Genomic DNA, 134,602 nt, shown 5'->3' on the forward strand with positions numbered 1-134,602 from the left:
GGGTGGCTCAGTTGGTTAAGCGACTGCCTTCGGCTCAGGTCATGATCCTGGAGTCCCGGGATCGAGTCCTGCATCGGGCTCCCTGCTCGGCAGGGAGTCTGCTTCTCCCTCTGACCCTCCTCCCTCTCATGCTCTCTGTCTCTCTCTCTGTCTCAAATAAATAAATAAATAAAATCTTAAAAAAAAAAAAAAAAGAATATTCATGTCCAATGGACAAATTCTGAAGTTAAAGAGGAAAACTGGGTTTCAGTCTTACCCTGCCACTTCCTGCTGTATGATCTGGAACAAGTTACTTAACCTTTTGGATCTGTGAAATGGGAGAATCTCTGTCCCACCACTGGGTGATCTAAGCGCAAATGGGAGCCTCTCCGTGGAGCGCTCAGTGCAAGCATCTTGTGCCGGGAAACGCTCACTGGCGTCTTTGAAACCAGTGTGTTCGTGAAGGGACAACACCTGCTGGCGTCTACCCGCCCAGTCGCCCATCCCACAGGGCACATGAGTGAAAAGACCCGCTGCCAAGGGAGAAGCAGTCAGGCTGTGACCTGATGCCCTTTCCTCCTGAGCAAAGCTAATGGACCCAAGAGGGGTCAGACCTTGGCCTCCTCAGTACTGAGGAAGAATGGAGGTGAATACCACATCTGGAGACCTGAGTGCCCCCCTGCTTAGTAATGGGGCAAACTTCATTGCCTTTTTCCTGACTTTCCACACCACACTCCTTCCAAGTAATTTAGAAAAGAGATCATTGGAGGGGCTTCTGAATGGCTCAGTTAAGCATCCAACTTGATTTTGGCTCAGGGCGCTGAGATGGGGCCCCGTGTTGGGCTCTGTGCTCAGCAGGGAGTCCGCTTGAGGCTTCTCCCTCTCCCTCTGCACCCACCCTGCTTGCACATGTGCGCACACGCTCTCTCTCTTTAAAATAAAATCTTGGGCGCCTGGATGGCTCAGTTGGTTAAGCAACTGCCTTCAGCTCAGGTCATGATCCTGGAGTCCCGGGATCGAGTCCCACATCGGGCTCCCTGCTCGGCAGGGAGTCTGCTTCTCCCTCTGACCCTCCCTCTCACTCCCTCTCATGCTCTCTGTCTCTCGGTCTCTCTCCCGCAAATAAATAAAATCTTAAAAAAATAAATAAAAATAAAATAAAATCTTTTAAAAAGGAAGAAAAGAGATCATTTGCAGAAAAGCAGCTGAGACTTACTGCTCTTTCCTCTTCAATCCCCAGGGCAGAAATACTATCATCATAAAATAATCCTCTTGCCTCCCCACAGCCCCTCCCCTTTGCTCACTAGGCTCTAGCCTTGTTGTTCCTTGAACACATCTCAATTTTTGAGTCTCAGGACCTTGGTATTTGCTGTTCCTTCCGCCCAGATCACTCTTCCCCCAACTGTTCCTTCCCATTCCTCTCTTAGTTCAAATGTCACTTCTTCAGAGAGGCGTTCCCTGATCAACCCATCAAAGGTAGTTTCCACAGGTTCTCGTTGCGATTTGATGATCATCAGAACTCCTCAATAACTGAAATGATCTGTTGGCTCTGTAGGGCCCCATCCGTGCTAGAACGATGGTCCCCAAAAGCAAGATCTTGCCCGTCTTGTTTGTTGCTTAAAATCGTGCCTCACACCATAGTAGGTGCTCAAATATCTGTAAAATGGATGAAGCAGTAAATAAGCATGTAACAGGTCCTTACGGCCTATGAGAAGTGACTGTCTAGTTGTGTTAAAGGTGCTTCATAATTTACCTCACCCTCTCTTCCAGTGTTATCCATGCTAGCTCCCACGTGTACCTTTGGTCCAATCAAGCCAGCCATGTCACTGTATCCTGCAGAAGTAGGTCATCACTGTCCTAGGCCTGTCTCCCACCTGGAATTCCCTCTTTGTCCCTCTCTGTCTCCAAGGTGGTACTCTTGTTAATTTGTTCATTCGACTACATTCATTTTGGAGCTCCCTTCTCCCCAGGCATCTCAAGTATAACATGGGTCTGTGATAATGAACATGGGTCTATGATAATGAACATGGGTCTATGATAATGGCCATAAGAAAGGTGTGAGCCAAATGCTGTCATGGAGCTAAAATCTCAGAGGAGGAAGAGACGTGGTTCCTGGCGTAGTTATGAGAACACTTAGTAGAATAGGGAGGGTTTGAGCTGAAACCTGGAGGATTGGAGAGGATTAAAGATTGTGAAGAAGCCTTCTCCAACCAAGGTTGATATCTCTGCTTACTAATAATGTTCAGTTGGGAAGGTTTATGTGAGGCCTCTGTGTCTCAGTCTCCTCATCTGCAAGATGGGGATAAGAGTCCTAGCCAGGGTTGGCTTATGGGTACAAGACCTGTATAGTCATACAGGCGCTTAGAAGGGCTGGCCCTTCCCTTGGTTTAATGCTCTGTTGTCCCCATGCCAAGTTCTTAATTTTTGAACAAGGGGCCCTGCAAATTGTGTTCTGACTGTGCTTCAAAGTGTTACTCAAAAGTCCTAGGAAGTTAGGACACCTGGGTGGCTCAGTTGGTTAAGCGACTGCCTTCGGCTCAGGTCATGATCCTGGAGTCCTGGGATCGAGTCCCACATGGGGCTCTCTGCTCAGCAGGGAGTCTGCTTCTCCCTCTGACCCTCCCCCCTCTCATGCTCTCTCTATCTCATTCTCTCTCTCAAATAAATAAATAAAATCTTAAAAAAAAAAAAGTCCTAGGAAGTTAATACACGAACATTTTTTTGAACAGTGAGGGCCGGGGCGCCTGGGTGGCTCAGTTGGTTAAGCGACTGCCTTCGGCTCAGGTCATGATCCTGGAGTCACAGGATCGAGTCCCGCATCGGGCTCCCTGCTCGGCAGGGAGCCTGCTTCTCCCTCTGACCCTCCCCCCTCTCATGTGCTCTCTCTCTCATTCTCTCTCTGTCAAATAAATAAATAATAAAAAAAAAATCTTAAAAAAAAAAAAAAAAGAACAGTGAGGGCCTGGCATTTAATGAGGGTTTGGTAGCTGTCATTATTGGTATTGGTATTCTTAGAACTTTTAACAGTACAGCTCACAGCGCACCCCAGGTTAGCATTTGAACAACCCACAAATTTTTTAAAAAGATTTTTCTTTATTTGAGAGAGAATGAGAGCAAGAGAGATCACAGAAGAAGAGGGAGAAACAGACTCGCCACTGAACAGGGAGCCCAATGTGGGGGCTCGATCCCAGGACCCTGAGATCATGACCTGAGCTGAAGGCAGACGCTTAACTGACTGAGCCACCCAGGCACCCTAAAACCATACTTTAAAGATTAAATTTGGGTGGCTCAGTTGGGTAAGCATCTGACTCTTGATTTTGGCTCCGGTCATGCTCTCAGGGTCATGAGATTGAGCCCTGTGTTGGGCTCCGTGCTGGGTGTGGGCTTCTCCGTGCTGAGAATCCCTTGCTTGGGATTCTCTCCCTCTCCCTCTGCCCCTCCCCACCCATCACCACCCTCCCCCACTCATGTGCATATGCTCATGTGCGCTCTCTTTCTCTCAAAAATATAAAAACAAAAATAATTATAAAGATTAAATTTTTCAATGCTTGGAAAAGCTGAACACATAGTGGATACTTAATTATGGATTACTTCCTCTGGAGGGGAAGATGGTATCCTAGGAAAGGGCAGTCACAGAGGGCTTCCTGGAGAAGATAATTCACCCCTACAAGTAGTATGTTTGGATGGGAGAAAGGCTTCTGATTACACAGTCTAGGAACAGTCAAGATATTAGGTGGCCCTATTAGAAGAATGCTAAACTGCAAGGTAATTGATGGGAGTTCGTGGCTGGTTAGATATGGAGGAGAGGAAAGCTGGAAGGTGAGGCCTCGGTCTCCAGTTTGAGGGAGAGAGGGTCATTTTAAAAACAAGGTCAGGTATGGAAGCTGAGTTGGTGCAGCATGGTGGGGTAGAGGTTGTGGGGGAGGGGTCGTGAATCCAGTTTTAAAAACATTTCATTTTTAAGGTCACAAGGAGACATCCAAGGGAAACTAGACACTCTTGATTGGGACTTTGGGGAAAGGCTGGTGCTTCTGGAGTAAGAGGTTAGAAGTCAACAACAGCAAAAAATCGGAAAGTCAGATCAAGAGTCAAGAGTCAGATGCTTACCCAAGTGAGCCACCCAGGCGCCCCCCAAATTTAATCTTTAAAGTATGGTTTTAGGGTGCCTGGGTGGCTCAGTCAGTTAAGCGTCTGCCTTCAGCTCAGGTCATGATCTCAGGGTCCTGGGATCGAGCCCCCACATTGGGCTCCCTGCTCAGTGGCGAGTCTGTTTCTCCCTCTTCTTCTGTGATCTCTCTTGCTCTCATTCTCTCTCAAATAAAGAAAAATCTTTTTAAAAGATTTCACAGTCGGGCAACAGATCGGAAACAATCATTGAGATTACGTCTTGAAGGACATTGTGTAAAGACAAAAGCAAAAGATTTGGAGGATGGAAGTGGGGTTCCAAACTAGCAGGCAATAAAGTAAGAGGGAGAAGAGAAGGAACACCAGAGGTAGGAAAAGAAATGGGTGAGCAGGCTGTTTATAGTTGTAGGAGTCTGAATAATGTCCACGTGCTAATCCCTGGGACCTGAGAACGTGTTACTTTATGAGGCAAAAGGGACCCTGCAGAGGTGAATAAATTAAAAATTTTTGAGATGGGGAGATTTTCCTGGATTATCTGGGTGGACCCAATGTAATCACAACAGTCTTTATAAGAGGGAGGCAGGAGGATGAGTCAGGGAAGGTGAATCGATGACAGCAGAGGCCAGAGTGATGGGCTGGGAGCCAAAGAATGTGGGCAGCCTCGAGAAGCTGCAAAAGGCAAGGAGCAGCTTTTCTCCTACAGCATCTAGAAGAAACATACGCTTCTTCCAGAACCATAAGAGGATAATTTGTGTTACTTTAAGGCACTGCTTACAGTAATTTGTTAGACCAGCAATAGGAAACGAATGCAAGAATAACAAATAGAAACAACCTAAATCTCTACCAATAATAGATGGGTTAAACAAGTCATGATACATTGGTACGGTGACTGTTATAATGGTAGTTAGCCGTTAAAAATTAAGCTAGAAGATCATCTAATCACATAGAAAATGTTCCCAATAGATTGCCAAGTACAGACAGCAAGTTATAATATTATAGGTATTTATATTAAAAATTCATCAAGCTGTACACTTAAGATTCATGCATTTTATGCACTTGACTATAGGTATGACATACGTCAATAAAAGTTTTGCACGTTGAATATAGATGTCCTGTTTTGTTCAAAGAAGGGAAGCTTGTGTTATATCTGTATATTCCCTGAGTAGGAAAAAGATTGGGAATGTATAAACCAAATGTTAATAATCTGATCATGACCTGAACTGAAATCAAGAGTTGGATGCTTAACCGACTGAGCCACCCAGGCGCCCCAAGGGTAGGGAGAAAGTTTGAAGACCACGGGAAAGGCCCCTGCGGCATCTGGGCCAACCAAGCTGCTATAAACAGTTTCTGAAAATAGGTGACTTTTTTTTTAGAGAGAGAGAGCGAGAGCACAAGTTGGGGGAGGGGCAGAGGGAGAGAGAGAATCTCAAGCAGACTCTGCGCTGAGCACAGAGCCCAACTCGGGGCTCAATCTCAGGACTCTGAGATTGTGACCTGAGCTGAGATCAGGAGTCAGATGCTTAACTGACTGAGCCACCCAGATAAGCCTAGGTGATGATTTTTTTGTATTCTATGGCCCCTGCCCCAGAAGCAGAGAGGGACTAAGTACTGGGGACATGGGAGGAAGAAGGAGAAGGAGAAAGGCATGAATGTAGAGATAAAAACTTTGTGAACCTTGAGTCAGGAGGGCCTCTGAGAGAATTGTGGAAAGTGCAGCAAATTCTTTAATCAGCCTTCCCCCGTCCCCTCCCATGTTTGTGGGCACACCAGGTACCCTCAGCCACTTTCTCCTTTCATTTCTTCAGTCCTCCTTTGTTCCCTTCCTTTGTTCTTTTTTTGATTACCAAAGTAACACATGGTCCTCACTGGGGAAATTTTAAAACGCATCAAAAGAAGCAAAAATCACCTGTAATCCCAAATTATATCCACAATGAAAATACTGGCATATTTTTCCATTCAGTTGAGAACCAAAACATTACTATGTAACATTTTTTTTTTGTCACCACCTAAAAATGGACTTCTAAGATTTTTAAATTGGTTCAACTCTTTATCGGATTGCATTAAAAAATAGTATAAACTAAGTGTATTTGAACTGGCTCTGAATGGGTTTTGACACGGGTAGTGTAATGCAAAAGTCAAGGAGGCCTTTTAACTCTGACTTAAGCTGTTAAAATGCCAAGAGAATAAGCGAAAAAAAATTGAAGATCACTGAAGTATGCCCACCAACCCCGGAGCTCACGGAGGCTTCTCTTCCTGGCCAGGTGCTATGGGGAATCCTGTATTCTGGGCCCAGACTCTTCTCATCTTTCTGTTCTTCTTTTCTTTTTTTGAGTACATCCTCAGTCTTGATGATCGGCTTTGTTGTTGGGGGGAAAACCCAGCTCTTCTCTTCCTCTGTTGTCTCCTTTATTCTCACATGACTGCCACACACAGACTTCTGATTCCAGATGTGGGTCGTACCCCCCCAACCATGTGCGCCATATTCCGCCCCCGCCCCCAGCAATGCTCTGACACCAGCTGGCTGTCCTACAATTTAACTCAATTCTGATACTGTCTACTTGCAGACGGCGTCAGATCCCACAGGGTAAGGGCTCAGTCCCATGACTGTCCCCACCCCACTTCAGATGTCAACTGCAAGTGGTGGGTCTCCAGGTCCTCCATAACTTCTGTTCTACTTGGCTACAAATCATAGGTACCCACAACCCCTCCTAGGGTTCAGTTACTTTGCTAGAGCAGCTCAAAGAACTCAGGGAAAGGCATACATTAGCCAGTTTCTCAAAGGATATGGCAAAGGATACAGATAAACAGCCAGATGAAGAAGTACACAGGGAGGGTCCTGAGTGCAGGAGCTTCTGTCCCCATGGTTCATGGATGTGTTTGCCGACCTGGAAGCTCCCCAAATCCCCTACTATTGGGACTTCTATAGAGGTTTCCTCATGTAGGCATATGAATTATTAGCTCCATATCCAGCATCTCTCCCCTCTGGAGAAGGAGGGAGGAGGCCAGGGCTGAAAACTCTAAGCTTAAGATGGCTTGGTCTTTCTGATGACCAGCTTCCACCCATGAGCCCAGAGGTACCCCATTAGAACAAGAGATGCTCCTAGTGCTCCTATCACTTAGGAATTTACAAGGGTTTTAGGAGCTCTGCACCAAGAACCAGGGGCAGAGACCAATATATATATATATATTTTTTTTTTTCTATTATCCCACATTTGTGCATTTTGTATGCACACATCTATCTTTTTCCCCCAGGGTTTCTCACACTTGGCACTATTGATACTTTGAGGCAAAGACTTCTTTGTTGGGTAGGGGGAGCTGTCCTGTGTCTCGCAGGATTATGTAGTAGCATCCCTGGCTTCTACCCACTAGATGCCAGGAGCACTCCCTTCTTGCGTCATGACAATCACAAATATCTCCAGACCTTGCTTGATGTCCGCTGATGGCAAAAATTGCCCCCCGACCCCCTGCAGTTCAGAACACTGCTAGAGCTCCCTGAGGTCAGAGTCCATGTCTTATAAATTCCTGTACTCCCTAAAATGCACAGCACATAGCATTTTTATTGTCCAGACAGTATCATTGCCTCATGAAAATGACAGCTAATATTTATAAAGCCCTTACTATTTTTCTTGTTCTAAGCTCTTCACCTACATTAACTAATCTAATCCTCATGACAACCCTATGAGATAAGTACTATTATTACACCCTTTCTACAGTCAAGAAACTAAGGCTCCAAGGGGCGTCTGGGTGGCTCAGTCAGTTAAGTGTTGGACTTTTGATTTCCGCTCAGGTCATGATCTCAGAGTCCTGAGATTAAGCCCCACATCAGGCTCTGCTCTGAGCATGGAGTCTGCTTAGGATTCTCTCTCCCCCTCTGCCCCTCCCCCTCCCCCCGACTTGTGCTCTCTTTCTCTCCCTCTCTCTCTCTCTCTCTAAAATAAATAAATAAAATCTTAAAAAAAAGAAAAAAGAAAAAAGAAATTAAGGCTCTAAGAGGTCACCGAGGGATGTGACACCTGGAATTTGAACCCTAACCCAGGCAGTCCAGTGGGGATTCTAGGTTCTCAACCATTATTCTATCTACTGCTTTTAAATACACACAAAAATCAACTCATAAAAAAAAAAAAAAAAAAAAAAACGCCGGACATTATCCATCTGCCTACAGAATTTGCATAGGCAAACACATGATAAAAATAACATTTCCTGTTCTGCCTTTTTCACAAAACATGATACAGCAAAGCATTTTGTCATGTTGCTAAAATCTTTTAAGTTGTTTGAAGGGCTGCATCCTAACCAGTCCCTTTTTGTGGGCATTTTGGTTGTTGTTAATATTTTATTTGAAACATTATAATCAATTTTTAAAGCATACTTTACATGCAATGAAGTGCACCCATTCTAAGGGTACAGTCTGATATGTTTTAACAAGTGGATAAACCCATGCTCCCACCAATACAATCATGATACAGAATATTTTTTTTAAAGATTTTATTTATTTATTTGAGAGAGAGAGAATGAGATAAAGCATGAGAGGGGGGAGGGTCAGAGGGAGAAGCAGACTCCCCGCTGAGCAGGGAGCCCGATGCGGGGCTCTATCCCAGGACTCTGGGATCATGACCTGAGCTGAAAGCAGACTCCCAACGACTGAGTCACCCAGGTGCCCACATTTTTCTTTTCTTTTTAAAAAGATTTTTTTTTAAAGATTTTATTTATTTATTTGAGACAGAGAGAATGAGAGAGAGAGAGAGCACATGAGAGGGGGGAGGGTCAGAGGCAGAAGCAGGCTCCCTGCCCAGCAGGGAGCCCGATGCGGGACTCGATCCCGGGACTCCAGGATCATGACCTGAGCCGAAGGCAGTCGCTTAACCAACTGAGCCACCCAGGCGCCCTTAAAAAGATTTTAAGTAATCTCTACACCCAATGCGGGGCTTGACCCCAGGACCGTGGGATTGATCATGGAACACTACATCAAAAACTAATGATGTGGGGCGTCTGGGTGGCTCAGTCGGTTGACCGTCTGCCTTCGGCTCAGGTCGTGATCTCGGAGTCCTGGGATCAAGCCCCGCATCAGGCTCCCTGCTCCACGGGAAGCCTGCTTCTCCCTCTCCCACTCCCCCTGCTTGTGTTCCCTCTCTCGCTGTGTCTCCCTCTATCAAATAAATAAATAAAATCTTTAAAAAAAATAAATATTCTCAGATAAGGAGATGTTGCATCCATGAAACAAGAACAGAAGGTTATTTAAAAAGAACATTAGAGGATTGCCTGCGTGGCTCAGTCATTAAGCGTCTGCCTTTGGCTCAAGTCATGATCCCAGGGTCCTGGGATCGAGCCCTGCATTGGGCTCCCTGCTCCGAGGGAAGCCTGCTTCTCCCTCTCCCACTCCCCCTGCTTGTGTTTCCTCTCTCGCTGTGTCTCTCTGTCAAATAAATAAAATCTTTAAAAAATAAAAATAAAAAAAAAATTTTTTAAAAGAACATTAGGGAGTAAAACATCTAAAGATATGAAAACCAGTAACTTCAATCAAAGTGTTGGAAGATAAAATTGAGGAAATAACCTAAAAAAAAAAGTCAGAAAATAGGCATGAGGGGCGCCTGGGTGGCTCAGTCGGTTAAGCATCCCTCTCTTGATCTCAGCTCGGGTCTTGACCTCAGAGTCATGGGTTCAAGCCCCATGTTGGGCTCTGTGCTGGGCTCGGAGCCTACTTAAAAGAAAAAAAGAAAAGAAAGAGAAAAGAAAATAGGCATGAGAGGATTTTTAAAAGCTAGAGGTAGCCCAGGAGGACTAATATGCAACTCAGAAGAGTTACGGAGAACAATGGAGGGAAAGCATGGAAGGAATAATTCAAGAAATCATTGCAGAACTGAATGGCCTAGATCTCCAGAATGAGAGGCCCACTGAGTGCCCAACATAATGGATGAAAAAGAAATCATGACATTTCAGATCAGTGAGTAAATAGAGGAAGGTTACCAAAACCTCCCAGAGATAAAAAGCAGGTCACGTTCAAAGGAACAACCATCAGAATGGCGCCATGCTTCTCCTCAGCATGCTGGAAGACAGTGGAAGAACACTTTCACATTATTTATGACCTGTAGTTTTACAAATTAGTCACATTCTGAATTCAGGAAAGTAAGCACATTTTCAGACATGTGAAATCTTAAAAACTTTACTTCTTACCCATGGATGCTTTCTCAGGAAACCTCTTGGAGGATGTGGTACACCAAAATGAGAGAAAAAAAACCCAAGAAACAGGAAGACATGTGATCCTGGAAACAGAATATTCAACATAGGTGAGACATGAAGAGAACCCCCAAGATGATGATGAAGGGACATCCCAGGGTGACAGATGGCTTGGCAGCAGCCCTAGTGAGTAATCAGTTAAGATTGGGACAGGAAGACAGAAGGACCTGGAAAGGATGTCTCCAAGAAATAAGATGAAATGAATAGAAGAGGGGCGCCTGGGTGGCTCAGTCATTAAGCGTCTGCCTTTGGCTCAGGTCATGATCTCAGGGTCCTGGGATCCAGCCCCCCATCAGGCCCCCTGCTCAGCGGGAGGCCTGCTTCTCCCTCTCCCACTCCCCCTGCTTGTGTTCCTGCTCTCGTGCTCTCTCTCTCTGTCAAATAAATAAATAAAATCTTAAAAAAAAAAAAAAGAAATGAATAGAAGAAAAATTTACTTTTAGTGATGGTGGAGGATGAATTCATTACAGCAATATGGAACACTGAGCAAATAAAAATGAATTTGTTTTTATTAATAATTAACTCCAACAAAGTTTAAAAAAAAAAAAATAAGCCTGAAAAGGAAACAAAGCTTAATCACAGTAGACTAACGAGCTTGGCTGTGAATAATATTTGTGGTGACATAATTGTGTAAACAGAGTATATTGATCTCCACCAACCCCAGCATGCGTGGCTTTCGTCCTTGGGGACTTCCTGCCAGCCAGCAGGAACTCTCTCTGTCCCAGGTATCCCGGGGTTTCTTTTGGTTAAACAGGAATTGAGTTAGTTAAATCCAATTAGCAAATGAATACATGCACAAATTAAATTGTTGAATCAAAATGGCTATCAGAAAATTGGGTCTAGGGGCACCTGGGTGGCTCAGTCATTAAGCGTCTGCTTCCGGCTCAGGTCCTGGGATCGAGGCCCGCATCGGGCTCCCTGCTCCGCGGGAGGCCTGCTGAAAAGAAAAATTGGGTCTAAGCAAAAGGCTGTGGACAAAAGTATACACACACATATTTTTTTTCTTTTTTAAAACTAAACACTTGGAAAAGATTGTCTGAAGCTTTATTTATTTATTTATTTATTTATTTATTTATTTTTTAATATTTTATTTATTTATTTGAGAGAGAATGAGAGAGAGAGAGCATGAGAGGGGGGAGGGTCGGAGGGAGAAGCAGACTCCCCGCCGAGCAGGGAGCCCGATGCGGGACTCGATCCCGGGACTCCAGGATCATGACCTGAGCCGAAGGCAGTCGCTTAACCGACTGAGCCACCCAGGCGCCCTTTATTTATTTATTTTTAAAGATTTTATTTATTTATTTGACAGAGAGAGAGACAGCCAGAGAGGGAACACAAGCAGGGGGAATGGGAGAGGGAGAAGCAGGCTTCCTGGCGAGCAGGGAGCCCGATGCAGGGCTTGATCCCAGGACCCTGGGATCATGACCTGAGCCGAAGGCAGACGCCTAACGACTGAGCCACCCAGGCGCCCTGTCTGAAGCTTTAAATGTATGTTCTGCTAACTCATTTGAGAACTATTTTGGGGGTTTTCTTTAAAGTAAGCTCTATGCCCAGCATGGGGCTTGAACTCACCACCCCGAGATGGAGCATCTCCTGCTCTACCAGCAGAACCAGCCAGGTGCCCCCAACAACAGATCACTGTTTATACCCAACGTTCATCCCATTATAGGGAGGCTAAATCATAGATACTTGCATTCAGCATATGCTAGACTGACCCTTAACACATTATACTGCAAATTTTTCTCTAGTTGCGTTTTTGTTTTTCCACTAGACTGTGAGCGACTTGAGGGCAGCCTCTTGTTCTTTCCTCTGCAAGGTTCTGGCACCTAATGCAGACCTTGGCTTGCTTGCTTGCTTGCTTGCTTGCTTGCTTGCTTTTCTTTTCTTTTCTTTCTTTTTTTCTTTCTTTCTTTTCTTTTCTTTTCTTTCTTTCTTTCTTTCTTTTCTTTTCTTTCTTTCTTTTCTTTTCTTTCTTTCTTTCTTTCTTTCTTTCTTTTCTTTTCTTTCTTTCTTTCTTTCTTTCTTTCCTTTCTTTCTTTCTTTCTTTCTTTCTTTTCTTTTCTTTTCTTTTCTTTCTTTCCTTCCTTCCTTCCTTCCTTCCTTCCTCCTTCCCTCCCTCCTTTCTTTCCTTTCTTTCTTTCTTTCTTTCTTTCTTCTTTCTTTCTTTCTTTCTTTCTTTCTTTCTTTCTTTCTTTCTTTCTTTCTTTTTCTTTCTTCTTTCTTTCTTTTTTTAAACCTATCTAAGATTTATTGAGTCAAACTGAAAGCACAGTTTGAGGTGGTGACCATTTATACCCAGAACGTTCTATTACTCGCATCAGCCTGCCCAGCACTGAGGTTGGTGTTTTTATTATCACCTCTTTCACCCTCCCGGTTTGCAAAAAAGGATCCGAGTTCCAGAGAGTGCCTTGCTCAAGGTCGTAGAAGTCAGCGTTGAAGCCTCTAGTGGAACCTAGGTCTCCTGACACCCAGTGATGCACTTTAAATATTAATTAATTAATTTAAATGGATTGATTTTTTTTATCGTTTTATGTAACTTTAAAAAAAAATGTAATTGGGCGCCTGGGTGGCTCAGATGGTTAAGCGTCTGCCTTCGGCTCAGGTCATGATCCCAGGGTCCTGGGATCGAGTCCCGCATCGGGCTCTCTGCTCCTTGGGAGCCTGCTTCTCCCTCTGCCTCTCTCTCTGTCTCTCATGAATAAATAAATAAAATCTTAAAAAAAAAAAATTAAAAAAAAATGTAATTGACGCACAATGTTGCATTAGTTTCCGGTGTAACAAGTATAGCGATGCTGCAGGTCTACGCGTTGGGCTGTGCTGTGGCCACGAGAGCAGCTGCCACCTGTGCCCACACAACGTTACTAAGTACCACTGACTGTGTTCCCTGTGCTGTACCTTTCAGTCCCCGCCGTGACTTATTCCATACGGGGAAGCCTGTATCTCCCACTCCCCTTCACCCATTTTGCCTATCCCCCCAGGGATGCATTCCCCCCCCCCCCCAGATTTTACTTATTGGAGAGAGAGAGCAGGAGGGAGGGACCGAGGGAGAGGGAGAGAGAGAATCCCAAGCAGACTCCCCCCCCCCTCCCAGCATGGAGCCCCACGTGGGACTCAACCTCATGACCCTGAGCTCATGACCTGAGCTGAAATCTAGAGTCCGAGGCTTAATCCACTGAGCCACCCAGGCGCCCTCTCCAGGGATGCACTTTTAAAAATGTAAGCGTGGTTTAAAAAATGATCATCTTAGCCATTTTCAAGAATATAGCTCAGTAGTGTTAAAAATATTCACACTGGGGGCGCCTGGGTGGCTCAGTCGTTAAGCGTCTGCCTTCGGCTAGGGTCATGATCCCGGGGTCCTGGGATCGAGCCCCGCATCGGGCTCCCTGCTCCGCGGGGAGCCTGCTTCTCCCTCTCCCACTCCCCCGGCCTGTGTTCCCTCTCTCGCTGTGTCGCTCTCTGTCAAATAAATAAAATCTTTAAAAAAAAAAAAAAATATTCACACTGGTGTGCGACAGCTCTTCAGAACTTTTTTCTTTTTCTTTTTTCCCCAGAACTTTTTAATCTTGCAAAACGGGAACTCTGTATCTGCTAAACAACAACCCCCCATATTCCCCTCGGCCCCCAGCCCCGGGCAACCACCGTTCCACTTTGTCTCTAGATTCCTGATGTGAATGGAATCATACAGTCTACGTGCGGTTTGGTTTGGTTTTGTTTTTGTTTTGCGATTGGCTTATTTCACTTAGCATAATGTCCTCAAGGTTCATCTGTGTTGTAACCTGAGTCAGAATTTCCTTCATTTTTAAAGCTGAATAATATTCCATTGTGACGTAGACATCGCATTGTGTTTATCCATTCATCCCTCAATAGACACTTGGGTTGCTTTCCCCTTTTGGCCATAGTGAATAATGCTGCCATGAATGAACGTGGGTGTGCACCTATCGCTTTCAATTCTTTTGGGTATATACCCAAAAGTGGGATTCCAGTAACGGATTTTTAGTTATTTAATTAACTAATTAAGTAATTAAGTAACCCTTCCCAAGCTGAGTGATTTTTATTAGGGCAAGCGTGTATTCGCTGTGTATCTGATTTCCCTTGCCAGCGTGGCTGACTGCTGAGGTGTCCTCCCCTCTGTGCACATGGCCCGGGGCCCAGTGTGCCCCCCCGGGTGCGGCAAATCCCCTTCCCTCCGGGCGGGGGCGGGGCGGGGGGGGCGCACAGCCGCAGGGTTGGGGCACCGAGCGCCGTTTCCTCCAGAGGCCCTCACAGCTTTCCCTCCGCAGCTTCTTCCACTGCCCTCTCTCGGCAGAATAGCCGGGACACCGCGCCTTCTCCGAGGGCTGCGGGTCGCCTAAGCACCGCTCAGGAACCTCGTAACACTCGCTCTCTCCGAGGAGGTCCCTCCTGGAGACTCGGGGAAGGTGTGTGGCTGAGGATGCCGACTGCGCCAGAATTCTTCCTCCGCCTCCTCAGCAGTTGGGTGGCCTTCACCATATATATCCTTTTCATTCTTCTGTTCTTCACGCCGGGCTCTCCTCGAGCAAGCCAAGTCCCGGTATTCGTCCCTGTGGACACAATCCGACTCCAGGTGGCTCATACAGCGGCAGCACCTTCTGCTGGTGGGTCAGGTAGCGACCTGGGTGCAGAGGCCGTGACCGCCTGCCTCCTCCAGCGGCCGCGGGGGCTCCCAGTAATGCATTTTATTTTTAAAAAATTCTCCACCCGGGGCGCCTGGGTGGCTCAGTCGTTAAGCGTCTGCCTTCGGCTCAGGTCATGATCCCGGGGTCCTGGGATCGAGCCCCGCATCGGGCTCCCTGCTCGGCGGGAAGCCCGCTTCTCCCTCCCCCACCCCCCCTACTTGGGTTCCCTCTCGCTGTGTCTCTCTCTGTCAAATAAATAAATAAAATCTTAAAAAAAAAAAAAAAATCTCCACCCAAAAATGATTTGAGGACACTGCCCTACTACCTTCATAAGTATTACCAAAAAAAAAAAAAAAAAAAAAAGTTCTGAATCTTAAAGGAAGGAAGGAAGGAAGGAACGAAGGAACGAATGGAGGAGCCAGAATGGAAAAGGGGAGCCAATAGATTAACCTAAGTCTTTGATGGAATAAATTAAAGCTTTTATCCTTACCCTCCAGGAAGTAGCTGCAACTAACTAACCTAAGATCCATCAGAGATGGACTGGAGTGGCCAAAGGTTGTTTCATATGTAAAGAGTAAACTCTTTACATATGATAGGGTCACAAAGGAGGGATATGATACTCATAATACTTGGTCCATATGGGAGCGGGTGCACAAATTCAGATATTCTGGGCCTGTCACTCCCTCTTCATGAAGGATGGAGGCAGACTGGGGACTGTGGTAGAATAGGCTGGTCATAAGTCAGTATTCAGCCCCTGACAATTTGCCAGATCTTCTGATTATTCAAGATAAGATGGAGGGGCGACTGGGTGGAAATCTGGATTTTTATGTAAAATGTTGTGATATTTATTTATTTTTAAAGATTTTATTTATTTGAGAGAGAGAGAGCGAGAGCATGCGGGGTGGGGGGGTAGCAAAGAGAGAGGGACAAACAGACTCCCCGCCGAGCAGGGAGCCCGATGCGGGGCTCGATCCCAGGACCCTGAGATCATGATCTGAGCCGAAGGGAGACGCCCAACCAACTGAGCCACCCAGGCGCCCCAAATGTTGTGATTTTTAAAAACTGGCATTTACATTTTCAGAAATATTTAAAAAGCATTATGTCGGTCAAAGGGAAGAAACAAGTTTGCAACCTCTGGTGTGTAATACTGTGGAGCATTTATGGTAGTCAGTTACCTCCGGGGAAGAATTGTGTCTGGTTTGTTCAACCAGACCTGGGAAGCAGGTTGTGGTAATGGGGCCTCAGTCACCTGCGGAAGCTCTGTCCTTCTGCACTGGGGTAATAGTTAATATGTTGCCCTTCTGTACCTGGATAATAGTTAATACATTTCAGGCAGAGAGGAAATGGCCCCAAATGAACCATTAAGTCCTCCATGGTAGTATATCAGTGCTGGTCACATTGGAGAGGCGAACCCCAGGTTTTGCATCCGTCCCGAGGTTTTGTTGTACCTACTTCACAGAAGCATGGTAGGAATAAAATGTCACAGATTTGGAAAGGTGTTGAAATTTTCCTAAAATGTAATGCAGGTGCTAAGTGGGATGATTATTTTGCCATGAACAGCTCAGAGGAGTGTCATGTTTTTGAACGAGGGCAGTTTCTACAAAAGCTGACTTAAGGAGGTGCTGGGCACAGGATCTGACTGGAAGAAATCAAGAGGAAAGGGTGTCCGAGTGGTTCTGCTCTGGTAGGTTTGAGGAGGCAGCATGCTGATCTTTTCCGGAAGTGGTGTCGGGGAGTTGGGATGGAGTTGGGAAACACACATGGCCATAAATGGTGTGATCCTGCTCCAAACAACTGAGCTCATCCCTGGGCTTCAGGAACCCCATGCTGGAAATTTCGACTGAAATGAACTTCTGACCTTTCCATCAGTTCCCTTGAGTAAGTCAGGGTTTTATGGACTATTTCCTATTCCCACTTAGAAGGGGATTTGAACTATTACTTCTATTACTTAAGAAGGCAGCACAGCATAGTATTACCACTAATGATACTGTATCAGTAGTTTTCCTAAAGCGCTAAAGACCTTTCACTTGTATTCTTCTAATTTTGTTCCCTGGGGACTCTAGGAGTATTATTATTCTCATTGCACAGATGCAGAAACTCATGGTTTCCCGTTGTCCTTTACCTAAAGTATAGAATCTTTTTTCTTTCTTTTTTTTTTTTTTTTAAAGATTTTATTTATTTATTTGACAGAGAGAGACACAGCGAGAGGGAACCCAAGTAGGGGGAGTAGGAGAGGGAGAAGCAGGCTTCCTGCGAGCAGGGAGCCCGATGAGGGGCTCGATCCCAGGACCCTGGGACCATGACCTGAGCCGAAGGTGGACGCTTAACGACTGAGCCACCCAGGCGCCTTCTTTCTTTCTTTCTTTCTTTTTTTTTTTTTAAAGTAATCTGTATGCCCAACTTGGGGCTCAAACTCACGACTCCGAGATCAAGAGCTGCACATTCTACCAACGGAGCCAGCCAGGTGCCCCAGTGTGGAATCTTTAATGTGGCCTGAGTCCCTCCCTAGTCTGGCCGTGGCCTGCCTCTCCAGATTTCTCTTCCACCACTTTTCCAAGAGTTGTCTTTGTTCCCTCTCTTCTGGATTTCCTTTGGTTCCTTAAATAGGTCAGGTTCTTTTCGGCCACAGGCCCATCGTACATGCTATTTCTTCTGCCTACAACACTTTTCCCTTTCCTCTTCGCCTGGCTAGCAACTACTCATCTTCCAGGCCTCTGTTTAACATCATTTCTTCATGGGAGCCTTTCCTGAACATCCAGGTGACATCGGATTCCCCAGTAATGGCCTCTTATACCACCCTGCCCTTCCTATTCCAAAGACTCATCACACTTAGAAGTACTCATTCACTATTTCTCTTTCTTTCTTTTTTTAAAGATTTTATTTATTTGACACAGAGAGACACAGTGAGAGAGGGAACACAAGCAGGGGGAATGGGAGAGGGAGAAGCAGGTCTCCCACCGAGCAGGGAGCCTGATATGGGGCTCGATCCCAGGACCCCGGGATCGTGACCTGAGCCGAAGCAGATGCTTAACGACTGAGCCACCCAGGTGCCCCATCTTTTCTTTTTTTTCTAAGATTGTATTTATTCATTTGACAGAGCGAGAGAGCACAAGCAGGGGGAGCGACAGAGGGAGAGGGAGAAGCAGACTCCCTGCTGAGCAGGTGGGGCTCCCGCCGGCAGGTAAGCCGGGCCCTTGGGACGAACCTGTGGCCTCGTCTCAACAACTGCAGCGAGCTGAAGTCCCTGCCGGCTGCAGTCTGTGAGAAAGGGCACTTTTTTCTTCTTTTCCTCCCCGCCCCCCAAGCCAGCTGCGTGTCCTCACCAAAGTCTTTGTGACATCCATCACCGCAGCACTTCCGAAGTCCAGTTCATGGCGATATAACCACCACAATCTGTAACTAAACACGCAGGCGGCGGTGGAGAGGGTTGCAAATGTTAGTTCCAAATACAGGGCCCTTCGCATCTCCGGTGAGGAAAGAGCACTGAGTGAATTCATTACGTGAACCACTTGAACTAATGGAGCGCGGAGCTTAAAGCCGCATTCCTCCAATGTGCGCGCCCCACAGAACGGGCGTCTCACGGCAGGCGGTCAGGCTGGAAAACACGCGTGAATCCGCGCATCTGACCAGGGAAGAAAGGCTTCTCAAGGTGTGCGTTTGCCAACTGTTTATTTGTTCTCAAGTCAACTCCTCAGGACTGAGAGCATGACATCAGGGGTCACAGGTCAGAGCCTAGCACACTTAGCTTCCTGAGGCAAAGACTGAAAATGCGTGGCCTCTGCTACAAAGAGGAGCAAGCAAAAGGGGCATAACCCATCTTCATTACTAAAAAGAATTAAATGCATAAACTAGAGTGTGAAAACATAGCTGGAGGAATATTTCCCAAACTCATCTGTAATCAGGATTGTCTTTGGGAGGCAGGTTTATAAGAAGAGATAGTCACTTGTTTTTTCCCTTCAAAATTTAAAAAATGAGTATGTATTACATTTGTATTTTTTTAAAGATTTTATTTATTTATTTGACACAGAGAGAGAGAGAGAGCACAAGCAGGAGGCAGAGGGAGAAGCAGACTCTCTGCTGAGTAGAGAGCCAGATGCGGGGCTCGATCCCAGGACCCTGGGATCATGACCTGAGCCGAAGGCAGACGCTTAACCGACTGACCCACCCAGGTGCCCCATGTATTTTTTAATTTTTTAATTTTTTTTTTAAGACTTGATACTTTTTTTTTTTTTTTGAAGATTTTATTTATTTGACAGAAAGAGACACAGCGAAAGGGAACACAAGCAGAGAGAGTGGGAGAGGGAGAAGCAGGCCTTCCGCCGAGCAGGGAGCCCAATGCAGGGTTCGATCCCAGGACCCTGGGATCATGACCTGAGCCGAAGGCAGACGCTTAACACTGAGTCACCCAGGCGCCCCTAATTCTTAATATTTTTAAAAGATTTTTATGTATTCATTTGAGAGCGAGAGGAAGGGAATGAGTGGGGGGAGGGGCAGAGGGAGAGGGAGGAGCAGGCTCCCCGCTGAGCACGCAGGCCCAACACAGGGCTCAATCCCAGGACCCTGGAATCATGACCTGAGCCGAAGGCAGACTCTTGACCAGCTGAGCCACCCAGGCTCCCCTGTATTACATTTGTAAACAGAAATAAAATTTTAAGTCGATAGGGGTTAGTGATACAATGTTCTTAGACGAAGAGCAATGTTACAATGAGGCTGGTAAAGAAGAACGTACATTATGTAACTATTTTCTACCATAAACAAAAAATACACTTGCATACACTTGATGTAGAACCAGGTGGTCCAACAGAACTTTCTTCAGTGATGGAATATGATGTGTATCTGGTATTGTCCAATATAGTGGCCACTAACTGTATGTGGCTAATGGAACACTTGAAATGTGGAACTTAGTTTTTAATTTATTTGAATTTAAACTTAAATAGCTACATATGGTTAGAGGCTACTGTACTTGGACACGCAGCTCTAGAACCTTCCATCTTCTGGGAAGAGTGTCAGCAGGGGCAGGGAGAGCAGACCAGATTTGGTAGCCATGTTGTCTTATGTAAGTCATGTACTGTTTTGTTGTCTATACAGGGATCATCCGTATATTCTATTACTGTTCGGGGAATGAAGTGAGAAACCCTGAATGGCCAAAGCAATCTTGAGAAAGAAGAAAGCTGGAGGCATCATACTCCCTGATTTCAAACTATATTACAAAGCTATGATAATTAAAACAATATGGTATTGGCATAAAAACAGACACACAGATCAATGAAACAAGATAGAGAGCCCAGAAAAAAACACATTTATATATGGTCAACTAATTTATGACACAGGAGTTAAGAATATACAACAGGGAAAGGACAGTCTGTTCAAAAAACCGTGTTGGGAAAATGGTAAGCCACATGCAAAAGAATGAAACCTGACCACTATCTTTCACCATATACCAAGATTAACTCAAGGTGGATTAAAGACTTGAATATAACACCTGAAACCATAAAACTCCTAGAAGAAAACATAGTTGGCATAGGTCCTGGCAATGTTCTTTTAACCTGACACCAAAAGCAAAAGCAATAAAAGCAAAAATAAATAAGTGAGACTACATCATATTAAAAAGCTTCTATACAGCAAAGGAAACCAACAAAACAAAAAGGCAAACTTTACTGAATGGGAGAAAATATTTGCAAATCATGTATTTATAAGGGGCTAATATCCAAAATATATAAAGAACTCATACAACTCAATAGCAAAAAACACTTCACAAATAATCCAATTAAAAATTGACATAAGATCTGAATAGACATTTTTTCAAAGATACGCAGATGACCAACAGGCGCATGAAATGATGTTCAGCATCATTAATCATCAGTGAAATACATATCAAAACCACAATTAGCTTTCATTTTATACCTGTCAGGATGGCTAGTATCAAAAAGACAAGAAACAAGTGTTAGTGAGGATGTGGAGAAAATTGAACCCTTGTGCTCTACTGGTGGGAATGTAAATTGGCGCAGCCCCTATGGAAAACAGTATGGAGGTTCTTTAAAAAATTAGAAATAAAACTACCTTACGATCTAGCAATTCCCCTTCTGGGTATTTATCTGAAGAAAATGAAAATACTGGGGCGCCTGGGTGGCTCAGTTGGCTAAGCAACTGCCTTCGGCTCAGGTCATGATCCTGGAGTCCCGGGATCGAGTCCCACATCGGGCTCCCTGCTCAGCGGGGGGTCTGCTTCTCCCTCTGCCCTTGCTGTGTTCCCTCTCCCGCGTTCTCTCTCTCTGTGAAATAAGTAAATAAAATCTTTAAAAAATAATAAGATTTTGGGCCCCTGGGTGGCTCAGTTGGTTAAGCGACTGCCTTCGGCTCAGGTCATGATCCTGGAGTCCCGGGATCGAGTCCCCGCATCGGACTCCCTGCTCAGCGGGGAGTCTGCTTCTCCCTCTGATCCTCCCCCTCTCATGCTCTCTGTCTCTCATTCTCTCTGTCTCAAATAAATAAATAAAATCTTTAAAAAAAAAAATGAAAATGAAAATACTAACTCAAAAAGATATATGCACCCCATCCATGTTCACTGCAGCATTATTTACAATAACCAAGATATGGAAACAACCTGTGTCCATCAATGGATGGATGAATAAGGAAATTGTAGCATGCACACACACACACACACACAGACACAGACACACACACAGACACACACACTAGAATCTTACTCAGCCATAAAAAAGAATGAAATCTTGCCATTTGCCAACATGGATGGACCTTAAGGGCCTTATGCTAAGTGAAATAAGCCAGACTGAGAAAGACAAATACCGAGTGATTTCTCTTAAATGTGAAATCTTAAAAAAAATAAAAACAAAAAAACCAAGCTCATTGATACAGAGAACAGATTGGTGGTTGCCAGAAGCCCCAAAGGGTGGTGGTGAAGGGGGTAGGAAAAAAGAAAAAGAACAAAGTAAGAGAAGGTACTTCTTTATACTCTTAAAGGCCACAGCATTAACTTCATCCTACCATACCCCTTTATATTCCCCTGACTTTCAAGTGCTCTATTCCTAGAGGAGGGAACTGACCTATTAAGAAAGCAATAGTTGGGGCACCTGGGTGGCTCAGTCGGTTAAGCATCCAACTTTTTGTTTTGACTCAGGACCTCATCTCAGGGTCCTGAAATTCAAGGTGCAGCAGGCTCTGCCCTCAGCATGGAGTCTGCTTGAGAAACTCTCTCCTTCTCCCTCTGCCCCTCCCACTCATGCTTTCTCTGTCTCTAAAATAAGTCTTACGGGGTGCCTGGTTGGCTCAGTTGGTTAAGCATCTGCCTTCGGCTCAGGTCATGATCCCAGGGTCCTGGGATCGTGCCCCAGGGAGCTTTTCCTTCTCCCTCTCTCTCAAATCAGTAAATGAAATCTTAAAAAAAAAAAAAAAATCTTAAGAAAGCAACAATCATCTCATCCATCCTCATTCATGTCAACTATTTTAAATGTTTTGTACTTTTTCTGATAAACCTTCTTCATTATCTTGCATTCTGTGTTCTTGAGACTTCTATTGAATCATTAGCCATTCAACATTTAGTTTTCTTAACTTCCTTAGAAGTCTAAATAGTAGAGAGAACACTAAGAAGAGAATATCCATAAGATTAACATATATAATACAAAGTAGATAATCAGCCCCCTAATAGAGTGGGCTGAAATTGCAGTATAATGTAATATACCTGCACAATTTGTCAAATAGGTGACAAAGGTTAAATTTGGTTGGGAGTGGAGGGGGAGGCAGGTGTCTCAGAGGACCAGACTGGTATGGTCAGTCAAACTATGACAAGATTTAATTCTTTTTTTTTTTTTTTAAGATTTTATTTATTGGGGCGCCTGGGTGGCTCAGTCGTTAAGCGTCTGCCTTCGGTTCAGGTCATGATCCCAGGGTCCTGGGATCGAGCCCCGCATCGGGCTCCCTGCTCAGCGGGAAGCCTGCTTCTCCCTCCTCCACTCCCCCTGCTTGTGTTCCCTCTCTCGCTGTGTCTCTCTCTGTCAAATAAATAAATAAATTAAAAAAAAAAGATTTTATTTATTTATTTGAGAGAGAGAGAGAATGAGAGACAGCACGAGAGGGGAGAGGGTCAGAGGGAGAAGCAGACTCCCTGCCGAGCAGGGAGCCCGATGCGGGACTCAATCCTGGGACTCCAGGATCATGACCTGAGCCGAAGGCAGTCGCTCAACCAACTGAGCCACCCAGGTGCCCGACAAAATTTAATTCTTTTTCTTCCCAGTAGTCATCTTAATTGGTGGGCAGCATGTCTGCTGTCCGCGGCTGGCAACTTCCCTGAGAAAGCGTAGATTAATAGTAAGCTATGTTTCTCCTCTGCTGCTAATTCTAGCCCAGTATTGGAACCAGAAGTTCAATGGTGAAAGCTACAGCCGCCGGACGCCAGCAACAGAACTGCAGGGGCAACCAGACCTTTATACAAGTGGCACTAACCACCGCACCCGCTCTCCTTCCTTTGGCCCTGCCACCGATCACGTTTTCCATCGCATGTGCTGACGGAACCGCCAATGCTCTGATGTGGTTTCTGAGGGAAAGCAGCTGTTTGGCCTGATGTTTATTAACACCGGGGTCTCCTATCACTTACACTTGTGTTTGAAACCAAACACCTTGGCCAGTCTGTGTCGACCGGGGGCGGTACAAGAAGGCACGGTCCATCTTGGATGAGTTTTTGTACTAGCACAAAAGAGAAGACAGTCTTATAAAAAAATTGAACAACAATGCTGAGACCCTAAAACCAATGTGTAGTAAGAGGAGAGTCATTTCTCACCAAGTAATTGATTATTCAATCAAAACTGAGGCTGTCTGTAAATATAGATTCAATGCTATAAATAGATGATCAGAAGCTTTTTTTTTTTTCCTGCCCTGGTAAGAAAAAGAATCACTAACCCTACAGATGTGGCTCCGAGTCTTTCTGATAACATTCTAGGACCTGTTTGGGTAATAGAACTGAAAGAACTCTTTTAAAGCTACAGAACTCCTCTCATACCCTCTAAATTGCACACTACGGAGATACATTCTTTACAAATAATTTCAAGGGGTTCCTTGCATCCTGAAACCCATCCTTAGAAACTGGAAGTTTAAGAATTCACCCACCACCATGTAGTATTCCAAAAAGCTTTATTGTTTCCCATTAATAAAAAATAATATAAAATTCTCTATAGGAAGTATTAACCCATTCATCCCGGTTTTTTTAGAAAATAATTTTTTTTTTTTTTTTTAAAGCAAGCTCTGAGGAGCTTGAACTCAAGACCCTGAGATCAAGAGTCACATGCTCTACTGACTGAACCAGCCAGGTGCCCCACATTTCTCTTCTTTTCCAACTTTCTGATCTCTACTAAAAGCTTTAACCAAGAAGTCTTAGGGTTAAAGGAAAATCATTCAATATATTTAAAACTGTTGCCTAGATCCAGTCTGACTGCATGATCTTCTAATTGTGGAGACATGACAATTAGCAAGACCACAGGATTTAGAGACCAGTGAGCTTGGGCTGACCATTGGTTCTAAGTTATTCATTGTATAACTACTTTACCTAATTTTTTTGAGCCTGCTTTCTCACCTGTAAAATGAATATATTACCTGATAGAGAGCTACTTGGAAGACAAACAATAAAGTAAAACATCTGACACCGAAAAGGCTGAATTAAGACCTTTAGAGACCCAAATCATCAGGACTCCAGTGCCAGAATCAGTCAGGATATTAGTAGAAAACAGAGAACACACTTGAACTGGGTAACTTGAAGAAGGTTTAATAAGGGGACTATTTACAAAGACATGGGCAAAGTTCAGGGGAACCAACAAGGAATAATGGAGTAATCCAGAGCTAGTAGGGGAACAGTTCTATTCCTAGGTTTGAAAGGGCAAAGTGAAGGAGCTAGAAGCTCGAGAGGGCTGCTTAATTAGGAGTCATGGTCTTTGGTAGAGCAACACAGACGATCCCTGTGACCTGGGGATGAGGAAGCCTGGGGAATAAATACCCTGACCATCCTTTCCTCATGCCTTTTGATCTTGAAGATATTACTAATTGGATCAACACAGCCTGAAGTCAGAGGGCAAAGGAGCCTGTTAATGCAGTCCATACGGGCCAGCCCCTCCGGGGGCACAGAACAGGATGGAGAGCAGCTCTGAAGGGGACACAGATTTCCTGCACCACTTCTGCCCCAGCAAAATTCAAACTACTAAACTATTAAACACAAAACTTGCATGTATGCTGAAACTGAAGTACCTTCTTTCTATAACTTTTAATTATAAACTTCTGGTTTTTTAAATTTTAAGTAGGCTACACACCCAACATGGGGCTTGAACTCACAACCCAGAGATCAAGTCACACAATCTACTGACTGAGCCAGCCAGGGGCCCCCTGAGCTCTTATTATTAAAAGAGGATTTCTTTTCTCAGACTTTCTAGTGTCCCTGCTCTGCTGATGCCTTAAGCACATGCCTAGATGGCCTCTAGCTCAGCCATGAGTGTGGCCCCTGGACAGGAAAGCCTCGATAAACGGGAACTGGTAAGTCTCAAGTTAACTCCCGAATGCTAACTCTAAGGATCTCTAAGAGATCTGAGCATCCAGAACGAATTTAGAAAGAATCTTAGGATTTTTCTGTTCAGGTATTACTCATTAAGAAATTCAGAAATTGGATTTTCTTAGACTCAAAAAATCCTCTGGTCGTAAAACTTCTTACAATCCTAGTGAATGACAGGAAAGTTTATAGTTTCTTATGAAAGAGAATAAAAGAAATCAGGACATCAATTTCACATTGACATTTTTATTAACGCCAACTGTTTTTTAATTATTATTTTTTTAAAACAATAGCACAAAAATGTTTCAAGGAAGCAGTCTCACAATCTGATGACCTTCTGAAATAGAGTTAAGCCACACCAAATATGAAATTCCTGTTAATAACACAAAACAAATATTTTTAAAAAGGAAAAATAAGAAAGGAAAAAAAAGGAAAAAAGGTAGGGGCAGAGGAAAGCAATGAGGTGTAGTTAAAATTCACTGGGTCAGGTAGGTGAGGCTTGTTAGTAGGATACACTGTTAAAGCAAAGAGTGGCACACACAGGCTTATGGTCTTTGCTGTTCTGTCCAGTCACCGCTAATACTCGGCCCCTGCAGCGGTGGCCACTGACTTCTTCTACGTCCACGGTGAACCGGGAGAAGCCAGTGTTGATACTGCCATGGAGAGGTTTAACTGTTGGCCTGTCGGACAACTACGACCATTTTGTTTGTTTTTTAGCAGAGGAACTCCTTCAGGACGGCCTGGCTGAAAACCCTTTCATTTCTATGTCTCACCTATATGCATCTCAGGGCTCTTAAAAGTTATCTTAAAAAAGAAAGAAAAAATAATGTATATCAGTTTCTCTTATTTAATGTGGCTATAAAAGATGTTTCCTTATTATTTCTTGATCTCTAAGAAGGACACCGGGGGTGGAGGTTGGGGGTGAACTAAGAGGAAGAATAAACCCAGACCAGGAGAGGTTTGGTTTTTGTTTTTTTTTTTTAATCTTTTTTTTTTTTTTTTTTTTTTTCCCTTTTGGCCGGGTGGTCACACAGAAGGGAAGGCATGGAGGAAAATTATAATCCTTGGTTCAGATTGAGTTATGCGGAAAATATATCTTCCCGATCAGTCCCCATGCCAAAAAAACAAAAACAAAAAAAACAAAAACAAAAAAACCAAAAAACCCCCAAAACCAAAAACCCAACAAACCCAACAAAACCAAAAAACACTTGGAATTATGCACAGACTCTATGTTATACCAGCTATCAGCCTTTCACGTTTAACCATTCCCAGCAATGGACACTACCCTTGGCTTGTAGGCTGCTTGCAGAACCTACTTCACAAAAAATGTTCTTCACCCAGAAGCCTCTAGTTTCCTTTTGGTAGGTTATAAAAACAGAACATCTGTCATTAACAGGAGAGTGTTAAATACTTTTAACCACTGACAAGGCTTCAGGAAGTTTCACAGTTTCGTTATGCTCTATTTTATTACTATCATATTTACATTTTTACTTTTTATTTTTTATTTTTTTTTTTTGCTGAATTGCTGATTTTCCTTTTTCAATAGAATTTAATTCTGGAGTGTGAGCAGGAACCAGTTAACTACATTCATTGTCCAACCCCACTGGTTTGAAAGAAGACTCCAAATTCTTGGCATGTGAATCAGCTGTTCGGTAGCCCCACCTTATCCCCCCAGCAGCCAAGCAGCAGGACCGCAGCAGGGGTGTGCTCAGGGCTCACGCTGTAGGTGGTGAGGCTTTTCGCTGAAGGAGGTACTGGTGAATGCTCTCAGCATCTCGCTTTAGCCAAGCAGCATTCAGCAGGATATTTTCACAACACTGCTGGATGGTGCGCTCAGCTGAAGGAGCCGGATGACTCTCGAAGAAAGCCTGGTATAAAACAACCCAGAATGTAGGATCATTACTAGCGATAGTAAGAAGGTACTAGTACCACAGGTCATGAAAAAATACCCACTGTTCTGTGAAGGATTCAAAAGCTTCAATCATGAAAATTTTACCATTGCCACTCCCAGGCTAAAAGAAAACAAGCAGCTTCTCGGACTTGCATATAGGAATTCTTCTCCAAATATATGTTTAAAATTGAATCGAAAGTTAATAAAGAGATAGAACCTATGGCCTTTCTTTCAGATTCATCATCTAGTGGTTAGTGTAGGCTTCAGAATTAGGCTTGGGACTGAAATCTGGGCTTGGTCATGTATTAGCCTATGACTTTTAGTTAAATTAACTCTTCTGTTTTCTCATTCATGAGAAAATATTTACTCCAGAAGATTAAAGAGAAACCCATATAAACTGTTAACATAATAGTTGGCAGGCAGAGTCCTTAAGGACTCAAAACACATTCTGGCTGCTTCTAATAGCGATTAAATTGTGAAGGATGACAAAACCACAAAGCTTCGATTACTGCTCCACGGACTCACATTTTTCATACAAGACTATTTCTGAGTTTATTATAATTTATCACAAAGCTTACTGATTAAAGATGCAATAAACTATTTTCTAATGAAGTATGCCAAGTTTCATAGAAAACAAAGCAACTCTTGGGGCGCCTGGGTGGCTCAGTTAAGTGTCCGACTCTTGATTTCAGCTCAGGTCACGATTTCAGGGTCCTGGGACCAAGGCCCGAGTCAGGCTCCAGGCTCCAGGCTCAGTGGGGAGTCTGCTTGAGATTCTCTCTCTCTCCCTCTGCCCCTCCCCCCACTCTCTCTCTCTCTCTTAAATACCAACCAGCAAAAGGATGGGGGTCTTTGAACTAGTCATCACAGGCGTAAAAGAGAGAATGACTAATTCATCAGATTAAGTCTAGAACTTTTAGAAATCAATAACTTTATTTTGTTTACACAGATGACAATGGCCCTCGCTCCAAGGCTCCTTAGGGCCTGAGTAAGATACAGGACTTCCCCTCACTCCATCTCAACAAATAGCACTACCATTTACATATAAGAAACCTGGGAATCCTCCTCGACTCTTCCTTCTTCCACTGCCAGGTATGTTCACAACACAGAGAAGCCACTCAGTAAATATTTGTTGAACTAAAGATTAACAAAATCAAGCCCCCTGAATTTCATTACTCCCTCTCCCCCAAGCTACTTTATCATTCTTGCTTGGAGAGTTAGCATCCCAACATCTTCTCTTCCCTATTCCACACTATTCTCCACATTGCAGCCAGACTGAAATTTTTATCACAAAAATCACATCAACTCACTGTTTATAAGCAATTCAAGGGCTTTCCACTCTTAGGAAAATGTTCATATGGCCTACAAGGCCCTCCACGGTCTGGCCTCTACCTATCTTAACCAGCCTCAGCTCGGCCACTCACTGCTCTTCCCCTCCAAACCCAGTATATGTACTTCTTCTTCAGAATACTTATATCCTTTACAATAAAGGAACTGTTTGCACAATATACTCTGTAAACTAAATGAAGGCAGAGATCAAGTCTTTCACTGTTTTCTCAAGATCTCAATTCTTAAAATCCTATTCCTAAAATGGTATGCAGAGTGAATGAAACAACACTACAGCTTTCAGAACTTCCAAATTTACGCCTCATAACCCCATTGCCTTCAAGAAGATGAAGGTGAAAATGACATTTCAAAAGTACTTCACAATTAAATGCAATGGAAGGCTTAAAGTTAAGATTTTCTTTTTTTTTAAATATTCTCCAGAATCAAATATCTCTTTATTTATTTTATTTATTTTTAAGATTTTATTTATTTATTTGACAGGAGAGAGACACAGTGAGAGAGGGAACACAAGCAGGGGGAGTGGGAGAGGGAGAAGCAGGCTTCCCGCCGAGCAGGGAGCCCGATGCGGGGCTCGATCCCAGGACCCTGAGATCACAACCTGAGCCGAAGGCAGACGCCCAACTACTGAGCCACCCAGGCGCCCCTGAAGTTAAGATCTTCCTAATCAGTGTAGATTTGTTCCTCAAATGCTGAACTTTACACTTAACTATTATCCTTTGTAAAGGCTAAGAGGAGAGCCCCTACATAGCCATCTTGTCTCCCTGTGCATATGGCAGATCTAGGAAGGTTATTAGAAAGGAAAAAATTATCAAGGACCTACTACTCCATTCCGTCCCACTATGTTAGTTACTCTAAATAACAATCTTATTATCATCCCATTTTATGGATGACGAGACAGAGAGAGCTCATAGGGGTTAAAAACTTGCTTGAAGTCACATAGCTAAATAGGGCAGGGCACGGATTTCTACTCAGATTGACTGACTCCAAGTTCCAGGTTCTTTCAGCCATATTTCAATGCCCTCAAAGATGATTCCAACCCCAAATTCTTCAAGCATTAAAGACACAACCCAAGTTGTCTTTTTCCAAGCAAAAACATGGATAAATACAGCATGACCCCAACACTGTATGATTACAATTTGGCTCATTAGTGTTTTTACTTACTACCTTGAAAAGTAAAAAGTAAATAGCACTTTGCTTACCTTAACCTCTCCAGCCATTTTATCAATTGCAAATCCCTCAACTGATAGCTGAAAAAAAAAATAATGGTTTAAACAGTAAATGCAACTAAAGGAGGCTAGGAACAAAATTCCATTTTTCCTAAAAACGAATCATTCCATTCTCTCCCAACTTCAGAATATTCTAGAGGGTGCAGGATGGGTGATGGACAAGCCCTTTAATAAAGCTAATAACTATTTAAAGAAACTCTTCCTCCCTCCCTCCCTCTCTCTGTCTTTAGAAACTCTGAGAGAGCAAAGACCATAGTCTATAGGCCTAGTGAACCATGGATGTCTCTAAATAACATCCATGATAAATGAGGTACTCAAAATAAAAATCTTCACATACCTTTATTAGTCTGGATATTAAGAATCCTCCCTGGTATCGATTATAAAGTTCTTCCCAGTTGTCTTTTATAAACTTCCAAGCAGCCTTCCTTCCATGCTTGCTGCCTCCAGCCACTCCACCAATTACTGATACAGTGTCCTGTGGACGTACCTCTTCCTAAAAATAGAAAGAGAACTAAAAATCTACTGTATTCAAAACATCTTCTGGGGCAGGAATGGCAAATGCTTTTGAGGTACCCAAGTAATCACACTGAAGACCCTCATCCCTTGTTTTAGGAATAACTGGCACCAGAAGCTTCCAGCAAAGAGGAGACTATTTAACCTAAAGATGAGCCAAATTGAGAATGAAGCATTGAGACAGGTATAAACAGGCTACTCAACAGATACTTGCTTGGGTTCCTACAGGGTAAAGAAAGGAAGAGACAGAAGATAGGTACAGGGATAAATAGGCTTTCCAGTTTATTTCTGCTTCCAACTATTCTGATTCTCACCATTAGAAGGAGATATATAGGTCAGTAGCAAAAGTCCATTCCATTTTCCCCAGACTAAGAGGAAGACTTAGTTTAGGGTTAAAGCAGATCAAGAGGACACTGAATCAAAGACACTTGCCCCAGATCAGTGGGTTACAATTCCCTCTATAAGCAGTTTTTGTTGTAACTTACTGAAAGTGCAAACGTGAGGACTTTTTGAATCAATTCAGGTGAAAGAGTAGCCCCAAGGACCCTTTCAATTCGGTTTTTCTCTTCCTGCATATCTGCTTGTTTGTGAAGCTACAGTGAAAAAATAAAGATAGAGATTAGTTAACTCTCCTAGAAGTTATGCATATGCTTGTGTGAGCTTCTCCCCCAAACTTTTGTTCTATATTCTTGTTGGCTGAGATTGCAGGCTATGAAATTAACAAAAGAGAATACTTTTCAAGATGTTCACGCACTACATTTATCATATGCCATTACAGTAAGTCATTAAATGTAAGTGTGTACTACGTAAATGGCTTTCATCAGTTCTGAGCAGTTTAACATCAAGATCTGACGGGTATGATGTCTAACTAATGTTCTATGTTAGATGAACAAACTAATCATCACGAATACCATTGAAGGTCATCAATTTAATTTCTTTTTTTTTTTTTTAAATATTTTATTTATTTATTTGAAGAGAGAAAGAAGTGCAAGCACAAGCAGGGGGAGTGGCAGGACAGAGGGAGAGGAAGAAGCAGGCTCCCTGCTGACCAGGGATCACGATGCGGGACTCGATCCCCAGGATCCTGGGATCATGACCTGAGCCGAAGGCAGACGCTTAACCGACTGAGACACCCAGGCGCCCCAATCAATTTAATTTCTAATAGTAAAAAATAAATGTTAATATTAATTCATGAGTCTCTGATCAGTGGGATTCTGTACCATCACATTTTTCAACTGCAAAATCAGCACATGCCGAACGCAGCAAATTAGGAAAATAGAGAAGCATAAAGAAAAAATTAGGGGCGCCTGCGTGGCTCAGATGGTTAAGCGTCTGCCTTTTCAGCTCAGGTTATGATCCCAGGGTCCTGGGATTGAGCCCCGCATCAGGCTCCCTGCTCCGCGGGAAGCCTGCTTCTCCCTTTCCCACTCCCCTTGCCTGTGTTCCCTCTCTCACTGTGTCTCTCTCTGTCAAAAAATAAATAAAATCTTAAAAAAAAAAAAAAGAAAAGAAAAAATTAAATTATTGGGGCGCCTGAGTGGCTTAGCCGGTTGAACGTCTGCCTTCAGCTCAGGTCATAATCTCAGGGTCCTGGGATCAAGCCCCGCGTCAGGCTGCCTGCTCTGTGGGAAGTCTGCTTCTCTCTTTCCCTCTGCCCCTCACCCCCACTCATGTTCTCTCTCTCAAATAAATGAATAAAATCTTTAGGGGAAAAAAAGAGAAAGAAAAAATTAAATTATTATGATATGTACACATTACCAAATTGGAAATAAGATCATCTTATACCTGCTATTTTGTGACCTTTAAAAAATTTTTAAATTACAGGTAAGTTTCATTTTCTTTATACTTTTATAGTCTCTAAATCTTCCATAGTAAATATACCAAGTCTTTTTTTAATCATCAGAAGCAAAACATTATTATACATGTAAAAAATTAGAATTACAAGGGCATATGAGATGCCTCTCCAAGACAACTTAATCTATAGACTGTTGATCTTCTCTCCCACTGAAGATTCTATACTGACCAGTGTCTGTAGACCCCATCACAGGTCCCAGTTTCCTCTTCCTCTCCTTTGGACTCTTTTGAGCAGCAGTGTGGTGAAATAAATAGGAAGTCAGGAAGACCTGGGTTCTAGTCTCAGTTTTGCCTCTAACTAGCTGTGTGATCTTGACTAAGTCCTTAACCTCTCTGGATCTCAGTTTCCCCATCTGGAACATGAGCGGGGTGGACAGATAATTTCTACGGTCCTTTTCAGCACCAATACTCAAGGCCTGACTGAACACTGGCTTTCAGGAAGCATTGTTTTCCCCAGGGAGAACCTGTTACACTAGACCACTAGATGGCACCATAACACCACATTCCAAATACACTTTGAAAAAAAAGATATATATGTATTTTTTTATCCTGTCTCATTATTCCTCAATTACCAACAGAAAACAATCCTCCTCATCTCCCATCAACTGGTTTCTTGAAGAAACCTAATTTGGCCTTCATTAGAGCTCTTCCTATAGTAAAGCAGAATTAAGTCAGCTCCTTTGCGTTAAAAGATGCAAACACTTATTAAATATACATACCAGTACTAGTGTAAGTTCTTTGAAGTATGACAGGACATGAAAATGTCTAAGTTATCTGTCACGAGAATTCTAGAACCCCTATTTTGTTCCATACTTTTATGGAAAAGACAAAATCCACAAATACCTGATTTCATCTGCAAAGAAATACATGATTTATAGTGCACAGATTCACAGAATACTAAGAATCAGAAGGGACCTCAATGTCATTTAACTGAAAGGTAAACCCAAAGTATAATTTTTATATTATTAGAAGGAAACTCTTGTACAAGATCAGTAGTTAAAGCGGCACATTTTGAGTTTCTTCAAGTTTGTATTTTTCAAACTATTCTAATCATTTAAACAGGATTTGTTTAAAACTAAATACTAGAAATTAGATTTGCAATTCTGATCCACTTGAGATCAGGAAAGTGTTCTTAATCCATTAAAGATGGAAGTAATAAAGTACATCCCATTCCTGTTTTGTTTGTTCCCCCCTAAGTGCAGGTCTTTAAATGAATGGGCTTTACAGATTTGATTTAGGCACATATTGCGCATTTTATTTGATGGTAATAGATTCAGCTCCCTCCATCTGCAATGCAACCAGAATAGTCAAGTTATTTCTTAGATTGATAACTACATGGACAGGGACTGGAGACAGCGCTTGTCCCACAGTATTAGTATTAGAGTTTAATTACATGCCAACTACCCTGGGAAAACTATGGAGGCAATGCAGGCAGGTCACGTAATTTCCTGTCCATTCATAAAAGGCACTGGCATAGCTCAAACCCTTGAGACACCTGATCATCTATCCCCACCCAGGCGCCCCCATCTATCCTCTTTCTAAGCACAGACACAAACGTTTTCTTTAAAATGGGAAGTACCCTAGTAAGTCTACACTGAAGGGAAGAATTTTAAGAACTTGACATGCTAATCAAAATGAACATTTCAATTTTTAGATTTAAGATGCATAAACTTACGAATAAAAAAAAGAAGTGAAGAAATTAGATGACTTTTGGCATCGTATTGGTAGTATACATGAAGAAGACATTATATATTTCTCCCATAGTTTCTTTTCTTTTTGAGAGAGAGAAAGAGAGAATGGGGGGGGGGGTGGCGCTAAGGGAGAGAGAATCCTAAGCAGACTCCCTGCCGAGTGCAGAGCCCAACATGGAGCTCCATCTAATGACCCTGAGATCATGACCTGAGCTGAAATCAAGTCAGACGCTTAACTGACTGAGCCACCCAGGCGCCCCTCCCATAGTTTCTTAGTATTTGCCTGTCTGCGATATGCGTATCTGCATGTATTTCTTTTGCCCAGACTTTCAACCACCTAAAGTTCATAATCTCTGTGTCAATTCAAGTTCAACAGCTGAAAATGGGAGCCCTTTCCAAATTTACTCACTTTTAGCATAATGTCTAAGGTAGTGCCATCACCATGCTTCAAAACAGTCAGATAGACCTACAAGAGAATACAGGACCAAAAAAGAAGGCATATGAGTAAATCTATCTTGTTCCAAATAGTCCAATGTTAAGAAAAGACATAAAGCGAGTCAAAACACTTATGAACAGCTGTGTGTGGATGTTACATTACAAATTGTGGCAAAGAGCTTAGAGCCCACACTGAACACCAGTAAGGTAGATAGCATGTAGTAACAGCAGCTCACACCAGCTCTCTCAGGGAAAGGTGCACTGATGATCACCTTTCAGCACCAGAGTGTGGTCTGAGAAACTTTAAACAAAGGAGAAGTTGGCTACAAACCACCTAAATGGCATGTATTAAATCAGAGTCAGACATGATTTGTGGGTCAGTACTTAGGTCATTTTTGGTTACCATTAAATATATTCCATACTACACACATGATGCAGTCGCTTAGAAATCAAGGTTATTTATCATGAAAACCTACAGGACTCCTTAGATCAGCGGAGAGAATCTGCTTCCCTTCTACATGGTCCTTAAACCGACGACGGGCTTCTTCTAACGTTGCCTTATGTCCTGCTTTTCCTAGTTTGCCCAGAACCAAGCCCCTCAGGAGTGCATCTAGATGACCTGATTAAGAAATAAAAGAGACACGAAACTGCTTAAAAATCCTGTTTTCACAAATATGCCACCTGGCTATCTTATAAATTGTGTCATACTATGTCTACCATCTTGAACAAACACAATCAATTACCTTAGTACTTGAGAGAACACCTGATTTACATTATTCAAATCGTAAGAGTGAAATGAAGTGCTAAACAGACTAGATAGACAAATAAATTCGTTGACTTGGTCTATAAATGCCATTGATCTGAATTTATTAAATGTTCACTCCATCTAGGTAATTACACTGCTAAGGATTATATGTGAAAGGAACAGGCTTAGATCTTGCAGTTTTGACCCAAGATTCAGGGAAAGGTCACATACAGAACCAGTACGCTGTGTATAATGAATTGAAATCTTAGATTTAAAAATCAACCTCTGCTGGATCTATTTACTCCAAAGATGTGTAAATGCGCAATAAGCACATCAACATTGGTCATTAGGGAAATGCAAATCAAAACCACAATGAGATGCCACTTTACACCCACTAGGACGACTGAAAAAGATAATAACAAGCATGGAGAAATTAGAACCCTCATACATTGCTGGTGGGAGTGTAAAATGTTGTGGCCACTTTGAAAAACAACCTGGCAATTCCTAAAGAGGTTAAACACAGTTACCATATGATCCAGCAATTCTACTCTTAGGTATATACCCAAGGAAAATGAAAGCATTCTGTCCACACAAAAACTTGTACACACATGTTCATAGCAGTATTCACAACTGTCAAGTAGAAACTATCCAAACATCCATCAAGTGATGAATATACAAAATGTGGTATGCCCATACGATAGAGTATTACTCAGCTGTAAAAGGAATGCAGTATTGATATACAATGCAAAATGGATGTACCTTGGAAACATTCTGCTAAGTGAAAAATGCGAGACATGAAAGGCTACATGGGGCATGAGCCCACGGATATGAAATGCCCAGAGTAGGCAAATCCATAGAGACAGAAAGCAGATTAGTGGTTGCCAGGGATGGGGGTTGCCAGGGAATGGGGAGTGACTGCCAATGGGTATGCAGTTTCTTCTGAGGCTAAAGAAATTGTTCTGGGATTAGATAGTGGTGATAGTTGTGCAACCTTGTGAACAAACTAAAAAAGACTGAGTTGTATACTTTAAAAAGGTCCATTTTATGATATACTGATTATATCTCAAAAAAAAAAAAAAAAAAGTTAACACCAGCAACGATGGACTGCAATACCAAAATGGACAGATAAGTCATGGTATATTCATACAATGAATACCACTAAGCAATAAAAAGGAATGAACACACTGGATGTATCTTAAGCATTATACTGAGCGAGAGAAGCCAGATATAAGAAGAGAATATATATTAGGATTCCATTTACATAAAGTTCTAGAAGACGTAATATTAATCTAGGCTGAAAGAAGGCAGAACAGTGTTTGCCTGCATGGGACGGGTAGGGGGCACCTGAGTGGCAGGGACTGACCGGGACGGGGCCCCAAGGCAACCTCCTTAGGTGTATGCATTTGTCAATAGTCACTGCACTGGAACATTTAAATTTATGTGCACCTTGCTACATTTAAATCATAACTCGGTAAAAAGTAAGTTTAAGAAAACCACAGGAGATCAACAGATAACACAAGAGGACATTAGTGAAGAACCAATTTATAATTCTGGCTCTGGTACTGACTTGCTATGTGATGCAAGACAATGTTTTGTTATTTTGCTGTTTGACTCTTCCATCTATAAAACTAGAAAGCTAAAGACATTCTCCCTATTTCACAAAGCTGTGTTTGAGCCCAAAAAGTTTTACATATTTTCACCATGAAAAAGAAGGACAACATCCACTAATTTGCCTGTATCTGTCTTCATATACCCTCTCCTGTCTTGTTTCTGGGATCTGTGCTCCTGTCTAAAGCCAACTCCTCCCCTGGACCCCGACTCCTCTCCATCACTGGGCCATTGCTCAGCTACTACTCCCCTCTCTTTCACATCATGAATTTTTCTATTACTCATTCATCATTGTCATCAGCACAAAAACATGTTATAAAATCTCCCACTTGATTAAAAAAATGCCTCTACTCCAGTCTACCCCCCTTTCAGCAAAACTCCTTTAAAAAGTTGTCTAAGTGTGCTGTCTCCTTTTCCCCTACTCCTAGTCCGGAGAACCCAAAACTGGTCTCCAACACTCCACAAAATCTGCCAATGTAATCCTCAATTCTCCTTTATCTTGCTTGACTCAGAGCTGCATTTGTCATGTGGATAACTCTCCTTCCCGGACATCTCCTCCCTCCTGACTCTCCCACCTCACTGGTCAGTCAGTCTCCCCAGCTGATTGCTCCTCTTCCACCCAATCTCCAAATCCTAGCCTTGCCTAGGACTTAGTCCTCAGACCTTTCTTCTCTGCACCTACATCAGGCCCTGCGTGATCTCATCCAGTCTCATGGCTATAAATACCACCTACACACTAAATGGATTTATTCCGCCTAGACCTCTAGGCATGATACTCTCCACCAGGATGTCTAAAAGGACCTCCCATTTCCCAAGTCCAAAACCCAACTCCTGATTGCCTCTGCGCCCAGCCTGCTTCTAAGGCAGCATTCCCCACTCCTGTAGATGGCAACTTCACTCCTTCAGGCCTGAATGTGGGGGCTCCTTTTACTCCACTGCAGCCAGTCCACCACCAAATAGGTTCAGTTCTACCTTCAAAACACCCACAGAATTTACCACCTACAAGTGTGAGCTGTAGCCAGTGCCTCAACTGGACTACTGAAACAGCTTTGTAACTTGTCTCCCTGCTCCTTTCTCTCGCCTCCCGACTCCAGTCTGGTTTTCACACAGCTGAATACATCCAGTCATGGTCTTCTGCTTCAACTCTCAAATTCGTTTCTCATACCACTAACAGTGAAAGTCCAAAATGTACTAGCTCCTGCCGCAGGCCTTCTGCACTGGTTGCTCCCTCTCTGGACCATTTCCCTCTAGACAGCCTCCCAGCTCTCTGCTCATGCTCACGTATCATCTCATCCCGAGGGACGGCTGCTCTGGCCACTCTCTATGAGCTACCAGCTTCCTCCTCTTTGTCTACCTCACCTAACTGTATTTTTCTTCATGATGCCCACTGCCACCTAAAATATCACACATTTAATGGTTTGCTGTGTCTCCCACTAGAATGCAAGTCACAAAGGTCAATGCTTTCTTCACTACTGTGAAAGCTCCCAGAATAAAACCTGGTATTTACTAGGTACATAAATATTTGTTGAATCAATGAAGGGAAAACACAGAACTCTAGGTAATTGTTACCGTTCTTATTGCAGAAGACCCCATCCCAGATCAAGACTGCTCGGGAGGAAATACCATCTTTAGTTATTTGCAGATGGTAGAAAATAATTATATATAAAGCCTTAAGATCACCATCCCCAACATTTACAGGACAGCAAAAGAGTAAATATATGATTACAGAAATAATCAGAGGAGAGAACACATGGAGAAAGTAAATAACTTCCTTAATTCAGGTACTATCTCTCAGTATCTTTACAAGTTGTACATATAAGGTGCCTGGTGTTTAGGGTAATAATAAATAAAATAATCCAAAATTCCCTTCAGCTATTCCTCTTTTTTTTTTTTTTTTTTTTAAGATTTTATTTATTTATTTGACAGAGAGAGACACAGCGAGAGAGGGAACACAAGCAGGGGGAGTGGGAGAGGGAGAAGCAGGCTTCCCGCGGAGCGAGGAGCCCGATGCGGGGCTCGATCCCAGGACCCTGGGATCATGACCTGAGCCGAAGGCAGACGCTTAACGACTGAGCCACCCAGGCGCCCCCCCCCCTTTAGCTATTCTTGATTATAGATGGGCCTTTGGAACTCTGTAAAAGATTTCTATTTCCACCATTTGCTTTGTTTACAAATCATATTTAGCAGTGAATACACATAACCACCACTGTTTTTATGTTGTGACCCATGTAATTTCACCAGTAAACTTAAAAGACCTAACATTTAATTTCTGGTGAGCTGAATACATAGCAACATCCAGCAGATACAAAGACGCTACTGATACTGTTAACCACAGCTGAGTAAAAAAGGATCAATTTCTCATCAGTTCCTTCCCCATTCAGTACATCCATTACCTTCTCCAGGTTTGGGGTCCCAGCCCAGTCTCTCCCCTATAGGTGAAAAGACATCTTTCACAAACTCCTGGATTTCCTCATAGAAGTCTGTGTGGGACAAGAGAGTTGAGAGAATCCCCAGGTTACAGCTCAGGTCGCTCCATACAGTATAATTGGGCTCATTCACAAAAGCCTCCATGACTTTTAGAACCTCTACAGTGCTAATGATTCCAGCTCGAGCCTGGGATAGGAAAAAACATAAATTAGTCTTCAAACAAAAACTAAAACAAAAAAACATAAGCATGCATTTTCAGCATTATCTACTGCTAGTTAGTCATGTCTCTGGTTTAAAGGAACTGAGACTATATAAATTCAGGAGATTATTAGAATAAAAATCTATCATGACAACATTCCTTATTAACTTTTTTGCTATTTATAAAAGAGCCAAGTAAAAAAGCAGTGTTTGGTGACAGAAGGTGGCTACACTTGTGGTGAGCACAGCATGATGTAGAGACGTGTGGAATCACTATGTTGTACACCTGAAACTAATGTAACATCGTGTGTCAACTACAATGGAAAAGCAAGCAAGAAAGAAAAAGGCAAGAAAGAAAATAACTTCCTATTTCTACCCAGTGTCTGGGGCCGTGGCTTTGTTTTTATTTTAAAAATTCCCACACTTTCAGAAAAGATGCAAAAATAGTGAGGGCTTTGGTTTTTGACAGAGGCTGTTTCAAACCCGGACCTGCAAACGGTGTCAACTTCAGCCTGTCCTTCACTCATTTCTAAAAGAAGGCAAGCTGGAAGGCACTAGAAATTCAGAGTCCTTTCAGAATTAACTAACAGAGCTAGGAAAAAGAACTTCTGTTACAGCAGCCCACTGCACAACACACCACTCTCCTGGGACAGGTCTCTCTCAGCAATGAGATCAGCAGATGTGAGGTTTTGTGCATCAATGCTAATCTGTGTTTATACAAAGGAGGAATCCAAAACCAGTTACTGCAGAGGGGAGGGAAAATTCCAAGTCCAATTTAAAGGAACACCAGGAGGAATCTGATAATTTTATCACAGACATCTGGAAATTATCTAACCTATGTTGGAGTCATAAAGATAATACTACTAATTGCTGATTTAAATCCTTTCTGGAACAAAGCCAAATATAACATAATTCTAAAGCTAATGGGCTATTATTATTTGAGTACCAATGGAATGTTAAAAAATTCTAGATGTTTCCAGCAAAGTATAATCACTATTTTAGAAAAAGATAAATCACTCTGAATTATTTAAAAAAAATTTTTTTTTTAAAGATTTTTAAAAATTTATTTATTTGACAGAGAGATAGCACAAGTAGGCAGAGCGGCAGGCAGAGGGAAAGGGAGAAGCAGGCTCTCTGCTGAACAGGGAGTCCGATGCGGGGCTCGATCCCAGGACCCTGGGATTATGACCTGAGCCAAAGGCAGCCGTTTAACTGACTGAGCCACCCAGGTGCCCCTGAATTAATTATTTAAAAAAACACATCAGTAGGGAAATTTCTTCAAGGCTCATACCTATCCTATTTCTACTGAAAAGAATTTCTGCCTTACAAAGGGCAGTTTTAGTTGCAAAACCTGGCTTAGGAGTAGTGGGATGGGATTTGTTTCTGATAAATTAAAAAGGTTCGATCTTGTCCTGTTAATTAATAATTATTCATTTGCTCTAGTCTCAAAAGGTGTTCAACCTTCAGGAAGAACCATATTCTTCTAATTATGTTTCAGGCGGACACTCCAGGAAAAACAAAATCCTTTAATCAACAAAATCCATCATACTACTTGAGAGAGGCTCACCAAGGAGAAGAGGTCATTCTGTAATCCAAGTCGATCCACAGGGGGCAGAGAGAGGTCACGAATGCCTGGTAATAAACTTTCCAGCATGGCTGAGCTGTACTGTGTCCGATAAAATCCAACTGTTCCCAGGTTTAACTGAAAAGACACCCAAAGGGCATTATTAATTAAACAGCTGCCTTTGTTTTTTTAAAGCATCTTGAGCAGGTGTGAAAGTTGTTCTGGTTTTCGTTTATCTGAGCGAAAACAACAAAGCTCACATATACAGGCAGGGATGAAAATGAAACAATACACAAAGACAGAAATCGGTTGTCGGGGTGCCTGGGTGGCTCAGTCGGTTAACTGTCTGATTCCTGATTTCAGCTCAGGTTATGATCTCAGGGTTGGGACACTGAGCCCCACGTCAGGCTCCAAACTGAGCTTGATGGTAGGGAGGGAGAGAGTCACAGGGGCCAGTTTCTATCTACTCTCAGTGGACAGTTTTAAGTTTACAGAAAATACTTAGTATATGTAAGAGCGCATGGACAGTGGAATCTCTGAGGGAGATAAGCCTTGACACTCATCTATTCAGCCAGAGTCTCAACAGAACAATGCTCAGATCCTAGATTTTAAAGAATTATGTGGACTTAAAAGGTAATTTCATGTGATTTGTGGAGTGAGGTAATCACAGACTGTCATTATTCTCTATAGGCTATTTACCAACAGGCAAAAAAAATTTTTTTAAAAAAGATTTTATTTATTTATTTGACAGAGAGAGAGATAGGCAGAGCAGCAGGCAGAGGGAGAGGGAGAAGCAGACTCCCCGCCGAGCAGCGAGCCTGAGGCGGGGCTCGAGACCAGGACCCTGGGATCCCGACCTGAGCCAAAGGCAGACACCCAACCAACCGAGCCACCCAGGCATCCCAAAAATATTTTTGATAATACTTATATATCAAATGCTTTAAAGGTAAAATAATAGCATAAGATATAAATATTTTACTATTTATATATAAGTATTTTTTTTTTTTTAAAGATTTTATTTATTTATTTATTTGAGAGAGAGAGAGAGAGCACATGAGACGGGGGGGTCAGAGGGAGAAGCAGACTCCCTGCCGAGCAGGGAGCCCGATGCGGGACTCGATCCCGGGACTCCAGGATCATGACCTGAGCCGAAGGCAGTCGCTTAACCAACTGAGCCACCCAGGCACCCTATATATAAGTATTTTTTAAAATCACCTCACAATAATACAACTGCTGTTTTATTGGTCCCTTTAACTTTTACTGCAGTAATAATACCTTTATTTACTCAATTACAATCATTGCGTACATGTTTTTCTCATTTATAAGAAAAATTTCATATGGCTACATAATCTTCCCGATTAATTTCAAATGGTAATATAGTATTCCACTAAGTATATTTTAAAAATATGTATTAAAACAAAGGGAGAAATGTTTTTTTTTTTTTTTTTCCAGAAAAGCACAGAAGTCTGAGACAATGTATAATTCCTATTAGGAACCTATAGCTGGGAGAAAAGTGTAGTAGATACTTTCATTATGAATGGTACAGAATACAGGATAATGAAAAATCATCTTGACCAACTGTTATTTTTTGTGAAATGGTTTTCCAACACCAAGTTATAGGAATTTCACATTTCAGTGACACAGACTTATTATTATATGTCTGAGCTCACTTGATTATAGCTGTATATTTACAATGACAACACATCATCCAAGTTAACATCTCATTACAATGACAATGCAGTTTGAAGTTGCAAGACTACAAATCTAAAGTTAATGTGACTTTATACATAGTCTACTATTTTTTCCCCTTTGATCCTATCCTTTAAATATCTGCTTATCTACCACTTCCTTAATTGACATAAGGGAAGATATCTAGACCATATTAATTGAAAAACTGGCCCTCAATTTCACACAGGAAAGTTTAGTAATGCTTTTGTCTTTGCAAGTCCTAGTCTAAACTAAGGCAGAATTTAGAGCCAGCCATAAAGTGCATAAAGGGAGTGAGAGAAATCAATTAATTTCGGTCAGGTAAAAATGGCCAGGCCATTTCTAGACTTACCTTTACCCACTGGTCTGGTTTGACATTTTTCAAAACCACATTCATCTCTGGCTTGTCCATCAGAATTTTCAGTTTGGCATGGTTGGGATCTTCGCTAGTAGAGATTGTGATAGGAACCATCCACTGGGGACAGTCTTCTCCTTAAGCAAGAGAAGAAAGAATAGGAAACTTGAAAAATAATTTGTCACTGGAAGAAATAGAGGGTAAGGCGGAGAGAGAGGACAGGTGTCCTACACATGAGCTTGAGTCTAACTGTTAAGCCAACAGCTCATTTTCAATGGTACATAAATTCTTCCATAACCTGAATAATACTAGTACAAAGGAAGAGAGGATTTTTTTAACAAAATCACAATGGCTTAAAAGAGAACAGTTTATTCAGTTGTAGTATCACAAATACAGTGATTTTAATTTGTCGTTTTCCCTTTACAGAGCCATAGAGACAGTAATGATTTTACTGTTAAAAGAAATTTCAAGTAGGTGAAAGCTCTCATATAGCATTTAAAAACATTCTAAGGTGCAGTCCTCAACAGGTATATATACTACTGCAACAATGAAGGGTTGATTTTTATTTCTGTGATAGACATGATACTCCCTGGAGCTGATGGATTCCATCACTAAAAAGTTATAGCTAAAAGTCCAAACTTTTGTAAGGCAGATAACATACTGTCTTTAGGTATCAGCAGAACAGACTTTGAATTAAGATACCAAACAGAAGAGAGTCACTGCCCAATGCATTAATCTAACTATTAATAAGTTATATAGCTTTATGCTATTAGCCTAAAGCACAAATCAGAATTTTCTCCTAATGCTGGGATAGTTCAGGTTTTAATACTGCCTATACTGGTCACGGAGTATTTGAAAAAACTGCAAAACCTGTCAGTCCTACCATGCAGACTGGTATGAGGCAGGAAACAGAAACTGTAATACTTTGGGATTTATTTTGGATAATAAACCTGTCATCTGACTTGTCAGCCATAGTTATCTAAAGAGTAATTCTAAATGCTAAGGAAGGTTAAGGATGGAAAGCTGTACCTCCTCACCCTAGTAGGGTGTACCATATTTTGGAGGGTGGAGCATGAAAAGGTATTGGTGATTCTGATATACACCTTCCCTGGGTGGCACAGTCGGTTAAGCGTCTGCCTTCCGCTCAGGTCATGATCCCAGGGTCCTGGGATCAAGCCCCGCATTGGGCTCCCTGTTCAGCAGGGAGCCTGCTTCTCCCTCTCCCTGCCTGCCTGTCTGCCTATTCATGAATGGTACAGAGTACAGGATAATCTTTACCAACTGTTATTTTTTGTGAAATGGTTTTCCAACACCAGTTATAGGAATTTCACATTTCAGTGACACACTTCTTATTATATGTCTGATCTCACTTGATTATAGCTGTATATTTATTTACAATGACAACACATCATCCAAGTTAACATCTCATTACAATGACAGTGCAGTTTAAAGTTGCAATTAATAAGAATCTCTCTCTCTGTCAAATAAATAAATAAAATCTTAAAAAAAAAATAAAGGAAGTGAGAAAGGTGCAGAGAAACACTTTTAATTTCCTGAGCAAAAGAATCAATGACCTGTAGAAATATTTGAAAAACCAGAGTTGAGTGGTGGTTAAAGGTATAAACTCATGTAATCCAACTATTTTGTTTGATTTCCTACTCTTTAACTCATTAGATGGGTGACCTTGGGCAACTTAACTAACCCAGCTATGCCTCAGCTCCCTCATTTGTAAAAAGGAAATACTATCTACCAAATGGGGCTGCTGAGACTATAAAATAAGGATCAGTTATACCAATTAGCACGGTAACTGGTACATAATAATGCTAAATAATCACTGGGCTTTATTTATTTACTTGTTTACTTACTTAGTATGCCCAATAATTAAAAAAAAAAAAAAATTAGCTACCCACACAAATGTGCACCAAGGCTTCTTTGAGGGATGAAGGCTAAAGCATTACTTCTTGGGTGTTCCTATCCTAATTCATTTCTTATAGCTTCCAATAACGACATGGAATTTCAAAAATCAAAGAATATCAAAACACTACAAATACCTCATGAATCTCCTTTTTTAATTTCCTAGATTTGTATTTTATTACCATTTCCTTGTTTTTATTTAATTCTATTAAAAGTATTACAATTACAAATAATTATTTCCTATTAATTGGAACACTTGACTCATATGGTATCCAAATTCATTTATCAGCTCCCACTTATAGCCACTTGCTTACCAACATATGGTCCACTGGCACAGAACTTCCTCTGGGACAACCTCAATAATCTGTCATCTTCTACCTAAAGAAGGAAAACAAAAGCTAAAATGGTAGTATTCACACTTTTTTTTTTTTTTGGAGGGGGCAACACTTCTGTGACAAAGTAGAAGGTGAAACTAGTATGGCCAAGTGACCAAGTGACTCGTGAGAACCCGAAGTGCAACAGTGATGAAGATGATGATAGACAGAATGGGAGAAAAGGCATTGCTTCTCATTTAGGCCTCAAAATAACAATACTTTAAATAAAAGGCCATGTTCTATGTAATGAAGGGATATACATGCAGACAAGAACTTTAAAGTGTTACCATTTTCTCAAGGATACATAACGATAAATAATACTACAGCAAGCTGTTTTTATCTTTATAGAGGGAGGTTATATCTCCAGACTCTTCCACTTCTAGAAAGTGGCAACCTCAGATTAGCATGTTAGGAATTCAAATTTTTAGAATGACCAATAAACATGAAAAAGACCAATACACATGACAGAGGCACACACCTTGCTTCAAAGGCTGAGCTTTGCAATGAAACACAAAAAAAGTGGTGGGGGGAAAACTGCAAAACACTAAAAAGCCAGAAGCAACAAAGGCAAGTACATATTTAAAAAAAATACTTCAACAGTATGCGTTCATTTGTTTTACTTATCATTTGTTAATATGTCCTGGAACATTTTAAATAACGTTAAGATATAACAGATTTAGCATCACCCACATCAAATGTAAAATTAGGCCATGACCTTTATGGATAAACTGACTACACAAGACAGAATTGAAAAGCTGAAAGATCTGAGTAAAGCAGCAATGACCACTTTGATGCCACAAAGAACTTGCTAATGAACTTAAACACTGCATCCATCACTGATTAGTTATTTGTCAGAGATGTCGTCGAGAAAGTTGAAAGGTGACTTTTAAATTGATTCAGAAATAAAGCAAAAATGTTTACATTTAGGGAATATAAAGTGAGAAATAAATCATAATCAAGATATTATATGTTGGAGTGCTCTCCTTTTTTTAAAGGAATTAAGAGTCATAGATAGGCTTTTTATTTTTATTATAGTGTGAAATGGAGGATGAGTTTGGCTTATGTGTGGACAAAAAACAACAAAACAAAGAAAGTAAGACTTTGAAAGTAGCTTGATGGAAAAGTTAATTTAGTCTCAGTAACACAGAGGAAGTCAGGTATTAGTATTCTGATACCTTAAAAATGTGTTCTGCTTGAAGAAAAAAATATGGCCTAATAGTCTGTTTTACATGTAATCACTAAAGTGTTGACAGTTTTTGAAGGAATGAAATCCCCAGGGGTGAAAAGAACAATCATCTTTGTAGCATGTCATTATTCTTAAAAACAGATAAAATGAAAACTCCTTGTTAGTCAATATAGAACGTCAATGTCAAGTTTGATCAGGCATCTCCTATTAACAGACCAGTTCAAAGTGGAGGAAGAAGAGTAGAAAGAAACAAAATGGTCATAATGGTCTAATAGAAGGTCACTAAGCTTCTAGATATCTTTTCCCACCAATAAGAAATGATTGATTGCATTCCCTAAACTACCTTTTCAAATGCTCAATCTAACTGAGAGGTCTTCAAATGTGTATACTTTATTATAAAATACAATCATGTTTAAGGGTAAGATGTGGCTCCAGAAGGTTAACCTGCAAGCACTGTAACAAATCAGTAAACTGGGGTGCATTTTGAGAGTACAAGGGCTAGGTTAAGTGTCACCTAGAATTCTTACCGTACAAAAACCCAAATTTACTAACTTAACTTAGAATGCCATATTGAGAAAATCTTTGCAAAACATACTTAGTTTTATGGACAGTGCAGAACCACAAGAGTGAACATACACCAAAAAAGAGCTATGAATCTTCCTCCCTAAAAATGAACAGTAATTAATTCTCTGTGCAGGTCAAAAAACCATGGCAAAGAAATAAAAGAACAATTCCATAATTTCATATAATTAAACTAAGTTAAGATAAACTTCTGGTATGCGTTGAAGGCTGATGTGTAACTCTCAGTGCTCTTGGGGGGACAACTCATTTTGAAGCATGCCTCTCTGAACGCAGCTAACAGTTCAACTAATAATAGTGCAATTCTAATCAAAATCACACTGCCACCCAACCAACATTAAAACTAATTTAAGGGACACCTGGCTGTCTCAGCTGGTAGAGCACACGACTCTCAGTCTCAGGGTTGTGGGTTCGAGACCCAAGTTGAGCACAGAGATTACTTAAAAATAAAATCTTTAAAAAAACCCCTAGTTTTAAAGAATACTGTAAATTGGTGTAGAATTTTAACAACTGCTATTTCTGCATCTATTGAAGTGATTATGTGGTTCTTCACCTGTATTCTGTTAATGTAGTGATTATGAATCAATATACTGTTGTTTGTTTGTTTGTTAAGATTTTATTTATTTGACAGAGAGACAGCCAGCCAGAGAGGAAACACAAACAGGGGGAGCGGGGGAGGGAGGAGCAGGCTTCCCAAAGAGCAGGGAGCCCGATGTGGGACTCGATCCCAGGACCCTGGGATCATGACCTGAGCCGAAGGCAGCCACCTCACCAACTGAGCCACCCAGGTGCCCCTGTTTTTTTAACTGTTAAACCAACTTTGCATTCCTGGAATAAACCCCACTTGTTCATTTTAGATTTATATCAAGGGGTGACTGGCTGGCTCAGTCAGAAGAGCAAGCAACTCTTGATCTCAGGGTCATGAGTTCAAGCCCCACATGGGGTATGGAGATTACTTAAATAAGTAAATAAATAAATAAATAAACTTAAAAAAAAAAAAAGGAACATATCAAGTTTACAGTTTTCCTTGGGGACAGTAAAAGTAGACAACATTTTGTTTTCTGCTGTAAGTACGTATGATTTTAATGATGTGGGGGACAAACTATTCAGTATAGAGATAATAAATCACTGAGAAAACAATGCAAAGGCTGGCTTAAATGTTACTTAGAATACTTAAAGTACAGAAAAGCAAATTTGATAACACTGACTGAATTTCATTTAATACAGTAGCAGATGAACTGGAGGACTTTTTATAAGGTTACCTGTTCTGCTTCCACATAAATGAGGGGGAATCCCATTTGTTTGGTCCAGGTATTCATCACCGCTGCTATAGGTTTACCACTGGCATTTTCTAAACTTTCCCAGAGATCCTCTAGAAGATAAACACAAACAATGAAAATCTAAAATGTTGACATTTTTGTTTTCCTAAACAAACCAGAAATTTTACATAACTCCTGACACTACATTGCTAACCAATTTTTTGGTTCTTTCAGGTTCAGGAGACAAACAGGGGGTCAAATTAATGTCCCCTCGCCTCCCCATCAAATAAATTCTATTACAAAAACTGGTCTTTTAGTCTAAGATGTCCTTAATTGTTCCAATTTACTAAAAAAATCACAAATTATAGGGGTGCCTGGCTGGCTCAGTCGGTGGAGCATGCGACTCTTGATCTCGGAGTTGTGAGTTCGAGCCCCACGTTGGGCCTAGAGTTTACTTAAAAAGAAAATCACAAATTATAATAACCAAAAGATAAACAGGTGAGTTCAAACAAGAAGAAATAGAAACAAATAGAAACATATTCAAGATCACCCCTAAATAATCATCCACAAACTTATAACCATTATACCCATTTGATTAACAGAGGTTAAAAAATATTCAATGCTCTGAGGTTGAAGTAAAACTCACAGGGTCAAACAGCACTGGTGGTCAAGTAAACAAAAGAGCAATACAATGTGATACACACTAGAATTGGGACATGAACAGAGGAAAAGCCCTTCAAGAAAAATCCAAGAAAAGGGCGCCTGGGTGGCTCAGTTGGTTAAGCGACTGCCTTCGGCTCAGGTCATGATCCCGGGGTCCTGGGATCGAGTCCCACATCGGGCTCCCTGCTCGGCAGGGAGTCTGCTTCTCCCTCTGACCCCATCCCTTCTCATGCTGCTTCTCTCTCAAATAAATAAATAAAATATTAAAAAAAAAAAAAAGAAAAATCCAAGAAAAATAAAGGCTTCACAAGAGTTGGCTTTTGGTCTCCATCTTGAAGAGGAGTTGTTCATTAGGCTGACAAAGGGAAAAGGGCAATCCAGGTAGACAGAATAAATGGTCTATGTACAAAGAAGAAAGTGTAAGAAAAGACAGAAAATATCAGTAACAGCAAATTTTCAATAAGCTGAAGACAGAGGCCCAGGTGTGGGAGCACTGAGGCTGAGCTGCTAAGACTGTGGGGCTCTACTGTGGAGGGGAGTGAAGTATCTTGAGTGTTTTTAATTAGTAGGTGATGCAATCAGAGATTTGCTTTAGAAAGATAACCCTGGCAAGCCTCAGAGTGAGAGAGAAAACCAAAGAGAGTACTAAGCTGGTAGGCAACTGCAGAATTCAGGAGAGAGATCATAAAGGCACGAATTAAGGAAAGGGGAGTAAGGAGAGACAGAGGATCAAAACCATGGATGGTGACTGCACTGTGTCTGAACTACCAATTGTCTTTCATAACATAAGCAAACCAAGAAAAGGTCCATGGTAGGCCTCGCTGTGCAAAAGGTGGCCTATAAACCAGCCACTGGCTTCACCGGGAGCTTGTTAGGCAGATCCTCAGGTCTTAACCCAGACCTACTTAATTAGAAACATTTCCATAGACCCTGGGTCACTGTGTGTACATTATAGTTTAAGAACTATAAGGTTCTGGGGCACCTGGGCGGCTTAGTCGTTAAGTGTCTGCCTTGAGCTCGGGTCATGATCCCAGGGTTCTGGGATTGAGCCCCACATCGGGCTCCCTACTTGGCGGGAAGCCTGCTTCTCCCTCTCCCACTCCCCCTGCTTGTGTTCCCTCTCCCGCTGTGTCTGTCTCTGTCAAATAAATGAATAAAATCTTTAAAAAAAAGAAAAAAGAACTATAAGGTTCTTTCCTCATGTATTATATGTATGATGCTAAAGACTCAGAAAACTTACAGGAGCACATTCTCTGTAGTTCTGCTTTAAGGAACAGAATGCCTCTCTCTTTTATAAACTGAGGTGGAAATTTACAGCAGGGGGTGGGGGTAGGGTAGGAGGGGAGAGTGTCAGGGTTACATCATGTCCTGAACAGAGAGGCAGATATACTCTGTATTTTTAATTCACAGGTCACAAACCTCAGGAACAGCCCATGCCAGGCCTCTCTGAACTTTTGTCATTCTATTAGATACTAGTGACATTACATAAATCTTGTTTTTTTTAAGATTTTATTTATTTATTTATTTGACAGAGAGAGAGAGAGACAGTGAGAGAGGGAACACAAGCAGGGGGAGTGGGAGAGGGAGAAGCAGACTTCTTGCTGAGCAGGGAGCCCTATGTGGGGCTCGATCCCAGGACCCCAGGACCATGACCTGAGCCAAAGGTAGATGCCCAACCAACTGAGCTACCCAGGTGCCCCCACAAATCTTGCTTTTAAACTATTTTTGTTCACTGAAGAACTCAAAACTCCAACTCTGGCTCTTTTTCATCTTCAATCAACTCCTACCTTTATTCTTTCTTTTGACTCCCATACACAATAAATCATAGACCACTATACACTCTTAAACCACGAAAACTCTTAAACCTTCACTGAAACTCACTGCAGTAGTTCCACAAGTTCAGTAAAAGATGGTTAATTTGTAGCAATTTTAATGGCCATTGGTCAATTTAGGCCAATAAAACCAATGAGTCACCAAAAAGAGCAAGTTCTGGTAAGGTAAACCAAACTCTTCAGACTCTCTGAGGTGGCAGGACACTGAGCTACAGAGAGCAGAGTTCTGGAGGGGGACAAGAAGGATAACGGGTTCTGATTCATGTTGATCTATGACTTAACACATGGCACCAAACAGGTCAACTTTATTTCCTATCTATCACACGGAAGGTTAAGCATTTGGAAAAAAGTAAATGTCCCGCTCTGGATAGAGTGCCAACACCTTCTCTTCACTGCTATCTCAAGCTATTAAAGATTACCTGTGGCAGCATTCTTTTGTTGGAACTTGGTTAAATACATGTTCATTCCTTTCTTAAAGTCCTGAGAAAACACAATTTTTAAAATCCAGGAGATTAAGACCTTGGAATTTATAGTGTATTTGCATATTAGTACTCAAAAGCTAATTTACTCAAATTAGCTGAGTGTTGGACTTACTGAAAAACATCTATCCCTCTAATGTCTACTGTCTTTTATTTAAGAATGCATACTCTTTGCCTTCTGCATTTGCTTTTAAGTTTTATACCAGCCTCCCACACATCCCCCAAACACATTTACACATCATTCATCTAAGAGACCACAAGAGTCAATATAAAAAGAAAAGAAGATAAGCCAGATCAGGGTAATATCCTCCTAGAGTCTAGAAAAATTACTTAGGAACTTAATCTAGATAAAAGTAGACACTTTTTTTCCATGCAAAACACTATGATTTCATCATAAAAGGATGGAAGATTTTTTTTTTTAATTGCTTTTTTACCTTATCCCCAATGTAGTCATGGAGCATTCGGATGACAGATGCACCTTTGCTATATGATATAGCGTCAAATATCTCATCAACTTCAGCAGGATGGCCCACACTGACCTGGCAGACAGTGTGATTCAGGGTTATGACAGGAAGCAGACAGCCTGTAATACTAAATTACATAAAAAGCTTTCTAGAAAAACCCTCCTAACTCATAAGATACTTTTCTGCCTTTAGTTCACTCATAAATGCATATTAATGATCCTTAAAAAGACTGTAGTAACTAACACTAATAAAGCGGAGTATATAACATGATCCCCACCATCTCTGTGGGTCTTGGCTCGGCTTTGCTGGGAGGCAAATCACCATGGATCATTTTATTGGGGAATTGGGAGACGGAGGAAGGGAGAGATGAGAAACATTGGATTTCTTGCAACTAACTGTAACAGCTTATAATTACATAGGACTTTGGATAAATATGTCAAGGTAGACTATAAGTTCTTTGGAGGCAAAATCTGTTCATATAAACTAGTCAAAATAAGGATAGGCTAAGTCAAGAGAAATAAAATTTTATATATATTTTAGACAATGACAACAATAAAAGAATACGTTCAGAATTTTCTTTGCAACAACGGAATCATAATGTTCCCTTGTGCATACTGCCCAACAGGCATGGTTCTCCCATACTGTTCAATAAAAATGTATTTAGTGAATGCTTATGGGTATATATAGCACTTGCCTCTACAAAGATAAAATTCTTATACTGTCTACCTTAAAAAGAAACATAATTAGTACTTACTCTTGTGAGATTTTCAAGACTGAAAATATGAGCTATAAAAACAAGTGAATTGCCCATGCAATTTTCTTTTCTTTTCAGGCTCCTAAGTATCTCTATAACAAATTACTTATTTCATTAGAAATGAGAGCAAAGGCCAATAGTTGAAAAGTATGGCTCACTTCAATAGGATGGCTGTTATCTAAAGCATCAAGTTCCTGGGCACGAGTGTAATCAGCAGATACAAACTGAGTCCAGATATCATACTCTGGGAAGCAGTGGTCTACACACAAATATTCAATCCATGATGCAAAGCCTTCATTTAACCAAAGATGAGTCCACCACTCCTAAAAACAAAAGAAAGAAATGTGTAAAGAAAACAAAGTATTTATCATTCCACTAATTTGAAAAACTCACATGTCCCTTCCATTATACTCTACAACTTACAACTTATTAAGCCAAAATTCAGTAAAAACATTCAGTAAATAACTCACGTCTCTAAACAAAAAAGATGCTTAAAAGAGATGCTAGGGCACCTGGGTGGCTCAGTTGGTTAAGCGACTGCCTTCGGCTCAGGTCATGATCCTGGAGTCTCGGGATCGAGTCCCGCATCGGGCTCCCTGCTCAGCAGGGAGTCTGCTTCTCCCTCTGACCTTCCTCCTTCTCATGCTCTCTATCTCTCATTCTCTCTCTCTCAAATAAATAAATAAAATCTTAAAAAAAAAATTTAAAAAAAAAAAAAAAGAGATGCTAAAAGAAGGCCAACTGGTGATTTTGGCATTAGGCCTGAGGGACATTTCAAAACATAGCTAAGTAACTTTTTATTACCAAAGCTAGATAAAAATGGAAGGAAAAAGGGAGGGAGGGAGGGGAGAAAGCCCTCATATGGAAAAGGGGAAGAGGGCAGATAAATGTAGGCAAGAGCCTATATTGTCAGGTAAAATTTAGTTTAATAAATCAGAAAGCTACCAGGACCAAATAAGGAAAACTGGGAAGGATTTCCATAATGACTGACTGACGAGTTAAACTTTCTAGATAAACAGAAAAGCAGTACCGCTCATATAAAATTAGGTAAAATTAACAGAAGTATCATGGCAGTAAGTAGTTCAGTAATGAACGGTGTTTAAGTATTTATGGAATATAAAATTCTCACCTGCTAATAAGAATTAACAGTAGAATGGACAAAGAATACAAATGAGTCACAGATAAAACCAACTTTTAAAAAAAGTCAACTTTTTAGAAAGAGATTTTAATCTAAGTTTCATTAAAGTTGATTAAATCTCTTACAAAAAGAAAGCAATATAAGAATCCAAGATAAATGCTAAAGGACTAATGCAATGGTGAAAAGCAAAAAGGCATTTATTTAAAATTCTGAAAAGATAAAATATTTTCAATATTAAGTGATGAAAGGCTATCTAAGTGCTTTGTGCACTTAACTAGTAGCTTCCACAAAGATAAGCTGGTACAGAGCTAGTTATTCACCAACCTATCATGAGCCCTTAAATTTCAGTTAAAGAAACAATTGACATCTAATAACTAGAACAGTTGCTCAAATCCAGTAAAAAGTTGCTTAAAAGCTATATGAGAATGTGCACATTTCCCCTACTAAAATTTATTGCTGGTAGTTTAAAAATAAAATCATAAAAAATGAAGACTGCTCAAAGCTAACAAATATTGTTTGGTAGCAACAAACTTGCTACATTAGGAGAAGAAAATATTTCTGTACATATTTGAATACAGGTACCAGCATACTTAATTCCACATGAAATTATATTTCAAAACTTTTTCTCACCCCTAAGTAAAATTTTAAACACCCAAAGCAAAAGGAAATGGTTTAATTTTAAGGGCTGGCTTTCTTTAAAAGCTGTCTCAGACACGTAATAGTTGCTAAATGTCTTACTTTCTTGCTTATTCCTATGCCATATGGACTCAACTAACATCCAAGTCAGGTTCTGCTCTTTGGCAGCCTAAAATGCTATCAGGGAATTTGGCTGGCTCCAGAATCTCCAGTTCTTTCTTTGCAGAGGTACTTCTAGTTCATTCATTAAACTCTGTGCTCCCAAACTTGAACACAGCTAGCCGACATAGATAGTACTTATTTGGAGTAAGAGGGAAAGGTCAAGACTTAAGAACAGAGATCATTCACTGCAAACGCTGCAAAATTTACTGCAAACATAATAAATAATAATTTCAATGGGACAGCTGGAAATTTTAATATACTTTACAGTTACTCCCTAGTTTCATTTCTATCCAATTTCAACTTAACATTTTAGGCAATGAGAAAACTGACTCCTAAAAACATTTCAACCTAACTGATCATGTTGTTATTTATCAGGTTACTTTTCAGCTACTAAACTACATAATAAATATGCTCAAGAAACTATAGTTAGCCTGTAATCTCTGTACCTAAGAGGAATCTCTTTCTCTCACTCAAATTAGTATTATGACTTTGCCATTTGCAGGCAAATTCTACAACAGTTTAGGAAGTATTTTGTGTTGAATAAAGACTATCCACATACTCTTGATTGACACAGAGATTCTGATAAACACTGTTCAAAGTGGATGTTCTAAAATAAAGATTTTCGATCATTCATTTATTTTTTAGTACTATGTTCCAGTCAAACCTGAAATACTATGTAGCCAAAATAATATGCAGTAGGATGAAGATAAATATATTTGAGCACTTAAAAATATTAAATACCATAGTAACAAGATTTCCAAACCATTGATGGGCGAGTTCATGTCCCACAACCAGAGCAACCCACTGGCGTGATGAAGAACAGGAATTTTTTGGATCAATAAGCAATGCAGTCTCCCTGTGTTAAAAAAAAATTTTTTTTAAACAATGTAAGTATTGCAATAAAAGGCATGCACAAATGGGGGAGGGAGATTCAAATGGTAAATAAGACGGTCAAGTTAGGCTTTAGAGATGTCAAGAAAACATTTCCCCAGAGGTACAGAACAGAAAAAGTTCTGGGAAGATTAAAGACTATTCCAACAGAATTCATACAACAGCAGATCAAAGGTGTGACACAAGTTTAAACATCAGTTTGTAACAGGACAGATGCCTTAAGTTTTAAAAAACTTTGTCTAAGGGATTAGGGATTATTGTGCTAGACAGAGAGAGTAAACAGTCCTCCCATTAAAAGAAGGGGAGTGGCAAGTGGGGGGAACATGCATTCCACAGTCCCAAAAAGAACACTGAGCAGGCTGTCCAAAACTTAACTCATCAAAGAAGGCGGGGCAAAAACCTGTTTACAGACCCTGCTTTAAAAACTATACAACCCACATGTCTGTATTGTGGTGACAGATATGTAAAAACTTGGCTAGAAAACATTAAAGCAGAGACAGTTCTTCAAGCTGGAAAAATAACTATGAAACTCCTGGGAGGAAGAGAAGGCACCAAAATGAGAAAGTCAGCCAAAAATAGATCTAAAAATGTTACTAATGCCAGATGCTCACTTTAAAATCTTACAATCTCAGATAGTAGCACCAGAGGGTGTTCATCTGCATTCTTAAAATGTGCGCAGAAGTTGGGGAGGTAGGAAAATTTACAGCAGATCATAAAGCAGAAGCTACTCAACTGGTGATTAGGAGTGAAGCTCTTATGAAATCAGTGATTGAAAAGATAAGGCAGGGTAATGCATCATTAACATACCTATAAGTAACAAGGCCCCAGTTCTCCATGGCACCTTCATAAAATAAACATAAACATTTATTGATATATGTACATACTTCTTCCTCAAAATCACAAAATTTAAAAAAGTTATTACAATTCAGCAATAAAATGAAATTTACTTTACCAGCTGCAAAGTCTGCAATAGCAATGAGATCAATTTTAGGTAGAGGATAAGGAACATTGAAGTAGTCCTTATAAAAAGGCAGGGTTTTAGCAGCAACCTACAAAAGTATAAACAAAAGAACCATCTGATAAATATTTTATTGTAATTCATATAGAAATCCACAAAGGAATCCTGTTGCAAGCCAAAGCTTCTCAAGTTACTAGAAACCAACCCCGGGGAACCCTACCTCCAAAAGTCTTTGGCTTTTGTTAATGTTGGCCAAACTTTAATCCATCTATAATATATTGGTATGAAAAATATACTACATCTTTTCCCACCCATTCTGTGGATAAATAAATTCCACTCTAATATTCTCTTAATCATTGTCTTGTAAAATGCTAAGGTAACACCAAGGTTGGTAGTTTCAAAATTCTATTAAAAATAAAACCAAAGTACACAAATTTCAGACTAAATTATAAATAATTGTACTAATAATTGATCAGAAATGTAAATTCCCCAACCTGGAGTTATGGACTGTTGGAACAATCCTCTTCAAGTACATTTACCTCTAACGCAAATTTTCCTTGCTCTGCTTTGCCAACAGGGGTGTAAACACGGACACACACACCATCTTTTGACCTTGTTTCTACAAAGTCATATTCACCCACAACAAATGCCACCAGATATGTAGACATGACAGGTGTGCGGGCAAACTTCACTTCCACTACATTTTCATCATCAGGGTATGGTTTCCGATCAATTACATTCTTAAAAAAAGAGAGAGAAAAAAATTTAAACAGATTTACATTAAATACCTTAAAGCAAATACTAGCCAAAAACTCTGCTGCTTCTCCTTCCCCCTTCCAGCACTGCTTACTTATCTATCCCAATTCATCCACCGCTTTTATGCTGTCAAAATCTTTCCTATTAAGAAGGAAACACTAAGAAGTTGGGGGCTAAAGTGTTAAAACTCCCAAGGATCTATGAGAGAAAAGAAGCAACTTTTCTTGAATACCTATTATATGCCAGGCACTGGGATGTTTTAAGTAAGACCTCAATACTTTTCAAGTGAAATAAAGATAAAAGGCAATAATTATTAATGAAGGGTAATTGTGAAATCTGCATTTCAAAGGGTACAGATATCTAAATTTAGAGCATTCTCTATACCAAGGCTGGCTCTAAGCAAATTTGTGGAGGAATTTCCACTTGACCTACAGAGTTCCTAATTTCTCTTTGTTGTCCACCCCCCCCCTTCTTCCTATTCAGGAGCTCTACTTTCACAAGATCTATTCTTTCTTCCAAGGAAGACTTATTCAAGAACAGACCTGATAAATTCATTCATACTAAACTGTAAAATAATATTTCGGTTTAATATATTAGCCTCCTTTTTAGGAATATTTGAGAAGAGAATGGCATTCTATGGAATTCTCTGCACCATAAGGAGGCAAAAGCCAGGTATTTTCAGGTACAGTAGGCTTTTCCAAATTCCCCAGATTCATATTACAGGCTATCGGGTACTTCTGTCTTAAACAGTATATTTCAAGTGGTAAATGCTTACTCTATTTATGAAAGAGATAATGACATCAGTGAAGAGAGCATATTCTAAGAAACCCAAATACACTTCATTACATGCCTATATCTTTTGGCATTTAATAAGAAAGTCAGATTTTTTTTCAGGCAGTATTTATTAAACTTATCACTTTTTCAGTTTTCCAAATTAAAGTTTATAAGAAATTTCTTCCATGAGGAAGGAAACTCCAAATAAGGAAATTTAAAAAAAGAGGGCTTACTGGAAATAAAGAAAATGAACATCTGTGCTCCTGTTATGTATCAAGCACCGTGCTAAGTGGTTTCATGCTACTGCATCTAACCAGAAAACTAAGTATTATAAACGCTTATTCAAATTTTAAATATAACTTACAAACACATACATACCATGTTTGATAAAGCTACTCTGTCTTTAGGAACAACCAATGAGATATCAAAAGTTGCTTTGATGGCAGGCTCATCCCAGCAAGGAAAAGCCCTCCGGGCATCAGTAGCCTTAAAAAAAGAATATGAAATATAAATATTACTGAATTAACCTAACCGACTATTTCATGAAGTAACCGTCATCATCTTCTTTCTATCATCCATTCCTTCACTTGTTTAATTATTTACTTTCTACTCCATGCCAGGCAACACACTAGGGAATGACTACAGAGAAAACATGGGGCTTATTATCCCTGCCACATCAACAACGCAAAAACAAACAAAAACAAGCAATCATCCAGGAATTAGGTCTGCTACAGATCTTAACAATATACAGTATTAGAATAATTTAGAATGATACATATTTTTAAAAATATTTTTATTTATTAGAGAAAGAGCGAGCGAGAGAGAGAGAGCATGAGCAGGAGGAGCAGAGGGAGAGGTAAAAGCAGTCTCTCCACTGGGCAGGGAGCCGGATGCGAGGTTCAATACCAGGACCCTGGGATCATGATCTGAGCTGAAGGCAGACGCTTAATCGACTGGGTCACCCAGGCGTCGCAGGTCATCCATTTAATGGCATTTCCATTTACTACACATAAAACTGTCACCACTTGACTTACTTAACAAGACCTCATTTTTTTCTTCAAAAATAAAGAGTAAACTTGTTTGTTTTTTAAGAAAGAGCAAACTTGTTAAAGCAAAATAAAGTTTAGCGGTTCAGTAGAATACCAGTTATAAAAGAAACTTTAATAAAACAGAATGAAGTAAAAAAAATAGAACCAATTACAAGATTCTGTATCATGAAAAGAAGGAATAAATTATAGAGAGGTAGAGGAAGCACATACTTCTGGAAAAGTTTCTCCAAGGAAAATGTCAGATGGCTAATTGCACTCTCAAAGAAGTTAAATAAATGATGAATTCATTCAAAGAATAAATAAGACATCTGAAAAGTAAGCAGAGTACAAGGAAAGAAAAGATAGCACAGAAAAATTGAAATTAGGAGCAGCAGCGGTAGAGAAATGAATTTATACTAGAAGAAATTAAATGAGTAACATGGATAATAAGGTTTAAAAGTTTCTTTTTTTTTTTTTAAGATTTTATTTATTTATTTGACAGAGAGAGACACAGCGAGAGAGGGAACACAAGCAGGGGGAGTGGGAGAGGGAGAAGCAGGATTCCTGAGGAGCAGGGAACCCGATGCGGGGCTCGATCCCAGGACCCTGGGATCATGACCTGAGCCGAAGGCAGACGCTTAATGACTGAGCCACCCAGGCGCCCCAGGTTTAAAAGTTTCTTTAAAAAAGTTTCTAAAATATCAAAAGGACAGAGTGATGAAAGCCATCAAAACTTCATCTGAGGGATAGAGGTTAGACATAAACTTATTATGAGAGAGCAGAGCACAAACCACAGTGAAAATGTAGTATGTAATAGGAGAAAACTTGGCTACACTGAAGATCTGAATCTGAACATCAATAGGGTTCACCAATTACTATGTAAAAGTTAATAAAAAGTGAACACCTGGTAAAAATTTTTAATTTTTAAGTACAAAGAAATAATTTAACAAGCAATCAAGAAGAAAACAAAGCAAAACAAAACAATATGTTACTCTACAAGGGAAAAAACGATACTCCAGTCTGATTCTTCCCCTTGACAAAATGAGATATGAAAGACTGTGGAACAACATTTATATACCTTTGAAAGAGAAAAATTGTAAGCCAACTGTATATATCACTCTTATAGTTGAAAAGTTGGGTTTGTTATTCATTGTAGCAAGGGAAAACTCATAGTAAGGGGAACCTTGGGGTGTGTAAGAAAGAAGCTATTATATGTATATTCCGGATTTGGCAGGGTGAATTGGGGTAAGGATTTAGATTCACTCTCAATTGAGTGGGGTCAAAAAGTGGAGGCGATTCTGTGGGTGTGCATCTCAACAAATCTTACCTGTAGAGAGGGCAGCCTAGAGCAAGACTAAAACCGTAATTGATAAAGATGTCGCTCATTTTAACTAAGAGAGGGAGTTGTTCCTTATTTCATGGGTAGCACAGTGACCTTGCTTTTGTCTGTCCTTAGATGAAATTATGAAGCACCCTTGTTTTTTTTTTTCACTTTATCATGGTCTCAGAGGAACCTTGTCTGAGGTTGGTGCTCTATGATGCTGTTTACGTCAAAAAGAACAGCATGGACTAGCTGGGAGTGCTGGTGCAACTTCTGAATGTCAGGGGCTGCTCTTCTTCTTTCTCTTTTTCTTTTTTCCCCAACAAATCTATTATACACCCAGTAAAACTGGTCATGTATTAAGGCAAATGAAAGGCTTTCAGTTGTGCAAAGACTCTGGAAGTATACTACCCACATACCCTCCCTTAAAAAAATTTTATTTGGGGGCGACTGGGTGGCTCAGTCGTTAAGCGGCTGTCTTTGGCTCAGGTCGTGATCCCAGGCTCCTGGGATGGAGCCCTACATGGGGCTCCTTGCTCAGTGGGAAGCCTGCTTCTCCCTCTCTCACTCCCCCTGCTTGTGTTCCCTGTCTCGCTGTCTCTGTCAAAATAAATAAATAAAATCTTAAAAAAAAATTTTTTTTTATTTGGAGACATACTCCAGGCAACCATTCCAGGATGCAGAAGTGCACAAAGGGCTAAAGATAAGCATTGAAATAATGGAAACACAGAATTAAGCCTAAATAGCTATGGCAAATTTTTTTAAAGATTTTATTCATTTGTTTGAGAGAGAGAGAGAGAAAGCGAGGGGAGGAGCAGAGGGAGAGGAACAAGCAGACTCCATGCTCAGCATGGAGCCTGATGCAGGGCTCGATCCCACGACCCCGAGATTATGACCTGAGCCGAAATCAAGAGTCGGATGTCAAACTGACTGAGCCACCCAAGCGCCCCAATCCAAAACTTTAGGTATGCAAAACAAACAATACAGAGATACAGGCAGAAACATAAAAATAGATAGGATCAATTGTTTCATTATCCATACTGAAATGTACAGGAATAAATTTAATTAGATTTAATACTTAAAAGTACCACTAGCAAATTCAAAACAAGCTATGTAACTTGCATATACTTGATAAATAAAAATCAAAGTGCAGATAATATAGTAAGATAAACATATAGCAAGGACATGTCAAAGAATAAAAGGAATGCTATACAACAACATTACTATTAATTTGGTAGGAAAAGCCACAGGTGTCAAATACTAAGAGTATAATTTTAATTAAGAAAGGTACACAGTGAGGCACTTGCTTGGGTTCTCTCTCTCGCTGTGTCTCTCTCTGTCAAATAAATAAAAATCTTTAAAATTAAAAAAACAAGAAGAAAGGTACATAGTATAAAAGCAATTCAGGTATTGAAATTTTGTTACATATATGCATGTATACAGATGTATATGTATATACACATACATGCATATATTATTTTGTTACATATACACATACACATTTATACAAACATATGTAACAGAATTTCAATACCTGAATTGCTTTTATACTATGTACCTTTTTTTTTTTTTTTTAAAGATTTTATTTATTTATTCATGAGAGACAGAGAGAGAGAGAGGCAGAGGGAGAAGCAGGCTCCCAAGGAGCAGGGAGCCCGATGTGGGACTCGATCCCAGGACCCTGGGATCATGACCTGAGCCGAAGGCAGACGCTTAACCATCTGAGCCACCCAGGTGCCCTATACTATGTACCTTTTTAAATTAAAATTGTCTTCTTAGTATTTGATTCCTGTGGCTTTTCCTATGAAATAGTAATGCTGGTGTGTGTGTTGTGTGTGTGTATCCATTTTCCAGCCCACATCTCTAATTCTCTCCCTCTATAATGGAGATAACTGGCTTAATATAAAATAAAGATTCCAAAATCATGAACATAATTATGGCCAAAGGGACCCAGCCTGAAATAATCATGCAAATAATGGAACACAACTTTGTCAGAATATCTACTTAAGATAACAACATTTTAGAGAAGAACACCATACCTCAAACTGTGTGACAGCAGCATAGCGCACCTCTCCAGAAGGGGTAGTATATTTACTTCTGTAGAAACCTTTCATTTTGTCATTTAGCTCTCCAACAAAATCTATTTTTAAGGTTCCTGTACCTGTGATTGAAGATCAATGAAAACCACTTTAATATAGACATTAAGTACAAGTTATCAAAAATATATCCTTAAGATGCTGAGTTGACTATTTACAATGTTCAGATCATTCTTTCCTTTCTCAAACACTTCTCCTGGCAATGGGGAGAATACAGTATTTACTAAAATAAATGGCAAACTAATCCTAAAGTAAACCTTAACATCATGTTTAGGGTGACTGTTTAGAAAGTTTTTTTAACTTTATTAACTTAATCTCTAATCACCAATACGTAAAGATAAAAACAGGAAAGGAAATGAACATTTATTACTAAATGTATGACATGCTACTGTGCATGGTGCTTTAAAAATATTTAGAAACTTGGGGGCGCCTGGGTGGCTCAGTCGTTAAGCATCTGCCTTGGGCTCAGGTCATGATCCTGGAGTCCTGGGACCGAGCCCCACATCGGGCTCCCTGCTCAGCGGGAAGCCTGCTTCTCCCTCTCCCACTCCCCCTGCTGTGTTCCCTCTCTAGCTGTGTCTCTGTCAAATAAATAAATAAAATTAAAAAAAAAAAATTTAGAAACTTGGAAGTAGATATAGTCTCCATTTTTTCAGATGAGAAAACTGAGGCTGAAAAGTTAAATAATTTGCTTGAGGTCACACGATTAGTAAGTAGCAAGAATGAGATAAAAAATTTAGGCCTGTTTAATCCAAAATTCATCTTCTCTGCCAATGATGCCATATAAATTGGTCCATTTAGAGGACTTCATGCCAATTACTCCATCTTTAAGACAAAACCCTGTCTGTTCAATCCAAATGGAACACTGATTCTATACTTTTGAAAGGAACTATATAGGCAAGATCAATGATTTGGCTGGCAAAAGGGCATTAAAAACTCTTACAGTCACCTCAATCATTTGAAATGATAATATTAAAGAAATACATTTACTCAATAATTACTAAATGCAAATAAAAACGCAACATGAATATATATTCTATTGTTGTATGGGGGCAAAACCAAATTAGACAAAATGGGTACCTTCTTTCATAACAAAGATTATAATTAATACCTATTAGTCATCTACTAAATTCAGATGCATGACAAAACAATAATCCCATTCTACATTTTACAAATTAAATCCCCCCAAAAAACCAACCAGAAAAATGCTGACTTCTAATTGATCCTTTTAAAGTGCCTATTTATAACAAGATCTAGAACATGGGGATCTAACAAATCAAAGACATGGTATGACTATAAAATAATTAGGCAACCATTCTAAAACTTTTATATCCTGATGTTTTAAACTGTCATTTTGGAATGCCACAGAGCAATGACACTGACATTGTTCAGATGTTAACTCTCCCTCTTTTTGACATATCCTTTTGGATGCTCTCAGTCAGATCTTCACCTTCCAAAATGGAACTGACTTTTTTGAAAAGGTCCAAAAGTCATTTAGAGTCCAAATCTACAGAAAAAGTGAATGACAAACTGCATACTGTTTCTAGACAAAACGCTGCTGTCTATTAAGTATGTCAATTATGTAATAATACTCATTTTCATATGTGCTTCAAACTCATTCTGAAAGTAATTTCAAGAGAAAATTTCAGACCTCTGCAGCGAAGTCATCATCATTAAAAAAAGTGCCACTTTTTTTTTTTTAATGTGCCCAATGTAGGGCCTGAACTCACAACCCCGAGATCAAGAGTCCCATGCTCTACTGACTGAGCCAGCCAGACACCCGAAAGTGCCATATTCTTAATGTAATCATGCTGGGGGCGGGGGGGGATTGAAGCTCATCTGAATAAGTGTTTGTGAATCTTATTTTTTTAAAAATCAGACATTCTGTCTGAAGGGGACAATGAATGCTTTCTTAAAGAGAATGATAGATTACTGGAACAGTAAATAAGAATACAATAAAAGAATGTGAAAGAATTCTAAATGACTGATACTAAAGAATTTAACTATAATATACAATTTCTCCCTATTTTCTTTAGGAATTCACTAATCTTTAAAAAAGCAGATATATTCACATTAATAAAGTTTACAAGGACTTATCTAGTAGATTGCAAAACCCCACGACCTTTAAAAAGAAGTGTTTGATGGAATTTTATGTTGTAATTCCTTTTTTTTTTTTTAAAGATTTTATTTATTTATTTGACAGAGAGAGACACAGCAAGAGCAGGAACACAAGCAGGGGGAGTGGGAGAGGGAGAAGCAGGTCTCCCGCAGAGCAGGGAGCCCAATGTGGGACTCGATCCCAGGATCCTGGGATCATGACCTGAGCCGAAGGCAGACTCTTTTTTTTTTTTTTTAAAGATTTTATTTATTTATTTGACAGAGAGATAGACAGAAGAGCACAAGCAGAGGGAGTGGCAGAGGGAGAGGGAGAAGCAGGCTCTGCACTGAGCAGGGAACCCGATGTGGGACTCGATCCCAGGACCCTAAGATCATGACCTGAGCCGAAGGCAGACGCTTAACCATCTGAGCCACCCAGGCGCCCCTGAAGGCAGACTCTTAACGACTGAGCCACCCAGGCGCCCCCTGTTGTAATTCCATAAATGGAATTGGCCAGTCTGTTTTCACTAGTCAACTAACATGTTAAGATTTCTTTTATATAACTCATATTCCATGGGAAATCTACTTTTGCCTTTTCCTATTTGGAATAAAATGATTTAAAACTCATAACTAAATAAGAAAGGCTGCTTACACTTTTACTCGGTTTTAAATCTCCAAGGCCATCAAACCATAATAAGATACTGATAGTGGCCACTTTCAAAAAAGTGGCATACTAAACAAAATACAAAGTATTGGAAAAGGTTATTACCTGAAATTCAAACAAAACACAAGTTAAAGTTTTTTACAAATCACTAATAAATTTAACTAGTGTTATTATTTACAGTACTAATTACAAAATATTTACTATTAATATAGTAGAATTATAGGGCAAAAACAGGAGGAAAAAAACTTAATAAATGTCAACTTATCAAATTTACATCATACTAAAGAACTGATTGCCAGATTGTCTAATTTTATACCTGTTTGCCCACATAATTTACATTGCTTCCTCACATTAGACACCTTATCCACTGTATGCAATATTTATCTGCTTGGGATGATAAACCTTTTAAAACATACAATAAGCCCATTTATAAATTAAACAACTGGAAAACTGCAACTTCCACCAAAAACCTTATTTCTTGGGGCGCCCGGGTGGCTCAGTCGGTTAAGCGTCTGCCTTCGGCTTACGTCATGATCCCAGGGTCCTGGGATCGAGCCCCGCATCGGGTTGAGCAGGGAGCCTGCTTCTCCTTCTCCCTCTGCCTGCCTGTCTACTTGTGATCTGTCAAATAAATAAATAAAATCTTTAAAACAAACTAACAAAAAACACCTTATTTCTTTAAAGCTTAGGAGAGTATAATTGCTGTAAAACCTGAAGTAGATCTTGAAATAATTCAATAAAAATTTAATGAGCCTACTAAATGCCAAAAAATTAAAGACAGATTAATTTGTATAAAAAGGGAGTAAAGGTCTCTGCCTTTGTGTCACCATTTCCTGTGACCCTGTTTTTCACTCTTAGAAATGTCAATATCACCTAGTGTTTCTCTAAATAAACACCACTCTGCAGGATCCTTAACAAATGATTCTGAAGTTGTTGTCAGCTTACAATGATCATGGTAATTTAACCATTACTCTAGAATGTGCCAACTTCGGAAAAGAAAATGTGTTGCTTAGCTATGAAATAGTTGGCATGACTGTTAAGTCTGGTGAGGCTAAACACAAAGGTTACTAATGTCCTTTCAATATATGCTCCCTATTCCCTTACCAGAAGATAGAATGCTTGTACAGCCTACTAAAACTTGAAAAAATAAGGATGTCATTTTTAAAGCGAAGAATGACTGGGTTATTGTGTTCCAGAGAATCTTGGGAAAATGTGAAAGCCAATGATTTTCAGACATATTTACAGATGCTCAATAACCAATATTAGTCTCATCTCAAATAGGATAATTTCTTTTTTAAAAAAAAGATTTTATTTATTTATTTGAGAGAGATCAAGTGAGTGGGTGAGCACAAGAAAAGGGAGGAGCAGAGGGAGAGGGACAAGACGACTCCATACTGAGCATGGAGCCCAACTGAGGGCTCCATTTCACGACCCCAAAATCATGACCTGAGCGGAAATCAAAAGCCCAACAGACTGCGCCACCCAGGTGCCCCTCAAATAATTTCTAATTCTAATATTTATATCAGTTACTTATTTATACTGTTGTATTAACTAAAAATCTCCCAAACTCTGTCAAATTATAGTATACAAAAGGTCATAACCTTCTCTGACCTTAGAAATGACTTCACAATTTACCATGTCTGCTGTAAATAGTTCTCATCAAGAATGACAAAGCTCTTATATACTGATAACTGACCCATTTTTTTAAAAGATTTATTTATTTATTTTAGAGAGATTGAGAGAGAGTGGAGGGAGGGACACAGGGAGAGAATCCCAAGCAGACTCCCCACTGAGCAGAGCCCAAGGTGGGGCTCCATCCCACCACCCTGAGATCACGACCTGAGCCAAAACCAAGAGTCAGAAGCTCAACCAACTGAGCCACTCAGGTGCCCCTGACCTCTTTTATTTACACACACACACAAACACGTAAGGGAAAAGAAGGGTGCAGAATATGATATAGCATGTTAGTTTCTGTGTTCTTAAACAGTATATGCAGAAATGCTTACAAACCACTGAATAGTTTTAAAAGGATACATAGGAAACTGGTTGCTTCTGAGAAGAGCTGAGAGAAGAAGAAAGGGCTAGGATGGCAAACACATTTCTACTATATATCATTTGAATTTTAAACAATGTATTATATTTTTATAATATTTAATTAAAAAATAAAAAGCATAATATGGTGGTTAGAAGTATAGACTTTTGGATTAAACTGCATGGTTAGGCTCTGCCACCTAACACCAATTAACCTTGGGCAAGTTATTTAATTAAACCATCTTTGTGCCTTAGTTTATCTATAAAGTGCAGATAACAGAAACTATCTCAAAAGGGATTAAATAAATTAGTATTTATGATGCACATAAAACAGTACCTGGCACAGATGAAGCATTCAATAGAATATGCGTGTATTATACCTGTATGTACACATATAACACACATGCTCCTTCTAGGAGTTTCTGCCTATTCTTACCTGCTCAATTCTAGCAAATACATTCTAGCTTCTTTTGATAATCTAGTATCTTGAAATTTTTGACTTAATAATGTCATATTTCCTAATGCTGAACAATTGAATCTACTATCTTTACACAGACACACACACACACACACACGTGCGTGCCAGATTTATTTATCTTCTGGAATGATTTTAAAAGCTTGTTTTAAAATATCTTTGCTCCCAGGACGCTTGGGTGACTCAGTCGGTTAAGTGTCTGCTTTCAGCTCAGGTCATGATCCCAGGTCCTGGGATGGGAGTCCGGCATTGGGCTCCTTGCTCAGCGGGGAGCCTGCTTCTCCCCCTGCTCGTGTTCTCTCTCTGACAAATAAATAAATAAAATCTTAAAATATTTTTGCTCCTCTCCATTTTTTAATTTCTGCTCTTAAATCTTTCTCTCTTCTTTTTTTTTTCTTATTTATTTATTTATTTATTTTTAGAGATTTTATTTATTTATTTGACAGAGACAGAGACAGTGAGAGCAGGAACACAAGCAGGGGGAGTGGGAGAGGGAGAAGCAGGCTTCCTGCTGAGCCGGAAGCCCCATGCGGGACTCGATCCCAGGACCCTGGGATCATGACCTGAGCCGAAGGCAGTCGCTTAACCAACTGAGCCACCCAGGCGCCCTCTCTTCTGCTTTTTTAAAGTTACCCATTCTTATCTAACTTTGATCTTGATACTTAGCGATTAATTTTCAGTTTTAACTAAATATGCTGAGTAATGTTTTACTTGCATCCTACATATTATGTAGTAACTTCATTATTCAGTTCTAAATATTTTCTAATTTCCATAACAAATCTTCTTTGATATTAATTTTCAGAGGTACAATTTTTCCAAATATATGAGAAGGGATTTTTTTCTCTTTTGCAACTGATTTTAATCTTCTCACAGTGTGATCATAGAATGTAGTCTGTAATGATATAGATTTTAAATTTTTTTTTTAAGATTTTATTTATTTATTTGATAGAGAGAGACAGCAAGAGAGGGAACACAAGCAGGGGGAGTGGGAGAGGGAGAAGCAGGCTTCCCGCGGAGCAGGGAGCCCGATGCGGAGCTCAGCTTGATCCCAGGATCCCGGGATCATGACCTGAGCCGAAGATAAGGTTATGAGCCGAAGGCAGACGCTTAACCACGGAGCCACCCAGGCGCCCCACAGATTTTAAATTTTTTAAAAATTTTATCTCATTGGGGCAACTGGGTGGCTCCGTGGTTAAGCGTCTGCCTTCAGCTCAGATCATGATCCCGGGGTCCTGGGATCGAGCCCCGCATCGGGCTCCCTGCTCCACCGGAAGCCTGCTTCTCCCTCCTCCGCTCCCCCTGCTTGTGTTCCTCTCTCTCTGTGTCTCTCTCTGTCAAATAAATAAATAAAATCTTAAAAAAAATTTTTATCTTATTTCTATCAAAGTAATAGTTCCTACTTTACAACTCATAAAGTAGTATAGGCTTATATATAAGCTGCAAGTCCCTGCCCAATGCTATCTTACTCCCTACACTGCCCCCAGTAGCAACTCTGTGATTTCTAAATACCTTGCTTCCTTAGCTATTTCTTCATTTTTCAATTTTATACATTATTTTCTTCTTACTACAGAAAGTGAAGTTTTAGCCAAACTACATCTCCCACTCCTACATCTTTTACAAAGAATAAAGTTTTCTCTGACCTTGCAAATATGAAAATATCCTTATTTTACCCTCTTTAAATTCACAATTTGGCTAAGCATAGAATTAATTCTAGGCTGAAAATCAGATACACTCAGAATTTTGAGGAATGGCTTCATTAGAGTCTAGTTTCCATTGTTCCTGATGGTTAGTCTACTGCTATTCCTTTTTTAAAATTCATTCAAGCATTGTTGAGAGACAGTGTTACATTAGTTTCAGGTGTACAACATAGTCATTTGACAACTCTATACTCTTTGCTATGCTCACCATTAAGTGTAGCTACCACCTGTCACCATACAACATTATTACAATACCACTATGTTCCTTATGCTGTACCTCCAATCCCCGATTTACTCGTTCTGGAACTGGAAGCCTGTAACTCCCACTCACTTTCACCCAATTTTGCCCATCCCCCATCCCCCAGTCTACTACTACTATTTTGATCCCTGAATTTTGAAGGTAATCTGCTAGTCTTCCCTCCTTCCTCCCAACCCCCTGCCCTTGGGAAGAAACTCTTTGAGAGCCTCACTTTATTCATTCATTCGAGACCAAGTGTCAACAGGGGTGGGGCAGAGGGAGAAGGAGAGAGAGAATCCCAAGCGGACTCTACACTGAGTGTGGAGCCCGATGACAGGCTCGATCCCACGACCCTGAGATCATGTCCTGAAATGAAATTAAGAGTCAGATGCTTAACTGACTGAGCCACCCAGCCTTTCAAGAGCCTCACTTTTATCCCCCAAAGTTCTAAAATTTGCTTTGGTATGGGATTTTTTACATTTATTGAGTTAGCCCCTGTTAGTGGTGTACCTTTTCTTTCTTTTTTTTTTAGTGGTGTACCTTTTCAAATTGAAGGTTCCAATCACCTCCATTCAAAGAAATGTTCTTCTTTTGTATCTTTAATAATTTTCTCTTCTCATTTTCTCTGTCCTCTCTTTTACTAGATGAATGTTGGTTCTGCTAGATTGTTACTCAAATTTTCATGCCATGTGTAAGATTTCTCTATTTCATCTTCCAAAAGTCCTATTAGGTTTTTTACTTCTATTGTATTATAATTTCCAAAAGTTTTCTTGCTCTAATTCTTTCTGTTTGATAATGTTCTGTCCTGTTCTTGTTTTTAAGAGAGAGCGAGCATACAAGCGGTAGGGAGAGGGGCATAGGGCGAGGAAGAATCTTAAGTGTGGAGGCCAAGCTGGGCTCCATCTCATGATCCTGAGATCATGACCTGAGCAGAAATCAAGAGTCGGACACTTAACCAACTAAGCCACCTAGGCTCCCCTGTCCTGTTCTTGTTTAATGAATGTGATATTAACAGTATTTCTAAGGGTATTAATCTGTTTTGTGGGGTTTTTTTTTTTTGAGACTTTCTTTTCATTTGTCTTCGCTTTTAACAAGTTCCTATATTTCTATTACTGTTTGGCTTTTTACTCTTTCATAGTAGAAGTTTAATCAAATCTCTGGTAATTGTTGCCCCAGTGACTTTGGGCTTGACCATGCTATTTGCTTTGGCCAATGAAATGTGAATGGACATCAAGTATACTACCATCCATGCAGAAACCTGAAATGTGTATTTGTAGTTTGTCTCTGTCCCCATCCCTGAGCTTCTGCCCTCTGCCATGGGAGAGAACAGCATGCTGCTGACAGTAGCTGCCCACTACAGGTCCTGGAATGAGAAGAGCTGTGAGCTGAGCAGAGCTCTTAAGCAAAGGTGGAGATATGGCTGCAGGAGTCCTCAGGGCCAGGTGTGAGCAGGAAATATTTGTTGTAAGCCACTGAGATTTGTGATCCCACTTGTGGATTAAAATGTATGCATATACTTATATATACACAAAATATTTCTGGAAGGATTCATAAGACAATGGAAGTGGAAGGGGTCAGAAAAACAGAAATCTCAATTTTTATGTTATATTCTTTGGTATCTTTTAATACATGTTCATGGCAAAACATTTATTTTTATAATAATTTCATATAAGACATTCTAGTTAGAAAAAGGCAAAATGAAAGAGCACTGAAATAAAAAATAAAACTCCAATTTAGAATTTTTCTAAAAATACTATTATATTAAGGCAATATACTATCAGTATAGAAATTATGGAAACTAAAAAAAGGTACAAATAAGAATAATCAATTATGTAAAAAACCAGACATATCATTTTATTTGTATCATTTTAGAGATATGATTCATCATCCTGTCTATGTAATTTTGTATTCTGCTTTTCAATTTTACATTATAATAAACACTTCAGAGTGTTAAGAATTCATAAAGCTCACCTTTAATTGTTATATATATTCCACCATAGTGATGTCATAATTACTCCCCTAGCGTTGGACAAATACATTCATTCTAATTTTTTATTACCTTAAGTAATGTCTCAATAGACATTTCTAGGCATAAAATATTCCCTGCATTTATGATTTTTCTTTAGGATATATTCCTCTTACCAGAATTGCTGGGTCAAAGACATGAACATGTTTAGGCCTTTGATACATATTGCCGGACTGCCTTCCAAATACACCACATGCATTTACCATCCTACCAGTAATATCAAGGCAGTCGCTGAGAATTTTTTTAACTTTACCTCACAGAACAGGCAAAAACTGGTATATCAGTAATTGCTGTTTTCATATTTCTCATGGCTAGGAAGCCAAAAATCTTTTCACATGTTTTAGTCATTTGCATTTTCTTTCATACAAATTACCTGTTACTTTTTTTAACTTTTTATTTTAATTCCAGTTAGTTAACAGTGTTATATTAGTTTCAGGTGTACAATATATCGATTCAACACTTTCATACATCACCTGGTGCTCATCATGACAAGTGCCCTCCACTTGTTGCTTTTCAACTGATCATTAATCAAAGTCTTAGTGCTTTACCAATTGATTTGTATACAATTTCTTACACTACATTAAGCTCAGAAAGTCTTTTTTCTTTGTGCTTTTATACCTAATAATAGAATCTGGATTATTATCATCTTTTTTTTTTTAAGATTTTTTATTTGACAGAGAGACAGCCAGAGAGGGAACACAAGCAGGGGGAGCAGGAGAGGGAGAAGTAGGCTTCCCGTGGAGCAGGGAGCCCAATGCAGGGCTCGATCCCAGGACTCTGGGATCATGACCTGAGCCAAAGGCAGACACTTAACGACTGAGCCACCCAGGCGCCCCATTATTATTATTATTTTTTAAGTAGGTGCCACACCCAGCATGGAGCCCAGGCCCGGGCTTGAAAACCCACAACCCTGAGATTAAGACCTGAGCTGAGATCAAGAGTGGACACTTAACCATTACTGAGCCAACTTAGGCACCCCTACCTAGTAATAGTATTATATCAACAAATCTTTCCTTCCATGCCCACACTATACTTTTTATACATCAAAATCAACTGTGGGACATTCATCTCAGAGATGTGGACTCAATTACTGGAAGATGGAGCTGGGTAACTGTATTTTTAAAAAGCTGAGACTGAAAAGGTGAAAAACAATGCATTATGTTCTAGGGTAGAATGATCATTAGTTTTGGTCTTCTTTTGTCCTGGTGGCCCAAAAGCTGCAATGAACCTCTTTCAAAAGTTCTGTCTTAATATTTAATCTGCTTAAAATTAGAAAAAAAAAATGGCATACAACAAATTTCTTTGGAAGAAATAAGATGTCACTATTCATCATGGGATTTTACAAAAGCCATGACTCTTACCTGTTTGGAGAGTACTAGGAAAAGACAAGGTGACTTTTTCATCTTCATTCTGATAGTTAAATCCTGTAGCATGTATTTCTGGAATGGAAATTAAAAACATTATTTCACAAATCTGACTGGACTAAGACAAAATCCAGACTGCAGCAATTAACATTTTTAAGAGCAAAATCTCTACTAAAACTAAATATTCTTTTTTTCCCTTAAGATTTTATTTATTTGACAGAGAGAGAGGGAGAGAACCCAAGCAGAAGGAGCAGCAGAGGGACAGAGAGAAGAGGCTCTCCACTGAGCAGGGAGCCTGATGCAGGGCTCGATCCCAGGACCCTGGGATCATGACCTGAGCCGAAGGCAGACGTTTAACGACTTAGCCACCCAGGTGCTGCCCCTCTTTTTTTAAGTAAGCTCCAAGCCCAACTTGGGGCTTGAACTCAAGACCCTGAGATCAAGAGTCACACACTCTATCAACTAAGCCAGCTAGGTGCCCCTAAAACTAAATATTCTTAATAAATTTTCTATTAACAAAAGTGTCATTTCAGACTAATCTATTTTAGTTCACATCCCAAATTAAATATGCTCCTGAAACACAATTATATATCTCATATTAATTCACAAAACTTTTTTTCCCCCACAAAACTTTTTTAAAAAAAGATTTTATTTATTTATCTTACAGAGACACAGCGAGAGAAGGAACACAAAGCAGGGGGAGTGGGAGAGGGAGAAGCAGACTTCCTGCAGAGCAGGGAGCCCAATGTGGGGCTCGATTCCAGGACCCTGAGATCATGACCTGAGCCAAAGGCAGACACTTAAACAACGGAGCCACCCAGGCACCCCCTGAATTGTACACTTTAAATGAATGAATTGTATGGTATATGAATTGTATCTCAATGAAACTGTTATTAAGAGAGAAAGGTGGCTTTATTAGTCATGGACTTAAATTTGATATAGGTAACGGTGATTCAGATTTAACAACATTCTATGAGCCAGGCAAGATGCCCACAATTCATTTCTTTTTATGAATCACCCTAAGATCGAATTTTCAATGTTTCTAATATCATTATGGTTCAAACATCTTTATAAAGCTAGATCTTTACAGAACCAATAAGAAGCTATAATTTCAGATTTTAAAAGAACTTTAATCAACTATTCCTCATTTTACAGATGAAGAAAATGAGATATATAATGATTTGCCTAAGTTCACATAGCTGGACTAGAATTCAGTTCCCTTCCTATTCCAAAATTCTTTCTACTATCATAAACTAATTCCTATAAATTTGAAAAGAAACTTACAACTTGGCATATATACAATACGATGAAATCACTACTGAAACAATGACTTTTGCTGGTAATAACTCAAGATTTGCTCAAACTTGATTCCCACATATAGAATCATACTTAAGCCTACAGTGAAGCCAAGAATCACCTTAATGCTTAAGAATGTACTTTTCTGACAAAAATATAAAACAGCATTATGGTCTATGATCAAAGACCATCTCCATAAAGGATTATTAAAACTTGTTTTTATAAATGCACAAAAAAGCTTCAAATTGGTAATGAAGATAAAAAACAAAAGAATAGCAGGGTTTTAAAAAAAATTTTTTTTTTTGGGGTGCCTGGGTGGCTCAGTTGGTTAAGCGACTGCCTTCGGCTCAGGTCATGATCCTGGAGTCCCGGGATCGAGTCCCACATCAGGCTCCCTGCTGAGCAGGGAGTCTGCTTCTCCCTCTGACCCTCCTCCCTCTCATGTTCTCTGTCTCTCATTCTCTCTCTCACAAATAAATAAAAATCTTAAAATTTTTAATTTTTTTTTTTAAAGATTTTATTTATTTGAGAGAGAGTACAGAGGGAGAGTGAGGGGGAGAAGCAGACTCCCTGCCGAGCAGAGAGCCCAATGCGGGACTCAATCCCAGGACCCCAAGATCGTGACCTGAGCCAAAGGCAGATGCTTAACCAACTGAGCCATCCAGGTGCCCCTATTTTTATTTTATTGTTATTATTTTTTTAAGTAGGCTACATGCCCAATGTAGGGCTTGAACTCACGACCCTGAGATCAAGAGTCACATGTGGTGTGCCTGGGTGGCTCAGTCTGTTAAGCGTCTGACTCTTGATTTTGGCTCAGTCCATGATGTTGGGGTTGTGAGATCGAGCCCCGCCTCAAGCCCTGCATCAGGCTCCATGTTCAGCACAGACTCTACCTGGGATTCTCTCTCTCCCTCTCCCCCTGCTCACGCACACATGCATACTCTCTAAATAAATAAAGAAAAATCTAAAAAAAAAAAAAAAAAAGCTCCCCCGAGTGAGCCAGGTGCTCCAAGAACAGCAGTTTTTAAATTGAAACAATCAAGTATTGTACTGCTAGATTCCATTCTAGCACATGCTTCCAAATATGCATATCAACTCTATTACATGTATACAAAAAAACAGTAAAATTTCCTCTAAAATTCTTTCTTAGAAAAGAGGGTAGTAATCATACATTTGAATTTTTTTTTTTTTAATTTATTTATTTGAGAGAGAGCGAGCATGTGTGCGCACCTGAGCAGGGAGAGGGACAGAGGTGGAGGAAGAGGATCAAGCAGATTCTGTGCTGAGCACAGAGCCCAACTTGGGGCTTGATCCCATGACCAGGAGATCATGACCTGAGCCAAAACCAAGAGTCAAACACTTAATTGACTGAGCCACTCAGGTGCCCCATAATCATATATTTGAATTTCTTAAAAAGTCTCTTGTATTATGGGACACTCTTCCAATTACTTTATATTGAACATACTACTTGACAAACATACATTAGACTTTAAAATAACGTTGGTCAATTGTAGCTTTGGATATTCTGTAAATGGCACCACTATTTATCCAGTGGCTCAAACCAGAAATACAGAATCATCCAAACTGCTTCCCTCCATGACTGCCTCTCACAACACATTCCAAATAAGCAAATTCAGTAGCCTGTATCTTTAACTCCAGATTTTTCAATGCCCCCATCACTACAACCCCAGTCCAATGTACAATTATTTCTCTCCTAGACCACCACAGTAGCCTCTTAACTAGTCTGTTTCCACTCTTGCTGCTTTATAATGTATTCTTCACAGCAGCCAGGGTAGTCAGTGAGATCAAAGCCTTTAATGGAGTCTCAAAATGTTCAGAATGAAATTCTGCTTGAGGTTGCTAAATATTTCTTAGAGAAGACCAAAAAAGCACTAACCATAAAAGAAAAAAAGTTGATAGATCAGATTTAATATTTAAAACTTGTGATTATCAAAAGACATTGTGAAGAAAATGAATAGGCAAACCACAGACTAAGAGAAAATATTTTACAGAGAATATACCTAAAAACTATTAAAATATGGGCAGAATACTCAATGTCACAAAGGAAAATACATCAATGGCCAAAAACCAAACAAAAAATGCCCAACATCATTTGTCATCAGGGAAATGCAAATTAAAACCACAATGACATACTGCCACATACCCACAAGGATGGATAAATCTAAAAGGACTAAAAACAAAAATGTTATCGAGGATAATAGAATACCTACAACTCATTTTGCTGCCAGTGCCTTTGTTGTTCCTCAAACTCTGCAGGCATTCTCCAACTTCAGGGTTTCTACAGCTGCTTAGAAGTTTCTTTCCTCAAATACCTACATATTTTATGTCAATCACTTATTTAGAGATCTGTTTCATCACCTTAAAGAACAATCCTACCTCCACATCCTCTGTGATTTTTGAGCACCTGCCACAACTTTACATAGTTGCTATTGTCTGTCTTTCCAAATCAAATATATGTATCTGGAATGTTGATTCTTGGTTTTATCCTCTACCTCCAATGCTAGAATGGTTTCTGGCACATAATATGTTCGGTCAAATATTAGCAGAATAAAGGAATCACTTCAAAAAGCAATACACTAAGTGTGTCATAGAGAGCATCAATACTGCCCATATTAGATGTATTAACAAAATACCACCTTTACTAATGTTATATAAATAAGGACTTATGGCTAGGGATAAAATTTCCAGCTACAACAGAGTACATAGAGTCAAAAATGGATCTATCTCAAATACTTTAGAAGATACTATTTGGTGTTGGAACTATTAGATTGTTCAAAGAGTGGAAAGCCGTTTATATAGTAAAGATATGTATGAAAAGTCTAAATAAATATGCTTCACTGAAGTAGAAAAGAAAAAGCTATACTTCCAAATTAATGTTTATATTAGTCTAATACTAACATATCAATGTTTTATATAACATTATTTAAAATGCATATATGTAAATTAAGCATTATAAGTAGACACTTTACTATATCACTAAGAAATGATAAAATTAAACTTGACCAAACCCCCCCCTTTTTTTTTAAGATTTTATTTATTTATTTGACAGAGAGAGAGCACAAGTAGGCAGAGCAGCAGGCAGAGGGAGAGGGAGAAGCAGGCTCTCCGCTGAGCAGAGAGCCGGACATGGGGCTCAATCCCAGGACCCAGGATCACGAGCTGAGCCGAAGGCAGCCGCCTAACCGACTAAGCCACCCAGGCACCCCCAAAAAACCCCTTTTAAAAAAAAAATAATGTCTACATGCAATGTGGTGCTCAAACCCACAACCCCAAGATCAAGAATCACATGCGTTACCAACTGAGCCAGCCAGGCAGCTTGACCAAGAAACTTTTAAAAATATTTTTTTATTTTTGGGGTGCCTGGGTGGCTGTCAGGGTCCTAGAATGGAGCCCTGTGTTGGGCTTTGCACTCAGCTGGGAGTCTGCTTGAGGATTCTCTCTCCCTCTCCCCTGCCCCCCCCCCTGTAAAATAAATACATTTTTAAAAAATATTTTTATTTTTTAAAAATTTATTTAAAAAAAATATTTAAAAATATTGGTGTGTCTGCATGACTCAGTCAGTTAAGCGTCTACCTTCAGCTCAGGTCATGGGATCCCAGGGTCCTGGGACCGAGCCCGCATTGGGCTCCCTGCTCAGCAGGAAACCTGCTTCTCCCTCTCCCACTCCCCCTGCTTGTGTTCCCTCTCTCACCATGTCTCTGTCAAATAAATAAAATCTTTAAAATAAATAAATAAATAAATAAATAAATAAATACATACATACATACATACATACATACATATATTTGAGGGAGGAGGACCTGGGTGGCTCAGTTGGTTAAGCGTCTGCCCTCAGCTCAGGTCATAATCCCGAAGTCCCAGGATGGAGCCCTGCATCAGGATCCCTGCTCAGTGGGGAGTCTGTTTCTCCCTCTGCCCCTCCCCCCACACATGCTCTCTCTTTCTCTCTCTCTCTCTCTCAAATAAATAAATAAAATCTTCAAAATACATATATTTAGGGGCGCCTGGGGGGCTCAGTTGGTTAAGCGACTGCCTTCGGCTCAGGTCATGATCCTGGAGTCCTGGGATCGAGTCCCGCATCGGGCTCCCTGCTCAGCAGGGAGTCTGCTTCTCCCTCTGACCCTCCTCCCTCTCATGCTCTCTGTCTCTCATTCTCTCTCTCTCAAATAAATAAATAAAAAATCTTAAAAAAAAAAAAAATACATATATTTAGGGAATGCCTGGGTAGCTCAGTTGGTTAAGCATCTGCCTTGGGCTCAGGTCATGATCCCAGGGTCCTGGGATCAAGTCCCACATAGGGCTTCTTGCTCAGCGAGGAGCCTGCTTCTCCCTCTGACTGCCGCTCCCCCTGCTTGTGCTCTCTCTCTCTCTCTGACAAATAAGTAAATAAAATCTTTTTAAAAAAATACTTTTTAAATGAGATAATAGGAGAGAATATATGGTTATTCAACAATCTGAGTCTCTGTTTTCACAGCTATAAAATTAAAATCATTACCTACTTCTTAAGTCATTTGAGGATTATACAACATTCTCTACGTAAAATGCTTAGCACAGTGTCTGGTCATGACTATTATAAAATAATACTCTTTTCTAGATAATGTATCTAACACAATTCTTTATTAATTCAACTGCAACTAATTCATTATAGATGTATAAATAAGGACTCTTGCTGAAATTATTTATGGAGTGCTACATTTCAGAAAAAATTCTTTTAAATATAATTCGCATTTTCAAATCTATGGATATAAATACACATATTTGGGTATAAGCATGAGTGTGTATGTTAGTAGGACACCAAACAGAAGCAAAATTTGAAAGTAACCAAAGTATGTATAAATTTGTGACAAGATGTGGCCTGCCAGGTTTCGCTTGTGGACCAGAGCACTCTAGAAGCCTCACCCAGAGAAACGGGCAGGCTTCAGTGAGCTTGTGCCAGGGATGCTTCTGGACAGGCCGGGTGGGGGAAAAAAAAAAAAATTTGTGACAAGAAAAATCTTACACTCAAAACTACAGCAGATTCACTTTGATAATAAAAGTTTACTCATGACAATACAGACCTACAAATTTCATAACAAGATAGACCTATAAATTGAGTTTTAAATGTCTTGTTTTTAAAAAGTAATTAAGATATAATTTTGACTATAAGTAAATAAAACTATGTCCTATGTATACAGCATGCTATCATTTGTGAGCACACACACTATACATATGTACATGCATACATATATACATGTCTGTGAATGCATATAACATCTGAGGAAGGATACATATGAAACTGGTAACTTTATCTCCTTTACGGAGGGGAGAAAGGAGGCTTATTTTGTACTGTATACCACTGATACCCTTTGAATTTGACCTTGCATATATATTAACTATGAAAACTTTTTAAATGTTAAAAAATCTTTTTAAAGATACTTCTTTTGAGATCCTGGCCAAATTGTTATAGTAAGCCTATTTATCAAGTAAATCGAATGAATATGTATTCCAATTCTGGGTTTTCCGAGTGTGGTTTATTGACAAGGAGGCACTCTTGCCTATGTCTCTAGGATTTGGACTAGCCATAATTAAAAAACATACTCTTCCTTAGAGAACACTGAGGGTGAGGTGGCTCATCTTATTTGTAAAATTGGCCAGTCTTTCCAGAAAGGTAATAGTCCTTGATGTGCAAAATGTTCTAACTATAACAAAAAGAAGGCAAGCACTCTTAATCATTGGACCATTTAGGCCCCGTCCAAATTTCAGAACCGCTCTCACATGCATTCTTCCAGACTATAGTTTGTTTTCTGTTCAACATTTGTGCAAGCATGCTATGTGGTCCAGTAGATTTCTTTTAAATTACCCTACTCCTTTCCACAAACAATGTCTGGGTCCTCAGGCAACAAATGCTTCAGCTTCCCTGGCCCCTTCAGGCATCTGCCTTACTTACTCACTGTCATTATGCCCATCTCTGCTGACCTTTGTTAGTTTGTCACTTTATATGTTAATTGTGGTTCTTCTCTTCTGCCAAAACAGGCCTCAAGAGGGATATAATACCTTTTTTTGTTGTTACAGCACAACTTGTATATTTCAAATGGAAAAAAAATTTGTATCATTTACAGTACTTTAACATAAATTGCCTTTGAATGGGAGCTTTCTTTCCAGTACTCTGAGGTCTACAAAATGTATCTAGAAAATTTACTACTGTGGAAAATGAAGTCTGCTTAAATCAAATTTTAAGGCTATGGTTCTTCTTTTTGATTAACTGCTATAACTGTCCTTCCAGCAGCTGAGGCAGTTTCTGGTTTTCTTTAGACGTGAGGTGCCGAAACTCTTGCAAGACAACTTTGATGCTATATGAACTCTGCCATTTTCCTAGTACTGATACAGCTCTTCCGTCCACCTCTCCATTAGAACTCTTAACTCCATTCATATTAATTTTTGTTACAAATCTTACAAATGGGGGTGCTTCTGGGTATTTGGATCCACATTTTATTTTAAGGCTGTATATTCAGTTTTCATAACTTGTTTGAGCCCATGGTGGCTGTCAACTTATGTAGCTAATACCTTTTCTTTAATAAGCACATACCTCTATAAAGTGCTTCTGTTATGAAAGCCAATCTGTATTATCAATGAATGACACAATTGGTAATTATAAGGTAACTCCTGCTTTCCTTAATAAAATCTAGCTCAGATTTTCCTAAATATATTTGTATATGCTAACAATCCTAACATCTCAATTTAATTTTTATTCAATTAGTACTATGCTACATACAGCAATAATTATAAAAAATAAAGAATAAATAAAACGTTATTTCCTTCCTGTGAACCACAAGTCTCCTGGTAGGTCTCACTGATTCTCTGATTAATCTCCTACATTCACAATGTGAGCATAAAACATTATTTACATACTGAAGAATCTCATATTTTTCTTCATTTTAAATAATATTAATAGTCATAAAAATCAAATCTATTTTAACTCAACACCCAAAAAACAATCTAATTCAATAATGGGCAGGAGACATGAATAGACATTTCTCCAAAGAAGACATACAGATGGCCAACAGACACATGAAAAGATGCTTAATATCACTCATCAGCAGGGAAATACAAATCAAAAGTACAATGAGACATCACCCAAAACCAGTCAGAATGGCTAAAATCAAAAACACAAGAAACAAGCGTTGATGAGGATGTAGAGAAAAAGGAACCCTCGTGTACTGTTGGTGGGAATGCAAAGTGGTACAGCCACTGCTGAAGACAGTATGGAGGTTCCTCAACAAGTTAAAAATAGAATTACCATATGATCTAGTAATTGCACTACTGAGTATTTATCCCCAAAATACAAAAACACAAATTTAAAGGGATACACACACCCCTATATTTATTGCAGCATTATTACAGTAGCCAAATTATGGAAGTAGCTCAAGTATTCATCAATAGATGAATGAATAAAGAAGACATTATTCAGCCATAAAAAAAGAATGAAATCTTGCCATTTGCAACAACACAGATGGTGCTAAAGGGTATAATGTTAAGTGAAGAAACAAAACAAATGAGCAGAGGAAAAAAAAGAGAGAGAGAAAAACCAAGAAACTGACTCTTAACTACAGAGAACAAAGTGATGGCTACCAGAAGGGAAGTGGGTGGGGGGTTGGGTGAAATAGGTGATGGGGATTAAAGAATACACTTTATCATGATGAAATCTTGCTATCTGCAACGATGTAGGTGGAGCTACAGTATTATGCTAAGTGACATAAGTCAATCAGAGAAAGACAATACTCCTATGTGGAATTTAAAAAAGAAAACAGGGGCGCCTGGGTGGCTCAGTCGGTTAAGCGACTGCCTTCGGCTCAGGTCATGATCCTGGAGTCCCGGGATCGAGTCTCCCTCTGACCCTCCCCCTCTCGTGCTCTCTCTAATTCTCTCTCTCAAATAAATAAAATCATTTAAAAAAAAGACTATGAGAAAGCATATAAAATATAGATTTAAAGACAAATAACAGCAATTACATTAAATGTAAATGGATTAGATGCTTTATTTAGAAGACAAAGATTTTCAGACAAACTAAAAGTAAAAAGAGTACAATGAGCTGTTTATATGAGATACACCTAAAACATAATAATTCAGAGAAATTAAAGGTAAAGAATTTGAAAATACATGACATGCAAACATTAACCAATAATTCATAAAACAAGCAGGAAAAAATCAGTAAAAATGAAGATTTAAACAGAATTAACAAACTTGATTTAGTAAGACATATATAAAACATTACATCCAACAATTGTAAAAGCACACTCTTTTCAAGCACACACAAACATTTTAAAAATGACCAAATCTTGGGCCATAAAGCAAAAGCAAGTCTTAAATTCCAAATGACTGAAATCATATACAGGTATAACTCATTTTATTGTGCTTCACAGATAATGTTTTTTCTTTATAAATTGAAGGTTTGTGGCAACCCTGTGTCAAACAAGTCTATTGGTGCTATTTTTCCAAGGCATTTGCTCAATTTATGTTTCTGTGTCACATTTTGATAGTTCCCAAAATAGTTTGAACTTTTTCATTATCATTATATTTGTTACAGTGATCTCTGATGTTACCATGGTAATTGTTTTGGGGTACCATGAACTATGCCCATATAAGACCACAAACTTAATAAAAGTTGTGTCTATTCTGAATGCAGATGTGATGGAAAAAGCAAAAGAACTAGAAGTGGATCCTGAAGATATGACTGAACTACTATAATCTCATGATGAAATGTGAACAGTTGAGGAGCTGCTTCTTACGGGTAAGCAAAGAAAGTGGTTTCTTGAGATGGAATCTTACTCCTGGTGAAGATACTTTGAAGACTGTTGAAATAACAACAGAGATTTAGAATATTACATAAACTTCACTAATAAAGCAACAAAAGGATTTGAGAGGACTGACTCCAACTATGAAAGAAGTTCTACTGTGGGTAAAATGCTATCAAACAGTATCACAAGCTACAAAGAAAGTATTCATAAAAGGAAGAGTCAATCAATGCAAAAAACTTCACTGTTCTCTTATTTTAAGAAAATATAACAGCTGGGGTGCCTGGGTGGCTCAGTCGGTTAAGGGTCCGACTCTTATTTTGGCTCAGGTCATGATTTCAGGGTTGTAAGATTAGGCCCCACATCAGGCTTCGTGCTCAGTCTGCCTGAGATTCTCTCTCCCCTTCTCCCTATGCCCCACCCCCCTGCTCGCGTTTGCTCTCTCTCCAAATAAAATAAATAAAATCTTTAAACTAGAATAGCTCCAGGTACATCTAAATATTCCCTGGATCAAAAATCAGAAAATACTTTGAACTGAATGATAAAGATATTATATATCAAAAAATGTGGAAGCAGATCAGTGGTTGCCTGGAAACGGGGGAGAACAGGAAGAGTGGATCCCAAAGGGGCACGAGGAAACACTGTGGGAATGATGGATATGTTCGTTATCTTGGTCGTATTTACAGATCAAAAAGTATCAAATCATACATTTTAATATATGCAGTTTATTACATGTCAAATATTATATAAACCCTCATAAAGCTATATAAAAAAAGAAAAGAAAAAAAAGAAGAGGAGGTAGAGGAGCTGTAGCACCAGCAGTCACAGTTGCTGCCTGGAGTTTTTTTCCCCAAAACAAACCAGAAAAAGTGTGGGATGAGCTAAAAGTGGTTTATTTTTTGGAGGAAAATTTATAGGTTTAAATGAATATACTAGGGGCGCCTGGGTGGCTCAGTTGGTTAAGCGTCTGCCTTCGGCTCAGGTCATGATCCTGGAGTCCCAGGATCGAGCCCCGCATCGGGCTCCCTGCTCAGTGGGGAGTCTGCTTCTCCCTCTCCCTCTGCTGCTCCCCCTTCTCATGTTCTCTCGCTCTCTCTCGTGCTCTCTCAAATAAATATTAAAAAAATTTTTTTAAATGAATATACTATAAAGGAATTAATAAGCCAATTATTCACCTCAAAAAGTTAAAAAATAACTACAAAACAAACTCAAAGAAAATAGAAGGAAATAGTAAAGAGCAGAAGTTAAGGAAACAGAAAATAAACATTCAACTGACGACTTAAAATCAAAAGTAGGTTCTTTGAAAAGACCAATAAAATTGACAAAGATTTGGGGATTGGGGGGGAAAAAGAGAAGGCACAAATAAATAAAATACAGTTGACCCTGAACAACACAGGTTTGAACTGTGCAGGTTGATTTCTACATGGATTTTTTTTTTTATATAAAGTACTCTAAATGTATTTTCTCTTTCTTATGGTTTTCTTTTTTAAATTTATTTTTAATTTATTTTTTAAAAAAGATTTTATTTATTTATTTGACAGAGAGACACAGCGAGAGAGGGAACACAAGCAGGGGGAGTGGGAGAGGCAGAGGGAGAAGCAGGCTTCCTGCGGAGCAAAGCCCAACGTGGGGCTTGATCCCACCTGGGATCATGACCTGAGCCGAAGGCAGACACTTAACCGTATGAGCCACCCAGGCGCCCCTCTTTTTTTAATGTATTTTTAACTTTTTCAATTTTATTTTAATTCCAGTATAGTTAACACAGAGTTCTATTAGTTTTAGGTGTACAATACAGTGATTCAACAATTCCATACATTTCTCAGTGCTCATCAAGATAAGTGTACTCTTGATCCCCTTTATCTATTTCACCCATCCCCCTACCCACCTCCCCTCTGGTAACCATCTGTTTGTTCTCTATAGTTAAGAGTCTGTTTCTTGGGCGCCTGGGTGGCTCAGTCGTTAAGCGTCTGCCTTCAGCTTGGGTCATGATCCCAGGGTCCTGGGATCGAGTCCCACATCGGGCTCCCTGCTCGGCGAGAAGCCTGCTTCTCCCTCTCCCACTCCCCCTGCTTGTGTTCCTGCTCTCGCTATCGCTCTCTCTGTCAAATAAATAAATAAAATCTTAAAAAAAAAAAAAAAATTAAAAAAAAAGAGTCTCTTTCTTGGTTGTCTTTTTTTCCCCTTTTTTTGTTCATTTCGTTTCTTTAGTTCTCCGTAAGAGTACAATCATGTTATTTGTCTTTCTCTGACTGACTTATTTTGCTTAGCATTATACTCTCTAGCTCCATCCATGTTGCAAATGGCAAGAATTCGTTCTTTTTTTATGGCTGAATAATTTTCCATTGTAGATATATACCAACACCTTCCTTATCTACTCATCTATCGATGGACACTTTTGCTGCTTCCACAATTTGGCTGTTATAAATAATGCTGCAATAAACATAGGGGTGCATATATCCTTTTGAATTAGTGTTTTCATATTCTTTCGGTAAATACCCAGTAGTGGAATTACTGGATCACATGGTAATTCAATTTTTAATGTTTAAAAAAGATTTATTTATTTATTTTAGAGAGAGTACACAAAGGGGAAGGGCAGAGGGGGAGGGAGAGGAAGATAATTTCAAGCAGGCTCCCTGCTGAGCGCTCATGAGCTGAGCCAAAATCAAGAGTCCGATGCTGAACCAACTGAGCCACCCAGGTGCCCCTTTATTATTATTTTTTTTTTAGATTTATTTCTATTTTTAATTTTTTAAAAAGATTTTATTTATTTATTTGACAGAGAGAGACACAGCGAGAGAGGGAACACAAGCAGGGGGAGTGGGAGAAGGAGAAGCAGGCTTCCCATTAAGCAGGGAGCTCAATGCGGGGCTCGATCCCAGGACCCCAGGATCATGACCTGAGCAGAAGGCAGACGCTTAACGACTGAGCCACCCAGGCGCCCCTCTACTTTTAACTTTTTGAGGAACCTCCATACTGTTTTTCACAGTGGCTGCACCACACTGCATTCCCATATTATGGTTTTCTTAACATTTTCTTTTCTCTAGATTACTTTACTGTAGGAATATAGTATATACATATAACATACAAAATGTGTGTTAACCAACGCTTTATGTTATCAGTAAGACTTCCAGTAAACAGTATGCTACTGGTAATTAAGTTTTGGGGGAGTCAAGTTATATGCAGACTTCCGACTGCACAGGAGGTCAGTGCCCCAACCCCTGCATTGTTCAAGGGTCAACTATATATAAATGTAATAAATTTATAAAATTATTATTTATGTAAAAAATATATAAAGTAAAAATAAATAAGTAAAATGAAATTTTGTTATAAGAGATGTGGTAGCTAAGATCCTTTGTAATGCGAATATGTTGAAACTATTCACAGCAGTTTTCCCAGTGTTCTCTGGCAGCTCCAAATATGAATTACAGGTCTACCAAGATGCTGATTTCCTTGGCCCTTGGGTCAGCCAGATATCACTTGAACAATGAGATATTTCTGCCACCTTCCTCATGTGAGCCTCTTCTTTCCAGTGTACCAAGAAAACATAATCATTTTCTATGAATGTCTTGGGAAGAAAATTAAGAAGCACTGATTTGGGGGCACCTGGGTGGCTCAGTTGGTTAGACGACTGCCTTCGGCTCAGGTCATGATCCTGGAGTTCCAGGATCGAGTCCCGCATTGGGTTCCCTGCTCAGTGGGGAGTCTGCTTCTCCCTCTGACTCTCCTCCGTCTCATGCTCTCTGTCTCTCATTCTCTCTCTCTCAAATAAATAAAATAAATAAAATTTAAAAAAATAAATAAATAAAAAAGAAGCACTGATTTGGAGAATAACTACCGGCTTTGCATTTAAGAACAGCATATATGGGGCACCTGGGTGGCTCAGTCGTTACACATCTGCCTTCAGCTCAGATCACGATCCTGGCGAGGGTCCTGGGATCGAGCCCCGAATCAGGCTCTCTGCTCAGTGGGAAGCCTGCTTCTCCCTCTCCCACTCCCCCTGCTTGTGTTCCCTTTCTCGCTGTCTCTGTCAAATAAATAAATAAAATCTTTCTAAAAAAAAAAAAAGAATAGCATATGTATTATCAAAAAGACAAAAAAGATAATAAACAGGTGGTGGTGAGGATTTAGAGAAAAGAGAACTCTTGTATAAAGCTGGCAGGAATGTAACTGGTACAGCCATTATGGAAAACAGTTATGAAGGTTCTTCAAAAAATTAAAAATAGAGCTATCTTATGATCCAGAATCTCATTTCTAGATATATACACAAAGGAAATCAGTATCTCCCACGTTTCACTGCAGCATTATTCAAAATAGCCAAGATATGTAAACAACCATAAATATCTGCCGCTGGATGAGTAGATAAGAAAATGGGGCGGGGGATTGCATGGATGTGTATATATACACAATGGAATATTATTCAGCCTTAAAAAAAGGAAATCCTGCCATTTGTGACAACACAGATGAACCTGGCAGACATTATGCTAAGTGAAATAGGCCAGACACAGAAAGACAAGTACTGCACAATTATCACTTGCATGTGGAATCTAAAATAACAAAAGTACAATATCCACTCACAGAATGGTGGTTGCCAAGAGCTAGGGGGATGGGGAAATAGGGAGACATTAGTCAAAGGATACAAAGTTTCAGTTATGCAAGATGATTACTTTTGGAGATCTAATATATAGCAATGTGACTATCGTTAACAATACTATATTGTATATTTGAAATTTGCTAAGAAGTCTTAAGTGTTCTCACCACAAAAAAAAGCAAAAAAGAAATGAAGAAAATTAACTATGTGAGGTGATAGATATGCTAACTAGCCTGTTATGATTATTTCACAATGTATAGGTATAGTAAAAACATCAAATTGTTTATCTTAAATATATATATAATTTTTTTTTTTAATATTTTATTATTTGACAGAGAGAGACACAGAGAGAGAGGGAACAGAAGCAGGGGGAGTTGGAGAGGGAGAAGCAGGCTTCCCACCAAGCAGGGATCCTGATGTGGGGCTCGATCCCTGTACCCTGGGATCATGACCTGAGCCGAAGGCAGACGCTTAACGACTGAGCCACCCAGGTGCCCCTATATATATAATTTTTATTTGTTAATTATACCTCACTAAAACTGGGGGGAAAAACCTGGCACAATACAATATTATAATACATTATGGAATCCGTTTTTCTTTTCCATTTAACCTAAAAATTACGTAATTTACAATTTTTATGCTCTTCATTTTCTTAATATTTAAAACACTGCACAGAATCTTTACAATTAGTAAATACTTTGATTGTATTTCTCAAAGGGAATAAAATACAAATTAATGACAAAAGAATCCAAGTATAATGTAATTTTGTTTGCTACCCATAAAAGTCAATAGGATAGGCATAAGAAGAAATTCAGGCCTAAGAAATACAACAGACTTACTCCATCTCTTTAGATTTTACTTTATTTTACTAAATAAATATTTACTGAACACCTACTCTACATCAGATACCCTCAAACACCCCAGGTGAAAAAGAATGAATCATGGCTCTTGGTCCATAAGGAACTTAGATTCTAATAGGAAGAACTATAGGTACAAACAAATAATTACAATACGGTGTGGTTAAATTAATAACAAGGAATAGACTATGATGATTAGCAAATGGACCCTAGAAGTCAAACTATCTGGATTTGCATCAATTACCAGTCTTATGACCTATAATAAGTTACATAACCTCTCTGTACCTAAGGTTGTTGATTATACAAATATGTAATGCACTTAGTTCCTGGCAGTGAATTCTTCATTATTTTTCTCCTTACTACTAAACATTATTATTATTATGAAAAATGATACACAGGGTTGGGCCCCTAACCTGGTCTGAAGGTTAGGGAACCTAACTTAGGAAGACCAATGTATCTTCTATAATCAAATGATAAGTCATCTAAATTTGTAAAAACAGTCACTAAAGCAATCCATATCACCTTAAAGCTGTTTAATGTTTAAAAACTTACTAAATACAGGGGTGCCTGGTTGGCTCAGTCGGTTAAGCATCAGACTTTCGATTTCAGCTCAGGTCATGATCTCAGGGTCCTGGGACTGAGCCCCAAGTCAGGCTCCATGCTCAGTGAGGAGTGCAGTCTAGGATTCTCTCCCCCTCTCCCTCTGCCACTCCCCCAAGCACTCTCTCATTCTCTCTCAAATAAATCTTTTTAAAAAACTTACTAAATACAAATAAGATAAATTTTATTTATTTTTCTTTTTAAAGATTTTATTTATTTATTTGAGAGAGAGAGAATGAGAGAGAGCACATGAGAGGGGGGAGGGTCAGAGGGAGATGCGGGACTCGATCCAGGGACCCCAGGATCACGACCTGAGCCGAAGGCAGTTGCTTAACCAACTGAGCCACCCAGGTGCCCAAATAAGATAAATTTTAAAACCATTATACACTCATATACTTTTATATTTGTACATAATCTTACGGAAACTTGACTATTCCTTATCAGCATCTTTCATTATTCAAATCCAACTAAAGTGAAAGAATGCAAGTATGTATAATTACAAACTTCATTTTTTTTTAGAAGATTGTATTTATTTATTTGACACAGAGAGAGCATAAGTAGGGAGAGTGGCAGGCAGAGGCAGAGGGAGAAGCAGGCTCCCTGCAGAGCAGGGGGAGCCCAATGCGGGACTCAATCCCAGAACCCCGGGATCAGGACCCAAGCCGAAGGCAGTCACTTAACCAACTGAGCCACCCAGGCGCCCACAAACTTCATGTTTTTTTTTATCTCTGACTTGTACTAAAAAGGAATAAAAGGGTTGACTAATAGTATCATTTGTTCCTTCTAATGCAAGGATATATTCAATCTGACGTCAGTTTGAATAACTGTATTTACAAATTACTTATTTTATCTTTTTTTAAGTTTTTTTTTTTATTAGAGAGAGAGTATAAGCAGGGGGAGCGGCAGGTAGAGGGAGAGGGAGAAGCAGGCTCCCGCTCAGCAGGGAGCCTGACGTGGGGCTCGATCCCAGGACCCTGGGATCATGATCTGGGCCGAAGGCAGCCGCTTAACCAACTGAGCCACCCAGGCACCCCACAAATTACTTATTTTAAAATGCATACATTTTGCATAGAAAGCAACACAGTTTCATAAACTTAGAAATCCCAGTAAGATCAGGAATTAGAAATTTAAGATTTTAATCTTATGAACTGCATCAAAAGAGTACTGTTAAATTTTTAACACGTATCAAATTATGTTATAGATATGATTATCAAACATCCTTCCTAAAAAGTTGCATCATTTCACATGCCCAATAAAGAGTATGAGACTGTGTTTTGTTTTCCATGAACCTTTTATTAACAGGGTTGAATATCTTTTCATATACTTATTGGCCTTTTGCTTTTTTTGTAACAATTGTATATTTGCAGTATTTTTGTCCAACTTTATGTTGCTTTGAATATACATATTATATATTGTAGATATACAATGAAATATTCAAATAAAAACAATGTATTTTTCATTTCTTAAATTAGAATAGAAAGATTGATAATAACATTCAGTGTCATGGTAGTAGAGATTGATAACACCCAGTATAAATGGCAATATAAGGATATAAAGTCTCATACTCTTTTTTTTTTTTTCTTTCGTGAGGGAGAGAACACATAGCACATGTGGGGGAAAGGGCAGAAGGAGAGGGAGAGAATCTTAAGCAGGCTTCACACCCAGGGCAGAGCCCAACGCAGGGCTTGATCTGGCGACTCTGATCATGACCTGAGCCAAAATCAAGAGTTGAATGCTTGACAGACTGAACCACCCAGGTATCCAATGAACAGTCTCATACTCTTTATGCGCATGTAAAATGATGCAACTTTTTAGGAAGGGTATTTGATAATAATATCTACACCAGATAATTTAATATATGTTAAAAATTTAAAACAGTACTCTTATTTTTGGTGCAATTTATAACTACACTCTCAGTGGTGCACAAAAGATATCCTTTGAACTACTGTTCACAATAGTCAAAAAAAGGAAGGATAATGTGCTTTAAGAAATGGCTTTAAGAAATGACTGGGTGGCTCAGTTGGTTAAGCGACTGCCTTCGGCTCAGGTCATGATCCTGGAGTCCCGGGATCGAGTCCCGCATCAGGCTCCCTGCTCAGCGAGGAGCCTGCTTCTCCCTCTGACCCTCCCCCCTCTCATGTACTCTCTCTCATTCTCGTTCTCTCAAATAAATAAATAAATCTTTAAAAAACAAAAAAAAGAAATGGCTTTAGGGGAACGCCTGGCTAGCTCAGTGGAAGAGCATGCAACTCTTGGTCTCAGGGTCATGAGTTCAAGCCCCAACTTGGGGGTAGAGATTACTAAAAAAAACAAACTTAAATGTTTGAAAGAAAGGAAGAAGGGAGGGAGGGAGGGCTTTAGGCGTGCCTGGCTGGCTCAGTCAGGACAGCATGTGACTCCTGATCTTAGGGTCATGAATTCGAGACCTACCCTAGGTGTAGAACCTACTTAAAAAAAAAAGAAAAAGAAAAAGAAAAAGAAAAAGAAATGGCTTCTAAAAATGACAGATTTATGCTAGGTCTTTATGAGACAGATCTGTGTATACTGTCTAAAAAAAGTGAATACCACATGAGGTTAAAGAAGCAAGTTGCAGGGCGCCTGGGTGGCTCAGTTGGTTAAGCAACTGCCTTTGGCTCAGGTCATGATCCTGGAGTCCCAGGATCGAGTCCCGCATCGGGCTCCCTGCTCGGCAGGGAGTCTGCTTCTCCCTCTGACCCTCCCCCCTCTCGTGCTCTCTCTCTCAAATAAATAAATAAAATCTTAAAAAAAAAAAAAAAAAAAAGAAGCAAGTTGCAAAACATCGTATATCACAATCTCACTTCTGCAATTAAAGGGAAAAATTAGCATGTATGAAAGAATTCATATCAGATTATTAACAGAGGCTACTTCTGGGACTGGAGGGGTAGGTGGTACAATGAAGGGAGGGAAAAAGAGGATTTCTTATGTTCTATATTGTTTGATTTTATGACAACAAACATGTATTTCTTTTGTAATTTAAAAAAAATAAAACAGGCACCTGGGTGGCTCAGTCGTTTAGTGTCTGCCTTCGGCTCAGGTCATGATCCCAGGGTCCTGGGATCGAGCCCCGCATCGGGCTGCCCGCTCTGCGGGAAGCCTGCTTCTCCCTCTCCCACTCCCCCTGCTTGTGTTTCCTCTCTCGCTATGTCTCTTTCTGTCAAATAAATAAATAAAATCTTTAAAAATAAATAAATAATATATTAAATACCATGTAATGAAAACCTATAATTGTTTTATAATTCTTCACATTTTAAAGAGCATTCCTATGAAATGTTTACAAAAGCATTTTAAGCTTTATTAACAATCTTCAGATCATTAAACCATCACCTTAATACTTGCTAACGATAATGTGTATCTGGGTTAAGGCCAGTAACCTCCATACCTACAAATAGTTGAATGAAATACCATTTTCTACTACAGATCTCATAGTGAATTATGTTTCACCTTTTTGTTTTTTTTAAAGTAAGCTCTACGCCCAATGTGGGACTTGAACTCATGACCCCAAGATCAAGAGTTGCATGCTCAATGGACTGAGTCAGCCAGGCCCCAATTGTTTCACATTTTTAAATGATGCATCTAGACTTCTGCTTCTGGCTGGTGGTATCAGAACAATTATAAAAACCAGATTTAAAAAATTTTAAGTGTTTGAATGGTAATCACAAAAAGATCAGCTCTATATTCATGGGTTCTTTACTCCCTTGCTGCATTTTCTGACTTCTAAGCAGAACACAGAGGCCAATGAAGAAAGAAAAGTCATAAAGCTTGCAGTAGTCTCGTGGGGCTGAAGACACAAATATTGGAATTCAGGCTACCAAAGCCGCCAGGATTGAAATGGCCAACATCCCAGGAAAACTGAATAACAGATAAAGTCTAACATTCATTTAATTTTCCTTCAAGACATTTGCTGACTCCTAGATTTCAGCAGTTTTATGATGGGAGGGAACTAAATACTGGATTTCAGGGCCCAGAAGGGAAGGGAAAACCTTAGGAAACACCCTTGACCAAACTACAAACCAGGAAAAAGAACAACTTGGAAAAAACACAGATTCAACTGGATCAATATGATCTCACTTAGTGAAAGAATGAAAGCTTTCCCCTTCAGATCAGGAATAAAATAGGATGCCTGCTTTTGCCACTTCTAATCACATAGTACTAGAGGTTCTAGCCAGAGCAATTAGGCAAGAAAGAGTAATAAAAGCATTCAAATTGGAGAGAAAGAAATAAATTATCTCTGTTCACAGACAAAATGATCTTATATGCAGGAAAACCTCAAGGTTCCACAAAAAACTGTTAGAACTAATAAATGAGTTCCACAAAGTTGTAGGATACAAAATCAACATACAGAAATCAGTTGCATTTCTATACACTAACAATGAACAATTTAAAAAGGAAATTAACAAGACCATTCCATTTGCAATAATATCAAAAATAACATACTCAGGAACAAATTTAACCAAGAAAGTGACAGACTTGTACACTGAAAACTAAAAAATGTTGCTGCAAGAAGTTAAAGAAGATAGAAACAAATGGAAAGACATCCCTTGTTTATGGATTAGAAGTCAATATTAAGATGATCATAATATCCATGGGGCGCCTGGCTTAGTCGGTAGAACATGCAATTCCTGATCTCAGGGTTGTGGGTTTGAGTCCTATGTTGCATGTAGAGATTACTTAAAAAAATTTTTAAAACTTGGGGCTTTTGGGTGGCTCAGTCAGTTGAGCATCTGACTCTTGGTTTCAGCTCAAGTCATGATCTCACGGGTTCTGAGACTGAGCCCCGAGTCAGGCTTCATGCCCAGTGAGGAGTCTGCTTGACATTCTCTCCCTCTGCCCCTCACCCCACTCATGCTCTCTCTCTCTCAAATAAATAAATAAAATCTTTAAAAAAATTTAAAAACTTAAAAAAAGTGTTCATAATATCCAAGCAATCTATAGATTCGGTACAGTGCCTCTCAAAAGCCCAACAATGCTTTTTGCAGAAACTTAAAAGTCCACCAAAAGTTCATATAGAATCTCAAAAGTCCCTTAAGAGCCAAAACAATCTTGAAAAAAGAACAAAGTTAGAAGTTTCACATTTCCTGGTTACAAAGGTACAATAATCAAAAAAAGTGTGGTACTGGCATAAAGACAGACATACAGACCAATGGAATAAAACGGAGAGCCCAGAAATAAACTCCTGAATAAATGGTCAAATGATTTTCAACAAAGGTGCTAATAAGATCATTCCATAGAGAAAAGGCAATCTTTAAAAAAGAGACAGTGCTGGGAAAACTGGATATCCACATGCAAAAGAATAAAGCTGGACTTGTTGAATTACTGTATTGTACACCTGAAACTAATATAACACTGGAAGGTTCCCTCTTCCCTACTTTTTTTTTTTTTTGAATCTCTACACCCAACATGGGGTTCGAACTCACAACTCTGAGATCAAGAGTTGCATGCTCTTTGGACTGAGCCTGCCAGGCATCCCTATAACACTGTATGTTAACTATCCTGGAATTAAGAATAAAAACTTAATTAAAAAAATGAACTCAAAATGTATCAAAGACCTAAATATGAGAACTAACACTACAAAACTCTTAGAAGACAATGCAAAAGTTTTATGACATTGGATTTAGCAATGATTCCTTGAGTATTATATCAAAAGCACAGGGGGCACCTGGGTGGCTCAGTCGTTAAGCATCTGCCTTCGGCTCAGGTCATGATTCCAGGGTCCTGGGATCAAGCCCCGCATCGGGCTCCCTGCTCGGCCAGGAGCCTGCTTCTCCCTCTCCCACTCCCCCTGCTTGTGTTCCCCTCTCTTGCTGTGTCTCTGTCAAATAAATAAAATCTTTAAAAAAAAAAAAAAAAGCACAGGCAACAAAAAAAATGGACAAAATGAACATCAAAATTAAAAACTTGTACACTAAGACACAATCAACAGAGTAAAAAGGCAACCTACAGAATGGAAGAAAATATCTGCAAAATATATCTGATAAGGGGTTAATATCCAGAATATATTGAGAACTCCTACACTCAACAATAAAAAAGTAAAAAACCCAATTAAAATATGGACAATGGGGCACTTAGGCGGCTCAGTCAGTTAAGTGTCTGACTCTTGATTTCAGCCAGGTCATGATGTCAGGGTCCTAGGATCAAGCCCCACATTAAGCTCCACGCTCAGCAGGGAGTCTGTTTCTCTCCTCTCTCTCCCTCTCCCCACCCCTGTGTGCACACGCACGTATGCTCTCTCTCTCTCTAAAATAATCTTTATAAAAAATGGACAAAGGACTTAGACATTTCTCCTAAGATATACAAATGGCCAATAAGCCCATGAAAAAAATCACTAATCATTAGAGAAATACAACTCAAAACCACAATGAGATACCAGTTCATACCTATTAGGTTAGCTACCATCAAAACAAGAAAGTAAGTTACAGCAAAGATGTGGAGAAACTGGAACCTTCTGTACAATTGGTGGGAATGTAAAATGGTGCAGCTGCCACAGAAAACAGTATGTTGATTCTTCAAAAAATTAAAAATAAAATTACCATATGATCCAGCCATTCCATTTTGGGAAATATCCAAATGAACTGAAAGAGTCTCAAGGAGGTATTTGTACACCCACGTTGATAGCAGCATTATGCACAACAGTTAAAAGGTGGAAGCAACCGGGAGTGCCTGGGTGGTGCAACTGGTTAAGTGTCCAACTCTTGCTTTCGTTTTGGTTGTGATCTCGGGGTCGTGAGATTGAGCCCTGTGTCGGGCTCCGTGCTCAGCAGAGTCTGCTTGAAATTCTCTCCTCTCCCTCTGCCCCTCCCCACTGTGCTGTCTCTCTTAAAAAAAAAAAAAAAAGGTGGAAGCAACCCAAGTGTTCACTGACATATAAATGGATAAACAAAATGTATATACATACAGTGGAATATTATCCAGCCTTAAAACAGAAAGAAATTCTGAAATATGCTATAACATGGATGGTCTTGAACATTATTTAAATGAAACAAGTCAATTATAAAATGGCAAATACTGTATATGATTCCACTTAAATGAGATACCTAGAATAGAAACAAAAAGTAGAATGGTGGTTACCAGGGGCAGAGGGATGGGGAGAATTATTTATTTTTAATGGGTACACAGTTTTGTTTTGCAAGATAAAGAGTTCTGGAGATGGATGGTAGTGACAGTTGCTCAATAATGTGAATGTCTACCAATGAACTGTACAATTATAAATGGTTAAGATGGTAAATTATATGTTACGTGCATTTTACCACAATTAAAAAAAAAATTGATCTGGCTGTATTCTGTCTGTCTTCTCCCCCTAAATTAAAAGCAGAGAATTAACTCTTCTCTAGAATGAGCTAAAGTAGAAACTCCTACAATCTGAGAGAAATTAAGAAAGATTTGAGTAAGTGGAAAAATATATATTCTTCATGAATGAAAAGGTTCAATAGTGCTCTCCCCAATGTAGTCAATGCAATACCTATAACAATACTCACAGGTTTTATTGTAGGACTTGACAAGGTGACTCTAAAATTCGTATGAAAATTAAAGGGACCTAGAACAGCCAAAATCATTTTTAAAAAGAACAGATAGAGGCCTCATATTACCTAATTTCAAGACTTAAATGGAACAGAACAGAGAGTGCAGAAATTCAATAGGGAAAGAGTAATCTTTTTAACACATGGGTGCTAGAAAAAGTAAACAGCTGTATACCAGTAAATAAATTAAGAAACAACCTCTACCATTGTATCTCATACCATATACAAAATTTAACCCATACCTAACTATAAAAATTTAAATTATAAAACTTCTAGAAGAAAACACAGAAAATAACCTAGTGTTCTTAAATTGTATAACAACTTAAACAGGTCACAAAAAAATATGACTAGGGACGCCTGGGTGGCTCGGTCAGTTAAGTGTCTGCCTTTGGCTCAGGTCATGATCCCAGAGTCCTGGGACTGAGTCCCTCATCTGCCTCCTTGCTAGCGGAGAGCCTACTTCTCCCTCTGCCTGCCCCTCCCCCTGCTTGTACTCTCTCTCTGACAAATAAATAAAATCTTTAAAAAATATATGACTATAAAAGAAAAATTCAATCAAATAGAATTCATCTAGGTGCCTGGCTGGCTCAGTCAGTAGAACATGTGACTTTTGATCTCAGGGTTGTGCTTCAGCCCCACATTCAGAGTAGAGTTTACATACATATATACAGACGTGCATAAATTGGAATTCACTGAAATTATAAACTGATACTCATCAAAAAACACTGTAACAAAAATTAAAAGGCAAGCCACAAGACTGGGAGAGAGTATTTGCAAAACATTTGTCCAACAAAGGCTTGTATTTGGAATACATATAGAACTCTTAAAATTCAGTAAGAAGATAAACAAACCCCCCAGACAAAAGGCAAAGGTCTGATAATTCACCAAGGAAGATATAAGGATGGTAAATAAGGGCATGAAAAGATGTTTGACATCATTAGCTATTAGGGAAATGTAAATTAAAACCATAAGAAGATACCACTACATAATCACTTAAATAGTTAAAAAGTGTTAGCACTTAAAAATAACAAGAATATGAAGCACCTGGAACTCTCATGCACAGTTAATGAGAATATAAAATGGTACAACCACTTTGGAAAACTGGCAGTTTCTTTAAAAATTCTCCATTTACCATATGATGCAGCCATTGTATTCTCAGGAATCTACCCAAAGAAATGAAAGCATATGCCCACAAAAAGGCACAGATTGCTTGTATATTTTTAAAACACAACCTTTTATACTGGAAATAAAAAGAAAATCACTAGGAGAATTTCTGGTCTTGCATATTATAAGCTCAGAAGCTGCCACTCCATCCTAACAACAAGTAAAAAGCTAAACAAACTGAAAAATCAACAGCTCTCCTCAGATCTGCCAGAGAGATGAGGTCACGGGATAAACCACTGCCAAAAGGATTGGTGACTGGCAGATACAAAGAATCACAACTTACTTAAGCAAAATCCCACAAGCAGAAACCACCTCTAGCAACCAGTGCTGGGGTAGGAAGACCTGTGCTGTAACTGGTGAAGTGCAGGAGGCTCAGTGTGGACAAGTCTGAGAGTTAAAAATTCCAGGAGTTGGGGCACCTGAGTGGCTCAGTCAGTTAAGCGTCTGCCTTCGGCTCAGGTCATGATCTAAGGGTTCTGGGATCGAGTCCCCACATCGGGCTCCCTGCTCAGCGGCGAGCCTGCTTCTCTTTCTCCCTCTGTCTTCCTCCTTCTCCCTCTGCCTGCCTTTCGCCCTGCTTGTGCGTGTGCACATGTGTTCTCTCTCTGTCAAATAAATAAAATCTTTGACAAAAATAAATAAAAATAAAAATTCCAGGAGAACCTGGTCACGGGGGAACCCCCCCAAGTGCCACACACACACACACACACACACACACACACACACACACTCTTGTGAATTTTACCTCTGAGAGTTACCAGGTCCTAAGAGTGAGTACCAGAGAAAAATCCCCTCATGCTTCTGGCAGGAGGAGAGGAAAAGGAGCTATTTTGAAATATGTTAGGGCATTCTGTTCTTAACAAAACCTGCCTTCAAGAGAAACTATTTTACCAGAGCTTAACCTGCTGGGTTTTATCAGAGCCTAACCTACTTGGGGTATAAGGGAAAGAACAAACTCTAGCTCCACCAGCCATCCTGTCCCACCAGTCGGGGAGAAAACCTGAAAGTGCTGGTGAAGTTCACAGACCAGAGACATTGAAAGATTGAGACTTCGTCAGAGAATTATACATACTTTCCCTACCCCTTCACCCTACCATAGCATTATTAAAGGCCTATTTTATTATAGTTCCTTTTACCCAGTACATCATGTCTGCCTCTCAAAAGAATACTGGAAAGCATACTAAAAGGCAGAAAATGCAATCTGAAGACACTAAACAAGCATCAAAACCAGAGTCAGTTAACGGGAGTAATGTTGGAATTCTCAGACTAGGTGTTTTTTTAAACTATGATTAATATGCTAAGAGCTTTTATTTATTTTTGTCAAAGAGTTTAAATGAAAAAAGTAAACACATCAAGAATGAATTGATAATGTAAGTAGAATGAGAGAGATTCTAAAAAAAATGTTTTTAAATGGTAGAAATTAAAAGCATAATAACAGAAATGAAGAATGCCTTTCATGGGCTGATAGACTGCTCAAGGCTGAGGAAACAATCTCTGAGCTTGCAGACATGACAAAAGAAATCTCCAAAACTGGAAAAAAAAAAAACCCCACAACAAAATATCCAAAAACTGTGGGAAAACTACAAAAAGTGTAACATATACATGATGGGAATATCAGAAGGACAAGAAAAAGAATGGAACAGAAGCAATATTTGGAGCAATGATGGCTGAGAATTTCCCCAAGTTAATGTCAGAGACCAAACCACAGATCCAGGAAGCTCTGAGAAGACCAAGCAGGATAAATGCCAAAACCCCCTAAACCCAGACATATCATATTCAAACTTTAGAAATCAAACATAAAGAAAAAAGTCCTGAAAGAAGCCAGAGGGAAAAAACACCTTATCTATCGAAGAGCAAGATAAGGACTACATTCAACTTCTCAGAAACCATGCTAGCAAGAAGACAATGGAATGAAATATTTAAAGGGCTGAGAAAGAAAAACTAACTAGAATTCTGTATCCTTCAAAATGATCCTTCAAAAGTGAAAGATATGCACAAACAATGAATCATGGAACACTACATCTAAAACTAATGATGTAATGTATGGGGATTAACAGAACAATAAAAAAATTTAAAAAAAAAAGTGAAAGAGAATGTTCCTCTCAATCTTGCTGTGAACCTAAACTGCTCTGAAAAAAATTAAGTCTTTAAAAAAATGTGGGGAGAGGGGCGTGTGGGTGGCTCAGCTATTAAGTGTCCAACTCTTCAGTTTCGGCTCAGGTCATGATCTCAGGTAAGATGGAGGCCAGCATGGGGCTCCGTGCTCAACTTGGAATCTGTTTAAGATTCTTTCCCCTCCCTCCCCCTCTGCTCCTCCCCCTGCTCAGGTTCTCTCTCTCTCTCTCTCAAATAAATAAATAAATAAAATCTTTTAAAAAGGGGGGGGGAGAAATAGACTTTTGTCAGACAAACATAAATTGAAGGAATTTGTTACAAGTAGATATGCTTTGCAAGATATGTTAAAAGAAGTTCTTTAGAGAAAAGTAAAATGATACAGGTCAGAAACTCAGATCTACATAAAGAAAGAGCATCTGAGAATGAATAAATGTAAGTAAAATTAAAAAAATGTTTTGTTATTTTTAATTGATCTAAAAGATAACTGTTCAAAATATTAATAGTAACAATGTATTTTAATTATGTTGGCTTCTGTGTATGTGTGTATGTGTGGGTATGCTTATACATAAGTGAAATGAATGACAGCAATGAAACAAGGGATGGCAGGAAGGAACTGGGAATATTTTGTTATTATAAGGTACTTGCACTACTTGTGAAGCACTATGGCATTATCTGAAAGTGACTGGATTAATTATAAATACATATTGCAAACTCTAGGGCAACCACTAAAACACGTTACAGATTAAAAGTAAAAGGATAGAAAAAGATATACTAAAACTCATCAAAAGAAAGTGGGAGGGGCGCCTGGGTGGCTCAGTCGTTGAGCGTCTGCCTTCGGCTCAGGTCATGATCCCAGAGTCCTGGGATCAAGCCCCATATCAGGCTCCCTGCTCCGCGGGAAGCTGCTTCTCCCTCTCCCACTCCCCCTGCTTGTGTTCCCTCTCTCGCTGTGTCTCTGTCAAATAAATAAAAAATCTTAAAAAAAAAAAAAAAGTGGGAGTAGCTGTATTAATTTCAGATAGAGCAGACTTCAAAAGCAAGGAAAGTTAAAAGGAACATTACATAATGAGAAGGGGGGCAATACTCCAGCACAACATAACAATCCCCTCATGCTTCTGGCAGGAGGAGGGGAAAAGGAGCTATTTTGAAATATGTTAGGGCATTCTGTTCTTAATAATTGAAAGAGAGAACATGACTACAGACCCCACAGACATTAAAAAAATTATACATGAGGGGCTCCTGGGTGGCTCAGTCAGTTAAGTGACCGATTCTTTTTTTTAAGATTTTATTTATTTGACAGAGAGAGACACAGCGAGAGAGGGAACACAAGCAGAGGGAGTGGGAGAGGGAGAAGCAGGCCTCCTGCGGAGCAGGGAGCCCGATGAGGGGCTCGATCCCAGGACCCTGGGATCATGACCTGAGCCAAAGGCAGACGCTTAACGACTGAGCCACCCAGGCGCCCCACGACCGATTCTTGATTTTGGCTCAGGTCATGATCTCAGGGTCATGATATGAGCCTTGCATTGCGCTCTGCACTGGGCATGGAGCCTGCTTAAGATTCTCTCTCTCCCTCTCCCTCTGCCCCTCCCCCCCAATGAATAAATTAAATTTTAAAATAATACAGGACTATTATAAACAAATCTCTGCCCACAAATTTAAAAACCTCAATGAAATGGATCAATTCCTTGAAACACATAATCTACTAAAACGCACACAAGAAGAAACAGGTAATCTGAATAGCTATATATCTATTAAAGAAATTGAATCAGGGGCACCTGGGTGCCTCAGTTGGTTGAGTGTCCAACTTCTGGTTTTAGCTCAGGTCATGATTTCAGAGTCATGAGATCAAGCTCTGTGTTGGGCTCCACGCTCAGTACAGAGTCTGCTTTAGATTCTCTCTCTGCCCTTCCCCCACCGACTCACAAGCACTCTCTCTAAAATAAATAAATGAATCTTTAAAAATAATGGAAAAAAAAAGGGGTGCCTCAGTGGCTCAGTCATTGGGCGTCTGCCTTCGGCTCAGGTGATGATCCCAGGGTCCTGGGATTGAGTCCCACGCTGGGCTCCCTGCTCAGCAGGAAGCCTGCTTCTCCCTCTCCCACTCCCCCTGCTTGTGTTCCCCTCTCGCTATGTATCTCTCTGTCAAATAAACAAAATCTTTAAAAATAAATAAATAAATAAATAGAAATTATAATCTTCCAAAACAGAAAGCACAGGCTCAGAGAGGTTCACTTGTGAATTCTACCAAACATTTAAGTAAGAAATTATATGCATTCTCTAAAATCTATTCCAGAGCATAGAAGCAGAAAAAAAGCACTTCCTAACTCATTTTATGAAGCCTGCATTACCCTAATATCAAAACAAAAGACATATAAAAAACTATAGACCAATATCTCTTATGAACATAAAGGCAAAAATCCTCAACAATATTAGCAATTCGAATCCAACAATATATAAAAAGAATTATATGCCATGACAAAGTGGGATTTATCCTAGTATGCAAGGTAGTTTCAACATACAACAAAAATCAATGTACTCCATCACATCAACAGTCTAACAAAGAAGTATCACACAATCATCAGAAGATGCAGAAAAAGCATTTGACAAAATCCAATACCCATTCATGATAAAATCTCTCAGCAAAGTAGGAATAAAGATGAATTTCTTCAACTTGATATAGAACATCTACAAAAACCCTACAGCTAACATCATACTTAATGGTGAGAAATTCCAAGCTTTCCAGCTAAGATGAGGACAAAGCAAAGATATTTCACCACTGCTTTTCAACATTGTACTGAAAAGTCCTAGCTAATGCAGTAAGACAAGAAAATGAAATACATATTGGGGGCGCCTGGGTGGCTCAGATGGTTAAGCGTCTGCCTTCGGCTCAGGTCATGATCCCAGGGTCCTGGGATCGAGTCCCACATCGGGCTCCCTGCTCCTTGGGAGCCTGCTTCTCTCTCTCTCTCTCTCATGAATAAATAAATAAAATCTTTAAAAAAAAAAAAAAAGAAATACATATTGGGATGGTAGAAATAAAACTGTCCTTGTTCATGGATGACGTGCTCATGTAGAAAATTCAAAAGAATCAGCAAAAAACTCCTGGAACTAATAAGCAATTATAGTAAGGTTGCAGGATACGAGATTAATATACATAAGTCTATCACTTTTCTATATACCAGCAATGAATAAGTGGTATTTGAAATTAAAAATACGGGGTGCCTGGGTGGCTCAGTCATTAAGCATCTGCCTTCAGCTCAGGTCATGATCCCAGGGTTTTGGGATCAAACCCTACATCAGGTTCCCTGCTCAGTGGGAGACCTGCTTCTCCCTCTCCCTCTCCCCCTGCTTGTGTTCCCTCTCTCGCTGTCTCTGTCAAAAAATAAATCTTAAAAAAAGAAAAATTAAAAACACTTCATCATTTACATTATCATATTCAAAAACAAAATACTTAGGTATAAAAAAAACAAAATCTTGTATATACAAGATCCATATGAGAAAAACTACAAAACTCTCATAATAGATATTAAAGAACTAAGTAAATGGAGAGATAGTCCATGTTCATGGGTCAGACTCCATATTGTCAAGATGTCAGTTCCTCCCAACTTGATCTATAGATTCAATCCCAATCCCAATAAAAATCCCAGAAGGTGGGCGCCTGGGTGGCTCAGATGGTTAAGCGTCTGCCTTCGGCTCAGGTCATGATCCCAGGGTCCTGGGATCAAGTCCCGCATCGGGCTCTCTGCTCCTTGGGAGCCTGCTTCTCCCTCTGCCTCTCTCTCTGTCTCTCATGAATAAATAAATAAAATCTTAAAAAAAAAAAAAAAAAATCCCAGAAGGTTATTTTGTGGATACTGAAAAACTGATTCTAAAGTTTATATGCAGGGGCGCCTGGGTGGCTCAGTCGGTTAAGTGGCTACCTTTGGCTCAGGTCATGATCTCGGGGTCCTGAGATTGAGTTCCGCATCGGGCTCCCTACTCAGCGGGGAGTCTGCTTCTCCCTCTCCCTCTGCCTGCTGCTCTGCCTACTTGTGCTATCTGTCAAATAAATAAATAAAATCTTTAAAAAAATAAAGTTTATATGCAGAGGCAAACAACCCAGAATAGCCAACACAATAATGAAGAACAAAGTCAGAGGACTGACACTACCCAACTTCAAAACTTACCATAAAGTCTACAGTAATCAAGATAGTATGAAGGGGCACCTGGGTGGCTTAGTCGTTAAGCATCTGCCTTCGGCTCAGGTCCTGATTCCAGGGTCCTGGGATCGAGCCCCACATTGGGCTCCCTGCTCCGCAGGAAGCCTGCTTCTCCCTCTCCCACTCCCCCTGCTTGTGTTCCCTCTCTCACTGTGTCTCTCTCTGTCAAATAAATAAATAAATAATAAATAAAACCTTAAAAATCTTAAAAAAAAAAGATAGTGTGGTATTGGAGAAACAAGAGACAAGATGATCAATGGAACAGAATACAGAAAACAGAAACAGAAATAGACCCACATAAATATAGTCAACTGATTTTTGACATAGGAGAAAAAGCAATACAATGGAGCTATCTTTTCAACATATGCTGGAAAAACTGGACATCCATATGCAAAAACAACTAATGCAGACATAGACCTTACATCTTTTACAAAAATTAACTCAAAATGGATTATAGACCTAAATGTAAAATGAAACTCCTGGAAGATAACACAGGAGAAAATCTAGTTGACCTTGAGTATGGGTGATGACTTTTCAGATAAAACACTAAAGGTATAATCCAGGAAAGAAAGAAATGATAACCTGGACTTAATTAAAAGTTAAAAATTCTGCTCTGAGACAGACAATGTCAAGAGGATGAGAAGACTAGTCACAGACTGGGAGAAAATATCTGCAAAAGACACATCTGGGGGCGCCTGGGTGGCTCAGTAGATTAAGCGTCTGACTCTTGGTTTCAGCTCAGGTCACGATCTCATGGGTGGTGAGACTGAGCCCATGTCAGGCTCTGCGCTCAGCAGGGAGTCTCCCTGAAGATTCCCTCTGCCTCTCCGCCTGCTTGTGCTCAAATAAATAAATAAGTCTTTTAAAAAAAGACACATCTGATTGATAAAGGACTGTTATCCAAAACATACAAAGAATTCTTAAAACTCAACAATAAGAAAAAGAACAATTAACATTGTGTCAAAGACCTGAACAGACATCTCACTGAAGATGATATGCAGATGACAAGAAAGCATATGAAAGGGTTTCAACATCATGTCATTAGAGACTTGCAAATTAAAACAATGACATACCCCTAGACACCTATTAAAATGGCCAAAATCCGAAACGCTAGCAAATGCTTAGGAGCATACAAAGCAACAAGAACTCTATTCACTGCTGGTGGGAATGCAAAATGATAGTTATTTTGGAAGACAACTTGGCAGTTTCTTACAAAACTAAACTTTTTTTTTTTTTTTTTAAGTAATCTCTATACCCAACTTGGGGCTTGAACTCATGACCCCAAGATCAAGAGTTGGATGCTCTACTGACTGAGCCAGCCAGGCACCCTTAAACACACTCTTACCATAGCATCCAGCAACCATGCTCTTTGGTATGTACCAAAAGGAGCTGAAAACATGTCCTCACGAAAACCTGCACATGGATATTTACAGCACCTTTACTCATAACTGCCAAAACCTGGAAGTAACCAAGGAGTCCTTCAGTGGGTAAATGGATAAACTGGTATATACGGACAATGGAATATTATTCAGAGCTAAAAAGAAATGAGCTCTCAAGCAATGATGAAAAGACATGGAAGAAACTTAAATGCATTACTGCTAAGTGAAAGAAGCCAACCTGAAAAGGCAGCATACTGCAGTCTGACTCCAACTATAGGACATTCCAGAAAAGGCAACACTATGGAGACAGGAAAAAGATTAGTCGTTGCCAGGGGTTAGGAACGAGGATTGGATAAACACAGGATTTTTTTTTTTAAAGACTTTATTTATTTATTAGACAGAGAGAGTGAGAGAGCACAAGCAGAGGGAACAGTAGAGGGAGAGGGAGAAGCAGGCTCCCCGTTGAGCAGGGAGTCCGATGTGGGGCTTGATCCCAGGACCCTGGGATCATGACCTGCGCCGAAGGCAGACACTTAACCATCTGAGCCACCCAGGCGCTCCTAAACACAGGATTTTTAGAGCAGTGAAACAATTGTGTGTGATACTGTAATGGTGAATACATGTCATTTTACATTTATTAAAACCCATAGAATGTATAACACCAAGAATGAACCGTAATGTAAACTATGGACTTTGAGTGTTAATGAGGTGCTGAGGTAGGTTCATTGACTGTAACAAATGTACCACTCTGGTTCAGGATGTTGATAATGAGGGAAGAGGAGGGTGGGTGGGACAAGGAATACATGGGAAATCTTTGTACTCTTTACTCCAAACTGCTCTGAAAAATAAAGTTTTATTAGTATGAAAAATAGAATCACCATTTTTTAAAAAGATTTTTACTTATTTATTTGACAGAGAGAGAGTGTGTGCAAACAAGCAGGGGGTGCAGGCAAAGGGAGAAGCAGGCTCCCCACTGAGCAAGCAGCCTGACGTGGGGCTCGATCCCAAGACCCTGGGATCATAACCTAAGCCAAAGGCAGACACTTAACTGACTGAGCCACCCTGGTGCCCCTAAAATCACCATTTAATTCAGAAAACAGGATGCCCTGAAAGTTACCAAACACCTGGGAAAATATTTGGTTCCTCAATATAGCCTGGAATAGTGGTTAGCTTATGCATTAATATGAAGAATAACAGCACATAATAGACTTTATGTTCAAAATCCCCAAAACTCAATATACTCAGGACTCGTAAATAGAGACAACATAAAAACAAGAACTCAGAAATAAGGCCATGTAGTGCTCAAAAAATTCTAAAAACTACCTAAAGAGAGGTATTCTGAATCTTTAAAAAGGATGTAACACTGGAACATGTATGGCAAGCTAAAACAATTTGCTAAATATATTTAATAGTAATATGGCATATTATACATCAGTTTCAATTAAGAATCTGGAAGAATCTCATAAGGGTTTTTGCTCTTTTTAATGAGACAGCTATACTCAAGTCTTATCTTCATGTCCAAGTGATAAAGAATATGCAAAACACACAGTTCCCTGGGAGGTTGCAAATTCAACAGAAGTCAATATAGCTCAATATAGCTCATTCTGGCCAATGTTCTGTTGGCCAGAAAAGTTGTTTAAAATTTGAATACATTTATGTGAGACATACATTCTTTGGCTTCTGCCCCAACATTTTTGTTTTCCTACATCCAGTCCAATTCACTCGTTTGTTATTTGCTTAATCCCAAAGTAACTTTGGTTTGAGGCCCCCTACCCTATATTGTTATTTGTATAATTAAACTTATACTTTGATTCCTTTCATTTAAAATTTCCTTATGAAATTCTGTATCATATTTCAATACATTTGTATTAGAAATGGATATTTTCTCTTCTCTTTCAATTTTCCAGATCTGAGAGCTAGCACTTAATTAGTCATGCATGTATTTTCAGAACAAAAACAATTCTTGCAAAGAGATGGTGGTTTAATAATGTTATTCCTAATCCACATTTAACTGCATGACAGAATATATATCACTGCTAGGCTTATAAAGGCTTATTGAAGCTTAAAATAAAGGCCTCTGATCAAGTGTGAGGAACGATTCCTTTTTCTCAAGTTAATAGTTTTGCTCAAAATTGTTAATATTTGGCAGTATTTCTGCCTAGCTGTGTCATCCTCATTAAACACACATGCGCTCATCTGCACATTCGGAAAAATGTAACTCTACTTCAAGAATAAACGTGTTAAGATTTACATGCCTTGAATGGATAAACCAAGGTTATGTGGTGGATCTGAAGCTATGTATCAGAACTCTGTATGGAATAGGGAAAACTTTTTCCTTAGATAGCTAATGCTACCAACATACCTGACAAAGTATACTAAGGGAAAAGTTGGTACAAAACTGTCAAGTGATCATTCTCCATGTGGTTATGCCCAAGCCATCTCTTAATGATAAATTAAAAGTCTCTTTACCTGGCATGACCTGAGTTCAGGCACTCTTGCGGAAGCTGGAGACAATACTAACCCCTGCACTGTGTAGGGAGGTGCACTCCTTGCACTGGGGCTTAAATGTTAGTGATTTCACCAACCCTTGAAGTGCAGAACAGTAAAAAAACAGTTTTCAGCCGTTTTTCTTACTGAGTTCTCATTTTTTAAATATTACAAAGATCTCAATTAGGTTTTAAAATAAGTTATTTCTGTTGAAAAGGCAGGGCCTTAGTTTAAAGAGACACATGCCAATAGGTCTTTCTGGGTCACTGCACAAACCACAAGATGGCTTTTTTTTTTTCTATTAATTAAAAACTTACACAAAGATGCAAGAATTTCGTGCCTTCGAATGATTTTCTGATTTTACCTTAAAGTACCAAGATTTAGTGGCTACACATACGTGACTCGGTCTTGCAGAAGACAATCTTAAGTATTAATAGGTACTGTACTAGATGAGATTAGCTGAGTTAAAAATGGTACCTTTCCTATTAACTCAATTATTCCCCTGCCAAACCATACCGCCCTGGAAATTTCTAAAGAAACAACATGTTGTACTCTTCCATAAGGTAAAAATCAAGAAATGCTACTATGCTCAAGGATAGAATTACACTGTGTATGTGTCTGGAAGGCCAAATCTGTTTCTGACTGAAACCTTAAAATTCCAATTAATACAATTTCCCATTCTCTTATACTCTAAAATTAGATGAGCTTACATATGACTCTAGGTTTTTCCCATTGCTGCAGGAGAAATGAGTTGAAAAATATCCCTTAGCTAGTTTTGAAGAAAATATTTTATGTACCTAAAAAAGAGTAATGTTTTATCTGAATCTCTCTCCAAATCCCCTTCACTTCTTTAAGCTTTCATTTCTCTTCTGACCCTCTTAATCAGAACACAAACAATGCTATTCTGACTATTATGAGCTTGGCACCATTCAGTTATGCATACTCAAAGCATTTGAGTTCTCTGAATTCTTTCCTGCCATTTTAGTAGAAGAAGATAAGAACAAACCTGAGCTGAAACCGTGCCACCTGGAGGATGCACATGTATTTTACTATCTCTTCCTATCTATACTCTGCCCCATTTTAAAACTCTGTATCAAATTTAAATGTTTTCTGCCTACAACAAAGCAAGCTTGTCTTGATATGCTTGGCGAAGGTGCTTATATTTTTCTTCACAGGTAAAGAAATTAAATAATCCCTCTTTCATTTACCAAACAATTTTTTTTAATGTTGGCACTCACTCAAAGTCCATTTGAAGGATCTGTTCCTCTAACTTAAAATCACAGCAATTTGATCTCATTTATAAACAATCGAACAAAAGTACTTCTTGGCAATAATCTGCTCAACTGCCACCTTTTTTTTTTGTCTTTCTATGGACAAGATAATATAAGAAAAATTCATGAAATAAAATATTGTCTGGCCTTAAAATGCTACTTTATGCTTCTTTCCAGTGTAAAGGAGAGGGGAAAGAGCAATACAAAATGTAAACTAAAAGGTCAAATTTCTAACTTATTTGATATCAAATGAAAAAATTTTCTTTTCTTTCCTTTTTTTTTTAAGTAAGCCCTACACGCAATGTGGGGCTTGAACTCACGACCCTGACATCAAGAGTTGCATGCTTTACTAACTAAGCCAGCCAGGTGCCCTGATAGCAAATGAAAAAATTTTCTAAGAGGAAGTCTCAGAGTAGTGGAGACTAATCAAAAAATCATTTTGTCAAAAGTAAAAAGCACCTCAGTTCCAATATTAATACATTTGTGAGTTCATGCCAAACATGACTTTTTAAAATTAACTTACGTGGGAATAAGATTTCAGGTCAAAACTGACTACTCAATTTAATTCCTGTTGTACTTACAAGGTCTAAAACAGTTCCCATTTTAAAGATGCTAATTGAGTTCCCACACACTTTTTTTTTTTTTTTTTAAGATTTTATTTATTTATTTGACAGAGAGAGACACAGGGAGAGAGGGAACACAAGCAGGGGGAGTGGGAGAGGGAGAAGCAAGCTTCCCGTGGAGCAGGGAGCCCGATGCGGGCCTTGATCCCAGGACCCTGGGATTATGACCTGAGCTGAAGGCAGACACTTAATGACTGAGTCACCCAGGCGCCCTGAGTTCCCACACATTCTATATAATGTTTCTTTTTAACATATTCTTACTCTGTAACTAACTTGGTCATCTAGATTCTAACCTCCACATTCCATCTCATAAGGCAAATATTTTTCTCTCAATTACAAGTAAGATTCATTATCCCAATTTTAATTTATTGTCCAAAAGGGAAAAAAAAAAAACTTTTAAGGAAACCACATATTAAGTAAGCCACCTTGATGAACCAATCTTTCGTGTTCAAAGCACTTATTTTAAAAATAACTCTTTAGCTTGGAGCGCCTGGGTGGCGCAGTCGATTGGGCGACTGGTTCTTGATTTCAGCTCGGGTTGTGATTTTGGGGTGGTGGGATCAAGCCCTACATCAGGCTCTGCGGTCAGCACAGAGTCTACTTGGGATTCTCTCTGCCCCTCCCACTCACGCTCTCTCTCTCTCAAATAAATAAATCAATCTTAAAAAAAAAAAACCTCTTCAGTTTTATATGCATGGTATTATATTCATTTTATATTTATGAAAATATAATCTGCCTAAGGTTACAAAATATGTTAATGTTTGAAGTAGAATTAGAATGTGGCATTTCCTTTATCTCATAGTACAGATTATTAAAATATTTCCCATGAAGGGCGCCTGGGTGGCTCAGTCGTTAAGCATCTGCCTTCGGCTCAGGTCATGATCCCAGAGTCCTGAGATTGAGCCCTGCATCGGGCTCTCTGCTCCGCAGGAAGCCTGCTTCTCCCTCTCCCACTCCCCCTGCTTGTGTTTCCTCTCTCGCTGTGTCTCTCTCTGTCAAATAAATAAATAAAATCTTTAAAAAAATTTAAAAAAAATTAAAATATTTCCCATGAACATCTAAAAATGTTTCCTATTTCTAAAGTAACAAACACTGATATCTTAATCTGAAAATGTATATATCACCACACACACATCATACACACAGGGAGACAGCAAAATCAGCTCTTACCTTCATCTCCCTCTGGTGCATATGAAGCTGTAATAATGTCAATATCAGCACAATTCATCACAATCTGATTGGTTGCCTGCCTCACCTAGGGGGAAAAGAAAAACCAGCAGTGTCAGAAATAGCCAAGATTAAAAACATGTACATCTTCATCTTGGCCTAATGTGTGTCACCAGGAATTTTTTTAAACCCAGACATCACTAAAACCTAGACTGAGTATTTATACATCAATGGTAAAAATAAATTAGTTTTAAGTAATCTAAGGCAATTCACATTTTTCAAATTATGCTAAGAGCAACAATAAACACTTAAGTATTTTACAGAATTTAAATATCTGACCAATAAGCTAAATAAAAGCATTTTTTCCCACTTAAACTTTTATTTAAAACAATTAAAACTTTTCAAATTAAAAATTAATTAGGAGACACTTCTCGTATGCTACAATTAATTACGTATTTCAGCCCCATCATAAGATATGCTTTATCATCAAACCTATCATAAGACCTTCTTTAAGGATAGAGGAAGGAAAGTGATATCATAAACCATGTCAAAACTTTGTAAGACATTCTTTAAATTTTTTCTCTTACCAAAGTAACATTTTGGATATAAAAGACACTAATGACTCACCACCAAGATTAAATAAACTTTTTAAGATTTTGTCTTACTTGCCCAGATCCCCCCAAAATAAAATACAGATATAATGAAAGAAAGCCCATCCTCTCTTTCTCATTACATGGGGATAACCACTCTCCTAAGGCTAATGCAGCTCTTTCTCACATATGTATAGTTCTGCTACCTACATAAAGATCAGCAATGTTTTTAATTTTATACAAATAGTATCAAAGTGTATATAACCTTTGCATCTGCTTTTTTCATTTAACATTGTTTCTGAGATGGGTAAATGCAGACAGATGTAGATCTAATTTATTAATTTTAACTCCTACAGAATAGTATTCCATTCTATAAATAAACTAGTTATTTATCCATTTCCTTTCTAAAGGAAGTTAGATTATTTCCACTATTTTGTTATTTAAAATAGTACTATAATAAATATCTTGGTCCATGTCTTCCTATGCACATTTTTCTTTACCAAGAATGTCCCAATTATGCTCTAGAGTAGTTTCAATTAACACTCCCATGAGCAAAGAATAAAGAAATCCCATATTCATCATCCTCCAAAAAACTTAAAATTTTTTGACCATCTTATGGGTATTAAATGGTATTCTACCATTGCTTTAAATAGAATTTTCCTGATTACTAGTAACACTGATTAAGCATCTTCTCTTTTTACCTTCTTTTTTTTTGCCATTGCTTTTTCTCTGTAAATTGTTCATTCATAACCCCTGCCCACTTTTCAATTTGGTTGTAGACTTGGTTTTATATACTTGTTGCATTTAAACAGAACCTCAAATTCATTTTCAGACCATTCATTTGAATGGTCTAAATTTAAAATAACAAAAATACTAGGGCTCCTGGGTGGCTCAGTCAGTTAGTGGTTTCAGCTCAGGTCATGATCTTATGGTTGTGAAATGGAGCCCTGCTCCCTGCTCAAGGTGGAATGGGCTTCAGATATTTCTCTCTCTCCCTCCACTCTCCCTCCCTCTCGGCCCCTCCCTGTTGACACGCAAGAGCTCTCTCTTTCCCTCTCTCTCTCAAATAAATAAATAAATAAAATCTAAAAATGAAATGAAATAAAATAACAAAAGTACAGATGCCCTAAATCACAAATGTCTACAGAGGCCAGCCAAGCAGGTGAGGAGAGTAGGCCAGGTGAAGGCTATGCATAAAGGAAGGGGGAGGTAGCCATTTCTTGGAGCCAACCAATTATTGCTATACTGAAAAGCAGACTTAGTATTAACAGATCTTCCAATTACCAAAAAAAAAAAAACAAGCCACAGGGCTCCTGGCTGACTCAGTTGGTAGTGCATGCAATTCTTGATCTCTGGGTCTGAGTTCGAGCCCCACACTGGACAGAGAGATTACTTAAAAAAAAAAAAAAAAAAAGCCACACATTTCAGATTTCATGTGTAATCTCCCAAATTGTAACTGATGGCAACTAATACAGAATCTGCAAAAACACTGTGCGGTCCAAACAAAACCCACACGTGGGTCAATAGGGCCTCAAGATCACTAACAGACCTCAGAACTAGGTAAGGACACAGGAGTAATATAATATCTGTACAAATAAGCTATACCAAAGAGTAATCATTTCATTAATAACCAATAAATAAACATGATTAATCTCAAACTAAAATTACCTGACCTAAATTACAGATAGTATGTTAGTAAGCCTGTAACAGACTGTCAAAATCACTAACACATGACATCAAACTATTTTGGCTCATTAAAAAAAAAAAATCTTTTTCAGGGACTTGGCTAGGTCAGTTGGTAGAATGTGAGATTCTTGATCTTGGGGACATGAGTTCAAGCCCCACACTGGCTCAGTCAGTACAGCATGCAACTCTTGATCTTGGGATTGTGAGTTCCAGCCCCATGTTGGGTAAGAGATTACTTAAAAATAAAATCTTTAAATAAATAAATAAATAATTTTGTGAGTGGTAATATTCCTTCACACTGTTTATTTCATCAGGAACATTCCTAAGCAGCACTAAAACTTTTCTGTCCCAACTGGCCGTTTATAGCACTACATTTGAACGAACAAACAAACAAAAAATTTCCTTTGCCTATTTATAAATTCACTTTAAAAAAATTCAGCAACACAGAGAAATGAAGCACTTAATGAGGCGGGGGTGGACTGCAGGGAGGTGTTTCCAAAAAGTGAAATGAATAAAAACCTTCCAGAGTCTGAAGTTTGTGTCAACAGGATAGTAACAGTAGTTTAGTTACACATCTTCATCTTTAGCTAGGCAACCATATTTTCATCCATCAACATCTACAGTGAATTTAATGGTAGCCAAGCAGTTAATCTGCCAATGTCAAGATACCTGTACAACGCTACATATGCCAAATGACATTCACCTCACCACTATTGTAACATTCTGAGTGAAAGTGTTTGCATACTCTGGAAAGGCACAGTCTACAACATCCATTTACAAGTATATTCTAGCCTCCTGTGTTTAGGGAAAACCCACCTGTTTATACTACTGAATTAAGCTGCTTGTTGAATAGCTACTAATCTTTTTTTTTTCTCTCCAAGATGCTGCCATTTCTGGAAGGGTTCAAGGGAGGAACCAAAGGAAGAAAAATACTTATCTCAGTAATAGAATGCTACTCAAATTTTAAAAATCTGACACTATACTCTGCCTCATATTAGACATGCATTTTAAACAGGATATAAAGTGCTTGTTTTAGTCCTTAGTGTGTGATTCATTGTAATCAGTTAATAGATTTTGTTATTAAGACACACACAGAGGGGCATGTGGCTGCCTCAGCAACTCTTAGATTTCAGGGCTGTGAGTTGGCATAGAGTTTACTTAAAAAAAAAAAAAAAAAGACATACACAGAGACCAAGATTAAATGAGCTGTAATCATAAAGATGTTCCTCTGAATATCATCTAACAGCATTCACCTAACAGTTTATAAAGTGTCTATCAGAATGATAGAAAATGTAAAAACTATGTGCTATATTATTAGTACTCTGGATATCAGCATGGATTTAAGTGCTTCACTACCACACGGTAACATTGCTCTTTTTGATGTTTTTCCCACAATAGCACTGACCTGATGATTCAGTACATGATTTCTCACATATTAACATCATCATGTTAGTGATATGTTCCACCACCAAAAATACAGGTAATAATTCAAAGAAATGTCAGCATTAAGATCTTCACAGTATGCAAGCTTAAAATAGAAGCAAAATGTTAAAGTTGGCATAGATATTGTGTGGATAACAAGCTAATTTTCAACTTCTCCTTTTGATGCTATTAAAGAATGGAACAACAGTGTTTCCTTCCCTTGTTTCAAACCCAGGGTTAAGTCTTCTTGGAGCCCCATACAAACTGTACTTCAACTGAACCAAACACTAAGTAATGGCTCCACTGAAGAGGCAGCTTGACCACTTGTAACAATTTTACAATGGAAGTTTCCTATGAGTTAGGAAGGCAGAAAGGAGATTTTTTTTTTCCCTGAATGAGTCTTTATTATGATCACTCAGGAATACATCTTACAGGTACTGTAAGACCCAAGAGGCTTTTCTCTGATTGCCAGAGCCCTCAGATTTTAGTAAAAGGAAATCTCCAATGTGACAACTCCAAATGTCAGTCAATCTGAACCTGAGTCATTTTGCCTTACAAGCAATTTCATCGTTAAAATTTTGTAATAATCATTGCCTTTGTGGAATAGGGCTGTAATTTCTAGAGACAGTAAGGAGCAAATAATTAGTAAACACAAACTGAGCCAAGTTTTCTAACAAAAGAGACATTGAAAAGAGCAAGTTGCAGAAAGTCAAACGTAGTACCACTAATGTAAAAATTTTAAACATACAGAACATTGTTTGTGGCTACTTACATATGCAATAAAACTTTAAAACTATATATAGGAATAATACCTACCTAGAGAGAAGTTACCTCTGGGAGTGGGGGGTGGAAAGAGATGGAAATGGACTTTAGTGGTATCTGTGACATTTTATTTCCCAAAAAACATCAGGCACAGTCTGAAGGAAATGGGGGAAAACGTTAATATCCGCTAAATCTGTGTGGTGGGTTACTTGTCTGTATTTCTAAAATATTTCCTAATTTAAAGTAAAATTTTAAAGTGATTACAAGTGGCCAAACAAACTAAGAGCTACATACTTAAATGATGTTCAAAATTGAATCTCCAAGATCTGGAGAACTAATCTCAGTTAACAACAAAAGAGCTATCAGAAGACTCAGTCCTTTCCCACTGACCCACATACAGATTAGAATAAGATCTACCTTACAATAAGAACAGGCTCGTTTATGTAGCAAAGTTCAGAGAAGTTTCATAGATAATTTACTATTCAAAATCACATCTGTCCAGGTTGTATTGGACAATATCAATTATCCAGAACCAGGAAGTAAAAAAAAAAAGAGCCTGTACAAAAGCCAGAATAGATGATACAAAGTCCATACAATAAAGCTCATTCCCTTCACTCAGAAGAGTCCATCAAGCCCTCACTTAGAAACTTCTTTTTAAGGTCACACAAGCTTTTTTCTGGTACTCAGACTTCTACAGATCAAGTTCAATAAGATAGAAGACGGGATAAATTGCACAATAGACAGCAACAAGGCACAGTAAGCAGCAAGAAGTAATAACCTAACAGTAAGAAAACAAACAAAAAACTTTAAAGAACAGATATGAAACTAATAAATTATAGTGCATAGTTTTCGGTAATCTGTGGTTATAAGTATCAACGACAGATGTCCAAACTGATGTCCAGTATTTTAAAAAAGAAGAAAAGAAACAAGCCTAGATTATAAGGAACAAGCCTAGATTATAAGGAACTAGAATTTAAAAAAATAAATACATTTTTGGAATATTTCCATCCAAATCAGTAAATATTTTTTGAAGTCTAAGTGCCTCAAAGGGTAAGCTTCATTTATCTGGAAATTTCACTGCAAAATTCATTGCCAGATGACAGCAGATAAAGCTTAACATATGAAGGTTTCTCATATTGAGGTGTTTCTTCATACATACATTTCAAGAAACAATAGAAGATCTGAACAAGTTCAATTTCTTATCACCAATCTCTCAAATTTAATTTCTTAAGACCATTTAGTGATCTAGTACAATACTGCACAAATTATTAATTTTATCACTTCTTTAAGTAATAAAAAACCAACCAAAATGACTGCATAGAAAACATGAAAGGGGCACCTGGGTGGCTCATTCAGTTAAGCACCAACTCTTGCTTTCGGCTCAGGTTGTGATCTTGGGGTCATGGGATTGACCCCATGTGGGGCTACATGCTCAGTGTAGATGATCTGCTCAAGTTTCTCTCTCCCTCTCCCTCTAACCCTCCCCCCTGCACACTTACACTCCCCCCCTCCAATAAACAAATAAATCTTTAAAAAAAAAAAAAAAGAAGAAGAAAATATGCAAGCTTTGGGCAGAAAATACCATAACACAGGGTTGACAATAACATCCATTTAAGTGCCAAGTTTTAGCCTGCCAAACTACTATATCTGTAACTCTCCTCTAAGTGCCAATTTAGTCATCACCAACATGAATATTTTGCTGGCAAAGGCCAGGGATTGTCTACTATATCCTGACTTCTGGCCTTGAAGGATGAAGTTAATTTCTTTGGCACAGGTTAAATATTTCCATAAGAGAAAGCCCGATTACTGTATAAACCACAATACCTTCATAACAAGGAACTGTAGCCACTCCCAAAAACATCTTACCTAACTTTTAATTAATTAGCCACAAAGCAAGAGAGTCAGAATTCAAAACAGCTACAAAATCCACTGCTCTCAAATATCCTGATGTAAAGGGGGTATAGGGGAGGGGTGACAATGTCTTATTTCTCTAGGCCCATGGTAACACTTTTGCAAAACCTGCTGACCCAGACCACACACTTATGTAAAAGACAACTACTTATAAAGTGCACACTGACTAATTTCTTCACCTTCCCCAGGAGTCCACACCCCAGACCAGGTTAAAAATCCACTAAGTTTCTAATATGTAACCTGTACAAATACTCTGGGCTTATCATAAAATTTTGCAACTAAAGCAACCAAGCAACTTGTATACTTTGTGTAATATGATTCCAACTCTTAGGAAACGGACCAATACCAGTTATAAATCTAGATTTCTAGAGATACAATCCTGTCCACATTTTTAGATTTCCACAATAAGATACCATCTGATGCCACAATTTAGACTTACTGCTCCAATCCATGAATCTCAAAAACACGAATATATGCTTTTTACTATTAATGTTAACTTTTCACCCAACATGAACTCCTTTACTCTTCCAAAGATGGCAGTGGATACAATTAAAAAGTCCAATCATTCTTTAATAAAACCTGTTAGAGAGGCGCCTCGGTGGCTCAGTCGTTAAGCGTCTGCCTTCGGCTCAGGTCATGATCCCAGGGTGCTGGGATCGAGCCCCGCATCAGGCTCCCTGCTCGGTGGGAAGCCTGCTTCTCCCTCTCCCACTCCCCCTGCTTGTTTTCCCTCTCTAGCTGTGTCTCTCTCTGTCCAGTAAATAAATAAAATCTTTAAATAAATAAATAAATAAATAAAACCTGTTAGAATTTACTATCCTACCATCTTTCATTTGTGTTGCCACCTAGCCTAAAGAGAATTTCTGAAAACAACTGCTTTGAAAAGTTCCTGTTACTAAAAAAGATTTATTTCCTTATATCAAATTAACAATTCCTTGTTAATATCTAGTACGTTACCATGTGCTCCCTCAATGGCCCAAAGTAGCCTTCCATATATTTCTCATCACTTTGGAAAAACAAGGAGAAAAGGGGTAAGGAGAAGCACGTCACTGCATCTTGTTCTGTCCTAACACTTAAATAAAATCATCACTTCCTAATAATCACTTAAAAATCTTTATTGACAATTTTTTTTCTGAAAATTTTCCCTAAATAGATCTCTCTCAAAATTATGAACCGGTGACACCAACTAATGAGGTAAAGAAATAAATGATTTTTTTACATCTTAGTCTTTTCACTTAATGCGAACTCATTCATCATAGGTCCTTCTTCCCGAACGTTTGCCAAGTCACAAGACACACTACTGTTTACAGTCCCTCCCATCTGCCCTCTGCCAATATATATCAAACACTCTAGTCACTTGGCTTAAACAAACAGTCTCCCAAATAACCCTCTCAAATCCTAATTTAGATCGAAGATACACTCATTCTGATTCATATTCTTAATGGAAATTTTTTAAATCACTTGACTTTCCAAGGGGTAAATTTTGCCTTTTGATGCAGCCAGACCCTAGGGCCCTCCTGTTTTCACACAAGCACTCCATATATGACAGTATACTTTTTAATTCTACACTTTCAGACATATTTTCAATCTGAGTACTCAGCTTTCAAAGACAACTTCAAACTTTCAATTCATTCCAACACTATACATTTCTTTCATTTCACTGCTATATACACCCTGTTCTTTAAGGTTGAGGCCTACTGGTTTTTCCTGACTGCAGCAGAAAAAGAAATGAAACAGAATATACTTGCCATCATTCTCTTTAAAAATAACTACTAAATAGTTCCCATTTTTCATCACAGACTCCACATAATACATCATATACATGGTATGACACAAATGTCTATTGTTCGGGACCTTTGTAGGGCATCAGTACTACTACTCTCCAAAATCAAACAATACTTCAGATAATGTTGGGGGGGGAGCATGATTCACCAAAAACTGCAATGAAGAGTAATGGAATATTTTCAACAGTGGTATGCTAAAACTAGCAGCTTCTGGAGAGTACTGCTAAGTAACCATTGTTACTGCTAAGTAACAATAAATCCACCTGCCTCACAGGCTGCAAACCTAGGAAGATGGGAGGAAAAGCGGAGATGGGGTCCTCCTTCAGCTTCTCTAGAGGTTAGGAGAGAACAAAGTCACTGCTGCACTGTCACTTGAGGGGAAGGGGAAGGGGAAGGGGGAGGGGGCGGATCATCTTGGAAACCCAGCCCCTGGGCCGGAGCAGGCGGGGAGAACTCAGCAAGGCTGCCTGGGATTAGCATTCTCCTTCTCACTCTCTCCCCCCTTCTAGAATCTCCCCTCCTCGCTAACGCGCGGCGGCCGGAGTCCCAGATGACCGCCCCCTTCCAATGTGTCCTCCGTGGGGGCGTAGGGAGAACCAGAGAAAAGAACTGAGTCAGGAGGTTGAGACAGAGTGTGGACTCCGATGACCCCTCTGGCCTCCCCCAACAGCCTCCAGCCTCGCCCAGATCACTACCAAGCCCGGAAGGGCCGGAGGTCGGGGGGGGGGGGGGAAGCCCCGCACAGGTGTGCTCGCCCGGGCTGGGGGGGGGGGGCGCTCGGGCAGGGCCCGCCAGCTCCCTCGGCGCTCCCCACAGCGCGGCCCGGGGCCCCAGCCCAGCAGGGCAGAGCACATCGGCCTGGGCGCCCCGCGGCCGCCCCAGAGGGGCGCGCCGGTCCCCGAGCCGGCCTCGCCAACCCCAGGCCCGCAGCGCCCAGGCCCGCCGGCCCGCCCGTCCTCCCGGCCGGGCCCCCAGCCCGGCCCGCGGCCTAACTGCTAGCCCCGCAGCTCGCCCCCGGCGCCCGAGGGTCGCCGTACCTGGGCGGCGGCCTCCAGCTTGCCCTCGAAGGTGAAGTCCAGCAAGTCGGGCTTGAGGCAAAGGCTGTAGTTGATGGGGGAGACATCGGCAGGCAGCCGCTCGAAGGGCCTCTTCTCCGGCATCGCGGCGAGGCCCAGGCTGTGGAGGCGGCGGCGGCGGCGAGAGGAGCGGCTGAGGAGGCGAAGGAGGAGGGGAGGAGGCGGAGGGCCGAGGAAGAGCAGGCGGCGAGCGAGGGAGGGGGCGGCGGCTGCCAGCCACATCCACCGAGCGCGGGCGACCGCCTGAGGAGAACGACCGGGGAGCCTTGGGGGGGGCGGGGGCGGGGGAGAGACCCAGCCGGAGCGCTCGGGGTCGGGAGGGAGGCGGTGCGGGCGGGCGGGAGGGCGGGCTGGCTGCCTACGGGGAAGGGGGCGGAGGAGAGGGCAGGAGAGGAGGGCCTGCGGGGAGGGAAGGAGGCGGTGGCGGCGGCAGCTGCGTGCGCGGCCCCGCCGGCCGTGCGCGCCCCCGCCGGTGCGCGCCCGCGCGCGCCGGGGCAGGGGGCGGAGCGGCGAGGGCGCGGCCGTCCGGCCGAAAGGGTGCGGGGTCGCGGGCGCGTGCTGGGGGTGGGAGGCGGCTCCCTGCGCTGCACCTGTCGGCGCCACTGGGGAGAGCCGACTCCTGGAGAGCCGGAAGGAGCCCAGAAGGGTTTGAGAAGCGCAGGGAAGGCGTGTGAGGAACCCCTCCCACCCCCAGCTGTATTTGGAAGTTGAAGCCTGTGCAATTGGCCGGTACAAGTCAGGGTAAAATGTTAAAACATCAATTCAGAGCAAAATCCCAAACTGGATTTTTAGCTCCAGATCAGCCGAGAGCCCTGACTGGAGGCTCTTTGGCAGTAATTATTCCTATTTTAAGTAGCAACTTCGAGAGATGGTTATGAAAAAATTTGTCAGAAAACCTTTAATAATCCAGGTTCCTTAAACCAATGCGATCTGGACTTTTGAGAGAGTGATTTCAGAAGTTAGGAAGATTTTTTCCATAATGTTTAAAATAAGGTATGTTTCACCTTTTCCCCGTTTCCTCTTTATTTCTGCTTTTTTTAAACTAAAAGACCCTTTACCAATTATGGCCTCTTTAAACTAGCTATGGTTCTGTCAGTTCGGCAGATATGTCACAAGTTGGGGTATATATATTTTAACATAAATGTATACGAATTATATATAAATATGTGTTACATATTTATATTTTTTAAAGTGTCAAGGGCAAGAGATTTATCCATAATCCCCATATTCCTTTATAGAACCTTTTCATGTAGAACCCCTGAATTTCCAAAACTCAATGCTGAATGATACACTGGACCAGCACTGTACAATAGAAATATAATCGAGCCAACTAAGTAACTTTAAATTTTCTAGTAAAGCGTCAAAAAAAAAGGAAACAAGTGAAATTGATACATCTCATTTAATACAACATATCCAAACTATCATTTTAACATGCAGTCAAATAAAAAATGAGGTTTTTTTCCGTACTGAGGCTCTAAAATCCAGTGTGTATTTTACATTCATAGCACATCTCAATTCTTTTTTTTTTTTTTAAAGATTTTATTTATTTATTCATGAGAGACAGAGAGAGAGAGAGAGGCAGAGGGAGAAGCAGGCTCCCAAGGAGCAGAGAGCCCGATGCGGGACTCGATCCCAGGACCCTGGGATCGTGACCTGAGCCGTAGGCAGACGCTTAACCATCTGAGCCACTCAGGCACCCAGCACATCTCAATTCTGACTAGCCACATTTCTGGTGCTCAGTTGCCCTGTGAGAGACCAGTGGCCATTGTCTTGGACACTGAGTCTCCCCTCTAGTCCTCTGAATCCTGCATACCTTTTAGGACACACTGAACAACTGCAATCCTTTCAAACTAAGGTGTGAGATGGGACTTTTGTTACATGCAGGCATCTCTATGACCACTTCTAGGTCATAGAAATAATAATTAATAATTTTAATAATATGTTAATCGAATTAATTAATAATTGAATAATAAGATTGAGGGCTTACTAAATACTTTTCATATTTTAATTCATCTAATCCTTTCAACAGCTCTTTTAGGCAGACACCATTATTCCCATTTTACAGATGAGAAAACAGGCACACATAGATTAAGTGACTTGCCCAAGGCCATACAGCTAATAAATGGCAGAGCTGGCCTCAGGACCCAGCGTTGTTTTTTTTTTTTTCTCTCCTGAAAAATTCTGCAGCATCTTCCCTATTTTTCTAACTTTCTAGTTTTGTTTTATTCCAGTCCATCTGTATCTCAGTTTCTTACAAAGTTATTCTCATTATGCAAGCACCCATAAGGCTCCCTCTTGTCTGTTAAAGCATATTTGATTTATAACCACTTAAGGCTTGTTTTTCTTACCCCTTTAACATAGATGCTCCAGTCTTAGCAGGCTAACCTGTTTACCATTTGGCCCTTACAGTTTGCTCATTCTCTCTTCTCTACCATTGTCATGCATTATTGCTGGAAAGACCTTATCCTCTTGGCCAAACCCATGCCCCTTCCTTCAAAACTCACCTTTTCCAGAAAGCCCTCATTGACTAAATCCACTCAACTCTAACCCCTTTCCTGTCAGCTCTCAAGTCCTGGCTTTTGCTGATTATTTGTACTTGTTCTGTAATTATACTTTTTAAAAACTTGTATTTATTTATTTGACATAGAGAGAGAGAGCACGCGAGGACAAGCAGGGGAAGTGGAAGGCAGAGGGAGAGGGAGAAGCAGGCTCCCTGCTGAGCAGGGAGCCCGATGTGGGGCTCAATCCCAGGATCCTGGGATCATGATCTGAGCCAAAGGTAGACACTTAACCAACTGAGCCACCCAGGCGCCCCACTGTAATTATACTTTTAATTTGTTTTATATGGATATATTTTCAAGATGTACTTCTAATTCCTTCATAACTGTCAGAACTGAGTCCTGAACAAAGTACATCTCAATTGTTATTGACCCAGCCAACCAACTGATCAAGAGAATATTTTACCCAGTCTGTAGCCTTTCCTTTATGTACAGGACGTGTGTTTCCCACAGAGAAATTATGTGAACCTAAGACTAGAGGTAACCTTTTTTTTTTTTTAAATAAAATCACAGAAACGATTTAAAAAACAAAAAGAAAACCTAGGGGCCCTGCCTGACTCAGTCAGTAGAGCACGCGACTCTCAATCTGGGGGTTGTGAGTTCAAGCCCTGCATTGGTCATGGAGCCTACTTAAAAAAAACAAAAACAATCACCAAGGCCATAGGCTTCATAACAGCAGTAGATGTCATCCTGCCGAGGAAAAAAGGGAGAACCTTACTTGGCCCTATCCCTAGTCCCGTGGCTCAGGACGTTCCAAGGCAGCAAGTCAGGAATGAACCCAGACCTACTACCTACAACTTGGGATTGGGGAATGGAAGGTTGTACATACAGTTCTCATAAAGAAGACTGGTTAACAATCAAGTATGCTCCAGGCAGTCTTCTCTGGAATAACCGAAATGAAGAACCCAAGGGCTCTTGGAAATTCATTTCCCTCCATGATGTTTCAAAAGGAGTTGAGAGGGGGTGGGCGGTGCGTGCCTGGGTGGCTCAGTTGTTTAAGAACTGGCTCAGGTCATTATCTCAGGGTCAGGAGATTGAGCCCCAACTTGGCTTGAAGTTTACTTGAGCATCTCTCCCTCTGCCCCTCCCCCGCATGCTCAAGCACGCACTCTCTCAAATAAGTCTTTAAAATAAAAAAGGAGTGGGGGGGATTGAGTAATACTTCAAGGTCATTAGCCTTATTTCTTTTTTTTTTTTTTTTTAAGATTTTATTTATTTATTTGACAGAGAAACAGAGAGGAAACACAAGCAGGGGGAGTGGGAGAAGGAGAAGCAGGCTCCCCGCTCAGCCCAATGCTGGGCTCGATCCCAGGACCCTGGGATCATGACCTGAGCCCAAGGCAGACACCTAACGACTGAGCCACCCAGGGCCCCTAGCCTTATTTCTAACAGATTTCTAGGTTTCTTTGTTTAACGAAGCCCTTGAAAATCTAAATTAAAAATCCCATGCAAATTACATACTTCAATAAAAAGTTAAGAAAGAAAAAACTAAAGTCATTCTAGGGGCACCTACCTGCCTGGCTCAGTCGGTAGAGCATGTGATTCTTGATCTCAGGGTCATGAGTTGGAGCCCCACATTGGGTGTAGAGATTCCTTAAATGAATAAATCTTTAAAAAATAAATAAAATCGTTCTAATCTTAGGCACTTTTGTCTTTAATTTTTAGGCACTAACTAGTCTGAGAGTCTGAGGACGCAGCCCCAGCCTTACCACTGACTTTATCTATGGCCTAGAGCAAGTCTTATAATTTCCCTGCTGCACTTTCCCCATTTGTAAAGCAGTTAAATGCATAATGCATGCTTTCCTCAAAGAAAAAAATTATGTGACTTGTGGTTTAGGAATTTCTAAAAGAAGTTTATCATGTTCTTAGTGTCAGAATGGGCTTCATAGCAGGAGTTCTAGATAAAGAGTTGGAGTAAAGGGTATGTAGAACAAATGTAAATCGTTGAAAGAGATGTTTTGAAGCAAAGAGAATATAAAGGAATTGGGACAGGAAGCCAAAATATTCAGGGAGGAGGGAAACACATCCTGGCTGTGGAACATTGAAAGGGGAAGAGAAAGATGTGGAAGAATTTGGGAGACCATTACAAAACCCACCATATTAGATCAAAACTAAGCATAACTATTAATATAAAGCCTCCCTAACTTAGAAAATACGGCCTTCAGTGTCAATTTCCAGCATGGAAATTATAACTGTAATTTCATTAATGTGAGCCTTACCTGCAGATGATAGTGAGGGGGTTCCAAAAACCAGGGACACAAAAAGCTAGAAAGCAATCCATAGGAGGCTGATGCCATGAGATCCCAGCTTTGGCTCTTTGTAACTTAAAATGGCTGTTGGAATGACTGTTGGAAAAGTGGGGAGTAGATGGAATGTTGCCTACCCATCTTGTGTTTTTCATGAAAGGAAAGCAGATTAATTCCATATGCTTTAAAATGTATACTATATTAGGGATGCCTGGGTGGCTCAGTCGTTAAGCGTCTGTCTTCGGCTCAGGTCATGATCCCAGGGTCCTGGGATGGAGCCCTGCATCGGGCTCCCTGCTCCACGGGAGGTCTGCTTCTCCCTCTCCCACTCCCCCTGCTTGTATTCCCTCTTTCACTGTGTCTCTCTCTGTCCAATAAATAAATAAAATCTTTAAAAAAAAGAAAATCAGGGGCGCCTGGGTGGCTCAGATGGTTAAGCGTCTGCCTTCGGCTCAGGTCATGATCCCAGGGTCCTGGGATTGAGCCCCGCATCGAGCTCCCTGCTTGGCGGGGAGCCTGCTTCTCCCTCTCCCTCTACTGTTCTCCCTGCTTGTGCTCTCTCACTCTCTCTATCAAATAAATAAATAAAATCTTTGAAAAAATAATAAAAAAAAGAAAAAAAGAAAAAAAGAAAATCATAAGGAAGAGAAAATACACTTACAGTATTGTGTTTATCGAAAAAAAATCCATGTATAAGTGGACCCATACAGTTCAAACCTGTGTTGTTCAAGGGTCAACTGTATATATTTGCAGGTGGCAATATGACATTATGTCCATCCAAATATGGCCAAAAAAAAAAAGGTCCTCAGAGTCTGAAAGAGTTTTATTTCTCTTGGTATCTTTCCATCAGGAAGTTGAAAAAGTCATACATTTCCACCTACCTTACTTCTTTCCTAGCTCCTCTCAGCTTTTTTTCGGTACTTCTACTTCCTTTTCCCCAAGCACAACTCCAGGATTAATTACCAATCCGAGTGACTGACAACTACATGACTAAAACCCAAGCCCTTTGTTGGCGGTCTTCATATTGAGATGAGCTTCTTTGGCTGTGTCCTCTTAGGAAGGCTTAGCCACCAGTCCCTCAGGAATATGAGTTAGGAAATAAAATCAACACCCTCTGCTGCAGGCAAGAATGCATATGTCTGTGTCTGATGCGTGGGTCTCTGGAATGCTGCAACAACATTTCTCATGGAATCCCAAGACTTTAAAGGCTACAGTGTTCTGGAGCTGGCATGCCAGAATTGACTTAGCAATGTTGTTGTCTTGACCTCACATCTAGAAAAATAAATGAGGTCTCAGGTTGAACGAGACCGGTGGAGCAGCCAAGAGGATTAGAAGTCTCAGCAGGTTGGCATCAGTCAACCTCAGTTTCTCCACTCTTGGCTCTATTTCTGTTTGCTTTTCAAATCCCTGACAAAAAGAATGTACATCAAGATTGGTCCTTACTCAATACCTGATGCCATGCCTACCAAAGAGATTAATAATCTCAACCTCTGTCCAACCCTAAATTAAGGGTGGGGTGAAAAAAAGAGACCCAAGACACTAAGGCCTGCCAATCTGGTGGAATCTTGTGGAGTGAGATTTTATGAGAGCGATTTGCCTTGGAGTTTTAGCCACATATCTTAAATGAGTAAGGATGAGAAAAAATCTTCTGGTAACAGCCTCCCTACAGAATTTCATAGGAACCAAGATTAATAAACTCTTAAAAAGTATAGGGAGAGTTAGAAGTTGGCTTGTGGTCTGCTTATGCACAGGACTGAACTGAAAGTCATCTTGTCCCCAGTAAACAAGTAATGCCAGAGAGACTGTAAGGCATGCATCTAAGCCCCTTTCATTTTCAGATATTCTATATTTTCTGGGAAAATAGTCTCCGTGTGGTGACTAGCCTATGGTGCTTTTTTTTTTTTTTCCCAAATAAAATCTATATGGTGACATCTCTGCATTGTGAATTGACTCAGGAAGAAGCCAAAGAGACAAAAAGCAATTCAAACTGCTCATATTCTTTCATCCTGGGAAGCCATACCAGCAGATTTCTAGATATGATCTATTTTAGCTCAAAGTGCGATCACACTGTATAAAATATACGTTCACTGAGAATGAGACATAGCACAGATACCCTAGGGACCTGACATCAGGAATTAGGGCAGGCCAAAAAAAAAAAAAAAAAAAGACAAAACTCTTTAGGCAACAAGGCACAATTCCAACATTCAAGAAAATTTATATTTTTCCTGCCCCAAACATACATTAACTATGAAGCAGAGACCACAATTTTAGGAACTCTGCATCAGGAAACCCTGAACTCTTGCTGTGCCCTCTCCCAGTGTGTCTTAGTGACAAGAGATGCCAAAATATGACATCTTTGTTTAGCCCTGTGTACTTTTGCTAAAGTGATTCATGACTGTTGTATGTCAATTTAAGAGGACATCACTATATGGAGGGGCGGTAACAGGATCAAAGGAAATGAGAATGTGCAGGGCAAAAAACAAGTCACTATCTCACAAAAAGTACTATTCCTACTGTCTGAGGAGGTAAATCACTTTATTTAATTTATAAGCCCCTTTTAATTTTTTCCAGGAATTAGAATACTGTGGGTTCTAGACAGGTTAGCTTCAGACTTGAAGTTTACAAATTACTTTCCTGAAAGCAGGCACAAGTTTCATTCTCCTAAACAAGGAAATAAAATGGTAAAATCTTTAAGACCTTTGTTTTCCATAACTTCTCCCCCTTCATGGTAAAGGGACAGACAAACCCAGTAAACAAGGTTACGAACACTAAGATTCAAACCTAAATTTTAAGGATAGGCAAAGTAAGTTGGAGATGAGTTCCTTTTTGTTCTGTTCTTTTTTATTATTATTCGTAGAGGGGGCTTCACATAAAAGGGGATCAGGAACTGGCACAGGATGGAGATAAGTGCAGTAATATTTGCCCAAGGTTAACTGCAAAGCAGTGATTTTAAAGCCACGATGAGAAGCATTTCTGTCAGTCCTGTCTCCTTGCCAAATATCCTCACCGTCGTGGGTAACTGTCAGAGGACAAGTGTTGAAATATTAGGGAGATCACATGTCCTAGATTTTACAGGACAGTCCTGATTTCACGTATTCTCTGCTGCTGTTATAGTCATGTAACTGTCCTAGAAATTCCAATATTCTGGCATTTGAGTTTAAAGAAAATGAAAGAATTCTGTGTCTGGGAGTCAAAGAGAAGAGGGCACATGATAGCTGGTGTCAAGCCCGGGGTAACAGGAAGGAGACGGAAAGATCTGATTGCTAGAAGAACCAGGCAGCTCAAATGAGGGTAACACAATCCTGTGCTGCAGAGCATCAGCTGATGCTGAAAAGAATACTCTCTCCATGAGCGTTTAAAACAGACTCAGCAATGTTGCTGTTTTCAACCCACCTCTGGAGTACTAGTACTCTAGCCTCCATCGGAAGCAGGTTTCTACCTTGGAAACAATATATGAGACCTCTCTGACATAGTGTAAGTCTTATAAAGCAAAACAGTGTGGGCAATCCTTTAGTGAAAGGGGTGCGGGCATAACTTCCTTATTTTCATGCAGCAATTTTGAAGTCCTCAAATTGCTTTACAGTCAGGTCCGTTCGTTCCTCACTAGGAAAAGCAAACCTAGCAAGGAAAATGAGTTCTCTGGGTTTACACATCCATATGGTTAATCCTAGGCTCTTAGCCCCTACACAAACAAACCTTAGAGACCCAATATCAAGTATACGCTGTATTTGGTACAACTAATTCATTACCACTTTCAATAATTGGAAATACATTTAAAGTCTTTTCACAGTATTTTTCAGTGTGACAGAGAGAATAGAAATCCAGGAGCACAAGAAAGGTTCAGTTTTTCTCCTTTTCCCGTAACTACTGTTAAACTTGTAATTCCGTGTAGTAACCCCAAAGGCACATTTGCCTCAGCCAGGTTGGGCCTCTTTTTTTTTTTTTTTAAGATTTTATTTATTTATTTGAGAGAGAGAGAGCATGAGGAGGGGCAGAGGGAGAGAGACAAGCAGACTCCTCACTGAGCAGGGAGCCCGACATGGGGCTCAATCCCGGAATCTTGGGATCATGACCTGAGCAGAAGTCAGATGCTCAACCAAGGGAGCCACCCAGACGGCCCTAGGTTGGGTCTCTTTTTCTGCAGAACAGTAGCGCTGCCCAGGGCTAGGGTTGCCAGATAAATTGTAGGATGCCTAGTTAAATTTGATTTTCAGATAATGCATAGTTTTTTTAGTATAAATCTGTCTCGGATATTTCATGAGACATGCTCATACTAAAAATATGCAATATTTGAAGGGAGTGCTTATACTAAAAACTATTCATTGTTTCATCTGAAAGTCAAATTTAATGGAACATCCTGTATTTTTATTTGCTAAATCTGGCAACCCCACCAAGCAGTCTACTTTCCGATTTTGAAGATGGCAGCCCGTGGCTTTTGAACTGTTTGATTTTATAAAAGGGAATTTTAAAATAGCTTTGTGTGTTTGCAAAAATCTTTTTTCTTGAGAGTCGACTGGCATTCTGTCATGTTTAGTTTTTTAGGCTATGAAACCCCCAAAAGGATTCTGTCTCTCTTCTAATTTCCGTGTACCCTAAGGTATTGACCTTCGTGGAAAACAGCATAGTTCATACCAATTGGCTCTATTAAAATCAACTTGTCTCTTCAAACATTTCAAATACTTTAAATACTTCTTCTGAGATTAAATACCCATGTTCAAAATAGGGTGGGAATTGTGCCATATTTTATAAGAGAAATTGCTTTGCGAGTGATGTTGGCAGGATTGTGTGGATTAGCAGCCAAACGCTGATCTACTGCACTGGGAAACCGGTGATGGTTTTTGACTTCTTTCTCTCACTGCTGTTACTATCTTGATATACTTTTAGTGTTTCCACTCACCTGCAAATGATGCAGACAGACATTATAGACCTGGTTCTGCCACTCCTGTAGCTATCAAAGCTTAACCATTTTAATGGGAGTGAAGAATAAATATTCACAAGATCTTCATCAAGGAGTATCCCAAGAGACTCTCACATTTTACCATAACCCAGGAAAAGGAAATCTTTTCTATAATTATTAATAATTTAGTTCCTTAGAAAAATCATCTCCACTTGTTTATTAAACATTTATTGAGTGAGTGTGTGCTGCTCTTGGTGCATATAAGCTTTTACTGAAGTATAATTTACATACACGAAAATGGGCAAATCTTTTTTTTTATTCTTATGTTAATCCCCATACATTACATCATTAGTTCTAGATGAAGTGTTCCATGATTCATTGTTTGTGCATAACACCCAGTGCTCCATGCAGAACGTGCCCTCCTCAATACCCACCACCAGGCCAACCCATCCTCCCACCCCCCTCCCCTCTAGAACCCTCAGTTTGTTTTTCAGAGTCCATCGTCTCTCATGGTTCATCCACCCCTCCGATTTCCCACGCTTCATTCTTCCCCTCCCGCTACCTTCTTCTTCTTCTTTTTTTTCTTAACATATATTGCATTATTTGTTTCAGAGGTACAGATCTGAGATTCAACAGTCTTGCACAATTCACAGCGCTTACCAGAGCACATACCCTCCCCAGTGTCTATCACCCAGTCACCCCATCCCTCCCACCCCCCACCACTCCAGCGACCCTCAGTTTATTTCCTGCGATTAAGAATTCCTCATATCAGTGAGATCATATGATACATGTCTTTCTCTGTTTGACTTATTTCGCTCGACATAATACCCTCCAGTTCCATCCACGTCGTTGCAAATGGCAAGATCTCATTCCTTTTGATGGCTGCATAATATTCCATTGTATATATATACCACATCTTCTTTATCCATTCATCTGTCGATGGACATCTTGGCTCTTTCCACAGTTTGGCTATTGTGGACATTGCTGCTATAAACATCGGGGTGCACGTACCCCTTCGGATCCCTACTTTTGTATCTTTGGGGTAAATACCCAGTAGTGCAATTGCTGGATCATATGGTAGCTCTATTTTCAACTTTTTGAGGAACCTCCATACAGTTTTCCAGAGTGGCTGCACCAGCTTGCATTCCCACCAACAGTGTAGGAGGGTTCGAAATGGGCAAATCTTAAACTTGCAGGTCAGTGCCTACTGACAATTGTAACTACTATGTAACTACCGCTCAAAATAAGATACAGAAGCTTTTCATCACCCAAGAAAGTTTCCTCATGGCCCTTTTCATTCAATCCCCACCCCTGCCCCCACTTCACCCAAGCAACTACTTTCTGTTTTCTATCGCCGTAGATTTGTTTTGCCTATTGTCCTTCACATCAGTGGAACCAGTCAGTATGTGTTTGGGGTGTGTGTGTGTTTGGGGTGTGTGTGTGTGTGTGCGCACATGTGCACACACTTGTGGGTTCTTTTATACAATCTAATGTTTTTGATCACACATGTTGTATATATCAATGGTTCATTCCTTTATATTTCCGAGTAGTATTATAGGACTCTAATTTATTTCTCCATTCTCTTATTGACAGACATTTGGGTTATTTCCAATTTGGGGCTATTATAACTAAGATTACCTATGAGCATTCTTGTACCATTTTTTTGGCTATATGTCTTCATTCTCTTGGGTACATACTTAAGAATGGAATTGCTGGGTCATAGGTTAGATGTGTATTTGACCTTCTAAGAAGCTGCCAAACAATTCTCCAACATGATTGTACCATTTTATAATCCCACCACCAGTGTATGAGAGCTCCAGGTTTTCCACATCTTCACCAACATTTGGTGTTGTCAGTCTTTCTTCAAAGCCCTTCTAGTTGATGTGAAATGGCATCTCCTTATAGTTTTCATTTGCATTTTCCTGATGATTACTGATGTTGAGCATTGTCATAGGTTGGGTTCCCTTGGAAGCAGACTCTGAGAGGGAGATTAGTTAGCAGGAGGTTTTTTTTCAGGAGTGCACGTGGGCTCAACCCTTGTGGCATGGAAGACAAAAGCATGATTAGGAAGAGGAAGAGCTGAGCTGTGATGTAGTCTCAGAGGCTTCAGCTAACCCTACAGAGAGCACTGAAACTGGGATGACCCTTCAAAAATGTTTCAAGTTTGGGCAAGTGGCTGGGGCGATTAGTCATTGGATGCATGCCACTGTGTAAAGAAGGAGTGACCTTAGGCAGATTAGGGCTCTTCAACTGAGGCAATCAAGCATTGAGATGGACTGATAGTTGAGGGCCGTCTTTTGGCAGTCTCTTTAACAGCTGAGGAATAAGTCCTTCATTCTCAAAGGAAAATCTGGGTGCTATATCATAGCATTTACCACAAGCACCCTTTCATAGCTTATTGGCCACTTATGTTTCTTTTTTTGTGAGGTGTCTACTTACGTCTTTTGCCCATTTTTTAAATTGGGTAGTTCATCTTTTTGTTGTTGATTCATAGGCATTCCTTATATTATCAGGGTATGAATCCTTGGTCAAGTATATATACTATGAATATTTTTTCCCAGTCTCTCATTTATCTACTAATTTACTTTTTTTTTTTTAAAGCTTTTATTTATTTATTTGAGAGAGGGAGAGAGTAAGAGAAAGAGAAGAGCACGAGTTGGGGGGGCGGGCAGAGGGAGAAGCAAACTCCCTGCTGAGCAGGGAGCCTGACACGGGGTTCAGTCCAGGATCTGGAGATCATGACCCGAGCTGAAGGCAGACACTCAATCGACAGCCACCCAGGTGCCCCATCTACTCATTTTCTTAATGGCATCTTTTGATGAGTAGACATTTTTAATTTTGATGAAGTCCAGTTTTTCAATTTTTTCTTTTATGGTTAGTGCTTTCAGTGTTCTGCCAAGAAATCTTTGCCTCTCTCAAGGTTGCAAAGATATTTTTCTGTATTTTTTCTAGAAACTGTGTGGTTCTTGTGCTACTCACTTTCAAAAACAAAGTTTATTGTTAAGGAGTTTCTGCATATAAGAGTATTTCTCATACATTATATGTTAAAAAAAAAAAGAAGAAGATAGTAGGAGGGGAAGAATGAAGGGGGGGAAATCGGAGGGGGAGAGATGAACCATGAGAGACAATGGACTCTGAAAAACAAACTGAAGGTTCTAGAGGGGAGGGGAGTGGGAGGATGGGTTAGCCTGGTGATGGGTATTAAAGAGGGCACATTCTGCATGGAGCACTGGGTGTTATACGCAAACAATGAATCATGGAACACTCCATCAAAAACCAATGATGTAATGTATGGTGATTAACATAATATAATGATTAAAAAAAAGAGTATTTCTTGATCAACATAGTGAATTCAGAAATTTTAGATGAGCATTAAGAAAATAAAAATGGGGGCACCTGGCTGGCTCAGTTGGTAGAGCTCGTGACTCTTGATCTCGGGGTCTTAAGTTTGAGCCCCACATTGGATGTAGAGATTACTTAAAAATAAAACCTTTTTTCTTAAAGATTTTATTTATTTATTTATTTATGAAAGAGAGTGAGCGAGCACAAATGGGGGGAGGGAGAGGAAGAGGGAAAGAATCCCAAGCAGACTCCACGTGGAACATGGAGCCTGATGTGGGTCTCCATCTCACAACCCTGAGACCATTACCTGAGCCAAAACCAAGAGTTGGCTGCTTAACCAACTGAGCCACCCAGGTGCCCCCAAAATAAATAAATCTTAAAAAAAAAAAGACAAAATGAAACCAGATTACATTAATAAGATATAGCACTTCTCAAAATCCTCTTTTCTCTCTCCTTTCTCTTAATACTTTATGCAGAGGTTGATTGTTTGAAACTTCTCTCAACCAGCCCCTTTTCTCCTGCTTCTCCCTTCCCTTCCTTCCTTTTCCCATTATCTCTTCCTCCCCACCCCCAAAATGTTCTGAAAGGATTCCTGTCATATTTCTGTAAATATCTACCTTTTTCAATGTCAGTTAAATTAAAGCTGTATCTAATTTTCTCCAGGACCCTCATTTTACTCATCTAGCATCAAACATTCTTCTTGCCATATAGGAGAGAAGAAAGTTGTGAAAACTCATCCTTACTGTATTTTTTCCTTACACATAAAGCACCCCTATGAGCAAACATAGATAGATATATCTCCCTCACCCTAACGTGATTGTTTCCTTAGGCTAAATGTCTAGAGTAAAACCCTGAATCAAAGAGCATGAACATTTTGAAAAAGATTTTATTTTTATTTTATTTTAAGTTTATTTATTTTTTGTGGTAATCTCTACACCCAACATGGGGCTTGACTCATGACCCCAAGATCAAGAGTCACATGCTCTTCCGACAGAGCCAGCCATGCGTCCCCAGAGCATGAACATTTTTTTTAAAGATTTTATTTATTTATTTATTTGTTTGAGAGAGAGAGAGAGAGAGAGAGAGAGAGACAGTGGGGGAGGGGCAGAGGGAGAGGGAGAGAACTGCAAGCAGACTCCATGCTGAGCGTGGAGCCCAACGCAGGGCTCCATCCCCACCAGGAGATCAAGACTTGAGCAGAAACCAAGAGTTGGACACTTAACGACTGAGCCAGCTGGGCGCCCTGAGCAGGAACATTTTTAAGGCTCTTAATGCACATTGCCCAACTGACCTCCAGAAATGTACCGATTTATAGTCCTTTCAGCA

At 39.8% G+C, this 134,602-nt stretch overlaps 1 protein-coding gene across 2 annotated transcripts; it reads right to left on the reverse strand.

Annotated features, from left to right (window-relative positions):
* Window positions 1-26,476: 26,476 nt before the first annotated feature.
* Window positions 26,477-120,678, reverse strand: NPEPPS (aminopeptidase puromycin sensitive). 2 transcript variants are annotated; one of them, XM_045889032.3, is made up of 23 exons: window positions 120,195-120,678; window positions 111,006-111,090; window positions 72,927-73,004; window positions 62,281-62,402; window positions 58,271-58,378; window positions 56,902-57,102; window positions 56,357-56,453; window positions 56,212-56,245; window positions 55,255-55,369; window positions 52,736-52,900; window positions 51,794-51,898; window positions 51,300-51,360; window positions 48,389-48,498; window positions 45,302-45,365; window positions 43,071-43,210; window positions 41,015-41,149; window positions 39,216-39,435; window positions 34,946-35,088; window positions 34,444-34,500; window positions 30,975-31,082; window positions 30,314-30,469; window positions 29,950-29,997; window positions 26,477-27,380 (listed from the first exon to the last, which is right to left on the reverse strand). In XM_045889032.3, exons 1-23 carry the CDS (start codon window positions 120,453-120,455, stop codon window positions 27,228-27,230), a joined length of 2,766 nt encoding a protein of 921 aa, XP_045744988.1. In that variant the 5' UTR covers window positions 120,456-120,678; the 3' UTR covers window positions 26,477-27,227. The 2 variants fall into 2 exon arrangements, with proteins under 2 accessions (XP_045744988.1, XP_045744989.1); XM_045889033.3 differs by lacking the exons at window positions 72,927-73,004; window positions 111,006-111,090; window positions 120,195-120,678 and adding an exon at window positions 65,087-65,110.
* Between the last annotated feature and the right edge of the window lie 13,924 nt (window positions 120,679-134,602).

The sequence above is a fragment of the Mirounga angustirostris genome, unplaced genomic scaffold, assembly GCF_029215605.1.
Source record: "Mirounga angustirostris isolate CCGP_5_RB_7025 unplaced genomic scaffold, mMirAng1.0.hap1 SCAF_17, whole genome shotgun sequence".
NCBI classification, from domain to species: Eukaryota; Metazoa; Chordata; class Mammalia; order Carnivora; family Phocidae; genus Mirounga; species Mirounga angustirostris.

Coding starts and splice junctions, on each gene's coding strand:
- NPEPPS (XM_045889032.3), bottom strand. CDS start 120,455: ATGTGGCTGGCAGCCGCCGCCCCCTCCCTCGCTCGCCGCCTGCTCTTC. Junction 43,211..45,301: donor TGCCAGTGGACCATATGTTG/GTAAGCAAGTGG, acceptor CTCTTGCTTAAG/GAGAAGACTGTCCCCAGTGG. Junction 34,501..34,945: donor CCGCTGATCTAAGGAGTCCT/GTAGGTTTTCAT, acceptor ATTCTCTTGTAG/GTCTATCTGACTGTTTTGAA.